Here is a 144,179-nt window from a genome sequence, read left to right as displayed (position 1 = left end):
CTCCATCCGGGCACCGCTGCTGTGGAATGCTTTTTCCCCTGAGATCCGATCTACAACCTCATCTAAGCTTAAAACACACTTCTACTCTATAGCATATGAATAACCTATATATGTTTTTTGTTGACAATATCTCTGTACTATTTGTAATTACAACATCCATTGCAGCCTGGTCATCCTGAAAGGGGGATTACCACATGTGCGGTCCCTTCTCAAGGTTTCGTCATTTTCCTCATGTTGAGATTTTTGAGTTTTTCTTTGCCCTCATGTTGGTTTCAGATCAGGGGATGGTGTAATAACAGTCTGAAATAATAGTCTGTGCAATAAACTGTGTAGCCCTTTGAGACTCTTTGTGATTAAGGGCTATACAAATAAAAATCACTTAACTTGACTTGACTTAAACTAGATATATAAGTGATGGAAATTTAGAATGGGAACTGTCCTATAGCACATCAACCGATGTGGATTCCTATTATATAAAGCCGAATATCAAAGCATCTCAAGACAGTATATAGTGTTGATACAATTTTAGTTTCTATCCCATATGGTCCGAAGCTCAAATACTTTTCTTGGCAGCCCAAAATGTGTTGCACAACAGAAATGGAATTTGTATGAGTTTGTGTTTTCTCCACAGGAATCCCATACAGCCTATTCAGAGTAATTGTGTATGTCACATCGCTTGTCGATCTGTCTACATTCTTGTTCCGCTCATGAATAGGAGGCCGGAGATACCCAAACACCATTATCTGAGTACAACTTTGTTTGCTACCCAAAAAAAAGGTGTGATTTATTTTCTGTGACTGAGATATGTAGAGATAGATTTGAAAATAAAATGTCTTCACAGTTGAGTGCAGCAAAACATTTTGCCCTGGAAAAATGACATGGTTCGACAGAGGGCAAACTGAACACTGTTTGGTGTCCAAATTGTACTATTTTGACACATATTGGTGCTTCATTACATGATTTTTTTGGTTTCTAGCAGTTAATGTTTTAAACCTCATCGGGTTTTTGTTTGACTTTTTAGGGCATCTTTTTTCTTAAAACTTCAGCCATCATTAGGTGTTTCACTTGGAAGTGTGTTTTGATTGCATTTATTGACCGAAATTGTTTGGGTAGACAACTGAAAGGAAGCTAACTAGCATAACAGCTAAAAGACTATCCGACACGCTCAGTGACAATTTGTGAAAAGCTTGAGCGGACTTGATTAAGGGGACGAAAATATTAATGCATCAGACGATAAAGAGGATATAAAAAAATAACACTGAACTTTCTTGCAAACAAAGTAAAATACATTAAGAATAAGTAAGACTTGACACTAGATCGTTTGACGGAGGTAAAGATGCTGCGAGTATGTGTTGTGGAGCAGAACAGGAAAATGGTTGAACTGGAAAGAAAAGTGGAAGATATTTAGCAATACTCAAGAATAGATGATGTAGCTGTGACCAGCAATGGCTACCGGCACCGGCAACAAGGTGGAGCCCAACGACTTGGAAGCTAACTCTGAACAACAGGTGGTAGCAATCCTAACATAAACATAAAAGTGAACATGGACACAATTGAATTTTGTGACACTCAACCAATGAGACGGAACAATATCCCAGCTGTGATCATGAGTTTTACTAACAGGAAAATCAAGGTTGAAATGATGAAGCACAGGAGAAAACTCAAAGGTTATATTGTATCTGAATGATTACTTAATAAAAAGAAATGCTGATGTACAATAGCTAACAAAGGTAGATAGTTAAGAAAACAAAGAAAATACACAGCACGTGGGTTATGAATTGTAAAATAGATATAAGACTAAACAAACCCCTGAACTAGCTAAAGTGTTGACACTGTATCGCAAATGACATTTTTAGGAGTCACACGAGAAAGTAAATTAAAATCTAAAACACACATCAGACACATACAAACTAAGGTATCTAAAAGTATTTCAATCATTAATAGAACCATTTTTTTTTTATTATTATGCATTGCAGTTATTATATTGTTCTCTAGATTTGACATATCTAACATACTGTGCAGTATTTTGTGGCAATGACTACAAAACTACATTCTATCCCCCTTTTTATACTTCAAAAATGTGCAATAAGAAATAAACACAAGGCAGAATTCTTCGATCGTACCAATTATTTTTGCAGTCCAAATTTTTAAACTGTTTGATCTCGTGGTGTGTCCACTTCACAACTACATTTTCAAGTCAACAAAGATGTACTGCCAGAGAACATCCAAAATTATTTACACAAAAATGAGGAAGCTATAACTTCAGGGGATGTTGTAAGATACAACCGGTAAGAATCACCAGGAAAAGTATGTGTGTATGCGGAGTGAAACTCTGGAACAAAATACAGGAGGAGCTCAAACAATGTTCCAATATTAACCTGTTTAAATCCAGAAACAAAAAAGACATAGTCAGAGTATAGAGAGGAAGAAAATGGGGTCTCAATGATATTTAGAGATTAGAACCATTATATGGCAAATGGATGGTTTAAGGACATAATAAACCATGTTATTATTTTTTATATTATTATAAATATTATCATTATTAGCACAATGGTTATTATTCTTATTATTATTAATAATAACAATAATAATAATAATATATCATGAGGTGTTTGCTACCCTCCCTCATCACATTCTACAGGGGCACCATAGAGAGTATCCTGACCAGCTGTATCTCTGTGTGGTGTGGAGGCTGCAGCGCTACCGACTGGGGTAGTGTGAGGAGGGTAACGAGGACAGCAGAGAAAATAATCGGGACTACACTTCCCTCCATTCAGGACATTGGCCAGAAGCGCTGCCTATCCCATGCTAAGAACATTACCGGGGACCCCTCTCACCCCCATCATGGACTGTTCACTCTGCTAGCCTCTGGGAAGAGGTACTGCAGTGTGCGGTGCAGGACCACCAGGCTCCGCAATAGTCTAGTCCCCCTGGCTATTAGACTGTTAAATGGTCAATCTAACATATAGTTAACTTAAATCTAAACGGCTGCTAATCTGACTTTTTGCACTACTGGCAGTTTTTTTATAGCTTGCCACTCCTTGCACATTGCTCTTTGCACTATTGTAATTACAGCGTTATTGTTACAGTGTTAATGTTACTGTGTACCTGACTTGTTAACCTGACTGCCCATTTTGCACATCTGGTTAGCTACTCTTCTTGCACTAGCGGCACTATGGTAAAATACTATACGTAGCCAAAATACAATACAACTTTATTTATATCTGTACATTCAAGGAAACTGTGGGGGTCAGATGCATCGACATTTCGTTCTGTATACACGTGTACTAGAATGACAATAAAGTAGATCTGAATCTGAATCTGAATCTGAATATGTAAATACTCAGCAGATCTAGCTGTAAGAAACAATGGTGAAGGAAGTCGAAGGGGTAGGATTAAATTACCGTAGCCTATACTTCTTCATATTACGTTAACATTTTATTTTTACTTTTTTGACTTGTTTGGTTTTATTCTTTTTTCCTCATGTTCGAAATAAAGTTTCATTCATTCATTTTTTCAAACTCTGAAACAAAATACAACATATCTCATGTCTGTAGCATACAAAAATGTCTAAAAAAGGATGGATCATCTCAGTTTATGTGAGATTTATTTATAGAACCCTTGATTAAAACACAAATCAAACAAAACTGAAACAAAGAAACAAAACTATCAAAAGTAAATAAAACAATGAAAAAATGAATCAGACACAAACTGTGATTAGAAGTAGGGTTGAATTCAACTTTAGATACTCCTGACGGCTATTTCATTATTCCATGAAGGATTCCCCATAACAAAATAAACATCCCTATCTCAAAAGTATTTTTTTTTTCAAGAATGTTTAAGAATAAAATTGTTGTTTGTTTACAATACAATATGAAGTGGCATGGGACTCTGATTAGGAAGCCTATTTGCTAAAATGATCAAGACTTGTGCTTGTATAACAGAACCCAAGATAAACTAGAAGCAATGTGTTCCGGTTCTTGGCATGGGAACAGCACAAGATGCCGGAGGATTAAGATGAAGTGATTTCCGAGAAAGTAAGTTTCTCTTTAGGTTTCTGCCTTTAAAAACAAAATGAATTTAATAAAGCTTATTGGCAGTGGTCAGATTAGATTGTTTAGGAATATGGTCATCCACAATAAGGTGTCCCAGACACGTCCTTCTGGAAGATGACCGAAGACAAACTTGAGGAGTTACATGCATTTTGAGCATGAGAACAGCACAAGATACCAAAAGATTTGAAAGAAGTAGTTCAGGAGACAGTGATCTCCTTAAGTGTTTACCTTTAAAAAGAAAACTGCTCATGTTAATTATGATAGTGCATCTGGAAAGGGTTCAGAATAAAGTTGTATGTCTACATTCAGACTTGTCAGATGAGATTGCATAATAGTCCAATTAAAAGGTGTTTCTCGCATTCGCTGTTGGAAAAAGACCCAAGACAAACTTGAGCCATTATGTGCAACTCTTTGTCATGGGAATAGCACAAACACCAGATGACTGGGATGAAGTGGTTTGGGTGACCGTAATGTTCACCTAAATCTTCTGCTTGATGACCTGACCCTAAATACGTGAATAACGGAGAGAGGATCTGAGAAGAAATTCCTCCAGGACCACGATTAGGGATTACTATCCCAGATGCAGACTTCCAACTCAGATGCCATTAGGAAATATAGCCTCTAATTCAAACTAGCACAGGTACAGCACTAGTAGAACTTTTTAACATTTTTGAAGTGAAACTTTAGAAACTCTTCTGGGGGTAATCAGCCTCCCACATAATTCTTACTGCAGTAGTTTTAGCGTGGTGCTGTGGGTGCTGAGAGGTTTGGCCATGCGGCATTGTGCTTTACAGCACAGTTGTGTGGTGCTGTGCTGTGAAGGATAATGATCCATGGCTGTGTAAGCCATTAGCAAGTAAGTGCTTCTGTTGGATGTCTTGCATCCTACTGTCACTTTGATAAATATACTGCAATCCAACGCTATCAAGTGAGAAGACTTGCTGCTGCAAACTTACTTGAGGTGTCATTGGGTTTACTTGTTTTACAACTTAAGAATACAGTAATCCCTTGGTTATTGCTGTTAATTGTCACCAAAACCACCCCTCTAGAGCTGCTAAAAACTAGCTTTAGCCGTGTTTCGCAGTTTGTTTGGGTGACCACATTGACTTGTGTGCCCGTCCTGCTCTTTGACTGACAGCATACACTGGCCTATCATCGTTGGGCAAACTGTAGCGCCCACCCGGGAGACAAAGCCCTCTCTAACCTGCACCCGTGATAGCATTTGCTGTGTGCTGTCTGATGAACAAAATACATGATACGTTAAAAACAATTTCAATGAAGACAATTCAATTCAAAATCAGTGAAGCAGTGAACCAGCGATAACCGAAGCGCAAAGCACCGAGCAATTGCTTTAGTGAATTGTCATATTATACTGTGGCAATCCATGACATTGGTTACTGATCCCTTCTGTACTGCAAGTAATACCATGAGCTGTGAGTTATGTTACTGTGGTAAAGTGATAACACTCCTATAAAATAACTTGGATCTCAAAGAAGTTGGATTACCTTACTTTTTTTGTTGTAGTTTCAGATGTATCTCAATGAACCTGCCAGCACTATAAAAGTGCCTATGCCTTCTGAGATTTATGTCCCCACGAAAAGTCCAATAGATTGGTATCCTAAAACCTTTGTTCAGACTGAGAGGTAAAATCAGATTATTTTTTTTACCCATTCACATTGCATCTGGATGGATATTTTGTAGTGTGAAGAGTCACAAAGCTCGTGTAATCCATTTGGAGTCAGTAGTGTGTCGTTTGGTAACATAATTGCTCTATGAGCCGGCTCTAATAAGTGAACGATATAAGCCGACTCCCCACCAATCAGGAGAAATATCTGAATCATATGATGTAATTATATTTTGTCCATTAATACTTATTATATAATTCCAAATTGTCTGTCAATGTACTTTCATTGGTTCTCTCCTGGTTGCTATGCTTCCATGTGCGTGTTTTCATACTCAATCATTTAACCAATCACATTTCAGACAATAATTGTTCCAGGGTCAGAAAACTGCTCAGGATCCTTCACAACCAGATCTGAAGGCCCTTTAAATATAAGATAGGTGTCAGTAACACTGTTTGTTGAACCAATCAGATTTTTAGTTGGTGACATCAAGGCCTTCTTGTATCTGTAAAGAAACAAAATTAAATTGTAATAGCATTATTTTTTTTCACTCTACAGTTAAATTTTAACTCATTAATTTTTTACTTAACTAAGCAGCTTTAACATCAAGTAACACAGCATCTCCGAAAAATAGACATCGAAATATGAATTGGTGGGAACCAGTTCTTGATTGGTGGGGATCCAGTTCCAGCGTTCATTTCCATGAAGCCGGTTTGTTCGTAATCAACACATCACTGATGGTGTAGGTGCGAAATGCACGGCCCGCCACTGTAAACCCCAATGCTTATTGTAAAATAAGTTCAATTTAATTTGTCTTCTGCACCAATTGAAACTTTGACGCAGATGAAATGAAATGATCTGCATTTTATATAGCGCTTTTCAAGTCAATGACTTCTCAAAGCGCTTTACAATGTGCTCCACATTTCCCAATAGCGGCCTTGCAGCCATGTAAGGCGCTAACCTGCTTATTGGGGGTAGTAGGGGTTCAGTGTCTTACCCAAGGACACTTCGACATGTAACACGGAGGAGCCGGGATTCGAACTGGGATCCCTTGATCCCAAGACGAGCGCTCTACCTCCTGAGCTACTGCCGCCCCAGATGAGGTAGGAGCCATGTGAAGAAAGCTTTGCAACAAGAATGTGCCAAAGAGAACTAAGCATGTATTCCTGCTTCCGGGTGTGTCTTACTCACCCTTGACTCCGTTCAAAAGCGGATTTGTTTGGGTCACCTCGGCAAACCGCCGCAGTCATTTGAGGAAGGCTTGCTTCAAGGCCGGCTCTTTTAAGTTGTTTGATTTTCACCTCATTTCACACTCGTGTGAGGCTCATGAAAAGGCCCCATTCACGCTCCACTGAGAAGCATTTTGTCAAAAGAATAAATTAAAACGCACTTCTTGTGATGTCAAGAGAGTGGCCAACAATAACTTAACCGTACGTTGCCCTGCCCTCCTTGAAAGTGTGTCTTTGAGAAGGCATTCGTCGAAAAGCAAACATATGGATTCATTGATGGAGCCGTTTTGTTTTTAGCCAGGGTGCCTCTTCCACAAATGCACATTGAAAGCCGGAGTGAATATGTGGCAGCTTTTTGTCTTTTTGAAAGATTGGAGTAAAAGAGGTCTTTTCACAGACCCCATCCACGCTGATTTGGGCTTTACATTCTTCTTAACTCGTTGGCAAATGAATTCCTTCCAGTAGCCTTTGTGCGGAATATAAGGGGTTGAAGACAATTGCAGGATTGTATTTTACATTTTCTTTTCCGTCTATTTAGATTTTCCTTTGTCACATGGATGATGACCAAATTGTCTACGACACATAAATAATTTGCTATCAAAATATTTGACAGCAAAATGTTGGCTATTGTCATTAGCTGTGCGGGCGGAAAACATTAGGTTCGAGGAATGGGGTGTGGGAGGAGTGCTGGACCTATGCTCGCCCCTGCAGTCTTTTTTGTTTAAGGGTAGCATGAAAATAGTGAATGCCAAGGCAAACCCCAAGAGAAATGAAAAAGGATGAGTTTATTCAAGCACATCTAAAGAAATGCACGTACTTGCACGAGCATTATGAAAGAGTTAAGGCGACAATCAGGACTTTGAGCCAGGGGATAGCAGCAGAGAGTAACAAAGTTTCAAATTCAGTACCGCTCCTTTTAACGTGTATTTAGTAACACTTCTCTTTGCTTAACAGGGTTTTTAAAATATTTTATCTAGAAGATTTTTGATTTTATTTTAACTATAGTGACAAATATATACATTTACACAGAGTTTGTACACCTTTTTCATGGCCAAATTCAAGCACTTTTTAAGGACTTTCAAAAACAATTTTTAAACTTTTCAAATACCACTAAAGAAGGAATCCAGTTTGAACCATGTATTTTGCAGAGCCACAAATCGCAGACAAATCTCTCCTCATATAGGTGTTGGGTGAAAATGACGGAGATACGTAGCTTACATTTTCATTTGAAGGAAGTTATTCCCATTATAACTTACCACTGGACCAGAGGTGTTGTAAAAGGATAGTGGGATGTTTGGACGCGTTCTTAGGGATGGGCAGGGCACCTGTATGATGCGGCAGGGGTAAACCAGTGATAGCTGTCGGGCCCTGCTGTTGAAAAGAAGAATGTGTTGTGTCACCCTGACCCTAGTGACATGGCCGCTTTCTCGTGTCCCGTTTCATCTGGAGGGAGGAAAGCATGACCAACTTGGGTGCCGAGGTGCCTATTTTGTTTGGGTGTTTGGGCATTTGTGTGTTTTTTGCTATTTTTTTCCCTTTTTTAATTTTCTTTGTTATTGTATGTTTTTGTCTTGCTGTTGGTCACCCCTCTTGAGGGATATGACCAGGGTAGGTAGGTAGGTAGGTAGGTAGGTAGGTAGGTAGGTGGGCGGGCGGTCGGGCGGGCGGGCGGGCGGACGGACGGACGGACGGACGGGCGGGCGGGCGGACGGACGGACGGACGGACGGACGGCGTCCGGACGGACGGACGGACGGACGGACGGACGGACGGACGGACGGACGGACGGACGGACGGACGGACGGACGGACGGACAGATAGATAGATAGATAGATAGATAGATAGATAGATAGATAGATAGATAGATAGATAGATAGATAGATAGATAGATAGATAGATAGATAGATAGATAGATAGATAGATAGATAGATAGATAGATAGATAGATAGATAGATAGATAGATAGATAGATAGATAGATAGATAGATAGATAGATAGATAGATAGATAGATAGATAATTTACCACTGGGAATTGCTACCGTAATTTCTTGCATGGCCCATAATACATTTCCATACTTGATACGTAACTCTTGCACTGATACACATATCATACGCCCCTGTTTAGGGGTAGCATGCATCTGTCCCCTTGGGTGCTTCTTTGGACAATACCATACAAACAAATACCACCTACCGTTAATCATGAGGGAAGAAGAAATGCAATGGCAAAGCAAAACCATCAGAGAGCAGTGTGAGTGTCATTTTTAAGCAGACTTGTTGAGAAACATAAAAATAATTTCAAGAATTTACAGGCACTTCTCCTAAAATTCAAGCACTTTTCAATACTTGAAAAAGCAACATTAAATTCCAAGCATTATCAGGGATTTCAAGCTCCTGTAAAAACCCTGTTCACGCTATGTAAAAACATTTGAAGTGTGCTGACACTTCCCTTTGTGTGGTTTCTTCCTGGCAAATCTGAAACAAGTAAATCTTACTCTATAGAAAGAACTACATAGAAAAGGTGTGGAAATTATTCAACTGTGCCAGTAGGTCAATCTTCCGTCCAGCTCTAAAACTCACTAACTAGCTCCGGCTTTGGAACCCCAAAATCCTGCACCCTCAAGAAAAGCTTGTCTGGCACCAAGACTTTGGCTTGCGCGTTCCTGCCGACATTACTGTGGCCAAGGGACCACTCTGAGAGGGTGTAGATACCAGTTTGGGTTTCAGAACTCAGCCAAAAATCTTGTTTTTTCTTTGTGCTTTTGAGCAGGAAAACAGGCCTTTTATTATTTGACTAATCTTAGGATTAGGGAAAGAAGCTTTGGCGCTTCACATCGTTTTCTCTAATCAGCTTCAGTGGATACAGTAAATATGATCTGGGGCGGCTTTTTTCCTTTGTGTTGGTGAACACATTCTGCTTAAAGTGCAATATAGGAGGCAATGATGTTGCTATTGCTATTTCACTGTATTTTATAACGATTCATAAGCGTTACAAACCCTCATCCTAATGCTGCAGCAGCATTTCAGACGATCACGAAACACGGTGGTGAACAGCTTTCCCAAAAGTTAACCAGAATAATGTCTAGCACTCGTATAATCAGTTCATTATTCATTCATCTCCCAATGATGCGATCCTTTTGGACTGAAGGTGACAAAAGATCATTTTTTTTTCTTTTTAAAAGCCTTTAGGTTCATTTTCCTCCTTTGCTTATGGTCTGTTTAGTTAATCTTTTCTATGACTGGACAGTGGCTGTTTTAGCAAGACCAAAATAGTCTTTGAACCACAATATCATGCATTACTATGGGATAGAATGTTGTTTCTTTGTTTCATAATCTTCTTTTGTGAGGAATGAGGTTTTTTTCTCATTTTATTGTTTTACATGTTTTCCCTGTAAGGGAAAATTGAATAGGGGTAAGCTTATTCACTTTAATGCTTCAGCCCACTCCTTTTGGACATAAGTTGATATATTATATATTTATATTGTACAGCTGTTCTTTGTGAAAAGAGTTTGTTGTTTCCTTTTTTAATTCACATTTGATGTACAGTATTTTCCGCACTATAAGGCGCACCGGGTTATAGGGCGCACCCCAAAAAAATAGTTTTTGGTCCGATTTTTGACATACATAAGACGCACCGGATTATAAGGCGCTACAATGGGAACGTCGACAAAACAGTCAGATAGTTCAGTCAAACTTATTACCCCCTTAACATTCTGAAAGCTTGCAAAGACGCAAATATGTGTCGAGAACATGTGCGGATGCGGTGTCCGTACGATGTCACTCAAATGCATTGTTCCATCATTCGGAAGGTTAAAGTCTTGGGATTCAAGAAATGCCAACCATTCCTTAATTTCTATTTTCTTTTTCGCTCGCAACTTTACTATGCATATGACAATAAACACTTGGAATTGAGTTTAATTTAAAAAAGACACTCCATTCCATCCATTATCTGCACCGCTTATCACAGAAACATCAAGTTCAGTCTGAAACAAGATACAGGGACAATATAAAACCCGGAGTAGCTCACTGAAGTCGTTGTGTTCATAATAATGTGCAGCCAATGTCCTCTTATATCCGTGAGGGTAGTAAATCCAGGAGAATAAAATATTTACAAATACAGAATAGAAAAAAATGCTTTCTCTATGCCGTCAGCCACGTGCTATACACATTCATCTTTTTCGGCCAATTGCAGGCTTTGTTTTGCCGTTTAAGCCAATGCCAGCCTGTAAATAATAAAAATGATTCGCCCCTTGGATATTTCAATCATTCTTGTTCCTTACTGGACGGCAGGGCAGCTGAGTGTTGGATCATTCGCGGCACAGTACTGAGGTCAGGTACCAGATTTCCTGTGCGGAGTTTGCATGTTCTCCCCGTGCTTGCGTGGGTTACCTCCGGGCACTCCGGTTTCCTCCCACATTCCAAAAACATGCATGTCAGGTTGATTGGCCGTTCTGAATTGTCTCTAGGTGTGGATGAGCGAGTGAGTTTCCTGTCTCTGTGCCCCACGACCAGCTGGCAACCAGTTTAGGGTGTCCCCTGCCCACTGCCCGACGACAGCTGGGAAAGCCTCCAGCATCCCCTACTGAGGATAAGCGGTGCAGATAATGGATGGATGGATAGTTCCTTACTCTGGAATGGCCTATAGACCCTAGAGGCCTTGTGTAACCAAAAAGTAAAGAATAGTTGGATCAGCACAGATACCAGTGTTTTACTGTTCTTGGATATTCCTTGATGTTTGTACTTGTGCATCCCTCATTGATAGTATGAAAAGGTGAAAGCAATTATGAAAAACGAAGAAATATATATATTTCTCTCCAAAAAGTTTTGAAATGGGATTAGAGACAAGATGTAGGACAGTGTTGATGCTACAAACCTGCCATGCACATTAAATCATCTTTGTAGTCCGGGCAAGAGATGGTTTGAATCGCAATAATGGTATGGCAAGCAACACAAAACAGGTTAAAAAACATGAGGTTTTTAGAAAACTGAAAATGTAAAGACACAGATGTTGGAATCTCCAAATCCCCCATAGGTAACCGTGCCAGAAGCTGCGGGATTTTCAAGTGTTCTCAAGCCAGTGGCAGTGATTGAAACATAGCCCCTAAAACCCTGGGACTTGTGATATGGCACTCTCAGCTCTCGCTTGGCTCACACGACTCAGCTCTTCATTTCAATCAGCTGTAAGGCATCCCAGAAGCATTGCTACTTTAGCCGCCAGCCGCTTCACACCTTCCCTCTGCTGTTGCCAGACAGGGCATGTTCGCTCACATTGAGTGATTTATTTGTCTTTACTTGTTCCATGGGTTGCCCCCTCCTTAAATGATCATGCCCCATTCATGTCATACTTGAGAGGAGTCAGTTGGTCAAAAAATGACTCTGTGTCAGTGGTAAAATCGGGCCAAAAAATCCTGCCCAATCCAACCCAGGCCCAAGAGTATTTAAGCGAGAGAGAAGTCCGGCCCAAACCCAAATGTAAGAATTTACATTTTCGACCCGACCCGGGCCCGATTTCGGGTCGAACTACGGCTTCAAATCTTAGCTACGTCCCACCTTGTTACCACATTTACTTGCAAAAAAGAGTAATGTTTGTATAATACTGATCATTATTTATTTTGTATATGGCAATGATTGAAAGTTTTGAAAGTTATCCTGTTTGTCTCTCATAATCTATCATAGTTACTCGTTGTCGTACTAATTGCCATATTGGTCGACGGCGTAAACGCTTGACTTGATGTGGATCGTGTTTACTTAAGCACAGAACAGTGAAAATGTTCCTTTTGGGCTTTATTAAGGTCTACAAATAAATGTAATTATGAGTAAATGATTTGAATATTTGCCTTTTCTTTATTTTTCTGTGTAAAATCAGAGGCATTTACTTAAGTATATAGTATAAATAAAAAAAGAGGTCACTCTTTGAAAACCTCACATGTAAGCATTTAAAGAGCTGAAACAGGCAAGAAAGGATTTATTGAGCCCTAAATTTTGGACAATAGCATAATAATTAGACTTTTCACAAAAATTGTCAGGACCAGAACGGAAACGGGACCCAATTTCGTCACGTTACTCACAGGTTTTATTAGGGCAGTGGGCAGGGGACACCCTGAACTGGTTGCCAGACAATCGCAGGGCACACAGGGACAGACAATTTGCTCGCTCACTCACACCTAGGGACAATTTGGACCGGCCAATTAACCTGACATGCATGTTTTTGTGATGTTGGAGGAAACCGGAGTGCCCGGAGGAAACCCACGCAAGCACGGGGAGGACATGCAAACTCCACACAGGAGGTTTAATCTCACAACTATATATATATATATATATATATATATATATGTAACGGGTGTAATAATAACTTTTATTTTATTGAAATTCCTGCTAAAATATGTGTATAGTTTTTGGTAAATGTCCTGCAATGCTGAGTCCAACAGTGCCATCTGCTGGTATGGGGTGGGGTTTGGTTTTGGCTTCTAACATGTGACCAGGAGGCGGGGTTTTGTCAGTTTAACCAGAGTACTACAAAGGTAAGACATATCTTTTGGTGCTCCACAAAATAAGTTAATTTTAAACTTTATAACCCCAGCTGACAAATCTCTCACCATGCATAGTAATGTGATTGATATTGTCAAGCTGTTTAGGTTTATTTTCGTTTTGTTTCTGTTTTACTAAATCTTAATTCCCCTTGTAGAGATCAAAGAGATCAGACCCAGCAGAAAAAGCTAATGTTGTGACTCATCCATTTGCAGGTAAATTGTACCCATTTTTATACTCATTATTGTTTTTATTCCTATTTTTCATATACATTAAAAAAAAGGATGATGTTGGTTGAAATTCAGAGTAAAGAAAAACATGTTGAATTCATTGTAAACGTTAAAAATCCACTATACGATCTCTTGTTAAAAGTATCTTGTTAAAATGCAAAGATTTATAAATGTATTGTGATATTCTAAAATGTATTTTCTGTAAAGTGAAAAGACAGCTCTTTGATATGCTTTGTTGTCAGTTTAACCAGAGTACTACAAAGAGATCAAAGAGATCAGACCCAGCAGAAAAAGCTAATGTTGTGACTCATCCATTTGCAGAACTGTAATAATAAAAACCTCATCATCCAGTCCAGCGTGAATGTGGATCTTTGGTGGGACACGTACAATGCGGTTACATTGGTGCCGTGACCCGTGACTTCTATCAAACTCTCCGAACCGAGGACTGTCCTACCTGCCACATTGTTTCATGATGCCATCAGCTCACAGTATTTAAAATTGCTATACAGTGACGTGTTACGCAGGCTCCTGATTTATTTTGTGATTTTGACTCATTTACATATTTGAAACATGTTTAATCAGAGCACGAGTGACATTTCTGAGGGTGTAGCTGATCAGATGACAAATGTTATTCAGGAGATAGGACATACATTGGCTGATAGCATTTTCTCACGTATACAGTCACACAATACAGTAGCTCCTAGCGCTGCTGCCACACAAGATGTAGCAAACACATTGAGTAAGCCAGGTTATGTGTCAGATGTAACACAGGTTCAGGTGGTTACACAGAGAAAGGTTAAAGAACCACCATCATTTAATGGGGATGGCTCAGACTCAATAAAATTAAATGAGTGGGAAGATCTAATGAAGACATTTATTAAGAAGAGTAATGTGAGACTTGAAGAGCAAGCAGAGGAAATCCAAATGCATTTGAGAGGAAAAGCTAAAGATGTAGTTAGGTTTGGCATTAGAAACAGTAATATAGACGTCTATACCCGCCCTGACATGATTTATAGTCTCCTCAGGAAACACTTTAGCTGTACCAAGTACTCTGCTGTCCCTTTAGCTGACTTTTATTCAACTTTGCCCAAACACCAGGAGGACCCCTATGACTACTGGCTGAGACTAAACAGAGCAGCTGACCTTGCCTCTGAGTGCTTGAGTGAGCAGGGCAAAACATTTGACAACCCTGAAATAGAGGTCACTCGCATGTTTATTAGGAACTGCCCATGCAAGGAACTGGCACTCACTTACAGATCAAAAACCATCGAAAAGTGGTCAGCATGTGAGGTACTAGAGGTGCTGAATGAATACCACGCTGAGAAGAGCTACAAAGCAGATTCCCTACAACAACCTGCGAATAGAGCGGAAATTGCCGTACACAAAGCTGAGGTGAACCATGGTCCAACCCTCATGCACGAGCCACCTCAGACTTCGAGCCCACAGTATGTCTCTCTAACGGACGTTATTAGTATGTTGGAGAAGGTTCTGATACGTGTTACCTCAAACCAGTTTCAAGGGAGAAGGCGAGCTCCAACCAGGCGACCTGGAGACAGAATAAATGGTTTCACTGCCAAGCCATGTATCATTTGCAAAGAAGTCGAACACAGTGCTCTCTCTCATTGCCGAGACAAAAACCTTTGCTTTCACTGCCATGCCCCAGGGCATTCTCGACGTGATTGTCCAGTGACGAAAGTTGTCCCGCTGCCTCAGGGAAACTAACTGATCTGCGCTTAGGGGAGAACAGTGCAGATCAACTGAGTATACCTCCCACCACTAATGTGAAGCCTGACATGCAAGACAATAAATCAATTTATGAGTTGTATAGCAACAAGATACCTCCATCGAAGAAGCTGATCTTTCAGGGGTTTCAGAGAATAGCGGAGACTGACGAACTGTTTTACACACCTGTACTTGTGCAAGAAGGCCCCACTTTCAGAGCGCTGTTGGACAGCGGGTCGATGGCTTGTACAGTAAGTGAGGACACAGCTAAGTACCTCCTGCAGCAATTCCCTGATATGATGAGTTACACGGCCGATGATTATGTCATTGTAGGCTGCGGTGGACACCAAGTTTCTCCCAGAGATATGTACGACATTCACGTCACAGTTTACGGGTGCCAAATGATAATACCAGTAATGGTGGTGCCAGGCCAGACAGAACAGATGATCCTTGGCAGCAATGCCATCAAATATATTTTGACTCAATTGAAAAGTACTGATGGCTATTGGAGATTAGTTTCCACTCCTGACAACGGTCTGTCCGATAACCACAGTCAATTCCTGTCAATGCTTTCCAACACAGAGAGATGGAGAGGTGATTGCATTCCAGACAAGGTAGGGACAGTAAAGATCAAGAGTTGCGTGACGCTGAATCCACGGACCGAGTACGTTATTTGGGGCAAGTTACCTGAGTTGGCCGGGGCATCAGCGGGCAGCACAGTGGTCGTTGAGCCAACCCAATCTAAGGCTGCGCCCAGACAAGTCCTTGTCGGACGAGTTGTTACTCCACTCTGGGGAGATGGATGGGTGCCTGTTAAAGTCTTTAATCCCACGGACAGAGTTGTGGTGCTGAGAAGAAACAGGAAAATTGCAGATGTGTCTCCTTGTATCGCAGCGGAAGACCTGCCCAATGCAGAGGAGGTCAAGTGCAACGTGCAGAGTGTACAGAGCAAAGAGGTCCGACCCAGGTCAGAAGAGGACATGATGCGTGCATTGGAAGCTCTGGGACTGCAAGACATTGACCTGAAGTCATGTGAGGTTTCGCTGCAGTGTAAAGACAAGCTCCTTCATATCATCGAACAATTCGAGTCAATCTTTTCTCGCCATAAGATGGACTGTGGAGAGGCCAAAGAGTTTGTACATCGTATCCACCTTGTTGATGATAAGCCGTTCCGTCTACCCTACAGACGTATACCACCAAGTCAGTATGAAAAACTGAGGACGACTCTGAACGAGATGGAAGAGAAAGGAATTATTCAGAAGTCGACTAGCGACTATGCATCTGCGCTTGTTCTCATATGGAAGCGGAATGGAGAACTAAGGGTATGTACTGATTTCAGAAGGCTTAATGCAAGAACCATAAAGGATGCCTACCCACTACCGCATCAAGCTGATGCTTTGGCCGCACTTGGGGGAAATGCCTTTTTCTCCACAATGGATCTGACGTCAGGCTACTACAATGTCCCCTTGCACCCTGACGACAAAAAGTACACGGCATTCTCCTCACCATTCGGCCTTCACGAGTACAACCGGCTCCCTCAGGGACTTTGCAACAGCCCAGCAACATTTATGAGGATGATGATGTCAATATTTGGTGATCAGAATTTCATGAGCCTATTATGTTACCTCGACGATCTGATGGTGTTTGCCCCCACAGAGGAAGTTGCACTCCAACGCCTGCAGATGGTGTTTACTCGCCTTAAGGAACACAACCTCAAGCTCGCACCCAAAAAGTGTTTTTTCCTCAGACGGACTGTGAAATTTCTTGGGCATGTCATCAGTGAGGATGGAATTCGGACTGACCCCGAGAAAGTGAGAGCGATAAATGACGTACAAGTCGCTGATCTAATGGAGTCGGATGGCAAGACGCCATGCCCTAGTAAAATCAGATCTTTTCTAGGCATGGTGATGTATTTCCAAAGCTTCATTGAAGCATGTTCTGCGAAGGCAAAACCTCTGTTCAGGCTCACATCTGAATCTGGTGACAAGCATAAGCGCAAGAGAGCCCGCAAGAAAGGTCAAGTGAAGCTGACGCCTGCAGATTGGTCCGATGCATGCCAGAACGCCTTTGAAACACTAAAGCACGACCTCGTGACAGGTGTCACTCTGGCCCACCCAGATTTTGATGCGCCGTTTATTCTGGCTGTCGACGCATCCTTTGATGGGATTGGAGCAGTCCTGTCACAGCTGCCACCTGGTGGAAAAGTAGCCAGACCAGTCGCCTTTGCAAGTAAGACGCTCTCTCGCTCCCAGCTCAACTACCCTGCACACAGGCTCGAATTTCTTGCCTTGAAATGGGCGGTATGTGATAAATTCAGCCATTGGTTGAAAGGAAGACACTTTACCACGTGGACCGACAATAACCCACTTACATACATTTTGACCAAACCAAGACTTGATGCGTGTGAACAGCGGTGGGTAGCGAAGCTAGCTGCATACAATTTTGACCTGAAGTACATTCCCGGCCCAAAGAACATCGTAGCCGACGCTCTGAGCCGTGAGCCATTTGTACGGTCATGTGTGGGTCATCGCCTTGTTACCGAGCCCTATACTTCGCTCTTGGACCAAGTCAACAGGGTGAACAACAGTACTGTGCAAGAGGTGTTCAGAGTATCCAACAATTGTCACGCTGTTGTAGACGAGAGTGCTGGGACATCAGACGAGTCAGTAAAAAGGGCAATTCCATCAGGCTCCAATGGTTCTGTGACATCAGAAGAGGTTGCTGCTGTCTTCAGTGCTCAGTCCACTGGTGGCGTGGGTCAAGTGATGGGAACAGACGCCAACTTCAATCTTCTGCAGAAGGGAGATCAGTCAACGGCACTCCCACAGAGTCAGCTTGTTGGTTTACAAGAACAGGACAACACAATAAGCAGGACCATGTACTTTGTGCATAGACACAAGAGACCTACCAGGCGTGAGAGAGCTGTCGAGTCGCCTAGTGTGATGAAACTACTGAAGCATTGGAGCAGACTCACCATACAGAATGGCATGCTCTACAAAATAAGGAAAGATCCTCACATGGCCAAGAAAATCTTCCAGTTTGTGGTGCCTGATTCATTGAAACAGAAAGTCCTTCAAGGTTTACATGACTCAGCAGGTCACCAAGGCCAGAACCGTACTTTGTCTCTGGTGAGGCAACGATTCTTCTGGAATGGCATGGAACGTGATGTTGTGAATTATGTCAAATCCTGTCAGCGCTGTGTAGTAGGGAAAACACCGGAACCACACAACCGTGCACCACTCAAGAACATAGTCACCTCTGAGCCTATGGAGTTGGTCTGTATAGACTTTTGGACTGCTGAGCAAGAGAACAAGTCTGTAGATGTCCTGGTCGTAACTGATCATTTCTCCAAGATGGCGCACGCCTTCCCTTGCAGAAATCAAACCGCCAAACAAGTTGCTCGCCGTCTGTGGCAGGATTTCTTCCTTGTCTATGGTTTCCCACGGCGTATCCACTCTGATCAGGGAGCTAATTTTGAGAGCAAACTGATCAAAGAGCTTCTAGAGATGGCAGGGGTGCAGAAATCCCATACCACTCCGTACCACCCCATGGGAAATGGCATCGCAGAACGATTCAACCGAACATTGGGAGATATGATCAGAACCCTTCCCCCTCAGCCCAAAGCAAAGTGGCCACAAATGCTGCAGCAGCTCACATTCTGCTATAACTGCACAGAGCATGAGACAACAGGGTTTGCACCGTTTTACCTAGTGTTTGGTAGGATCCCTCGTCTCCCTGTCGATGTCATGTTTCAACATGCTAATACCAATGATGCTGTTGTCAGCTACTCTGACTTTGTACGCCATCTGAAGAAAGATCTACATGAAGCTGCTCAAATTGTACAGAGGAATACTCTCAGAGAACAGACTCGTCATGCCAAGCTGTACAACCGTAGGGCCAAAGGATCACCTCTCGTCGTGGGAGACCGGGTGTTGATCGCCAACAGAGGTGTCCCGGGGAAACGCAAAGTTGCAGATAAGTGGGAGTCAACCCCGTATGAAGTCATATCAGTCAAGCCTGATCTCAATGTCTACAGAGTCAAGGATTGTCTGACGGGCAAAGAGAAGGTAGTTCACAGGAATTTGCTGCTCTCTGTTAGCTTCTTGCCCTGTGAGGATGATCTGGCCAGCGAATCTGAACACTCAGAGTCTGACGCTGCTATGCATGGAAGTGATGTATGCCCTGATTTACCTGACGCGGTTGAAGACAGTGATGTCCGTACAGTAAACTGGGTGATACAGGCAGGTGAAGAGCAAGTTCATCCAGAGGTAGAGGATAACTCACTAGAGAGCAGATCTGATGCCCAGTTCGACTCTCGCAGTGTTGATACATCCAGCCGAGGAAGTCAGCACATCCCCGAACAAGATGTTGACCATACTTCAAGTGACAATACGGAAAGCCCATCACAGTGCTCTGAAAACATGATCCCTTTGGGTATGGGTCTCCCAGACGAGACCCCATTGAACACTGACCATCTGGACGCAGACTCCCCTGATACTGACTGTTTAGACTTGACTGCCCCAGACCTTCAAGCTCAGGTTATTTGTGCTCAACCTAACTGTTATGGTCTTAGGGTCCGCCAGTCCATCAGGCCTCCTAGTCGTCTTATTTGTCAGATGAATGACCATGTGGTAGGTGACAATTATCTGTCCGCAATATCTGCAAGTTCCTAGTTTAAGTTCAGTAGAGATGCACTTTCAGTTTGAGTAACAAAGCTTGAGTAAGAAACAAGAATTGTGCCTATGTGAGCACTTACAACTACAGGAACAATGTTTGATATTTCAGAGATGTAACAGGCATCTTTGAGTCTGTGCTTAGTTAGGAGTTTGCTCGCCTCCTTTCTTTTCACACTCCTTTTTGGGAGAGTTTTAGAACTGACATGCACTTCAGTTTGTTCCTTGTAATACTGTACCAGTTTTCGTGTCCTCTTTTTCATCAGTATTTGCCTTTTTGGCATGTGATTTTTTTTCTGTTTAGTGTAGCACTCCCATATTTAGCAGAATTTCAGGGGGGTGTATGTAACGGGTGTAATAATAACTTTTATTTTATTGAAATTCCTGCTAAAATATGTGTATAGTTTTTGGTAAATGTCCTGCAATGCTGAGTCCAACAGTGCCATCTGCTGGTATGGGGTGGGGTTTGGTTTTGGCTTCTAACATGTGACCAGGAGGCAGGGTTTTGTCAGTTTAACCAGAGTACTACAAAGGTAAGACATATCTTTTGGTGCTCCACAAAATAAGTTAATTTTAAACTTTATAACCCCAGCTGACAAATCTCTCACCATGCATAGTAATGTGATTGATATTGTCAAGCTGTTTAGGTTTATTTTCGTTTTGTTTCTGTTTTACTAAATCTTAATTCCCCTTGTAGAGATCAAAGAGATCAGACCCAGCAGAAAAAGCTAATGTTGTGACTCATCCATTTGCAGGTAAATTGTACCCATTTTTATACTCATTATTGTTTTTATTCCTATTTTTCATATACATTAAAAAAAAGGATGATGTTGGTTAAAATTCAGAGTAAAGAAAAACATGTTGAATTCATTGTAAACGTTAAAAATCCACTATACGATCTCTTGTTAAAAGTATCTTGTTAAAATGCAAAGATTTATAAATGTATTGTGATATTCTAAAATGTATTTTCTGTAAAGTGAAAAGACAGCTCTTTGATATGCTTTGTTGTCAGTTTAACCAGAGTACTACAAAGAGATCAAAGAGATCAGACCCAGCAGAAAAAGCTAATGTTGTGACTCATCCATTTGCAGAACTGTAATAATAAAAACCTCATCATCCAGTCCAGCGTGAATGTGGATCTTTGGTGGGACACGTACAATGCGGTTACATATATATATATATATATATATATATATATATATATATATATATATATATATATATATATATATATATATATATATATATTAATATTCCTCCATTACCAATCATCAAATTTCTTTATTGTACGTGCTCACAATAAAGTCACGTTTGATTTTGTTATCATCATCTTATTTATCATTTTACTGTTTAGTTAATATTTGAATGTGCTCTTAGTAATCAGGAAGATGTGTTCTCATAGCTATTCAGGGTTAATTCGGCTAATTTTGGGAGCTTGGAAATTGATATATTAGTTTTCAGTTATTTCTTAAGGGGAAAATTTGTTCGAAATACAAGAAGTTCTAGATACGAGCTCAATCCAGGAGTTAAATAATCTTCTATGTAGAAGGGCCACTGTCTAGCTGATTTATAGATGACTTACGCTTATTTCCATAGAGCATGCCTTTGTCAAAGCAATGGACTATATATGTAAACTTTTCCCTACCACCATATTCTTGAAACTTCTATGCAGATTACATTTTAAGAAAGGTCCTGTTGGGTGGAAAAGTGCGATACTGTAGAATTAAGTGCTATTAAATGATGAGTGAGTTTTTGTTTGCTTGTCGTGTATGAAACATCTTGGGGAAATATTAAATAAGTTTCTGTCAGTGGTAATTTGTTTAAAACGTAGGATAGAACCTATTTACTAGATCTCAAAAGTGATTCCTGAGTGCACCAGTTCATGCTGCAATTTTGAGTTTTTCCTTGCCCTGTTGTAGGTTTTAAATCAGCGGGTGGTGCAATAATAGCCTATTAGTCTGTACAGCCCTTTGAAACCTCTTGTGATTAAGGGCTATACAAATAAACAGGACTTGACTTGACTGACTAATGGTTGACGGAATCTATTTAGGTCTACTTACGATTACAGTATTGAATTGGTAATAACGTAGTAAAAATAGTAATGACAAAAGTTAATATTTTGAAAAATGCATATCAAACTGGGTACCCTTTGCACTAATCAGTAACAAAAAATAGCTTTCATCTCAAAAAGCCTACAATTAATTCAACAATAACAAGTATGTGAGTTTATATGTTTAAGTGGTAAATACCAAACTACTGCGTAACTTGTATGAATAAAAACAGAGCAAAAAGGCCAGCTTTGAGACTGACATAGTAACTCTAACAGTTAGTTCTCTACTGTGTGTTTTGTGTGTCAAGCCTGACAACATGTCAGTGTGCATTTACGTGATCTAGCAGAAGAGCCGTCCCTGCAAAAACTCGAGGAATCCTCGATGGATGGGTGAAGTGCTGGAAAAAATAGGGCAATATATTTACCTTCTTTTCAATCCAAACAACACATCTATCTGATCCATTTAGTTTTTGACCCAACAATTTAGAATTCAGGCAAAACAACAACTTTTATTAAGACAAAGGGAATTTTTCACAACTTGTTGATTGTCCTGATGTCTAGCATTAAGTGTTTGCAGCTGTTAAAAATGCTTAATATTTCTCATTCCGATTTTTTTTTCACTTTTTTCTTGTCTTCTTGTAGGTTGGAGAGCAAGGGATGTTAAAACGGCGGTCTGTGCAGCCCTTTGAGACTCTATGATAAAGGGTATACAAATAAATAACAAACAAAAAATAGGGAATCTGGTTTTCAGAACTAAAATGAATTGATTGATTTATAAACACAGTTCCAGTGTTGACTGGTGTGAGACAGGAGTATGTGATATCACCATGGCTGTTTAATGTATACATGGATGGTGTGGTGAGAGAGGTGAATGCAAGAGTATTTGGCAGAGGTGTAGAGATGATGGACAACAGTGGAACAGTGTGGCAGGTAAGTCAGTTATTGTTTGCAGATGACACAAGCGCTTGTGGCTGATTCTGAGGAAACATTGAGAAGGTTCGTAACGGAGTTTGGAAGAGTATGTGATAGGCGTAAGTTATGTGTCAATGTTGGGAACAGTAAGGTGATGAAGTGTTCACGTGATGGAGTGGGCATGACGTTAGAAATCAGGTTGCATGGACAGGTGCTGGAAGAAGTTGAAAGCTTTAGGGACTTGGGTTGTGATGTGGCTGCAGTTGGTGGAATGGAGTGTGAGGTATTGCACAGAGTGAATCAAGGAAGCAAGGTTTTTGGTGCTCTGAGGAGAGTGATGAACAACAAGAGTATGAGTATGCAAGTTAAGAGGGGACTGTATGAGAGTGTGATTGTGCTGACTGTGTTGTATGGTGCAGAGACTTGGAGCCTCAACGCAGATTTGAGAAGGAAATTGAATGTTTTTGAGATGAAGTGTTTGAGGACTATGTTAGGAGTGACAAGATTGGATAGATTGAGAAATTAAATTGTGAGAGACAGAACTAGAGTAGTCGTGGAACTGAGCAAGCATGTTGATAAGAGAGTACTCAGTTGGTTTGGTCACATGGAGAGGATGGATGATGAGCGATTGTTGAAGAGGATCTACAGAGCAGAAGTCAATGGAAGGAGACCTAGAAGGAGGCCGAGATTGACGTGGATGGATGGTGTTATGAGTGCACTGCAGGAAGGAGGTCTAAATATAATGGAAGCTAGAGCTCTTGTTCGTGAAAGGAGTGGAGAGGTGTTGTGAAAGGATAGTGGGATTTTGGACGCGTTCCTAAGAATTGGCTGGGCACCCGTATGATGCGGCAGGGATAAACCAGTCCATGATGGACAGGGTCAAAAAGTGCACACCGGGCATCTGCAAGAGTGCTCATGGACAACGAAGTGTTTTGGTTACAGGAGTTGAACAGCCTCTGCAGATGTATATTAAAGTTTCAAATCACCAATGTGTTTGCTTGTTTTAAAAGTATTATTGATATGTTTTTGTGTGCAGTGTCATGATTCATGCTTGAGTATTACAGGGCCTTGCGAAACTATTTGGCCCCCTTGAACTTTGTGACCTTTTGCCACATTGAAGACTTCAAACATCAAGATATATAAGTGGGAAAGTGGGACACAATCATGAAGTGGAACACACTTTATTGGATATTTTAAACGTTTTTAACAAATAAAAAAACGAAAGAGTGGGTATGCAAAATTATTCAGCCCCTTTACTTTCAGTGCAGCAAACTCTGTCCAGAAGTTCAGTGAGGATCTCTGAATAATTCAATGTTGATCTAAATGACTAAAGATGATAAATGGAATCCACCTGTGTGTAATCAAGTCTCTTTATAAATGCACCTGCACTGTAATAGTCTCAGAAGTCTGTTTAAAGCGCAGTGAGCATCATGAAGAACGAAGAACACCCCAAGCAGGTCCGAGATGCTGTTGTGAAGAAGTTTAAAGCTGGATTTGCATACAAAAATATTTCCCAAGCTTTAAACACCCAGGGAGCACCGTGCAAGCAATAATATTGAAATGGAAGGAGTATCAGACCACTGCAAATCTACTAAGATCGGGCTGTCCCCCTAAACTTTCAGCTTATACAAAGAGAAAACTGATCAGAGATGCAGCCAGGATGCCCATGATCACTCTGGATGAACTGTAGAGGTTTAAAGCTGAGAATGAGAATCTGTCCATAGGACAACAATCAGTCGTATACTATACACAAATATGGCCTTTATGGAAGAGTGGCAAGAAGTAAACCATTTCTTAGGGATATCCATAAAAAGTGCCGTTTAAAGTTTTCCACAAGCCACCTGGGAGACACACCAAACATGTGGAAGAAGGTGCTCTGGTCAGATGAGACCAAACTTGAACTTTTTGGCAACAGTGCAAGACAATATGTCTGACGTAAAAGCAGCACAGCTCATCACCCTCAACACACCGTCCCCACAGTCACACATGGTGGTAGCAGCATCATGGTTTGGGCCTGCTTTTCTTCAGCAGGGACAGGGAAGATGGTTAAAATTGATGGGAAAATGGATGGAGCCAAATACAGGACCATTCTGGAAGAAAACCTAATGGAGTCCGCAAAAGACCAGAGACTGGGACGGAGATTCGTCTTCCAACATGACAATTATCCAAAACATAAAGCAAAAGCTACAACGGAATGGTTCACCAAAAACATATCAAGGTGTGGCCAAGTCAAATTCCAGACCGTAATCGTAATTAGAATCTGTGGAAAGACTTTAAAAACTGCTATTCACAAATGCTTTCCATCCAACCTCCTGGAGCTTGAGCTGCTTTGCAAGGAGGAATGTGCAAAAATATCAGTTTCTTGATATGCAAAACTGATAGAGACAGACTCCGAGCGACTTGCAGAAAAACTCCCCTCCCCTTCACCCGTTACCAGTTTTAATTAGAGGTGTGCTGAATTTGTGCTGGATCCCAGTATCGCCCACCCCGATTGACTTAAATTATTATTTTTTAAAGAGTTATGGTATTTAATCCTCTGTACCTAATTTCATCACTTACAAACTCATCTTAAATAAATTGATGAGTTGAAAGAAGGATGAACATATTTTGTACCCTTCATTGTCCTTAGCTTTTTAACATAATTGGTCTTGTAATTTAAGTATAATCTTAACTCATGCAATGCCATAACCTATAAATATGTCTTCAGAAGCATTGTCTCTCTGTGCCAAAATGTAAAAATATGTTGTTGTTGTTTGTTTTGAACTATCATTAAGGGGCCGATCACACAGACATTTGCGGCTGAATCACGGCTAAAATTTTGCGTTTTTTTTTTTTGCCCTTGGTTGCCCGGGATGGAAAATGCGCAAAATTTGACAACCCGCCGTTCGTCTGTGGTATGGCCGGAAAAAAGACGCCGGCGACTGTTCCGCTTCCTCATTTCTGCGTCATTTTTTCGTGTGGACCACGGGTATAAAAGCTCCCGAGCCGGTGTTGTGCCCAAATCCGACTCCTACGCAACACAACCCCCACACCCTCGCGTGAACGCGCATTCTGCTGCGATCGCTTTTGACCTTTTCATCCGCGTTAACAAACGCATTTTGTAGAATACGATCGCACTTTATTGTTTAAATAAACGCGTTATATAGACTAGGATCTCCCAATTATTATAATTAGCTCGCTTTATTGTTTTAATAAGCGTTTATATAGAATACGATCGCTTCTGATGAAAGCGCAGCAGAATGCGCGTTCACGCGAGGGGGGAAGGATTTACCGTTCGATTACGTTCACAACAAAAATAAAGACGGAATGGATTATGTTGTATTACATTCCCAACGATTGCAAGACGAAGTGAATTTGTTTATATGTTCGCCATTACATTTCCTATAAGTGAGGTAAAACGAGGTATAAATTGTTGGAGAAGCGAGGAAATGCAAATCTCGGCAGGAATGTATTTATCGGGCTGTAGAATTCATTAACGCTCTAGACACAGTCCCGTGAATATCAAGATTTCAAGCTATGGCATCATATTTATTTTATTATCTTGAAAAGACATGTCAAGAAATAAATATGGGTTAAAACAAGATCACTACGCTGACGGGGAGGAGTTTATTGAGGGTAATTGTTTTATCTATTTTTCTAATTATTCATTATCGATCAGTTCATAACACGTTACAAAGCTTAGGAGCCGGGGCTCTTACTCTCGGCCAAAAGGCCAAGCTAAGGACCTGGCATCAAAGCCTTGCTACGACCATTGTTGATGCACCGAAAGATTTATTCGAAATGAAGAGAAACTACGCTGACGGTGATCCATGTTCACCCCCTTGACGTCACGAGCACAATGGTGTGCTCGGCAAATCGCGCTGTATATACGCGGAGAAAGGCGTTTGACTGTCACACGCGTAACACGCTAATTTCACGTAATAACACCGCGATACAGGCGCAGAACATGCTATTACCATGCTCCGCCCACGATTACCCGCTGAAATTTCCCGTCCTACCCATGTGTAACTACGCCCTGGCCGCGGCCAGAGCACGTCGTTCCGCGTCATTTCCGCGTCATTACCTCGTGTTGACCACGTGTGCGGCATGCGGTTTAACACGTGCTCAAACTTTTGAGCAGCTCAAAAGTTTTGAACGCGGCCAACCACGTAAAAATTTCCGACCGCGAGTAAAGCACTGCTCTATCTCGTCTATATGGCGGTCTCAAAACGTCCAACAGCGCCCAATGACATCTGCTTCACGGCCAGAAGTATACGGCAGCCTCAATAAACTCGTGAAAGGCTGTGTCCACGCGCTCTCAAGAATTGAACAGCGGAAAAAAATTTTCGCGCTGCCACCCGCTCGAATTTCCGACCTCGTGTTATGCACTGCCGTAACTTGTCTGAATGGCGATCTCAATGCGTCCTATAGCGTCCGCCTCAAAGTCAGAAATTTCTGGCCGTGATTCAGCCGCATATGTCTGTGTGACCGGCCCCTAAGGCTTTTCGGCAGCTCATCACTAAGTATCAAGCCTCTGGGAATGTTTTCTGTATGAGAAATCACTATTAGATGGCTCGGGTGGCTTCGACCAGTTTTGCTTCCTGTATCCAGCAATTGAAGTAGGTAGGCTGCCCCTTATGGCGAGTAGTGAACTATTGTGGTCAGACTAGCAATGTTATGAATAAGTACAAGGAGTTAACGCTTCAAGGTTTTTTTTTGTTATTTTTAAAGATGATGAAGTCCCTTCGAGGGATAACGTTTCATGCATGTCTGGAGTAACACTATAGCCATGGTCACATCATTGGAAACATCGAGCGCTGAAAAGTTCTTTCAAAGTTCATGAATAGGTTCATGCATAAGTTCAGTGTTCTTGCAATACAATAGAACGTGTTCATGAAAATAATTGTTTTCTAAACAAAGGTAAAACCCCAAAACATATTTTTTTTGAATGAAAGATGAGTTTGAAGCTTCCTTTTCATATGTCCTATAGACACTGTATATAGCTGCAAAACAAAAATGGGTAAAAATGGCAAAAATTGGCTGGCCATTTGAAAGAAATATCTGGCAGTGAATAAGTTAATAGTAATTCCCTATCCTGAGGGAAATAGATTAAACTAGATTCAACAACGTGAGTCAAATCAATTTCATCAATTAAAATGTTTGCAGATGAAAACAAGATCAATTCAAGAAATTTGAATCGATACCCGTTTACAATTGGAAAAAAAAAATAGTACATTTTTCCTACCACCTTTTTTAAAATTGTTTTTTTAATCAGTATCTGTTTTTAACTCCCCTCCGAATTTTCAAACTGCAATTTGCTGGAAATTGAGGTTAAAACAATACAGTAGAAGAAATTAGATGAAATGCGAGGCAAGGAGATGCTGGAGAACATTAGAGGATAATTACAGGCTCCAGATGGTCCTCTGACTACCGTAATAGTTCAAATTATAAGTAATGGAAAAGGTTTGTGTATCAGAGCAACAACAATGAAGTCATACCACGAAAGCTACCTGAGTGGGGCCACAGAGAACGTTGCCATTGGCGAGGAATCACATGTACAACCATCAGCCCACCGTCTTCAACCAATCATGTATCAAGGGTCAATGAAGCAAATCATCAGATTCAAGATGAAATCATACAAGCGCACACACGCAACTTAAAACATTTAATATTTCAGCCAAAATTATCAAATCGATTGGCACGCATGCTTCTCTTCAATATTTCATGTGGTTTTGAAGTCATCATTTCACTCAAAGCAGCATGGCTTCACTTTGCTGCCCCGTAAGCTCGCTTATGATTGGTTGTGACTCAATACGCCATGCATTATTGAAAGGCTCGTATCCAGGCAATCACTAGTTCAGTGAGCGCAGCTACACTGCAACTCTTAGCAAAAAAACACTATTAGGCCTCAGCTCCATGTTTCACAAGACACTGGATTTCATTACTGATGTAACAATAAATATTAATAATATGATTAAATACAAGACTCTCAAATGTAGAGTTTTTTTTGTCACGAGTGGCAGCTCCAAGTGGTTCGTTTTATGGGGAATGGATTTGGCGTTGCTGAGTAGCCACGTTCGGCAGTTGTTGCTTAAGAGTTGTTAGCCTAGCTGTTAGCTTGCCCTTCCGACGCAGCCTCAGTCAATTCCCGTACGCCATAAAAATCCAGGCAGCACCCGCAGGGGATCAGCTTTTATTTGCGCACTTCTGAATTTCCTCCGATTTAGTTGATTAATTATTTTTTAATGTAATAGAAGCTAAAGTTAAGAGCTGTCCCGTTTGCTTTGGTGACCTGTTGTGACCCGGCTGTTTGACAGCTTACACCAGCCTATCAAAGTCGTGCACACACGTCTTGCAAACTTTGCCCTGCCTTTATCAATAAGAGTGCTGTATGGTTGCTGCCAGGTTGTACTTGGCACAGACACATAACATTGGTACACAAAATACAATGGCGGTTAAGATTTTCGTGATATTTGTTTTTGTTTTTACAAATAACTTCTTTACTTCCGAATTATAATTGGAAAAATCTTGTCCTTTTATTGCACAACTGCAGGGAATAAGCACAAAATCCACTCTATATGACTCTTTGTCGCCATCATCTGGACGTTATGGAAAACTGAATTTACCTTAAGGTTCTGTCCTACACAAATCATATATTTTTCCAATATCAAAGATTTTTGAAAGAGGGCCAGGGAGCCACTTGGGAGTGGTAAAGACCGGCATGTGGCTCCAGAGCAAGTTTACTGGGTAAACATTTCCAACCTTGTTGGTGATAGAAAGGTTCTTCCTCTGCCTTTTGGTGCTTTTGTAGCCTTTTATTGACATGAAGGCTTTTACTAGACAATTAAATAGATTTGCGTATACATAATGTAGGTTCGTCAAGCTGTTTTACGTATGTATACAGCTTAGACTGCAACATTACTGACGCAAAGACGGACAAGCAGAAAAGGGGCGGGGCAGCTTTTTCGCCAATCAGAATGCAAAACTAAAAGCACCATGAAATTTTGTGATGTAGCGAAAAAACGATAAGTAAACCGCGGTACAGCAAAGGATTACTGTGTTGATTTGAATAATTAGCAAAAATACATGAACTATCAGATGAACATGTATTCCTTTTAGATATTCGTATTCGTGTATATACATAACATGAGGCTCACTTAAACGGAGCTGACATAATTGTCCGCTACCTTGCAAAACTTGGGAAAAAAAGGAAAAAATTGTCACTTAAAGTCTCTGTATTTTTTATTCTTTTTGTACTTTGAAGCACTAGTTTTCGGTTGCACTACAGAATACAGCGACATCTATAGTGTTTAGATTTTACACCGTGTCCTTTCAAGTAGATCTATATTGATCATCTTTTGAGGAGGTTTTTTTTGCAAGCATCTGATTGTGTGCATGGAATGAACAAGGCAAATGTGGTTGGAGCAAAGAGTCATTGGACCACTTGACAGGAGAGATTGATATCGTTCCTGTGGTGTCAAGCCCTTAAGTGAAATGCATAAAAATGACCAGTTTGCTGGGTGAGCTAATTGCCTGGTGCATGATAAAGTCTTGCATGGTTGAGTTTTAATGATGATAAAATAATATTTGCTCCAGTAAGCTGTTCTCCAAAGACGCCCTCCACAATGCTGATTTTGCAGACCTAGACTAACTGACTTGAGGGATGGACCACCGCTGGTTACAATAGGGGTTGTGCGATTGGTTTGATTTGGGGTCAGCGTGTTGGCTCAGTTTAATGAGGTACTTTCTTTTTAATTGCAATAACTTTCAGTCAGTGCTGGTTTTGTAATGATGCAATTTGCTATAATGGACACTAAATCTTTTGGGAAAGTGAAATGTTTTTCCAGATGAGCACTTTAGATACCGAAGGGAGACAAAATATGGTTAACTGAGAGAAAGTTCACCAAGCTTGCAAAGGTACTAAAAGTCAAGTCATGCGGTCTCATCTCATCTCATCAGCCGTACCGCTTATCCTCATTAGGGTCGCAGGGGGGCTGGAGCCCATCCCAGCTATCTCCGGGCAGTGGGCAGGGGACACCCTGAACTGGTTGCCAGCCAATCGCAGGGCACACAGGGACAGACAATGCATTCGCTCATTCACACCTAGGGACAATTTGGACCGGCCAATTCACCCGAAATGCATGTTTTTGGAATGTGGGAGGAAACCGGAGTGCCCGGAGGAAACCCACGCAAGCACGGGGAGAACATACAAACTCCGCACAGGAAGTCTGGAGCTGGATTTGAACCCACGACAGGTTCCCATGACATGAACTGTGCCGCACAAGCGCTAACCACTGCGCCGCCGTGCTGCCCTCATGCGGTCTTATTTTATAAAATCAATAGTACACAAAAAATATATCCGCCCTGTTTTATTCCTGGACCCTGGCTATTTCAGCTGAAAATGAAAATCTCCATTCTGATCCCTGAAAACAATACAAGCCTTATACAAGCTGTTACTTGTACAAGCCTTAAACATACAAAATATAGCACTGAAGCAACTTACGGACACATTCAATCATCCGGACGCTAACTCGTTCGTAAGTCGGGCAGCGTCTGTACCACAAAAATATTACAGAATTAGTACAGAAATTCTACTATGAAAATGCTAAAAAAATTAGGACTGCAGAAATACCACTAACATGCTACAAAAATAATGCTAAAGTGATACCACAAAAACACTAGAGAAAAACTACACAAATCTGACTGCAGAAATACTACAAAAATAAAATTTAGTACTTAAAAAGGGACTGTTTTTACTTTAATTGTAAGTGTTTCAAAACCAATTTAATGAAACCAATCTTTTTTAAAAATATATAAAATATATAACATGTAGCTGTCTGCATGTATATTTATTCATAAATTAAAAAAAATGGACAGGTGTCCAGGATAAGCCACTTGGGCAAAAATGTGTTAGCCCATTTCGGCCCACCACTCTAAGTAGTTATAAAAGAGAATGTGTGGACTGCTCTGAACTCCGAATGAACTATGGCTAAGCCCCGCCTCCTTTACTCACTCAGACAAACATTCAACATTCTGTGAAGAGCGCTATGGCAAAGTTCACAGTAGGAGACATTTCGCAGGAGGCAATTGATGCTTAATGGCCCCAGAAAGATCACATATCATCTCAAAGTCACCAAAAGGGCCTGAACTATGCATTGGAGGAATAATATATATCTATATATATATATATATATATATATATCTCATCTCATCTCATTAGCCGTACCGCTTATCCTCATTAGGGTCGCGGGGGGGCTGGAGCCCATCCCAGCCATCTTCGGGCAGTAGGCAGGGGACACCCTGAACTGGTTGCCAGCCAATCGCAGGGCACAAAGGGACAGACAACTCATTCGCTCATTCACACCTAAGACAATTTGGACCGGCCAATTCACCTGAAATGCATATATATATATATATATATATATATATATATATATATATATATATATATATATATATATATATATATATATTCCTCCAATGCATATATATATATATATATATATATATATATATATATATATATATATATATATATATATATATATATATATATATATATATATATATAGAGATATATCTCATCTAATCTCATTAGCCGTACCGCTTATCCTCATTAGGGTCGCGGGGGGCTGGATTACCAACGTACAAAAACTAGCACACAACTGGCTACTGAACTCCCAGTGAACAAACATTATGTATAAAGCAACCAAGAGCTAACGTAAGCTACTATCAGCCTAACGTTGGAGAAAATAAAGTTATTAATAACTTTACGTTATATTTCTCTAGAGCTCTATGCTGTCTCAAATGTTATGATTACTTAACATAGAACAGATGTACGAGAGATGCTTGTTCACTTGATCCGCATTGAGTTGGTGCTATGGTCGACACAAAACTTTATCCAAAGTAGACACTTGCCTTTATTTAAACGTGGCTAAATCGGGTAAAAAAATACCCAGCCTCTTAAGATACTTCGTATTGGATTTGCATGTACCCCATGCACACAGTTTGACAATTTTCAAGTTTAAAATGTCATAAGAATACACAAAACTACGAACAAAAACTGACAAACTGCAATGCACTTGAATGGACATGCCAGCAGAGCTTGTCTGAGTGTATAGAGTCTGCAATGCACAAATTAATTGGCTATTCACGTTTGAAGGCGATGCTTATAGGTCAATTGTGAGGTCCATACACATGAAAAGCAGGTACATGTCAAGTGTATCATGTGTGTCAGATTCTGTTTTATTCTTTCATTTTTCCTTCTCCCCCAGCCTTGGGCGCCTTGGATGGATGTCTATCTCACCAATAATGCCAGCCTTTGCTAGTAACACAGGAGGATCTCCTTCCCTGCACACGTTTGCCGTCTTGGTTTCTCTCCTCACCACTGCACCCTGCTTCTTTGATCTATAACTTCTTTCTTTTGGTAAGCCCTCGACGTTCTACTTTTCCCCTATCGGTCCATGCCACATATCTTGGGGAGATGGAAATCACTAAGCTCTCAATTATCCAGCTACGCTAAAGGTCACCGTCATAATCCTCTCATACAGTATGATTATATGATATGTCACTGGAGCAGCAGTTTTTCATATTGATTTCTGTTCAGTTGTCGGGTTGAAGCTAAAAGTACGTGCCTTGCAAAAGTATTGGCTCCCCAAGAAGTTTTTGACGGATTGTCATATTTTAGGCTTCAAATTCATGGATACCAATCTAAAAATATGTTCTAAGAATAAACAACATGTGAGACACAATCGTGGGAAAAGAATAAATATTCAACATTTTATATTGTGCTACGTCAGTTTAGGTCAGGTATGGAAGCACACGCCGCTGAGGTACTTCGCCGCACTCACCCTGCCCGCCCAATTTGCCGGCCTTCGCCGCGCCATCGCCCAGACAAATGCCCAGACCATGCCCCAGACCTTCATGTATCCTCCCAGCTGCGAGAGCCATGATACACGCGGACGAACCACTTGGCGGGTCCAGCCTCTCGGATCCCTAACAGAAAGGATTTGATGAGCCGGGTCCTCCGGCGGGAACCGCGCCACATGTCCGTAGAAACGCAGCTGGCGTTCCCAAATCTGGCATGTAACACGTCCCGTCTGCGCCCTGCAGAGCACCTGTTGGTTTGACACGTAGTCATTCCATCGGTACCCGTAGATTCGCCAAAGGGACCATGTCCATCAGTATCCGTAGATTTGCCAAAGGGACCTTGTCTCAAAGGAGTCCAGTCCACTCTTCAGGCCCTCGTTGAGCGACCAGGCTTCACAAGAGTAAAGCAAGCTCGATAACACCAAGGACATGAACACATGGACTTTCGTTTCAGTGCTCGGATAACGGAGGGGCCACATGGTCTTGCTCAGCGAGTTCATCACTCTGTGTGCGATGCCAAGTCGACGGGTGACCTCTGCTTCACACGAAGTAGAACGGTGAACTACGCCGTCGAGGTACGTGAATTTTTCCACGATCTTCACGCTCTCACACGCCACAGAAAAAGAATCAACAGCAGCGTCCAACAAGTTGCCGAAGACCTGGACCTATTCTTAATCCAGCAAACACGCAATCCCAGCGGCTCCGCTTCCTCACTCAGCGTCAGGAGTGCCCCGACCAACGCCGCCTGTGTTTCTGAGAAGATCCCTGCGTCATCAGCAAAGTCCAGATCTGTGATCCGTTCCTCACCAAACGACACTACGCAGTCCTCCCATCTGGCCACCACCCCCATAATTCAGTCCATGCAAGCACTGAAGAGGGACTAAAAACGGAGTTGGCGTTTTAAAAATATCCGCCACATTTGAGTTCATTCTTTGTAAAAACTCCTTTTGCTGCAATCACAGCTAGAATTCTTTTTGGGTATGTCTCTAGGTTTTGTTTTGTTTTGTCCATATTCAAGAATAAATATTTATCATCCCTTATTGCAAGTTTACCACTAACATTAAAAATGTCTCAAATCAGGCGATACTTCGGGTGGTTGTCAATGCCGAACGCGACGCCCATCTTTTTACACCAGCTATGATAAATGGACGGTGTAAATAATAAAGGCAGCAAGGCTTGTGCTGACTCTGGGATTTATATTTGGAGAATGTATTTTCAAATTTAGATCAATCATGAACAGCATTCTGACTTTTTCTGGTTCTTTCAGCTACGGGACTTTGCTAGAACTCATACATTATCCTACCCGCAGAGCCCAAATTCCTCAGGGATTGATTTGGCCCTTGCGGCAACTTATCCACCTAAAAGTCCAATCTCCGCTCTCCATATTCTTTTGTGTGAAAACGTAAATTGCACCTTAATGAACATAAAAGCTGACTGGGAGCACAAATTACAAGTGAACCTATCTGAGGAGTTTTGGAAAAAGGCCTTCGTAGCCGTTAATTCCTCCACTAGCTTGGAAGGCTGTCTCTTATTAAATTTAAGGTGCTCTAAAGACTCCATTATAGCAAACATAGACGCCATAAGGCCAAGGTGTAAAATGCACAACCCACCACTGCCTTTATTTTAAGTGAAACAATGATTATCAATTCTTATTTTGCTTATTCAATGAATATGCATTTTGCGTATGCGGGCACAAACACACATAGTTGTGCCGTGTCCCCCCTCCATTTCTATCTGTTAAGACCACCTGTCGTCCATGCGGATGCATCATGTTGTTGCTATTACCCTAGTGACTTGCAGTCCACCAAAGCAAGTAAAATGTGTTCTCAGCGATACTTTCTCTTGTGAAAGGTTTTATTAGCGTAATAGCGTTCTCAGTCAAATGGTCCTGATAGCTTTAATTTCACACATGCGTGGGCACAATGGAAATGAACGAGGTGGCATGCATCGCTGGGGAATATGAAATGTATCTGTTTTTCTCATTTGGAAGTAGGAAGAGCCTTGACAGCAATTGATCATTCTTATTCTCCCGTGAGTTTTGCATCATCAACATTTGAAAGTTAAACTTAGCCAAGCTATTATTGATACACAAGTTTAAAATAATTCATAGTGGCTCAGGAGGTAGAGCGCTCGTTTTGGGATCAAGAGATCGCAGTTTGAATCCCGGCTCCTCCGTGTTACATGTCGAAGTGTCCTTGGGTAAGACACTGAACCCTTCATGCCCCCAATAAGCAGGTTAGCGCCTTACATGGCTGCACGGCCGCTATTGGGAAATGTGAAGCACAATGTAATGCGCTTTGGGAAGTCATTGACTTGAAAAGCGCTATACAAATGCAGATCATTTCATTTCATACATTTTGTTTTATTAATTTGATATTGATTTGGTTTTCTGCAATTGAAATAAGCCAAAAATCATTTCCATACCTTTCAGCGTCCAAAATAGAAGAATAATTAATAGTTAATTATTAATAATAATTTAAGACATTGATATGAAATCTACTTAAAACAAAAATCCCAATTCAAAAGCAAACATACAAAGGCTTTAGAAAAGATTTAGCGTTTGATCTTTTTTTTTATATACGACGTATGCGTGCATCGTAGTAACGTCCGTATCTGTACATGTTTGTCACACAGTGTTGCAGTTAAAACCACATCTTTTTTGTCCGTATTTTATTTCTTTTTCAATGTAGCACTCATTTAATTGAATTCGTGAGAAACTGCAGTGTCGGAAGGCTGCTTGCATCTGTGCAAATTGGACAGCGCATCTATCCATCTATTTTCTGCTTCGCTTACCCTCACTACAGTCGCAGAGATGCTGGAGCCCATCCCAGCTATCTTCGGGGAGTGGGCAGGGGACACCCTGAACCGGTTGCCAGCCAGTCGCAGGGCACAAGGAGACAGACAATTCACTCGCTCATTCACACCTAGGCACAATTTGAACCGGCCATTTAATATTTCATGCATGTTTTTGGAATATGGGAGGAAACTGGAGTGCTCGTAGGAAACCCACACAGGCACGAGAAGAACATGCAAATTCCACACAGGGAGGCTGCGGTAGCTAGACTTGAACCCTGGACTTCTGCACTGTGGGGCTGCGCGCTAACCACCCAGCCGCTGTGCCGCCCTTGGACAGCACGGTTGCACGCTCTTGATGCGCTCAGGAACATTTAGTAAATTCGATTGTCTTCTTTTTGTATTTTGCAGTTAATTATTGTTCGAAATCCAGCTGTCACTGTATTGTTCTGTTTTGGGAATATTTTACTTTATGTTCATAATTGTTCTAAAAAAGCAAACTTGCATAACTGCTAACTATAGAAGTGCACCGCCAGTTCTTATTCGTGGTTAGATTGTTCATTCAACTTAAATAAAGTTTAGTAATTCTATTTATGTTATGTTTATTTGTCATTTGATAGCATATTTGGTATTGGAGTAATCAAATAGTAATTAAAAGTAATCAAGATGAATTACTGTAATATTACGTTACTCATTGCATATTTCAACCGGTAACTGTATTAGATAAGAGTTTCAAAGGAACTGTCATGATTATCCATTGCACTTGTGCCTGCTCGTTTGGCACCAGCTGCTGCTCGTTGCCTGATCGGATCCCCTCCTATTTAAACTCAGTGCTCTAATTCACTCCTGGTCAGTCCGTCAACAAACCTCTGCACTTGCAAGGGAAGCATTTTGACTCTGTCCCGTCTTTTTCGGTATCCTGCTTGTGTATCCGGTGTCCTGTATCGATCCCGTCTGTCCCGTCCTCTCCAGTATCTTGCTTGTGCATCTGGTATCAATCCCGTCTGTGGTATATCCTGTATCCGAGATCGATTCCATCCGTCCCGTCTTGTCCGGTATCCTGCTCGTCTGTCCCTAGCTTCCTGTTTTCCCACGCCTGACTTCTCTGCCCCGCTTTTTCTGCCCAGGGATCGCAGAATTGCTGGCGTTGGTGTTCCCGCGCATGACTACCCCGCTCCGGTAAATAAAGCTTGGTGTGAAAACTTTACCTGTTTGGGTCTACCTTCTGTTCGGGTCCTGACAGGAACCCTCCCAACCCTAGTGGTGATGTCTTTTACACACCCTTTAGTAGATTATATGATGTTGATATAATTTTCAGGCAAAGCTACCCCAGGTGCCAGGGACTGTCAAAAAGGACAAATGATCATCAGGCATCGGGAGGTAAAAGCTCGTAATCACTAGTCTGTGGGGACATAAAATGTAAAGAAAATTAGGGGAGAGATTACTATACTGGTAAATTGCTGTAAATTATATATTGTATCAATATTTATTTATATTTTAAAATAATTCATTATCCATCGGATAATGTGTTGAGGCTTCTTATTGTTATGAAACGCTATCACATACTTGAGCAATCTACAGATACTCTGGGAAATGCAAGATGGATTCTCAGATACAGAAACAAAGCATCATGTATTTACTACAGGGTACCTGTACTTTAAATTGTGCTGTCAACTTCTCTCTGTAGACAAAAACAAATGTGAAAAAAAGATGTTGCTCTCAAAGGGCATCATTGATTGTCACTCTGCAGCAGCAGGTAGCCCTCGACTGTTAAATTAAAACGCAGCAGCACTTTTATTTCACTCTAGCTTTCCACAGTGAGCCACGCTGCTGCTTCCTAATGAGGTTTGGCTGTTTGGAAACCTCCCATTTACAGTACAAATTATAGCAAGCTAAAATTAAACCTCTGCCTCGTCAAGCCCATTTTCAAGACATTCAGAGTGATGAATAATTGAGTCTGCTGCTAACGCCATGACATCTGTTATTTATGATTCAGAATGAGGGCCCTAATAGTCTTCCATTACGGACCACTTGATGTCTTACACAAATACTCACACAATACCACCTGTGTCTTCGTAAGGTTTGGTACATTTTAAGTAAAGCAAATAAGTCCCAGCGGTTGCACGAAACATGCGGGATCATTTCTGCAAGCGCTTTTCAATGTGTAAAAAAAGGCTTGACCTCAGCTGAGCAGTACAGTACATCAATATTTTAGATGCAACACATCACTTTATGGAAGCAAAAAAATGATGTACTCGCTTCTTTTGTCTTCATGTCTTGTGCATGTCTTTCTCGCTTGACTGCTTACAGTCAAGTACTCACAGTTGGACAACAGAAGGTCTTACACTGAGATTTTAAGCAAGCTTTATTTTTTCTTGTTTTTTGCGCAAGCATTTGCATATTTTAACGAGTTTACATTATAACAGGGTTTACAGTGGCAGATGTAGGTTTTATAACTTGACAGACTGTCTTGCCATGATACAGTAAATGGCAATCTGCGTAAATAAAAGCAACTAAAAATTTAGAGACTTTCACTAATTTATCCCATTCAAACAATTTATTCATGGTATTTTTATGACAAACACATTTATTTTCAAGAATCCACAAACTTATTTTAACCTAGTGAAAATAAAGAAAAATGGTCTGGTTTGGCGGCGGGACGGCAGCTAGGTGGTTGGCGCGCAGCCCCACGGTGCAGAGGTTCAGGGTTCAAGTCCAGCTACCAGCCTTCTTGTGCAGAGTTCGCATGTTCTCCCTGTGCTTGCCCGCAGATTTCCTCCGGGCACTCAGGTTTCCTACCACATTCCAAAAACATGCATGTCAGGTTAATTGGTTTAAATTGTCCGTAGGTGTGAATGAGTGAGTGAATGGTTGAATGTCTCTGTGTGCTGGCTGGCAACCAGATCAGGGTGTCCCCTGTCCACTGCCCAAAGATACCTGGGATGGGCTGGGATGTGTACGATCTCACAAAAACATCGGATTTCACAAAACAAATTACATTGAGCATTAATCTCTGCATTGTGAACCTGGCATTTGGGTCTTCATTGTTTTTCAGTGGTTTTCTTTGTGCTTTGTAGGACTCGTTTTTGGTTGCACTACATATTACAGCAACATTTAGTGGTCAATTCAATAATACCTTGCTTATTGCGTTTTTTTTCCCCCCCAGATCTTTAAAGTCAGGAACAGCCCCCCAACCCCCCGCCACACCGCACCGAGGCTGCAAAGAAAAATTAATTGGCATTTTATGTTAATGACAATAAAGACAATCTTGAATCTTAATGGGGACCAGAGGCCCGTGTAAAGCGTAAATATCTGTGAAGTAGCAACGCTCCTTCATAAAAGCCCTAAGGCGTCAAACTTACTTTGAGATTATGTCTTTATCAACCGAAAGTTTACGACTGTAACAAAATAATACTATAGATCTGCAAATACATACACAGAATTGCAATTGAACGAGTGTTTTTATTGCCATTGCACAAGAGTACAACAAAATTGAAGGACTTCTCTTTTCAGTGCAGATAGTATCCTTGGATTGAGCCACGTGATGATTATAAAACAACCACCCCAAACATAGCTGTTTCCCACTAGTTGTAGCTCTAGGTCATCCGTTTTATGGGTATGGATCTTGTGTTAGTGAAATACAGGTTTTGGCAGGGGTGTCTTGTTACGTATTATTAGGCCAGATCTGCAGCACTGCTATTGCTTTCTCTCCCAAAGCCACTCAGTCCCTTCCTGGACCCAATAACAATCCACGGAGCACCATTTTGTGATGACCATTTCTTTGAGTTCTTCCAGTTGGATTTACTTGATGAATCTTTTTTTCAATGTAACTAGCCATTAAAATACTAACTGTCACTGTAGCTTTGCAGTTTGTTTTGGTAGACACATTAATCTGCGAGCCCTCCCGGCTGTATGACTGACTGCGTACACTAGCCTATCACAGTCGCACACACAGACGCATGCAACGCCGTCTGATTACTTGAGAATATGTTGCTGAGTGAATGGCTTTCTACAGGAGAAGGAAAAGGGTCGAAAAGGCAAAAAAAAAAAAAAAACTGTCAATCTAGTGTTTTGATAATTTTCCATTGAATGGAATACAGGATTGTTCCAGAAGGATGGGAAATAACAAGTAGCAATAACACAGCCAGAAGCAAAACGTGTTAGATGGTGTTTCTGTTATTTTCATGATTGAAATGTGCGTGGTGCTCCTGCCAGCTGATCCCAAATAATTTTCTTTCATGAGAAGTTGACAACATCGTATATATATGCATAGTGGAGCTCAGATCATGCAATCATATTGTATTACATCTCGTATGGTGCAACATTGGAATCCTACAACAGCATTGAGACTCAATTTTAACGCCTGGGGTCCGAGAATTTGCAAGTGACGACAGATGACTTGGATTTTGGAAATATGAGCTCAGAATTTCCGTTTGCTTTAACATTCCCTGCACCATGGGCTAAAATGACCAATGGTGCGCGCTTTCAAAAACAGATCTTAAATCCGATAAACTAACCACCACAAGGAACTTTTAGCAATCATCATTGTGCAAAATGATGACTATGCTTGTTATAGTGAAGAGATGTAATGTCTTAAGAGTTTAAAGGGAAAAAAACATATTTCACAGGAATAGATATAGTCAAGTCAAGTCATGTTTATTTGTATAGCCCTTAATCACAAAGAATCTCAAATGGCTGCAGAGACCACAGATTATTGCAAACCATAGACTATTATTACACCATCCCCTGATGTAAAACCTACACGAGGGCAAGGTAAAACTCAAAAACCTCAACATGAGGAAAACGAAGAAACCTTGAGAAGGGACCGCACATGAGGTAATCCCCTTCCAGAATGAACAGGCTGAAATTAATGTTGCAATAACAAAGAATAAACAGATATTGTCAACATAAGATAAAGGTTTTTCATATGGTATTGAGTAGAAGTGTGTCTTAAATTTAGATTTAAACATTTCCACTGATATTGCAGATCGAATCTTAGGGGGAAGAGCATTCCACCGCACCAGGGCCCGAATGGAGAACACTCTCGAACCTGCGGATCTCTTCTTTGCTCTTGGGATCACGAGTAGACCAGCATTTTCAGAGCAAAGGCTCCGGACCGGAAGATAGGGGGAAGTTAAATCTGAAAGATATGAGGGAGCAAGTCCATGCATTATTTTGTATACTACCAACAGAACCTTAAAATCACATCTTAAGCTAACAGGGAGCCAATGCAGGTTAGCTAAAATCGGGGTAATGTGATCAAACCTTCTTGTCTTAATTAAACGCCTCGCTGCAGCATTTTGAAGCAGCTGAAGGCTCTTGATTTTGGACTTTGGGAGACCGGAGAATAGTGCATTACAGTAATCGAGACGGGAGGTAACAAATGCATGAATTATAATCTCCCCATCTGACTGAGACAGCATATAAAGCTTCTTAGCTAACTTGAAGGGAATCACAAGTCATGCAATTTGGTCCTTCAACTTTAAAATGCAATTTTAGTAAAAACATAAAAAACATAGATTTGAACTCTGCATTAACAATGAAACTTGCTATGACTAAGTGACTATAATGTACATTTATTATGTAGATGATCACAAGGAGCATATCAAAAATCCTTTTTCCAGAAAATCATTGAGAAGCACTGAGAAAGTGTCATATTTTTACCACAGGTTCTTTTGCTCCAATTCTGAAGATATTTTAAATGTGCCTACATGTGTCCTTTATCATGCTCTGCAGCTTTGAATGCTTTCTGAATGCACCCTGGTCATGATCCGTGGCCCAACCGCTCTTAGTGTAACCTATTGAAACGGAAGGAAATGCGAAGATAATAATAAAAGTCCATCGATCTGTTATCTGTACCTCTGATTCTCACAAGTGTCACGGGTCTCAGCTGCATTCGATCTGAGCTGACTTGTGGCCGAGTGGCAATTGCAGCCAGCGCTGAGGACAACAGTAACTCAAATATGTGTTTCCAAGGAGTGGCTGGAGTAGTACAAGACTTCAGGACTTATGAATTAAATAAGAACAAACATAATAGTTTGTTGCTATACAGGTAATGTCCAACTAAAGACCAGGATCGGTTCCTTTCAGCCTGTCTTAAATCCATTACATTACTGCCATATGCCCCAGACACAGTATTTAGCTACATTACTGAGGGTAGTGGTACTATCTACCACCGTACTGGCTAGCTGCCAAAATTCCTGTACGTCTTGCCCCTCTTGGTGGAAAAAATGAAAATCTGCTGGACAAAATGTACAGGTAACTGGCAATTGGCAGGTTGTAAGTCGGATGTTACCTGTACGTTTACAATATTGTTATCATGTTTCTGAATAGGGTACAGTACTTTTAAAAAAATGTATATTTAAAGTGTTTTTGAATACTGTGAAGAATTGGTAATAAACTATGTCCAATTATCAGTACTTAAATATTAATGCTGGCACTTGTTTTCCTCTCTCATTTGTACGGTCGTTTCATCACAGATGATCAAATATTCAATAATCATTGTTATCAAAATGTTAACAGTAACAAAAAGGGAAATTTAAGACCCCAGAAAAGTAAAATCCTTTCCACATTTGGAATTAATGGTAAACGAGGTGTGGATGCTGAGGAAAAAATTACAAATTTACACGCTTTACCGGATGTAAAGGATTTATTTAAGGATATTTTACTCAATTACAAAATTAGATCACAACCACTTGTGGCTAAAAGCAAGCCAGGGTTCAAGGTAAAAAAGCAGGGTTTTTACAAGGCTGGATCTCCTATTCCCTGGCAGGTATTCAAGTCTTAAGTGGTACTCAATACAATATCAATTGTCAGGACCAGGACGGAGACAGGACCCACTTGCGTGACGTTTACCACAAGTTTTATTGAAGGAAAGAGAAAGGTCTGTGCCCACGATCCGGTGTTCGCTGGAGGCGGGAAGAAAACCGCTATCGTACTCGGATTGTGATCCAAACACGGAAGTGGATCTTCCGTTGCGAGCGATGGCAGTGCCAGGGAGAGCAAAAACGTAGTCGGGATCAAAACCGGGTCCTAAGTCGGAACGGGAGAGCAGACGTAGCAAACGTGGTCGGAAACGAGTCGTAAGCCAGAATGGGAGAACAGACGTTGTCGGGTTCAAAACAGGTCGTATCCGGAGACAAACGGGTCGTTTAAGTAGTGGAGATGCCAATCGGTCAACAATCTGCGGCTGGCTCCACATGGCCAATTGGGCGCCATGGCAACCGTGACAATCAATATATAGTGTGTATATGATACCTGAAGTTAAATACTGAACCGACTTAAGCATATACACATATTGCTTTATGCGAATTATTCAGTTCTTTGTTTTTTTTAAAGTGAATCATGCGATGATCATGTTTCCACCTTTACTAATAATGTTAGATTGCAAAATATAGTAACCAGTATTGGTTGGATTTCACTGTCAGCTTTTAAATACATGCAAAAACTGAGATAGAATGAGTTTATTTTTTTTAATCGTTAGAATCTGCATTAGCACATGAATTGAAAATGAAAACCCAGTCCCCAGTAATTGATAGACGAAGTAGCCCCCATGTGATAGTTTCATCACTCCCACTCTCTTGGAGAACACCCAAGTCACAGGAAACGCAGACAGGGATGCACAATTCCAACAGCAAATCAATAAGTCTGTTACGTGATGATACACAGCACCTGCAAAACACATTTTTCTGCCTGATTGGCTATTTTTGTTGTTGCTATGGTCACAATGACCTCAACTCCTTTCAACATGTCAAGTACTGTTACGATGACGGATGTACAAGTATTATCTTGAGGACCTCATCTCGGCAGATGTCTCTGGAGACATTTTAGCTGTCCAGTATATTGAACTGGGGGATTTGTTTCTCTCTTGTGGTCAGCAGTGACACATTAAAATATTGCCGAATTTGGCTTGTATTCTCCAAATTGTAATAAAGAGAGAAAGGCATTGCTTTTTTTCCCAAGCAATCTTTCTTTGCTTTCACTTCACTCTTAAGAGTTTATCCAAGCTTTCTATTTCCAACAAGTGCTTTTTTTCTCCGCTCTCAGCATGGAGTCTTATGATGTATGCCAAAGTGTGGTGCAAATTAAATCAAACTTTAAGGCTGAAACTTTGTTTTTCAGAAAAGGCTTGGCAAACAGAGCACATCTTCAACTGGATCAAAGTTACAGTCGCCTGCACTGAAAAACACAAACAAAAGGTTATTCTTGAATGATAGTTCTGGTAAATTTGTGGCTTAGAAAGAGACAAACAAAAGGGAAAAAATGCTGATTATTTGTTTCCCGATCATCCCTCATAGGTGCAAAACCTGGTCTACCTTACCATTTGTGTTGAATTTTATGTGCAGCTACGATCGTTGCTTGATTACCCAATCAGAGTGACAAGCTCAGAAGGACATCTAAATGTACTACTTTTGTTTAAGACAAGATATGTTTCTCAGAATCTCAACGCTTACCTCATGGCTTACAAAAAAGTCAACCAAACTGTGCACGAACCCAGTAAGATAAAAAAAGAGCAAAGAGAAAATTTTTTAGTGGCAAAACTAAATAGGAATTGCTACCATTTGGCGTGGTGCCTGACCATGGACTGCTATGATACATGTTTTTTTTTTTTTTTTTTTTTAATTTTTGGGCCCAATATCTATTCATCTGTTATCTGCTCCGCTTATCCTCAGTAGGGTCGCGGGGGTGCTGGAGCCCATCCCAGCTATCTTCGGGCAGTGGGCAGGGGACATCCTGAACTGGTTGCCAGCCAGTCGCAGGGCACACAGAGACAGACAACAATTCATTCGCTCATTCACACCTAGGGACAATTCAGACCAGCCAATTAACCTGACATGCATGTTTTTGGAATGCGGGAGGAAACCGGAGTGCCCGGAGGAAACCCACGTAAGCAAGGGGTGAACATGCAAACTCCACACAGGAAGGTTTGAGGGCCCCAATATATTTTATTTTATTTTTTTCTGTTTCACATCTTAGAGCCTCTCATATTTGTGTGTTTTTTTCAACTATTTATTTGATTAATTTAGTGCATTTTTAATTTACATTGCTTTATATTTGTCAAGTAAGAGGGTTATACTGTATTTTGAAATAATTGAGTTTTCCGTGTATCTTTAAATTTTTTAGTTTTCCAGCCTTGATGTCATTCAACATCGCCAATTTGCCCTTTTTGGGAAAATAACGTGTTTGCCAATTTTATCATATGGTATTGTCCAAACCACTACCTAAATTATAATATTTTTTTCTACAATGGTTTATTGAAAAAAAAAGTTTTCGTTTAAAATATGTTGATGAATATGATTATTAAAATAATTGTTTTTCCTTTTATGTGTGACCTAAATGCCAAGTATTGCATTATTATTTTTGAATCAATGCAATCAGGATTCAGGGGTAACCACTATACTGAGACAGCCCTGATTAAGATAACCAGTGATCTTCTACTGGCAATGGACTCCGGCGCTTCATCTCTCTTGCTGCTGCTGGACCTTAGTGCTATCTTATATACTGTGGACCATAATATCTTACTAGAACGGTTGAAAAAAAGGATTGGTCTCTCAGGAACCGTTCTCTTGTGGTTCAGATCCTATCTCTCAGATAGGACGCACTGTGTTAAATGTGGTGAAATGACATCTGAGCCCTTTAGTGTTACCTGTGGTGTTCCGCAGGGTTCAGTACTAGGCCCCCTTATTTTCAGCATTTACTTGCTTCCATTAGGTGATATTATAGTATTAGATATGAAAACTATGCAGATCACACTCAACTATATCTTTTGATGGAGGAATCTGCCACACTAAACTGTGGAAATTTGGAAGACTGCCTCACTGAGATAAAAGAATCGATGTCACTCAACTTCTTCTCTTTAACTCTGACAAGACCGAAATGTTAGTTATTGGTCCATCTAAATGCCGTGATTTGTTCTCAAAAACGACTCTGAACATTGACAAATGTAATATCACCCAGAGTGACTCCAAAATTTAGGTGTCATATTTGACCCTGAACTGTCCTTTCAAACACACGTTAAGAATATTACTAGAACAGCTTTTTTCCATCCTCGCAACATTGCTAATATTTGCCCTATGCTGTCTCAGTCGGATGCGGAGATTATAATTCATGCAATTGTTACCTCCTGTCTCAATTACTGTAATGGGCTACGCTCCGGTCTCCCGAAGTCGAAAATGAAGAGCCTTCAGCTGGTACAAAATGCTGCAGCGAGGCTTTTAACTAAAACAGGAAAGTTTGGTCACATTACCCTGATTTTAGCTAACCTGCATTGGCTCCCTGTTAGCTTAAGATGTGATTTTAAGGTTCTGTTGGTAGTATACAAAATCATGAATGGACTTGCTCCCTCCAATCTTTCGGATTTAATTTCCCCCTATGTTTTCGGTCCGGAGCCTTTGCTCTGAAAATGCTGGTCTACTAGTGATCCCAAAAGCGAAGAAGAGATCCGCAGGTTCGAGAGCGTTCTCCATTCGGGCCCCTGAGATTCCATCTGCAACCACAGTGGAAGTGTTTAAATCGAAGCTTAAAACACACTTCGATTCTACCACATATGAATAACCTATATTTTATGTTGACAATATCTGTGTCTTTTATGCCCTCATGTAGGTTTTAGATCAGGGGATGGTGTCATGATAGTCTATGGTTTGCAATAATCTGTGGTCTGTGCAGTCTTTTGATACTCTTTGTGATTAAGGGCTATACAAATAAACATGACTTGACTTGACTTGACTTATTGAGGCACATTAACATTTGACAGACTCCAATGTTGTTTAGTGTATGAAGTAAAACATCATCTTCATCCAGGTTCTATTGTTGAGTTATTAAATTTGTATTCAACTAGTGAATATCGATTCGGCCACAGACAAACAAAACTGATATTCCCAATACTTGAATTGCGGTAGGAGGCTATTCCCTTGCATGTTAGCATGAACCTGTTCAGCGGCTTTCACAAAGTGGCCAAGCACACTTTGCGCTGTTTTTATTCAACTCTGAAAAATTAAGTTACATCTACATGACTGATGCTGTAATTGACTCACTTGATCTGAAAATGATTGCTTCTCAGGCAAAATAATGGTTGGGTTGTGTATTGTTTCATATTTACAAGTAGACGTACATGCTCCATAACGAGTTGTCATGAACACACTTAGTTCCATTATACAGTGTGAGTAAAAACATAATCCATCAAATGACAATGGAATTGATTAGAAAAAAGAAAAAAACAATGCTCTTTTAATGACAAATACAGTAATGTTCCAAGGATGGTCTTACTTTGTGACTAATGAACTGGCAGCATTTGTTCAACTGCATGATGCTACGGAAGCCACTCATTTTATTGGACCATAGGCTGTGGCTTTTCTGGGAGTAGATCACAGATAATGACAATCCAGTTTGGATATAAAAGGTACAATAAAGCAGCACCTGACAAATACATAAATGGACAATTACATTGGCAGATTTAAGACTACCGGTAGCGCTATATTTTAAGTGAATTGAACTGGTATTACAGCACCGTTCTAATATCATGGAGTACTATAGAGAAGAACTAAAACATGTTTTTATCATTGTCTTCTGTTGAAGTATATTGGCCATAACACGTAAGCCTTGTATGGGCAAAGGGTTTTCGAGTGTAGTAAACCAATGGTCTGCAATCGATTGAAAGTCCATGCATAAAAGCAATTCATTGGTTACAAGGCTATAATATAGCAGATAGTGTAAGTATACATTTTACTGTGCAGACTGTCGATTAACTGTGTTGCCCGAAAATATAATATGAAGTCAATGTTTATTTTTATTTTTTCAAGTCTGCTGTGAAGCATGATATGAGCTTTATTGCAGTCTGTTCATTCTAGAAGGGGGGTTACCACTCGTGAGGCCCCTTCTTAAGGTTTCTTATTTTCCTCATGCTGAGTTTTTCCTTGCCCGCAGGTTGGTTTAAGAACAGAGAATCGTGTAATTCTGGCATCTAAAGTCCTTTAAGATATTTTGTGAATAAGGGCTATACAAATGAATGTGACTTGATTTGACTATATCTCAAGAAATATAAATTAAAACAATGTGTCATAAATTTGGTTCTTTTAAAGATATAAATTTGTCTGAATTAAACAAGTAGTCAGGTGCGGCTTATGCATGTCCAAAATGTGTCTTCCCTTTTAGATGCACTGGGTGCGCCATAGGAGCAGATGAACTAAATAGTCAATAAAATTATTTTAATGCTGAATACAGCTTTGGAAAATTTAACCCATGCACCTGACACGTGTTTAATGCACTTGTTAAATCAGGATGACATAAATAGTGACAATCTGATCATGACAAATAACAATAATTTAGTATTTTATATTAAAAATGTACTATTTACACTATTTTAACTTCACTTTCAAAATATCTCCTCTCAAGGTTTCTTCATTTTCCTCATGCTGAGGTTTTGGAGTTTTTCCTTGCACTCATATAGGTTTTAGATCAGATGGTGTAAAGAGTCTGTGCAGAACTTTGAGACTCCTTGTGATTAAGGGCTATACAAATAAACGTGACTTGACTCAATGGAAGATATTTTAGTTGACTTGTTGACATTCTCAAACACTATTTTTTTATTTTTGGTTTATTGCTGTTTTTTGTTTGACTCGCTTGACTTTTGTTCTTGTTGTAATATAAAAAATATACCATTTGTACAGTTTAAGCCGTTAATAGTGTACAGACTCTGCCCTACTAACGAGAGTTGAATTTGTTCGTAAGTTGCTTAAGTGCTATATTTTGTATGTTTAAGGCTTGTATAAGTAATCTCTATTGTTTTGTACTAAAAATAAACATTTCATAAAATAATATGCTCTATAAAGATAGATAAAGTTCAACTTACTTTTGATAGATGAGCTTTTGGCGTTAGCTGACTTCCTCCTCCTTGGTAGAAAGTGGCCTAAAAGAAGCGATCCAACCATTTTCTCAACCGCATCAAGCTTTCTTATTCCACTTTTATTTCAAATGAAAGGTCTTGCTTCTTCTTTATACTTTACACCATCCATGTTGAATGGACGCACAAGATATTAAACAATAAAAATGTCAAAGTTCTTAGGGCGCTGTAGATACTGTATAAAATGTTTGCACACAAACAAGGAAGAGGAAGCGGATTTGTTTATTTTCAGGTGGAGGCTGGGCGACCTCTCAGAGCGCCACCACACTCCGGTAGCGACGGAAGGAAGCACCACAGTAATGTTCTGTACTCGGAAAAAAGGGCACACAATGGAAAATTTAACTTAAGGCTATATGCGGATATTTTTCGACATCCCAAAAATAATGTTTGAATCGACCATTTTACGTAAGTCGAATGGTCGTAAGTAGGGGAGCGTCTGTATTAATTACACTGTTTGCATTTTGACTTCATTTTTCCAAATTATGGTGCAATGATAGATAGATAGATAGATAGATAGATAGATAGATAGATAGATAAATAGATAGATAGATAGATAGATAGATAGATGGACGGACGGACGGACGGACGGACGGACGGACGGACGGACGGACGGACGGACGGACGGACGGACAGATAGATAGATAGATAGATAGATAGATAGATAGATAGATAGATAGATAGATAGATAGATAGATAGATAGATAGATAGATAGATAGATAGATAGATAGATAGATAGATAGATAGATAGATAGATAGATAGATAGATAGATACTATTCATCCCCGTAGGGAAATTCACATTTCCAGCAGCATCCCTGAGCTGAGAACAATACAATAATAAAGCAAAAAGAATACAATATACAACACACCCAGTGTGACGTGCAAATGCCCACTGTAGTGATTTATGTAGAATATCTAAATAGTGCTACACAGAATACATATTGCAATAAAATTCGGTAATATGCAATGTAGGTGGTGTGGTTTAATGTGGGCTTTTACTCTGCCGGGTAGAGTTAAAGAGCCTCATAGCATGAGAAAGAAAAGATCTCTTCAGGGTATAGTTGTCATGTTGACGTTTTTTGGGGGATTGTTTATTGTTACATTACTGCTTTTTTGGTGTGATTTTGTTGACTTTTGTTCTGAAACGGTTATAACAAAAATGTTTATACATATTTTTATAAGGTTAAGGTATGCATTGTAGTTATTTAATACAATAATAGAAAGTTCTGGTGCCCAAAATATTTTTGTTGTGTTTATCTTAAGTATAACTAACTCAATGGGTGAAGGGTTGTATTATTAAATAATCTTGACAATTCCAAACAAAAAGTATTAGAATCAGATCTGTATCCATCGATACTACCCTGTATTTAATTGGATCAGATTGATACAAATATTTTCAGGATCGCCCACCCCTTTACAAAGAAGTAGCTTTTGGATTCAAATAGGTTATTCTCTCCAGATGGTTGCACGGATTAATAGAATCAACATTGACAACATTATTGGTCATGTTCATTTGAACACAAATGGTGAAGTCACACATGCAGACAGACAATGCGATAAAACTCAGAGGCATATGTTGTTCATCCAATTTGAGCCTTATATCAATCAGATTACATTAGAAAATGAATTGAAGGCATGATGCTAATCACAGCTTTCCATAGGATAGAACACAAGAAAGAACCGTAAGGAAAGTGTTTGTGTGCTCACGTTTGAATGTGAGTTTGGCTGCAGACAGAAAGACAAAGTGGGGGAGTTTAATGGGGTATCCTAGGGCAAGTCTCCGTTGTTCCCCCTCATCAAACACTCTGGTAGTGCTTTACCCCATAATGGCTAGCGTGTTGGCCTGAGCCACCACACGCTTCACAGCTTCTTCTCCCTCATTGCTCTTTCTTACGGGCCTGATCCGGCTACATTCCATAATGGCGATAAGAGGCAGAGAAAATGCATTGGCAGCTGATGGAGGGTTGCAGATTTGAAATTATTTTAAAGATTCAGGGGCCAAGAGAGAGGTGGGTTGGGAGAGAAAGAGGAGGAGGAGCAGAGGTGACAGGCAAGGGCGGTAAGGGTTTATGAGTGGATTATGTATGGAAGGTGGCACAATATAATCACAGAAACAAATGACCCTCTAAGGGCAGTGTCTGTAATTAATGACATACAGAATTACAAGTGTCCAGAAAACATCTATCAATACAAACCACGCTGGTTTTGTTTTCCCGACAAGGGAACACTAGTGTTTATAATTGTGCTTTATGCATCAGGGCCAAAGAAAAAAACACATAAAAAATATTCATTGAATACAAAATTCATGCATGTGCAAAAGATATAAAACGTGCTCATGCTGGAACAAAAAGTAAGCAAAAATGAGGACATTTTAACGTTATTCTAGGAAAGCCATCGGATGTTGCTGTAATCTATATCTTATTCTTTACTGCCCTCTAACGTTAGAAAAATTCAAAGCACTGAACGGTCCAAAGTGTCTTAAATCCATCAGCCCATGCACGGATTTTGAAAAAAAATAAATAGAATTCATCCATAACCTAATAGAACAAAAAAATATAAAGCAGAAGAATTTTGTTAATCAAAACATTTGAACCAGAAACCCCTCTTTGACAACAAGTTGGAACAAATATTTACCTTTGGAGATTTTTGTTGCTGCTAAATGTTATTGCAATTCTCCTTGTTGCACACAAAACTAAATTATTGTAACGATGCACTATTATCTTTCATTCATAAATAAACATTGCACGATTGTTGTAACTTGGGCCGGCCTCCGAGAACTATGTTGTAAATATCTTTTGTCTATATTTCCTTATATTTTTTTTCTCTAAAGTCTTTATTACACGTTTAGCCTGAAGTGACATGTCTGATCTCTTTGAATAAAATGTTTTACAGTGTTGATATAGATGACAATGAAGACAAATGTAATTCAAGTTTTCTTGACCAAGAAGGACAATTCACACAAATTAAATAACTAATGACACGAGATATAGTCCGTACGAAAAGGAAAGGACAAAAATGCTGGCAAAATTAAACAAAAAAGCATTTTCCCCACTGCTGACAGTTCCTGGCCTAAGTTCCTCTCCTTCTGCCCCCTTGGACTGTGCCCTGAAGAATTATTTTTTTTTTCAGTCCTGGTGATCTTGTGATGTGATCACACCACTGCAGTGTTCATCTGCGCACAGTTGACATATTAAGATGTAGTATGAGTAAACTGATTTGACCCTCCTTTCCTATGTGCACTTATCTTTCATATGATGTATAATGTTGACTTAGATCCTCAATGAAAAGCATGTTGTACGAAGTAAACACAATTTCATTTTCAAATCTATGTAAATCCCATTCCTATACATAGCCTGAAAGTCTGAGTAAAAAGCCTGTGGCAAATTGCTAGTCAGTAGTGACCTCTTATGGATTACATATGAAATCACACTAAACTTGATGTGCCGTGGGCAATTTCATCATATCTATTTTTCATGTGATCTCCTAAAATAAAGAATCTTATGTATTTATTTGTTCCTTTAATGTATACAGTGGTGGTAAAACTATTGCCCACTGGCAACATGCAGCCCGTCAAGCTTCTATAAATATAATAATAATAAAAATAATAATAAAAATATTTTAGGTGTCAATTTTGTTCACCTGTGTCTACAAAGAAAAATACTACACCATTACTACAAAATAAAATATCAAATTTAGTGCTTATATTATTTTCTTTTTCATTTTGGAAAACAGCTACGACAGTAATACTAAAACACAGAAATACTACTACAGAAATATTGTTGCAGAAAAACTACTTTTAAAAACAACAGAAATATGACAAAAAGACTACTGTAGAAATACTACACAAACACTACAGAAATACTTTTATGGAAGTACTTCAAAAATACTTCTAAAGAAATACTACAAGGAATACTATAATACAAAAATTGTACTACAGAAATAGTATGACTGAAACATTACAAAAATACTTCTACAGTAATACTGCAAAAATAGTACAGAAATACGACACAAGTTTTACTATGAAAATGCTACAACTACACTGCACACTTACTACAAGAATACTATGGAAATACTACAAAAATATGAATGCAGAAATACATCAAAAATTATTTAAAAAAAAATACAACTCCAGTAATACTACAAAACTAAATGGCAAATGTAGTGCCTAAAACAAAGACATAATAAGTTATCTTATTTTAACTGATGGCGTTTCAAAACCAATTGTATGAAATTAATTTATTGAAAAACAAATATTAAGAACAAGTGGAGTTCTGCACGGTTATTAATTCATAAATGAAAACATTGAATAGGTCTCCAGTATCGGGCTCCGAGACAAACATTTTAACCCAATGCGGCCCGCCACTCCAAATAGTTGAAATAATAGCAGGTAAGTTTGAGGGACGGAAGCAATGGTTTGTTGTAAAGGAGCCCATCCCAGCCATCTTTGGGCAGTGGGCAGGGGACACCCTGAATTGGTTGCCAGCCAATCGCAGGGCACACAGGGACAGACAACTCATTCGCTCATTCACACCTAGGGACAATCTGGACCGGCCAATTCACCTGAAATGCATGTTTTTGGAACGTGGGAGGAAACCGGAGTGCCCGGAAGAAACCCACGCAAGCACGGGGAGAACATACAAACTCCGCACAGGAAGTCTGGAGCTGGATTTGAACCCACGACAGGTTCCCATGACATGAACTGTGCCGCACAAGCGCTAACCACTGCGCCGCCGTGCTGCCCTTTTAATTTCATATTAAGTAGAAATGTTGTTGACCATAAAGTTCTTGGATTTTTTACAAAACACTAGATTTGGTTATTTTTCTGTGATACTTGAATGAATGGTCGGGACGGCAGATGGGTGGTTAGCGTGCAGTCCCATGTGCAGTGGTGCAGGCTTCAATTCCAGCCTCCCCGTGCAGAGTTTGCATATTCTCCCCGTGGCTGCGTGGGTTTTATCCGGGCACTCCGGTTTCGTCCCATATTCCGAAAATATGCATGTCAGGTTAATTGGCCAATCCAAATTGTCGCTAACTGTGAATGAGCGAGTGACTTGTGTGTCCCTGTGTGCCCTGCGACTGACTGGCAACCAGTTAAAAATTAACAAATGTTGGGGCGATTGGTCTAGTGAATTACCGCCCTTAGTGAATCGTATGTTATGAAAATTGATGTTTCTCAAAGCCCTCCTAAAGCCTCTCAGTCGCCAACTCGGAATCTGATTGGCTAAACCAACAGCTCTCCTGAAGACAGATGTTATGGGTTACGGCCTTCAGGGTTTTTGTGAAGGCCTCTGGGTATGATACTGAGCCTAGCAACAACTAATGGCTAAAATGTGATTTGTTGAATGCTTAAATATGAAAGTATACAACCATGTGAGAAGCAATGAAGAGAAGCTGGCAGACATTTTGGAATTATTTAATAAGTATATGTAACCGCGGTGTACCTGTCCCACCAAAGATCCACATTCACGCTGGACTTGATGATGAGGTTTTTTATTACAGTTTCTGCAAATGAAATGAGTCATAACACGTGATTAGCTTCTCTGCTGGCTTAGATCTCTTTGATCTCGTTGGCAGCTCGCTCTGTAGACTGCCCAAAGCATATCAAAGAGCTTTCTTTTCAATTTACTTGAAATACATTTTAGAATATCACAATACATTTTTACATCAATTTTAACAAGATACTTTTAACAAGAGTTCGTATAGTGTTTTTTTTAACGTTTACAATGAATTCAACATATTTTTCTTTAGTCTGAATTTTAACCAACATCATCCTTTATATATATATATATATATAAATATATATATATATATATGAGAAAATAGAAATAAGAACAATTATGAGTATAAAAACGGGTACAATTTACCTGCAAATGAAATGAGTCACAATACGTGATTAGCTTCTCTGCTGGCTTTGATCTCTTTGATCTCTACAAGGGGAATTAACATTTTAGCACAACAGAAACAAAACAAAAATAAATCCATCAGCTTGACAACATCAATCACATTACTGTACATGTTGAGAGATTTGTCAGCTGTCGTTATAATGTTTAAAATTAACTTTTTTGTGGAGCACCAAAAGATGTGTCTTACCGTTGGCAGCTCGCTCTATGGACTGCCAACAAAACCCCGCCTTTCGGTCACATGTCAAAAGCCAAAACAAACCCTACCCCATACCAGCAGGTGGCACTGTTGGACTCATCATTGCAGGACATCTACCAAAAACTATACACATATTTCAGCAGGAATTTCAACAAAACAAAAGTTATTATTACACCCGTTACATATAGATGGGAGATTATAATTAACATCACATGATTCAGAGAGTTTTTAGGACACCACTAATAAGAACACAGACCAAGTTCATTTTGAAAAGCACATCCAAATCCAAAACTGATGAATGTCTGAATCTACGCATGGCAATTTCAATTTTATGTTCGGCTTGTATTTTAACTTTTTCAATCATTTGAAAAAAAAATGCACTCACCAACTAAGGTCACGGATAAATCCCTTTTTCACAAGTCCTTAAATCTTCACATCACTCTTTGACATTTAAAGTTCAGTTTTCATTTTACACGCCAAATATGCCTCTCTTAAGACAGTCCTCTTAGTTTCTTCAAAGAAGAAATTAAAAAAAACTGAGCATAAAAATGTAATGAACAAACACTTGCTTAGGTACAATATGTGATGAAATGTCAACATGTCTTTGAAATGAATTCTGAACACACTTGGCTTCGTGAGAAGAAAAGCAAGCGCAAAGACAGCCACAAAGATTGTGGGTCAAGCACAAGACTGCAGGCATCTGAGTCACATCTGTTCATGAATCAGGTGAATGGTTCAACACTTGCCTCCTCTAATCTTCCTCCTTCATTCTCGCTTCACTTTATTATTTCTCTCAAGTGGGTGAATGCTCCTTCTCACACCAGGCGGTTATTTTCTTTTTAATTCTGATTTTGCACGTGAACTCTTTTATTTTGTGATAAGCGAGGGGTCTTTAAAAAGTGATTCATAATTGATAGAGCCTACTTTTACAGATCCTAAAAATACATTATTATTTTAAAACTGGATGCTTCCAGTTCTCTTGAGCCTAGGAGTGAATATTCATCGCCTATTCCCCAACAACCACTTGACATTTTGTTTAACCCTTCTCTCGTGTCAGGGTTGCCACCGACCCATTTTGGATTTTAAATGCATTCAAAAACTACATACAGTACATTTGTTTACTGTATTGAGGCTTCTTGACTTTATTTCAGCAAATTAAAGTTTAGAAAAATTGTCATTACATTATAAAATGCTCTAATTGAAATTGTTACATTGTGTTTTAGCGAATATGTGTGGTAAATAAATTATTCTCACAAACAATGTATCGACCAATTAAATTTAAGAGCCGAGTTTATTCTTTTCAAAACTCTTCTCGCCTTTTTGGAGCACCACAAACGTTTTTAGATCATTATGTCAGGAAAACGGATTGCTACACACACTTTAGGTGAATTCTTTTTACCGTTTTGATAGTTCAATATACTTTAATCAAGACACACACACTCTTGGATTTATGGACTTTTCTTTTACTAATCTACTACTGAAGAAGCTTGAATAGAACACAAAACAACAAGAAAATAAAACAAAATAAAACTAGAAATTGTGAACATAAACTGGCACCATTTGGATAGACAACAGCATTGGCTTGATTATTACATTGTTGTATTTTGAAAGAGTTCCCCCTTTTACGTCACACCAATACCAATACCTAGCAACAACGAGATGTTCTGCAAAGTTGTGCGACGATGAAGATGACGGCCCAGTCTTTATGTCGTCGGCTGTAGACCGATGAAGAATCCTGGTAGGTTTGAGAGCCGGTTGGGACGAGGACTACGGGATGTAGAGTGTTAAAGGATATGTTGACTGCTGGTGGCTTGAGGCTTCTCTGAGGTCGCTGGCTTTGTCCCACTGGTTTGGCCGCTAGCTTGATCAAGCTTGGCTGCTGACCTGGCAAGACTCTCCGGCTGCCTGTTGAGCTGACACCTGGCCAAAACCTGACAGGGCCTTGGTCCAGCTCTTCCTGTTAGGACATGCCCTGCTACCTTGTGGCTGGCCAAATTCACACTTCCCTTGTGAGGTGAGGCTCTCGGTTCCAGTCTCAAGGGAGGTGTGAACCCCCTGTGTTGAAATTGTCACGGAAACCTTTGATGCGCAAATGCAAGATGACGTCCCATCCCCAACCTTACATTTCACCAGTATCAATCAGATAACATCTGTGTGATTGACTTAAAACAGAGCACTCCCTTCACATGTCTTGACATTGTTTGATCATTTTCTGACCTTGCAAAACACAATTCTGACCTAACCATGAATACTCTACATATTGTTAGGGTAGGATAAACCTAGCTATTAAAAAAGAATATAAAACCCTAACTACTGCCAAAACTGAATTTATAAGGGGATTGTCAGTTAGTATATTGACAGTCAGCTTCTCTCCCACACAAGTGAGCTTTAGGGTATTGTAATTTTGCAGTTTTTCCACTATATCTGCACAAAAATAAATAAAGACCTGTCAAGATATGTAAGGCAAATTCAGTATAGGGCTCCTAATTTGCTGACTATTTTTCGGCAACAATGTCACTTCAAACCGTTTATATTACAGTAAGCCAGGGGAGTACGGCATTAATATCTGGCCAGCCTGAGATGCCATCACCAACTATATCTGGAATTTACAGATTTCCACTGGTAAAACTGAGAAAAAATGTAATATTATTAACTTAAATGAATGTGCAGGTAATATTATTAAAAGGGGGGAGAATAAATATCTGTGTTGTAATACCCCCCAATAATAGCCAGGTAATAGAAAACCTTTTCATTTATTGATATAGTCATCCTGAAGTTCATTTTGCCATTTCTAAAAAAGCGTAGAAATGTTGTATACTGGCAAAAAAGCCACAGAGAGCCACACCAAATATAGAACAGAAAAGCAATATTTTTATGGATAAAGAAGCCAAACAAGCTAACCAAGAGATGAAAAGAAAAATGGATGATGTATTATTGTTTTTCGTATATTTTACAACTGATTAAAGTTACGAGTCACCACTAAACTTCTGACATGGGCAGTGTTACCTTAAAGCTAAGGCAAGAAGGTGGTTTATTATGATATAAGATAGTCACGTTCACATCAGAATGATAATGATCACTTAAGCATCCACTCATTTATGTATTCACCTAACGCGTCGCAGTTAGCATTGCACGTAGAATGTCTTTGCATGTCAAGGCATCACTTGTGAAGCCCCCAGCTAGCAGCCATCCATGAAATGAGGAAATCTATAAGGCATTTAATTACGATATGTTCACTCTAGATGGCAAAGGTTTGTCAGCAATCCACCATCCAACCTTAATGCAGCGTACAAACAGTCTACCACCAACTCTGCTTCATCAAGTGTGACAAAAATTAACATGAATTATATTTTATTCTTCATATGCAAATTGAAACTATAGCTGAATTAAATTTTTAAACTTCAGCTTCCATTACTGTTTTTTTTTTTCTTTTATCTAATTCACATTTTGAGGAAAAGGATTTAAATGTGATTACATTCCATGATTAACCAGGTTTTTATTTGTAAAATGACTTTTTGCCTACCGCAAAGGGTTACAGTGTAATAGTTGACTACTAGATGTCACTGTATTGTGTGGTGTAACCGAAAGCTAGTGCTACAAAGCACAAGGAAGATGAAAGACTTTGGAGACTCAATGTGACCAAAAACAGAACCATCCGCCTCTTATTGTTTTGCCCAGCCTATTACAAGGTTTTTAAATTTGGGAGCATACGCCTAGCAGCAAGACGAGTGTTACAAAATTAAAAAGAATTAACCTTTATATGGTAGCTCAAGTATTTTATGCTTGTTTTTCAAGTCACAATTGTTGTTTTTTTAATGAACCTTTTTTTTACCACTAGAAGTCATTCAATTATACACAATGTCCCTGTGGGTGGAAATCATTTTATTTCATCAAACGTCAAGATATCTATGGCCATTGTTAAAAAAATCTCGTTGTCATGAGTAACAACACTGCATTTGGATATCTAGCAGAATCAGCAACTCAAAGGAGAAAGAGAACTAGTAAAACTACAAATTTCTAAACAAGAAGATAAGTGATGAGTTCAAAGGTATAATTAAGTTGTCGAAGTGACAAGAAGTGGGACAAGTGTGTTGCAGTTCTTGGTAAGAATATATTACATCAATAATAGAACCAAAACAAGGATCCTCGAACATGCCCGTCCACAATGATGGGAGAAGTAAAAGAATTTTAATCAATCAAAGTGACGTTCTACATAAATTACTTTCATATGCGTTTAATGAAATCCCCAAAGAAAAGAAATCTTTTTTTTAGTTGACATGCATACATTTTAGTCTTTCAGGATTGACAGGTCTGCTATACTTATTTGGACCTTTCTTTCTTTCTGATTCAATTCCCACCTATGTCCCTGCTCGGAGCCTTCGTTCGAAAAATGCTGTTCTACTAGTGATTGCGAGAGCCAAGAAGAAATCTGCAGGTTCATAAGAGTTCTCCATTCGGGACTCTGTGATATGGAATGTAATGCCCTCTGAGATACGATCTGCAACCTCAGCGGAAATATTTAAATTTAGGCTTAAGACATACTTATATTCTAAGGCAAAGGTCGGGAACCTTTTTGAACAAGAGAGCCACAAAAGCAAAATATAGATTTATTTATTCTTTAAAGAGAGCCACACCATATATTTCAATACAAAATTCAACAAACCCGCAAAACGCCCTTTCGAGACAAAAGCTAATTTTTTAGAGCATTTAATTTCTCTGTGTGACCTTTGATTTTTGTTGTTGAATTTATGAAATGATAATCATGCCATATCGACAAATATACCACTTAAAACTTTTCTTCCTCCAGCAGTTACTTAAGATTGTTGAGGCTCATTTCAACCATCAATTTTTTCATAGATAATGGTTGCAAAAAAAGGTACGAACAGAGTTTTTTTGTCAAAATGTCAAGGAATACTGCAAACGAAAAGATTATGAATTCATATCTCTTTAGCGTACAGGTCGCGTGCGAGAGAGAGGGAAGCGTGCTGTGTGTGCAGAACTGCTCTGAGTGCTTGGCTGGTGTTTAGGGTTTATTCTGTGGGTTTTCATCATAAAGTGTCTCAAAAGTGAACATATCTTTTTTAATGACCTTCAATGTAAAGGATTCCTTTACACAGCAAAAACGGGGTATGTTTCTGTAAAACCGTGACTGTAAACTGTAGTTGAGAGTGTGCCATATATGCATGGTTTTGGAATGTGGGAGGAAACTGGAATGCCTGGAGGAAACCCACGAAAGCATAGGGAGAACATGCAAACCCCCGCACAGGAAGGCTGATAGCTGGGTTTCATCCCATGACCTCATAAATGTACGCAAGTATAGTAAAATAGGGATGACCCTGAAAAGTTTCACTTTTGGCACATGTAATCATGAAAAGCCATAGTTTTACCACCCCTGTTCTATAGCTTATGAGTGATGTTACCCCAATACTCTTGTCTTTTCGTCTTTGGGGGAGAACGATGAGCCAGGTTGTTGCATGGTGCATGCCTTTCGAGCCATCACACTGGCACTTTGACCTGATGTACGCCATCATCTGGAGCCTGCTGCATCGGTCAAAATTTTGGGGCAGGAAGCTGTCAACTGGACATTCTGTTATCTATATTGAATATGTGCGTGTATTGTTGATGCCCTTGCAACATCCTTGTCATCCTAGAAGAAGGATTACCTCATGTGCGGATGCTTGACTAGGTTTTTTTTTCATTTTCCTCATGTTAAGGTTTTTGAGTTTTTCCTTGCCCTCATGTAGATTTCACATTAGGGCACGTTGTAATGGTGTTCTGTGCAATCATTTGAGACTTTTTGTGATCAGAAACCATAAAAAATAGATAGACAGATAGATAGATAGATAGATAGATAGATAGATAGATAGATAGATAGATAGATAGATAGATAGATAGATAGATAGATAGATAGATAGATAGATAGATAGATAGATAGATAGATAGATAGATAGATAGATAGATAGATAGATAGATAGATAGATAGATAGATAGATAGGTAGGTAGGTAGGTAGGTAGGTAGGTAGGTAGGTAGGTAGGTAGGTAGGTAGGTAGGTAGGTAGGTAGGTAGGTAGGTAGGTAGGTAGGTAGGTAGGTAGGTAGGTAGGTAGGTAGGTAGGTAGGTAGGTAGGTAGGTAGGTAGGTAGGTAGGTAGGTAGGTAGGTAGATAGATAGATAGATAGATAGATAGATAGATAGATAGATAGATAGATAGATAGATAGATAGATAGATAGATAGATAGATAGATAGATAGATAGATACTTTGTTCATCCCCGAAGGGAAATTCACATTTCCAGCAGCATCCCTGAGCTGAGAACAATCGAGAACAATCGAAAATAACACGGGAGCTGCTGGAGTGGCTGCCATTCGTGACTGCGCCGGAAGAAAAGATTCAATTTGAATCATGTACAAACAAACAAACAATTGAATCATGTACAAACAAACAAAATATTCATGTTTCAATAAGTGGAGTGTTAATAAAATGGGGGAAAATAATTTAAAATAAACATGACTTGAACTTTTGAGGTTAGACCTTAATTTTTATACTTATTTAATAAAATCTGCAAAAAAAATATAATATATTTTTTGGGTTGGGGGATGGCATTTTTTTCACTTGACCTGTGTGATTTTTAGTCAGACCAGGTTGCCAGGTATGAGCTATATAGGCATTAAATATGACCAAATTATGTTTGAAATAGCATTTCCATTTGATTATTTACTACCCAAACATATTCACATAGACTTAACTGTTCAGAATGGATACCCCGGTAAACCTCGGCACATGTATTTTCAGATTAAATTTGGGTTTTAAATGTTTGCCCTCTATCTGCAGATTACTAAATGCTCGTTATCCGTCATACTTTTTGACCACTCGTGGCAGTAGAGAGTCAAGATTAGATTTATTACAGAAGGATCTTTTAATGGGACATTGTGTATTCGTTCATGACAAATGGGTCAAGAAATGTGTTTACATTTACATAATATGAGGCTTACCTAGATGGAAATGACATGATAGTCTACCATCTCTCTGATACGGTTACCCCCGCCCCTCCCCCCTTAACCACTAGGGTCGTATGGGCACCATTTTCTAGGGTGTGTCTTGGGCAAATACATCCTAGTGGCGCCTATCCCTCCGGAAAAACACATTTTAAGTTAAATTGACTTGTGTTACAATCATGATAACAATATCTGGTTAAGTGAGGCCATAAGAGAAGGCCTTACTGGCTCTGATGGTCCACCACTGCTGTAAGTCGTGTGAAATTTTAGGTAAGAGGAAACCAACAGATCAAATGCACTAGGCATTATTTATCGCTCAAAGTCATACCTCCTCTCTGCAACTGCTCGTTTTTCGTCCTGCTGTCCTGTGAGTCATGTTGCCTCTCAGGCAGATTTCTGATGATGATTATGTGACAATGGATTACTAATTAAGCCACCCCGTTGATGGCTGATTTTGCATGCAATACGTATGTTTTTATCCTTTCATTACCGACAGAGACTAATCAAGGAGACCACTGTCATGTGAAAAAGGCATCCAGCAAATCAGAGGGAAAAGGGACAGAAGAGAACAGTGATATGTGACTTCTTTAGTGAAATCTCATCAATGTGAGAAGACTTAGCATAGATAACTGAGCAATAACAGACACGAGGCACTGAACTTTAGCCAAGGCCCTGAATTGTTTTAATTAAACTGGGAAGTCACTAAAAGCAGTGAAAATTGATTCAATGTCACACGAGGCTCAGGCTCAGCTCTGATTCTACTGACGTTTGACTCGAATTTGGGGTGTCCAAAAACACAAAAACTAAGATATACCACGTCTTCCGCGCAATGTTCGATCAGAATTATCAACAAACACCATAAAGGAGACTTCTTGATATTCAAGGTGTGGATTATATTACAATACGTTTTGAGTAATTTAAAAATCTGTTGATGAGGATTTATTTTTTACCTACCTACATTTATTTTTAGGGATGTTTGTAAATTCAGACTGCTTGTAATACCCAAACTGAGAGTACTCATTGATACCAATACCACATAGGCTACAATTTTGAAATAAAAGTATCTGCCCTGTGCAAAAATTGACAGACATTAATATAATATAATATAATATAATATAATATAAATATATATATATATATATATATATATATATATATATATATATATATATATATATATATATATATATAATATAATATAGTATAATATATATAATATATATAATATATATAATATATAATATATAATATATAATATATAATATATAATATATAATATATAATATATAATATATAATATATAATATATAATATATAATATATAATATATAATATATAATATTTAGGTTTTATGTTTATTAAATAGCCTCGAGTGTGTTGCAGGTGCTGGTATCAGCCAAGTACATATAGCTTAAAGGGACATTGTGTGTTATTTAGCGTCACCCAGTAGCAAAAAAAAGTTATTATTCAAAGAAGAAAAAAAATAATTTCATGACTTTTTTTCAAATACTTGCAGGTTAAACAATTGGAATTTATTTTACATAAAATGAGGCTCAGCTAGAAGGACATGACATGATTGAAAACCGAGACAAGGCTAAATTATAAAGTTAACGAGAAGTGAAAAGTGTGCAGTTTGGTCTATGTAGATTGTAGTCTTCTTTGTGTTCTGAAGCACTCAGTTTTGTTTGCACTACTCAATACGGTGATATCGAGTGGTCGAATATTGAACAGCGCCTTTTATAAAAAGGCTGGTGCTAGCAGGGCTACTGATACCCAGTATCAGTGTTACACTCTTTCCCTTTTTTAACTATCTATTGCGTATGATGTCCATCTAAAAAGAAGTTATGCCAACACTCATACAGTGCAGTGAAAAAGTATTTGCCCCAAAGGTTTGAGATCATCAAACCAATTTCAATATCACACCGATACAACCCAACGAAATACTAAATGCTGTTTGGAAATGTTGTTTCCATTTATTGAGGCCCAAAAAAAAAATTAAAACCTATCTGGCCCTAAGTGAAAAACGAATTGCCCCCTGAACCGAATAGCAATTCAGGTCACCTTTGGCAGCGATAACAGAAATCAGACATTTATGATAATTGGTAATGAGTCGTTCACAACGTTGTGGAGGAATTTTGGCCCACTCTTCTTTGTGATTTTTTTTCAAATCTGCAATATTGGAGGGTTTTCTAGCATGAACCTAACATGCCCATTTAAGGTCACAACACGGCATCTCAATCCTTTCATTCAATTATTCTAAAAAGTGGACTTATTTTTCATGATTTGGGCCGCAGCTTGTCATTAGAATGGAATGGAGGGTCCTCAAGTCAGACCAGTAGAGAACCACTGGTCTACACTATTTACACTTTCCTTCATTTTCAAAATATTGTGACATGGAAGGTAAAATCTTCATGTTGACCTTGTTATTTTTGTATCATCGTTACATTGCTGCTTTTTTTGGTTTAACAGTTTGATTTTTTCATCTTAAACCGTTGCAATACAAATAATGATATACAGCATTATATCAAAGGAAAAACTTATTTTTTATACTGTTCAAGATTGCACTGTAGGTAATTAGTATACAGGCATGAAAATAGATTAAGACTTAAAAAGGTGAGAAGAGTGTTGATAAAAATACCGTGTTTGTTTTTTTGTGCAACGTGCACCCGAAGTTTTTGATTAAAATTGGAATGAAACATTTGTTTGACCCTTTCTTAGGTCAAACTGCATCGGAACTGACCAAAGTGGTTGAAAAGACGCGGGCGTGATTAGAATCATCTATCGCCAACTCTGAACACAATACCGACATAAAATGTACACTGTGTTTATTTCATGTCCTGCAAAGTCCTATTCATCATCAGATACAACAAATAGGTGTTACTGTCGTCGTGCTCTTTTGTGTTTATTTGTGTCTTTCAGGGAGACTTTTTTTGTTGTTTTCTTCGGTCTCTAACATTCGTGTGTAGTACCCTGAATGGAAATATTGTGATCATGAGATAAAATCGAATGCAAGTTACACACGAATACATATAGTACTCCAGCCTTGCGAACTACACTTATTTATTACTCAAACGCACCACCTCAAAACATTTTCTCCGCAAAGCTATACAATTCACGTAGGTTACCTTTTTTGAATTTCTCCTAAATGTGAGAGCTTTTCATGCCTTTATAGGAAATATACAATTTTTGGTGGTTTATATCATAATTAATAGTCTCTCCAGGGGGAAGAGTTCAATTATTCAATAATGATGAGTTTACAGGCAAAAAAAGTAGCAGTAACCCAGTTGACGATACTATTAGGTATTTACTTCAGCGGATCAATACCAATATTACCAGTATCACCCTCCCCTAGTGGCTAGGCAACGGCGTGAACGCGCATGTCAGACAGGCTCGCTCGCCGCAGAGCCTCAGATGCCTTGGCCTTGACGATTCATCGCGGGGATGGTGTGGACAGCGAGAAGAGACGGATAACCGTTTTTACTTGCTTAAATGCGGTCCTGTGAAATAACTCCACACGGCCAGTAAACAAATCCTTCCTCGGAGCTTCGTTTCCGAGCACGACAAGGTTGCGAGGCCGTAGACGACCACATCGTTTACTGATGGAGTCCCAAGTTGCTGCTCGAAGGAGAAACCGAAAGGGTGGACTTGCTCTAAATAATTAAAAAACGGCATTTGCTGCTACTAAAAAGGAAGGCAGAAATATGCATCTCCATCAGGTGCTGACGGGAGCCGTGAACCCGGGGGATTGCTGCTACTCGGTGGGGAGCGTGAATGACGTTTCTTTTACGGTGAGTTTCTATGAGGATATGATTTGGTTTGATGCTAACTAGTGGCAAGCTGAGTGATTGGTTAGCTAGCTAGCTAGCCTTGTACCAGCTGGATGGGGGCGAACTAGCTAGCTATAGCTAAAGCTATCAGCTAACCGGTTAAGAAGCTAGCAAACTGCCGCACCGCTAGAATCCCACGCACTCCAGAGTTCTCCTGTTTGTCTACAGTCTGTTTTGAAAAACACCTTCAATTACACTTATCCACACCCAACCTTTTTTACCTCCGTTATTCATGCACCGAATTTACCATTAGTTACACAATGACCTTTAGCGGCATCCTGTCACGTTACAATTACCGCAAGGGGATCCTTTCGTGCATCCGTTATCAGAACTGTCAAATGCTGGTCGATTGTGCTTATTTTTAGGAAGGGGCAATGTGTTGAGGTAGGGGCCATGAGAACATTTGGTTGTGGAAGAATGGCTTAGCTCCCAAGTCGCAACCATTTGGTGTTAAATCCTCCTCGCTGATCATTATGAGCTCACTCACTGCCAATACAGCAGAAGCCATGACGTAGACAGCCTTATATGGACACATGAGCTGGAGGACTTAGACTCTTGAAAACGGTAGCAAATTTGGAGCACGTTAATAAACGGGCATAAAATATTTTTTTTTCCGGATAAATAAAGGGGCCTTGTGCAAGAATAATGCAGGGGGTGATTCCTTAATCTGCTGTCAGTGCATGTTAACAGGGATTTCCGTTTGTGTCTGTGAATATCTGCAATTACTCAGACACACACACACGCACACACACCTTCCACTAAACAACAAATAGGAAGGGATCGCTATGTGCTGGTCGAATCTCAATTAGTCGTTATTGTGTCCAAAGCCGCTTTTGTTTTGTCATCAGTGACAGATGCATCGTAGGCCCCCACTTCGCATTTCACAGAATAATCTGTTCCTGTCTTAGTTGAAAAGACCATATTAGCCCCAGGTATTTTGCGTACAAGGGAGAGACATACAAAATTGTTGTAGTTGAGGGCTGCAACAACGAATCGATTAAAGTTGACAATTAAAAACATTTGCAATGACTTAGATAATCGATCTATGAATTTCTCGGCACATCTATTCAATGCAAATAAGAGTGCATGTTTGTAGTACCTGGAAGAGAGCACCCTTAGATCGTATTTTGCACGAGATCATTTAGAGACAAATCCAATTTAATTTATGTAGCACTTTTCAGATACTGAAATTCAACTAAATGTGGTGTATAGTAAAACATTAAATGTACAATTAGATGTATACATTGCATTTATAAGTAAACAAATACATATTTATATGCCGAAATAAACCCTTCATTGGAAATAATGTTAAAATGGCCTTACTTAATTTATTGTATAGAGATTTGGGGAAATACATATAAGATTATACATAGGATTATAGAGGAAAGCCCTTTGGGCGACCCAGGACACGCTGGAGAGACTATGTCTCTAGGCTGGCCTGGGAATGCCTCGGGATAACGTCGGATGAGCTGGAGGAAGTGGCCGGGGATAGGAACGTCTGGGCTTCCCTGTCAAGGCTGCTGCCCCCGCTACCAAAACCCAGATAAGCAGGATGGATGGATGGATGGATATAGAGGAAAGCCATTGGAATTGTGCATAATACTAGGTATAAAAATACAAACAGTTAAAAAAAAAAAACCATGATGCTAAATAATTGAAGATATATTTTAATATAAATCCCTGTTATTAGTATAGAAAATAAGTAAGCAACGAATATTCAACAGTTGTCCTTCACAGAGCAGAAATCCAGAACTTTATGGTCCAATATTCTTGCACAGCATTGAAAAGCCATTGTGCCACCCCAGAAGCTATTCATTCAAGGGAAAATCGTAATCTTTATGTAGTTTGGATTAATAGAAAAAAAAAAATCTACAGATTCATTGATTATTAAAATAATCGTTAGTCGCAGCCCTATTGGAGTTACAGAGGTACCTCTCAATACAAGATAATTTGGTTTCCGAGTTGTTGTTTTTTTAACAAGAATCTACCTGGCGATTGGAATGAAAATCCAGTTCATGATAAGTCCCAGAGGCTACCACTAGAGACCGGTCTTGAACGCTCACCGCCAAGATCAGCGTGTTACAGCTTGCACATGTAAACTACTACCGGCAAAATTAAAAAATTGTTCTGTAATTTCTTTTGTGTACATTCATTTACAGTTAGAGTAATTTGAAGTGTTCAGTAAGTGCTAACATATTATCCACGGCCTCTCGATGTTATCCCTGTTGACCTCTGCCAATTGCTCGCCATATGATTACAAATCCTCCTTATTAAGCAATAATAAACCTTACACACTCAAGATAGCACTTCTATACTCACAAGACAGATTAAAGATGATGTTGTTTGCTACCATCGACCAAGACAATCAGGATTAAAGCCAAAACAGGCAAACTGAGATCACCGCCCCCCCCCCTGTCTAAATTTTTTTATACGGAGTTTACCATGTATAATTATCAAAATCTATATAAAATAGAAGAGAAAGTGATAAGTCGACATGGATGCAATCTCCATGACTTCATGCAATCCCAGCCCCCCTGCTTTGCATCACGCGCACACATTCGTTACGGTGCTCATAATAAACTCGCGTTTTATTTCGTTCTGTCATCTTATTCATCTTATATCTGTATATTTTTATGTTTATTTACTATTTAAATGTGTTTTCAGTGAGCAGGAATATTTGTTTTATAGCTGTTCATTTTGATGCTTTTAGTAGGTGTAAATTGGGCCAATTTGTTTTTAATTATTTCATATTGGAAACATGTCCTTGTTACACCATCAATTCAAGCTATGGGCGCGATCCTTGAACAAATACAACTCCTAAGAAGAGGTACCACTCTATATTGTTCTACAACAAATAGATGTCCCAGCATTTTAGAAATGATTGCTGTTTCTGTTGCCACTTGTATTCAATTGTATCAGGATATCCCGATACATTTTCACTTCTGATCCAATTGTGATGTTGTAGCCCAGAGTATTGTCAATTTCAGAAATTATGCAGTCAAGAACAAGACAAGCAACCACTATTGCATTTTGCCTAGTAAGACACATATTTGATTTTACCGCAGTGGCTAATAATTTATAAATGGGTATGCCTCAAATTAAGTTTTTTTTTTTAAATTAACATGAAGGACACGCAATTAAAGCCACAGTGTGTAATATCTGACTACTGGATTGTCTAATTTAAACAAAAACCAGTGCCGAGACTACAGCATAGCAGAAAGATGCCAGAAAAACATGAACAGTGACTTCCATGTAGGGATTCCCCCATGTAAAAGATATTCAAATTTCTTTTTATTCCTATAGAAATCCACATTGGTATGATAGTTCATGGACTCAAATAAATGATTTTTTATACTGAAATAAGAAAATGTGTGTACCACTATTGGTAGGCACTAAATATTACACACCTTCCCTTGAAGCAATGGTACTTTGTTCAGCTGTTAAGTAGAGTAAATTATTGGGGGAAATCGGTGATGAATTCACCCATTCAAAGATCTGGTAAACTATCATTTGCTCAAGACCTCACCATTTATTCCTCAAGTGTGCGGGGCAACCCCTTGTGAAAATGCATCACTATAAACCTGATGCGTCGTCTTTCTTTTGACATTATGTTGTACATGCTGCAGTGCAGGCTTATTTGAAGGTTTTCCTGTAAATTAGTGTTCTTCTCAAAAGTGTTTGCATTTTGTTCCAAAAGTAAGTTGCTTGCTAAAGTTTGCAGTGGTTTCTTTTTAATGGCATTTAGAGGCCTTAATCTCTTCTGGCCTTATCTAGATGTCTGATGGATGCTGTGAGTGCATGAAAGCAAGCTTTGTTCTGAGGCTCATATTTTGGAAGCAACGTACTTCTCACACTCAAGTAAAAGTTGTGAAGGATGCCTTGAGGCCCACATGTCTGTGCTGGTTTTCCATCACTGACCACCCCGGGGGCTCTTGAGCCAGACCCCTAGAACAATGTTTCTGAACCTTTTTTATTGATGCACTGGATTCCCTTTGAAATCTATATATATTTTCCCAAACAAGTACCTCCTACTGGTGTTTTAATAATACATCCATTACATTGTTGGGGTAAAATACCAAGTTCTCTCTCTGATCAAGCTTTTTTCTTTCCCATTTTTGCGTAATGTAATGTTACTTGTAATGCATATTTTAAAGTGTCATGTCCCCTTAAATGTTTGCCTGTACACTGTGTGGGGGAATTAATTGATCAATTATGATTTGTGGCTTGTATGTTAAACTTGGAGCAGGATCCCTCCAAACGACTATGGAGATCCTACACTTTGGAAAAAAAAAGAAAGGAAATTTTAGTCCAAAAAAGACACCCTTTAAACTTATGGTTAAAGCGCTTGGAACTTAAATGCTAGGCTAAAATGTCTGCCAAGACTTGCTAATCGGATACATGTCAATCAAGTAAGTTATCAAATTGGTTTGTCCTGCTTAAAAAGTTTTGAATACCTTAGGAATAATGCATAGAGGACATTTTTGATTCTTTGACGCAATGCAATTTTGACACAAACAAAATCTGAAACCATTCATGAATGTCTAAATTCCTATCACTCACTTATACGGGGTGTGTGGACATTTTAACTGAACCATTCTTAGTATGTAGCTACAAGTTGGTGTCATGATTCTAGAAACATTTTTCTATGTTTCACATTTTTATAAATGTATTTCAACATGATTATGTTTAACACTAAGAAATACATAGTTGACAAGCTCAGGGATGGATACAGTTAAAATTACAGCTTGTTTGTCTCTAAATGTTTTCCACCCTGCCATTTCCTAACAAACATTTTACCAACATTTCTTTTGTAAATGTTTTGTTCATTATCACATACATCTATACTATATCAAGTTATTATTAATATTATTATCACCATCACTCCCCGACTTTATTTCCCCAATCCAACCTTTCAAATTATTATGAACCGAACAGGTGGATTATTTTTTTTTGGCTCATCTAGCTGTAGCTCTTTAGCTAATTAACTTTTAGCTAGTAAACTTTCAACAGACTAACAAAACTTTAATATTCAAATGTAATATATTAAATTGTAGACAATATTTTTATACATAATTTGCCATCACAGGGTAAAACGTTAAGATTGCCTCTTATGTGCAACACATTTTAAATAAAATAAAAAGTAAGAGGAGATAATGTTGTAGCTGACCTCTTTTTCCACTGTTGAACTTCTGCCTTCCTGTAAATGGCCTTTATGGAATTGTAGTCTTTTTGGGGGGCAATTGAGCACATTCTAGCAGGGTGAAAATTACTACTGGTACATGTAAAATTTAAACAAAATGGCAAGTGAAAATATAAATTCATGACATTTTATTGCATGATGAAATTAAGTTTAGTGTAGATAATGGAATTTTTAGTGATGAATTATAAAAATGTTTACCTAAATTTGGGAACTTCACTGTTAGATTTCATATTTATTATAGAAAAGAGCTAAAACTTTCTAAAATGTCTGCAAAGACACCCAAGTGCTATTTTTTTATTTGGTATTCCCTATGGTCTTAGACAACGTGTTTGGGTTTACTCAATGTTCTGTGGTTGAATAATGGACGTCACCATATACAGCTAATGCGAGTGCTTTGCTAGTCTCACCTGTCTTTGGCGACATCCAGTGGACATATTGAAAACGGCAAGTGTTTTTTTACTCATTTTTCTCTTTTGCTTCTCTCATCTTTGTCTCGTGGGCCATATAAAATCATGTGATGGGACAGTAGTTTGACAAATGTGCTCAAAGCTTTCAAAAGCTCCTGGGGATAACATCCCTGAGGAAGCATCTTCACTCATAAATCACCAGACCTGACCTGTTGGAGCTGACAGAAGCCAGCTTTACAGCCATGGGCAGCAGCAATATAGGACTGAAGACAGAGCCGTGAATAATTTCAAAGAATTGTTCAAGGCTATGGTGGAAAGTGTAACAGAATTAGGGTGGTTCAAATCTAAATTTGAAAACCTCAGACCTTTTTTGATGAAGCTCACTTATGTATTTTGGTGAGCAAACTACTATTGCTCTAGCAATTTTACGGTTGAAATTGACCTTGCAGGAAATGGTTGAAGAAAGCAGTGAAGTGTTGTCTTATACAGTATTTACACAGTAGTCTTCCCGTATTGCTGTTTGTGGAAGCAATGCTATGGAATGTAAAAGGGCCTACACATCTTAACTAAAGGTTTAGGAGGTTCAAAGTACAATCAGGAATTCTGTCTTAATACTGAAGAGTTCTCTTCTAGATGAAAATGTTTACTATGGGATTCAAAATATTTTCAATTCATGCTTTCAACCACAAAAACAAATGGTGCAGGCAAATGTTGGCAGCAGCTGCATGATTGAGTTAGGCTCTGGGAATAGGAGACATCGGCAAGATGAAACACAAAAGTGATACCTCATTCTCTTTCTCTTATCTATTTTTACTGCCAGTCAGTGCAGGACAATATTGTCACTGTTGTTTAAAAAAGACACTTTGTCCTAAAGAACAGCAGCATTCCTCTGTAAAAGGGATTATATGTATTGTTTAGTGTTTTCTAATGGTAAAAAAAAATACAGTAATCCTTTGTTTTTTGCGGAGGTTGCATTCCAAAAAGGTCATACGTTAGTCAAAACCTTTATATAAACCTTTATTTATATATATATATATATATATATATATATATATATATATATAAATTTATTAAATACTCCGAAGAACTACTACTAAACAGAAGAACAGACCCGATTTACAGGATCAACAAATAAAAGTACAAGACTTTTACGAACTTTGTAAGAAAAACAGTCAAAATTGTGATTTTAAAAATAATCTGGCTGCATGAATTGCACCGAGGGGCGGAAATTATTATAGGACACTACGTTTTTACTTCAGAGGGTATTTTGACGATATAGAAAACTGCTTTTAGCTTCCTTTAGGCCAGTGGTTCTTAAAATGTGGGCACCTCCATCAATGGGTGTGCGGGCATATTCATTCAACAATGAGAAGTCAAATGGTGCATTTTGGTCACTTATAGTCTCCATAATTTGTATTGTGTCTTGTGCCTTTTAGCATTCATTTCATACAGCAACATCTTTGGGTAAAATAATACACACTTAAGGTTTATGTTTATCATAGTCAACTTTAAAATGTGCCTTTTTCAGACAGGGAGATGTGCAACTTTAATGTTTTCTAAAAACCCCACAATGTCCTCCAGGTTGTAAGAATGGAATCGAGTGCAAAATCACATTTGATTTGAAATTTCTCCAAATTGAACATGGCGAAACCTTTTCTTCTGTAACCATGGGAAACTCTCAGATTGACACATTCACTCAAGTTTGTTGCTATACATTTTAATTTTGTCATTTCAAACTTGTGATTTCATAATTTTACAAACGTGTGATTTCAAAGGTAATGTTTATCATGATTACTAAAGTTCACTGACAAATTGAAGAATTGGAATCAATCAATAACTACAACTTCACTGTGTTATTTTGTATGGATTTATATGCAAACAACAGCTCCTTATTTCATTTCCATGGTCATAACAAGGCAAACACTCTACCCACAGCTAAATTTCGTGCTGGCACCATGCTTTGAAGCTGTGTGGCCAATGGAGGTGCTGGCAATCTTGTTCAGGTTGAAGGTTACATGGACTCCAGGAAGTATACGCAGACACTTATGAACAACAACTTAAACACCGCACAAATTCCACTAAGTCAGGGGTGTCAAACTCATTTTAACTCGGAGGCCACACGATAAAACAAACATTCTGTTGGGGGCCAGACTAGTAGATTAAAGAGAAAGAAAAAGAGAGATAAAGAAATAAGAGATAGAGGGAGGGAAAAGTAGAGAGGGTGGGACAAAGAAAGAAAAAGAGAGGGAGGGAGTGTGAGAAACAAAAGATAAAAAGTCATGAGAGAAGGGGAAAAGAAAGGGAGAGGAATAAAGAAATCCAAAGAGAAATAGAAAGACAGGGAGAGAAAAGAGAAAAGAAAGCGCAAAGGCTAGGAAGAGAGAAAGAGAGAAGAAAGAAAAGGAAAAAAGGAAGTTAGAGCAAAAGAAGTTAAAAAGACACAGAGAGAGAAAGAAACAAAGAGCAACAAAGGAAGAGAAAAAGAGAGACAGAGAGTGAAAGAGACAGAGAGTGGGAGAAAAGGGGTGGAAAAGATAGAGAGAGACAGAGAGAGAGCAATAAATAAATACAAGTACGGTGTCTTTGCAAGAGGCACCTGGCTTTGGCAACATCAAGTTGACATATTTCAACCTGCAGCTTGTTTTTCTCTTGCGCTTCTCTGAGTATCGTCTCGCGGGCCGGATTCAATCCCTTAGCGGGCCTGATCTGGCCCGCGGGCCGCCTGTTTGACACCAGTGTACTAAGTCAATCATGCAGAGGAACAAGTACAATGTTTTGGAATGGCCATCTATGTCTTCAGACCTGGATGTTGTTCATGATCTCTGGTATGATTTAGAGCGAGCTGTCAATGTTTGGAAACTATTACACCTGACTGACCTGGGGATGTTTTGTAAAGAAGAATGGTAAAAAACACTTCTAACCAGAATCTGGGCCCTCATCACTAGCTATATGAAGCATTTGGCTGTTATTATCTGAAGAGGGTCTACTAAATATTTATGTAATTTTCCTGTCATCTCTCAAATATCACGTGTATTTCTGCCATTAGTTGTAATTAACTGAAATTGCTGGTATAGACTGTATGTATATATATATATATATATATATATATATATATATATATATATATATATATAAAATCTCAAACTCCAAAGGAATTCCTTTGCATATGGATTCTATGAAATGCATGAATATTTTTAGAATTCCCAATATCCAGTACATCCCTACTATTGACAGTACAAAGGTTTCAAATCCAGAAGAATGTAAACATCTGTAAAATGCATTTAAGTCAAGTCATGTTTATTTGTATAGCCCTTAATCACAAAGAGTCTCAAAGGGCTGCACAGGTTATTGCAAACCACAGACATTTTTACAGACTATTATTACACCATTCCCTGATCTAAAACCTACATGAGGGCAAGGAAAAACTCAAAAACCTCAACATGAGGAAAATGAAGAAACCTTGAGAAGGGACCGCACATGTGTTAATCCCCCTTCCAGGATGACCAGGCTGCAATGGATGTTGCAATAACAAATAATACACAGATATTGTCAACAAGAAAATAGGTTATTCATATGCTATAGAGCAGAAGTATGTTTTAAGCTTAGATTTAAACATTTCCACTGAGGTTGCAGATCGGATCTCAGAGCACCGGTGCCCGGATGGAGAACGCTCTCGAACCTGCGGAACTCTTCTGGGCTCTTGGTATCACGAGTAGACCAGCGTTTTCAGAACGAAGTCTCCGGACCGGAACATAGGGGGAAATTAAATCTGAAAGATATGAGGGAGCAAGTCCATGTATGATTTTGTTTATTACCAACAGAACCTTAAAACCACATCCTAAGCTAACAGAGAGCCAATGCAGGTTAGCTAAAATCGGGGTAATGTTTGAAAGTTGAAAATGGATGAACACTGTCCTTCCGCCGTCCAGTAATGCTGATCGTCTCTGCATGTAGTCAGCATTAAATTTGATACCATAGATGATAAGAGGTCTATTTTTACACCGCTGGTGTTGGAGCTGTACCGTGCAAAACAACTGGACTGTTTTTGTCAATGAGATTTAAAATGTTTCCAATGTTTTATTTTAACAATGCACATCCGTATTATGTTCTTTCAGCTAGTTAACAGTTTCTCTTTGTTGACCTTTCCTGAGCGACTTCCTGAGCGACTTGTTGTGTGTTAGGAAACACAAACCCAATGAACAAAGAGGTGATGAGAGACTCCCGTTTATGACGGTTGTACTCATGTTTACATGTCTGGCTCAGAGTAGTGGTAGGTGGAATTTGCTTTCATAGAGAGTTTAAAGGGACTCTCCACCGCGTACCCAGCAGCCCCAGACAGCGCATGACGGTGACCGCGTTTTAATTCCCAGTCATAATGTGCTGCAGCAGATGCGACTGGGGACAAGGTATATACAGACTGCAATTTTGCGTTTACTTGTGTCTCACATACAGTGTGCTTAAAGATGTCATGCTTCAACCACCATGGCCATAACCGCTATTATTCGTTTGTTTACGAGTGGTGACTGTGAAGCTTCCCTATTGTGTGACTCAGTGGTTCCCTGCTTCTCCTCCTGTTCTACTGAATAATGAAAGACACAGGCACTGCTGTGCTCAGATGGCATTCTACCTTGCTGTTTACAGTTTCAATTTAAACCTATATACATTGATTTGGCATTAAAAATAACATGCTTTGTATGAAATGTCAGTATATCCTTACGTTATGCCTTTTTTGCCCTGCTTTATTATTGTATTTTGTAAGATGTTTAATAACAATGCATGTGGTTTCTGTCATGATTGTGAACAGTCTGATAGAATTGTGTTGGAACTGTATTATAAATTATGTTTAGGGGTGCAACTACTATTTTATTATTCAACAACTAATTAGTTATCCAAATTGAAACTATTTTGGAAATTGATGAATTATTTAGATACGCCCCAGATGACAATATCTCTAAATCTTTAGAATTCCTGTTCCTCAAAAGTAAACGTTCAACATTTGTTGCAAATTATGATGGAGATTGAAATATCTTGAGTAGAATTGAAACCAAACATGAAATTGATGTTGTTAGCACAAAGTATTAATCAAACACTTGTGGTGTGTGTTATTTTTGAAAATTACTGACTGTTTTTGTTTTGTAAGATATTATTTTGACAGGAAATTGTGTCACCCTGACTTCAGCATTTTGCTTTTCGGCGTTAAAAATTAGTGGTCATTTTTTACCTATTTTGCCACACAGAACATGGATAGATGGATAGATACTTTACTCATCCCCGTAAGGAAATTCACACTACAGCAGTATCCTTGTGTTAAAAAATGAAATAAAAGATATAGAATACAAAACTACCCAATATGACGTGTTAATAAGGAGCATTTGAATAGTGTTACGAAAAATACACACTGTAATAAAAATAGGGTGATATGCAAATGTGTGGTTGGGGTTTAATGTGGGTTTTTACTCCCCCGGTGCCAAACAAGTTACAAAATGCTAGTGAATTTTTTTTCTCCAGTGGTAAATTGAACCCGAAGTTTTTTTTTTTTCGAATACAGTGCTTCAAACGGAAACATATTAATTTAACCCATTCATAAACAAAACAATTGTTCATTCAAATTATTAATTAAATCTTCATTTAAATAGCCAATTACAATCTTTAGTGTTTTACTTTACATCTTTGGTGTTGTACAAATATATAGTAAGTTATATATTTGATTGCTCTACAGCTGTGTTTTATTCTTTTACTTAATTTTCATTTTTTGAGGGAATTTGGAAAAGGCTCATTTTGATAAGAGACATTTTTATTTACAGGCCTACGGCTCAGGTTGTGATGTCGTGATCCTGGCTAGCGACTTCGAGTGTGTGCAGATAATCCCCGGGGCTCAAAATGGCAACATTCAGGTGGGCTGTGTGGAATGCTCCCAGCAGCTTGGAAGGGTAAGTGTTAAGCTCACATGAGGATGGGTTCCCACCTGCAATATGTTGGTATTATTTTGTCTGCTGCCTGTAGTCATTGAGCAGAAAACAAAGCCCCCTTATGAAGAGAATAAGTACCATCAACTCCAGACTACAGAGGACACCTCATTAAAAATAGCCCAGATAAAAGGAAGAAACTCAACTTTGTTTTTGTACAACCCATACCGGATTTGATCAAATCAATGGGGGGGCACAACTGTTATTACCCTCCAAAAAATTACACTGTACAAATACACATTAAACAACCAACAGTGCATCCAGCAGTAGTTTACATCAGGTTTCATTATTAAAAAGAGCCAGCCAGCTCCCTTCTAGATGCCCTTCTCTTTAGTGATTAATCAATATGCATTTTTTTCCTGGATTCTGTGTTGTTGACTTTTATTTTTTGACCATATAAAAGGTTAAAATAGTTTTGTATTTTATAAATATTTTCTACTTTGTTTTGAGTATTTTTCAGGGTTATGTTTTACGATAAGCTTTTTTTTTTTTTTTTAAATATTATATTTTTGAATTTTGGAGTTTATCTTTTGCTCCACTGAAAAGTCAATACGTATTTTAAATTTACATTTTGTTGTTACATGCTGGGATTCCAGTTGCTTGACTTTAAAGTTGCTCAGTATAAAAGGGTTTAAGGTTTAAATGAGTTAAAAGTTCAATGGAGAGTGAAAACATAGATTCTATTATAACTTAGGGGAAAAATAAAATTATTTTTTGGGGTAATATACTGATCAAAAAGCCCCTCCTAAAAGTATTTTTTTCCTTTTTCTTCTTTTTTCCTGATTTTTTCCTCTTTTTTTGTATTTTGTTTCATTTTTCCTTCATCAACTTTTCTTTTGGTGGGCAGTGTCCGCCCACAGATATGCTCTGCCCCCTCCGGTAACGCCCCTGCCCATACTACATTCATCTGCAGGCCTGTGGTTGTTTTGCAATTATAAAATCTCACTACGTCACATCACAATATCGATTACATTTCGGTTAACCGTTCATTTTGTGATGTGACGTTTGTTTCCAATTTCCACTGGCGGCCCTCGCAGTCAACATTCCTTTTTTTTTTTTTATTTACAGTCACTATGTCAAGAATGGGGTGAGCTAAAATTCTCACAGAAACCAAGGGCAAGGTGGCCAAAGGGCTACTGCCATCATCTGGTGAAATTGTGATTTCTTTTTTTGGACAAATATATATTTTATACTGCAGTCGACATTACTGGCAGACCTCATAATATAAATTTTATGACAAAAGCTGCCGGCCAGTAAACTTTTATCACGGGCGGGATTCTGGTCATGCCTGCCATATTTGAATCGCAGATATATTTGTGGGTCTGTATTATACATGATTCAAGCAGGATTTATTTTCATAATGGTACTGGATAAATTGGAAAATTGGCTTTGAACAGTCCTCAAAAAGTGCTTGAATTGGACAATGGAAAAGGACTACGGATCGTGATTTATGGCAAATACATTCCGTCAAATGTGTTATTTATGATATTGATTTTTTTTTGACTTTTGAGTTTCCTAATGATTTCAACCTGAATAAAATTTTCAAATAGATTGCTGCTTCCTACGGAAACACCGTCTGCATATTTGAACCTCTTGCTACGAACACAAACAAACGACTCAAGGTAGTTGTTTAATAAAAGTGTTTATTCACAGAAATATGTAAAATGATCAAGTGAGTCTAATAACATTGCATGGTGTGTGTGTGCGCATTTGTGCGTGCGTGTGTGTGTCGCTCTCCTGTCACTAACAGCAGCTTAACTATCAGTGGCAAAAGACAGGACAGTTCTTCCTTGAGGCCATCACGTACAACCTGGCGTGGGACCCACAGGGTATGCTTCTCTTGCTGTGTGATTAAACCAACCTGCTAATGTTTTTTTCTCCAGGCTAAAAAAAAGACTAAATAAATCCCACCATATACTGGGTGGTTGGTACTCCCTTATCTTATCTGTTGCCTTATCATTGTAAATATATAGTCTATTTTGTATATCACCTTTAATATTCATGATGCTCCTTAGTAATCAAGCTGGTTGTGCTATTTCTCACTGCGCCTTTTTGTCATTAGGGAACCGTATCCTAGCAGCAACCGAGCGGCTCCAACTCTGGGCTCCACCACTGACTGACGTCCTAATCGAGGAAGAGGATGGTCAGGGGTCTGAGGACAAGTTCCATCCTGTCCTTAATGACTGGGACTGTGTGTGGCAGTGCAAGTGCGTTTTTGTTCATGCTTATCCGGTCTAATTGATCTTTAAAAATGTATGTTTTCTTCATTGTAATTTTCTGGGGTATTTAGATCCCTGAAAAATATCAAAACGTTCTTGAGATGGTTTTTTTTTTCCACACACATTAATGCAACAAAACAAATGATCATGCGCTGCCAAGTAATTTGATTTAACTTCACTTGGTGTACATGTGATAATATGCCTGTTTTCTTGTGTCAAACAAGATGATTAGTAAAACCACTAAAACCGGGAAGTGGAAGAACAAGAAAGACACATATTTCAAAATTGGAAACTCGCTAGAATACAAACGTTATCCTTCCCACTGGGCACAAATCCCTCAGGGATTGACATTGGGTTTCTGCTCCCTATAAAATAGAACCTACCTTAATGAAGATAAAGGCTGACTGGGAGCACAAATTACAATTGAACTTATCACAGAAGTTTTTGGTCCCTTGTAGTCGTTAATTCGTCCACAAGCTGTGCAAGGCTGGCTCTTATTCAATTTAAGGTGCTCCAGAGACTCCATTATAGCAGACTCCTTAAGATTTTCCCCGATTTAAGTGATGAATATTGCAACAGGTGCTCTATACGTCGTTGTCACCTAACTCATATGCTTTGGTCTTGTCTTAAACTGATTGAATATTGGAGATCGTTTTTTGGGTGCATTTCCAATATTTTAGGAAAACGTATCAATCCATTGCCTTACACAGCCATCTTTGGCAGGTCCCCTGACGATTTTTTAACAACTGTTATTCGGGATTACGTTTTATCCTTAGCTTCTTTGAAAGCCTGTCGGTAGATACTACTTTTTTGGAAGTCCTCAAAACTACCTGCCTTAAAGCATGGCTGCTTTATATGCTTCTTCTTTTTTTTTTTTTTTTTTTTTGCTTTAATTAGAAAAAAAAAATCAAATTTCATCTCAATTTATTTGACCTTAAATTCTATACTCATTGGGAGCTTTTGTCCTACTATTCTGGAATGTGCCCACCTGACAATGTTATATGAAACATTTGGATGTCACATTCTGGTGTCTGCTAATTCTAGATTGCGTCGGGCTCAGTCATTTCTGTATGTTACCGCTTGATAAGGAAACCCTATTGCACATGAGCAACTCTCAGCAGAGATAATAATAGAATAGAATAGAATAGAATATACCTTTATTGTCATTGTTACAAAATGGCTTAACATATTGTGACAACGAAATTCAGCATGACACTCCAGTTTCACACATTCACAGTGAGGTGAAAAAACAAGAAGATAAAGGAACAGAGAAGATAAGGTTATAAAACAAGGAGGATAATAATAATAATAATATAATAATTTCCTTTGTATTGTCATTCTTTGTAACAATGTACACAGAACGAAATGTCGATACACCTGACCCGTTGTAGCGAGCCGATGCAGCCGCAGCCAACAGAGGGCGCCGCCATTTTAGGATAAGGTTATAGTTATAATTTACACAATATTTAAACAAGAAATGTCTGCATGTAGGATGTCACATACAGTTTGGTATCGTAAGGGTTTGTGCAATATGCATTTGGTGCAAAAATAGTCATCATAGTCCAAAAAAATAGTCAACGTATGCATTTGGTGCAAAAATATTCATCATAGTGCAAAAAAATAGTCAACATTGTGCAAGGTGAGCAGTAAACATAGTGCAGTCAACGTGTGCAAGAGACATAGACATGAGTACCATTTTACGTTCGTATGAGGTAGTGTTTTGCAAGAGTTTTTCAGTTTTTTGTGCGGTGTCTGTTTAGGGTGGTAATGGCTCTTGGGAAGAAACTGTCTCTGAGTCTGTTTGTTTTTGTTTTGTGTGACCTGTAGCGCTTGCCGGAAGGCAGCAGGTCGAAGAGGGGGTGGCCGGGGTGAGAAAAGTCCTTGATGATGTTTTTCTGCTCTGCTGAGGTAGCGAGAGCAGGCAATGTCCTCGAGACTGGGCAGAGAGCAAGCGACGATTTTCTGGGCTGTTTTGATGACCCTCTGGAGCGTTTTCCTGTCTGCTCTCCACTGTGGCTTTGTAAAACGACACCTGCAGCTGCTGTTGTAGCTGTTTTTTCCTGAGCACTCTCAGGAAATGGAGTCGCTGCTGGGCCTTCCCTTTCACCGCTCTGGTGTTTGCAGACCAGGAGAGGTCGTCGGAGATGTGCACACCCAGAAATTTGAAGGAGTGGACTCTCTCTACTCAGTCTCCTTTTATGATGAGTGGTGCTGGATTCCTGCGATTCCTTCTGAAGTCCAGTATCAGTTCTTTTGTTTTTGTGGTGTTCAGTATGAGGTGGTTTTCCGAACACAACGTTGACAGTGACTCCACCTCATCCCTGTACGCCGCCTCGTCCCCTTCAGAGATTGGGCCGATCAAAGTGGTATCGTCGGCGAACTTAATGATTGTGCTTGTGGGGTGGGTTGGTGAGCAGTCGGAGGTGTAGAGGGTAAAAAGCAGGGGGCTCAGTGCACAACCTTGGGGGGAGCCAGTGTTCAGTGTTAGGGTGGGAGAGACGTGGTTACCGAGTTTCACGGACTGTGGGTGGTTCATGTAAGACGCCTCACTCTATTGAAAATGTGTTTGGCAACAGTAGCCAACAATGGAATTTATTGTCGACTGTTACTATTATCGATTATGGTTGACCTTGTCGACTAATTATTGCAGCCCAAGTGTGAGCGGTCTTTCCCTTGCATAAAGCTAATGTGACTGTGTGCCCCACAGGACTGCAGCATCTGTGCACGTTGCCAAGTGGTCCCCTGATGGAGAGTACTTTGCAACAGTTGGGAAGGTGCGCCAATTACATGACATTGCAAAATTGAAGGACATTGAATGAAATAGGATCTAGAACAGTGGTCGGCAACCTTTGACACCGAAAGAGCCATTTAAACCCGGTTTCCACGGAAAAGAAAACACTGGGAGCCGCACATCTAAAATGAAAAAAAAAAACTTCTACTACTTTACCGCAGCATGTTTCTTATGAAATCCAATTATTCATTTAATGAACACATTTTGAATTCTTGAAAAATAATAACAACGAATGTCTCTTTCAAATAAATTAAAAAGCTGAATTTAAATTGTCCATGTAGCAAACGAAAGCAGAAAAATGCCATGAGGCGTCATCCTTATATCCATTTATCTTATCTAAAATGAAGATAACACTGTATATATTGCTTTTTCTTACCTTTACACTTTGTATGAACAACTATAGTGTGGTTATGTCTTATGAAGTGCTACGGAGAAAATTAAATTTTACCGATTTAATGAACACATTTTGAATTCTTGAAAAAATAATAATGTCTGAATGTCCCTTTCGAATAAATTAAAAAGCTGAATTTAAATTGTGCATGCAGCAAACAAAAGGGAAAAATCCATGAGCCGTCATCCTTATATCGCTTTGGGCTTTCAAAGTATGCAGCGGAGCCTTGACCTGAATATATAAAATAAATTGGGGGGAAAAGCACTGTGTCACTAAACAATGAAAATTAAATATTTGCAAAATATCTGCATAAATATTTATTTTACCTGGTTAATGGGACTTCTGCTCCTGAATCTCTGCGCACAGCTTCTGCAAATCGGGGCTGTACGAAGTCACTTTCATCTTTACGCAGGACTGTAAGCTGTCATCTGTGAGCCGTAAGCGGTGTTTGTTTTTAATGCAGTTCATGGTGGAGAATAGCTGCTCACATACATATGTGGATCCGAAGATCGACAGAATGTTCTATTTTCTTGAGATATTTTTCTTTTCTTACATTTCTCCATTGGCTTTGCCGGGGTTGAAAGTCGCTCAAAATAGACAGCGTTTCAGCGGGTATACCAGCTTCCGCAGTGTGACGTCTATTTTGAGCGACAAAAAAATAATATCAAATAATTTAATTAATATTTTAATATTTCAAGATCACAATAATCTTCAAATTTAGAACTAAAATAATACAAAAACTAACACAAATAAAACACACTTCAATTAAATACAAAAAAAAAAATTTAGTAATTTATTTTCCCAAGCCAATCAGAGCCGCATTATAAGGATGAAAGAGCTACATGAGGCTCCGGAGCCGCGGGTTGCCGACTGCTGATCTAGAATAACCAAGAACATGTATGTCTACTTACATGCGTATATGCTTGCAGGATGACTGTTTACTCAAAGTTTGGTATCCCACAACGGGCTGGCGTTCTGCTGTGGTGGTCCAGGAACCCTCGGACAAGAAACAGCCCATCGTTCACTTCTCTTTTGTTTACCTTGCCCATCCCCGCTCGGTCACTGGTATGTCTTGGAGGAAGACTAGCAAGTACATGCCAAAGTAAGACAACACATTTGCAGAATTCACTACTGTAATTTTCAATCATTTATGTCTTGTGCGTCCTCCATGTTTGTTGTAGGGGATCTGTGTGTAATGTTTTGCTAACGTCTTGCGAGGATGGCGTGTGCAGGCTGTGGTCTGAGACCCTGCTGCCAGAAGACAGCTTGCTTGGGGGGCAAATATCTGAAAACACGCACTCTTTCAGCTCCAGCTTGCCGGGTTTGGCAGGAAACAAAGACAAGATTCAGCACGCTTTGGAGGTATGAAACATAAATGGTTTATAATTCTGAAAGATAATAAGCAATGGGAAAAATGATTTTTTTTCCTTTGGATCAGACATTAAAATATTTTCAATTTTTCATTTTTCTGTTTTGATAGTCTATTCACCACTTGAAGCACCTGCGTCGTGGAAGACGACGATCATCTGCTTTGGTAGCTCACAGTGAGCTGCTGCCATCTCAGCTTGGCACACAGGATGCACATACTCACCGCCACATTGCTCATCATGCCAATGCGTTGTGTCACTTCCACATCTCAGCCAGTATTAATCCTAACACAGGTAGGCTGCTTTCGAGTTGAGCGTATCTTTTAGTAATCCTTTTAGTTACAGCATTTGCTGTTCAATATGTATTGATTTAATGGGTCACAAACGATCGATCTGTGTCTGCTTCCTTTTTTTTTTTTTTTGTAAGACATCCCGTCAATGCTGGCAGACTCTACACTCTTCAATGCTGATGATGGCACCGGCACAGGAGGATTTGTGGTTCATTGGCTCAATAATAAAGACCTAAGCTTCACCAGCTCAATGGATCTTTTTATGCTACAGCTCCGCAAATTCTCTGAACAGCAGTTAGAGCATGCAACAGAAGACCCTTTGGACCCAGAGGGATCCCCTATGAAGTTTGATTTTGGTATGACGACATTTGTGATAAACATGTTGGGAACGTTTAGTGTAGTAACATTACTGATCACATTTTCTTTGGGCTTATAGACTTGGATGAGATGTCTGACAAAGCCTCATCTGAGCTTGGAGAGGATGGTGAGCCCGGGGAGCAATCAAGCACAAAGGCATCCTCCCCCGGATCCAGCTCCAGCTTGCCTTTGCCCTCAATGCTGCTAGAGAGGAGGATGGAGATTCTAACCACAGAGTGGAATAAGAGTCCGGATATGCTCTTTACAATCCACCCAACTGATGGCTCATTCCTTGTTTGGCACATCAAATACTTGGATGAATATAACCAAGGCATCTTCAGACAAGTTCAGGTCAGAGCAACTTAGGCCCCACTCACACTAGGGCCGTCGTAACATGCCCAGGCATGTTTGCTGCGGCAGTCTGGATTTTAGATGTAGTGTGAGTGTAATCAAGCCCCACGAAGGCACAAAACGGATCTCCAGTTTGGCACATTTGTGAGGGGTCGGCCTGAGCGTGGTGCAATTGCCTACATGCCACAAAAGCAGATGCTGCGTAACCATGACGTCATGCACGCAATCCAGAATCAAAGTGATGACATGTATTTTCTAAGTAACTGGGCCCGTCACAGTTTAATAGAAAATCGTAAGTGCGGGCTGAAGAGGGACAAGGGATGGGGCAAAGTCCGGCTCCAGCATCACCCTTTAGATTATATAAATTTGACATTTGAGTAATTCTAAGCATTTTAGCCTAAATATAAGCTTGAGTGCTTTTAATCAGTGATTACTAAAGCTTAAACTATTACAGTAATGCACTCACTAGGGATTGTAGTTAAGGTGGATTTGGTTCCTTTATGAAGCTAAATAAGGCAACAGAACTTTGCAGTCAATTAGTATGAACTATCAGATTTGTTTCAGTGTGAACCTTCAACGATATTACCGTTCCCTCAGCCATTAACTTTCCTTCCTTCCAACTACAGGTGTCCTTTTCCTCCCGCATCCCAGTGGCATTTCCTACTGGTGATGCCAACTCATTGAGTAAAAACATCCTGATGTATGCCTGTACTTTAACCGAAAAGGAGAGTTTTTGGGCAGGCAAGCAAGGAAGAATGGTTCAAAATGTCGCTCACTCAGCCTCAGCTACGGCTGGTGTTGGTTTGCCTGCCTTAGCATCTTCTTCAATTCCCATTCCTGGCACCAGTCCTTCCGTCATGATGGTCTCCAAGCATGTTGATGGATCTCTTAACCAGGTGTGTGTGTGTTTGTTGGAGCAATCTGAATTTTGTTGGTTAACTAGGACAACATTGGTTTTGTTTCCAGTGGGCTGTGACATTCGCAGAGCGCTCTGCATACTCCAATGTAATGACAGTGTCCCACAAATTTCGCTATTGTGGCCACCGATTTCACCTGAATGACCAAGCTTGCCATACAGTGCTGCCACTGCTGCTCACATCCTCGCATCATAACGCACTGCTTACACCTCCCTCGGCTCCTGGTAGCATGGATGGTGAACAACCTCCCACATTTCCCCTTCCAAAGGGAGTTCCCAGGTAAGCAGCAAATATTTGGCATAATGGCAAAACAAAAGTATAAAATATATCTCTGCGTTTATTTATCAGAAAACAGCTTCGAAATGCAGCAACAAGGACCTTCCATGACCCCAATGCCATCTATAGTGAACTCATCTTATGGAGAGTGGATCATATTGGACCACTCTCTTGCACTGGAGGGGTTTCTGAACTGGCGCGAATAAACTCACTGCACACCTCTGCTTTCAGCAATGTTGCTTGGCTACCTTCACTTGTACCCAGCTCTGTGCTTGGTAAATATTACAAAGATGCTTGCAATGTGGATGAAGTTAGTGTTAAAATGGGAAAGAATGTTGTGCACAGAGTAACATTTTTTTCAGTTATGAGAGTCAGCCATGCATTTGAAATCTAGGGGTGCATGATATCTAGTGTTCAGGTCATTAAAGTACATTGATTGTCATGCGCTACTTGGATGCAAAATGTAAAGATATGCTAATTGTCCTCTGTATTTTAGAGCAAATGTAACTTAATTTCAAACTAACCACTTAGAATTTTATGTTCTCTTCAGGAACGTACTGTAATAGTGCCAGTGCCTGCTTTGTGGCATCAGATGGTAAAAATCTTCGTCTGTATCAAGCTGTTGTTGATGCCAGAAAGCTACTTGACGAGCTCTCTGATCCAGAAACATCTGTGAGTGAACAAACCCCGACATGCACACATTCCCACACACACGGCACTTTTGATGTGCTAATCATAATATTTTGGGGGTTGGCTTGGATGTTATTCTGACTCACACCTAATGCACAACGCATCTGGAACAGATATGTGTCACGTCAAATTCACACAGTCCGGTGTCCAAATAGAAAAGCATTATATTAGCAAGCAAAGACAGCATTATTGTTGGTGTGTCAATGCACACTGCCACCCATATAGATTGGGGTCTCTTGCAGTGCTGCTACTGCGGAACGCCACAAGCTTCCTTTTTTATTCGGACACCACATGTGGACTTTATGAAGCTTAGGGAACTACACGAGGCATGCAGGAAGTCTATTGGGGAATTATTGCGTCAAAATGAAGTAGTTTGCGAAACAAAGTAACTGCATGGTTTGATGTTGGTCAAAAGAGAAAAAAACGGACTCAAATAAATGTAACATGCAAAAATTAAACACATTTTAAACCCTAAACGTATCAAGCTACGGAAGATCAACAGTGTATCCATGAATGAGTGCAACGCTGATGTTTTCAAGAAGCTTTAACACCCCTTTTTTTAAGATGATTGAACTGTTCAAGCAGGGGGAAATAGTGTAACTGGGCGAAAACTTCCTAAAAGCATTACAAAGCTCACACAAATCACTTCTCTATTTATAGGCTGTCCAATAGTTTAAACAAGTAATTAATTACATCCATCCTTTATCTGCAAAGCGTATCCTCAGTAGGGTCGCGGAGGGTGCTGGAGCCCATCCCAGCTATTTCTGAGCAGAGAACACCCTGAACTGGTTTCCAGCCAGTGGCAGGGCCAATTCATTAATTATTATACATAATAACAAAAATCATTGAGTCATATTTATGCAAGTATATTCGAATATATCTTTGTTTCTCTTAACTCTTACAATAATTCTGTGTCATCCGCAGAAACTTGTTGGTGAAGTGTTCAACATTGTTAGTCAACAGTCCACTGCCAGACCCGGCTGTATCATTGAGCTGGATGTCATTACAAACCAGGTAAGACATTATTAGAAAACTGAAACTGTTGCAATAATATGTATACAGAAATTAAAATTGTGTTTTCTATTTCCCTTAATACAGTGTGGTTCCAACACCCAGCTGCTGCATGTCTTCCAAGAGGACTTCATTTTAGGATACAAACCTCAAAAGGAACCGGACACGCATACAACTGCTTTTCCATCTGGTGAAGGTACATTACACTAAATTAAGCATGCTGCCAATCGTACTATTTTGTCTAATTTGCAAACCAGGGTTTGCCTGGTTAAAAAATTGTAATGTTCAAACGTTTCTGAACCCAGAGTACCACCCACCACCTTTTTCTGAGAAGTTTTTCCTGGTGGTGATCGAAAAGGATCTTAACAGAAACTCTGTGCTACAAATGTGGCACCTGCACCTTCAGTCTGTGCAGGCTTGTGTTGGTAAGATGGGAATTAAATTTTTCTCAAAGTTTATTTTTTGGCATGTCGATGTCATTTGCTTAGTTCTGCAGTGCCTCTTGAACAGTTACATATAATATGAAGACTTAATCCTGATTTAACGTTAATCTATTTTTGTTTATAGATGATCAGAACCAAGATTCTAGCTTCCAGAGCCAGCTCATGGTTCCCAGTCAGGTAATGAATCCTGACTCCTCTCCAGAGACCTCCCCTATCAGGCCCCTTCCCCGCTCAGCCTCCACAGTCAATTTACAGTCAGCCAGTAAACTCATCCTTAGTTCCAAACTGGTATACAGCAAGCGACTAGATCTGCCTCATGGGGTTGAGGTTACCAGAGCCACACCATCTGCTGGTATGTCTTAAAATTGTCCTCACTTTGCTATTGAAAATTTGAAATATTCAGACTACAATTATATATGTGACTGTTATAGATTGTTATCTACATAGTACAGTACATAAGTGATACAGAGTACAGTACATGGAACAAATTGTTTCTTTTTTTTTCTCATCACTTTCTTTTCCTTTTTTCAGGCCATCTCAGTTCCTCTTCTATCTACCCAGTGTGCTTGGCTCCTTATCTGATTGTGACTACCTGCTCTGACTCGCGGGTGCGGTTCTGGCGTTGTGCCGTAGAGGGTGATCATGGAGATAGTGAGGATGACCAGGACAAACGGATGTACCGCTGGGAGCCGTGGGCTCTGATGAACGAGGAGGAAGATAACAACAGCGCTGTATTTGTGTCAGGGCGGCCTGTTGCTGTTTCATGCTCTTACATTGGTAGGCTGGCTGTGGCCTTTAAACAGCCACGCCAAGGACAGGTAGGGGTGTTAACCTTTTATTATCCTTTTCTACATAATACCGTTTCAAATTGTTGCCCCCATTGAAAGTGAAATTCAAAATATACATATTAATTTACGCAATCATTTTTTAAATATAGAATAAACTAACTTTGCACACCAGCATCACTTGAACAAATTCAACCTCTCATAATGGCCAAACATAAAATAGGTTATTTGGATGTCTTTGTTTAAGGGCTTAACAGCTCAAAAATGTATTTTACAATATCCTCTAATGGAGTATGTGTTCCCACTATTCTAAATTTAGCAACGTCATAAACATTGTATTTGCAATGTTAAGCTGTTAAATGTGCCATTTTATATCCTAATAGATTTCACCTTGAGTAAATTGGTGAGCTTTGATTCTCGTTGAGGTATTTTTAGTCAGCAGAAAGGCCTGCCTAAGGGCCCGGTCACACAGCCGTTTGCGTCTGTATCGTGAGTAAAATTTCGCGATTTTTTTTTTTTTGCCGGTGGTTGCCCGCGGTGGAAAATGCGCAAAATTGGCCAACCCGCTGTTCATCCTTGGTATGCCCGCGAAACAAACGCCGGCGGCTGTTCCGCTTCCTCATCGCGTCAGTTCCACGTCCTTTCCGCGTGTGGACCACGGGTATAAAAGCTGCCGAGCCGGGCTGTAGAAATCATAACCGCTCAGGACACAGTCCCGTGAAGATCAAGATTTCAAGCTATGGCACAGAAGAAGAAGCCAATATGTTATTATTGTAGTAGTTTTTCATTTTTATTTTATTATCTTGTTATGAAATGTCAAGAAACAAAAATGGATTAAGACGAGGTCACTACGGTGACGGGGACCCCTTGACGTCTCGAGCACAACTGACGTGTGCTCGGCAAATCGCGCTGAATATACGCGGAGAAAGGTGTTTGACCGTCACACGCGTTACACACGCTAATTCACGTGATAACGCCGCGATACAGGCGCAGAACAAACGTGCTATGACCGTGCTCCACCCGCGATAACCCGCTAAAATTTTGCGTCCTACCCGCGTGTAACCACGCCCTGGCCGCGGCCGTAGCACGTCGTTCCGCGTCTGTACCGCGTCATATCCGCGTGTGTAGCGCAAAACTTTTTCGCGCGGCCAACCGCGTGTGAATTTCTTGCCGCCTGTAAAGCACGGCTGTATCTCGTCTGTATCGCGATCTCAAAGCGTCCAACAGCGTCTGCTTCACGGGCAGAAATTTCTGGTCGTGATTCAGCCACGATACAGACGCAAACGGCTGTGTGACCGGGCCCTAAGCTTGTTAAATTTGTGGGTTTGTCACTCACCTAATCCTAATCAAATGCTTTAAAAATCATAATACTTACGTAGAACAAGGGAACTGCATCAAAGATTCTATTGCAAAAAGATATTTTGGGTTGATGTCCGTTTTTAAGGCATGGAATTAGCTTTATGGTCTTGCACAGCAGAGGGCACTCACTTGAATAGACTGACAAGCCAAAGGCAAACAGCAGCATTGTTTACATCGTATTAAAAAAAAGGATCCATGGATATTGCAACAGTTTGAACTATTTGCTGACTCGGATAGAAATGTAAACATGTAAGATCCAAACTTACGAACCCTCTTTGGGATCAAAGCATTACATCTATGTTTAACAGAACAAGCATATTGAAATGTAACATGTTTTTATTCTTTTTTTTTCTTACAATTTTTAGGCCATATGGCACATGGGCCCTGCAAAGTGAGGAAAGAGTAGTGTGACATTTCTCATGCTTAGTTCATGAATTTCTTAGTGATTAATTTTCACAGGTTTTAATTGGTTAATAATCCATAAAAATAACAGACTGCATGGGGACAAATCAACAACCTTGGTTTGTGTGTTAATCTCACGATTTTTACACATATGGGAATTTCACCCCACATTGACAAAATGTTGAAATTAAATATTGTTCAACTAGGGAAGTTGAAAACAATTAACCATTACCTTTAATTGCTTGTGTGGCATTTCAATAAAATCCCCCAACCCGTCTAGGTTTCTGGAAAAGAGTTCTCCATGCATGTTTCTATCTACGAATGTGAATCCACTGGAGGCTCAGAGTGGGTGTTAGAGCAAACTCTCCACTTGGAAGAATTTAACAGACCCGCATCGACCTTGGACCCGAGAGTCAGCGTGGACTCCAACCTCTTTGTTTACAGCAGGTCAGGAGGGTATTTCATATTTCAGCAACGTATTTACTCTTAAACCCATTTCACATTTTTTCTGTCCTAGATCGGACCTCTACATGAGCCGAGATCACAACTCACCCAACATCAAGCATTATGTCCATCTAGATTGGTTGTCAAAAGAAGATGGCTCTCACATCCTTACTGTGGGAGTTGGATCCAACATTCTTATGTACGGTCGGATCTCTGGCATGGTGAATGAGCAAACAAGCAGTAAAGAGGGAGTGGCTGTCATCACCCTTCCTCTAGGCGGCAGTATCAAACAAGGGATCCGCTCTCGCTGGATCTTACTAAGAGCCGTGGACCTGCTGTCCTCTGTGGATGGGACTCCTTGTCTGCCAGTCTCACTCTCTTGGGTGAGGGATGGCATTTTGGTGGTGGGCATGGATTGTGAGATGCATGTCTATGCCCAGTGGTACCAGGACAAAAAGCCTGGTCAGGGAGAGGAGGACAACCTGTCACCTGCAGATATTGCTGGAGGTCAAACCACATCTTCTTCCTCAGTCTTTGAAGGGAGAGCCAGGTCTAAGAGTGTCTTTGAAGGGAATGCCACTGTGGATGAGCCCCTGCGTGCACCAGCAGGACTTCAAGAAGGGGGACTTTTTGAGGCAGCTCACTCCTTGTCACCAACTCTACCCCAGTATCATCCAACCCAGTTGCTTGAGCTCATGGATTTGGGAAAGGTTCGCCGTGCTAAGGTGTGTAGTCTCCAGCTGTTTCCACTGTGTTCTGAAACTTTTTAAAACAAGTACGAGCAAACAACCAACCAACTGTTTAAAATACTTAATGCATTATTACTGTTCTTGAAAATGAACTGCTTTAATCTTGATTCAGTTAAGGTAACATATATAATTTGAATTTTATAGCATCTTACTAGTAACAGCTTGCTTTCTGCTCATACCAAAATTTTAGAAATACTGCTTCAGTAGTGATTAAATATAATTCCTTGTATATATTTTATTGAAATGAAATGAAACTTTTTGTCAGGCCATACTTGCTCACTTGGTGAAGTGTATTGCTGGGGAGGTTGCTGTTGTAAGAGATGTGGAAGCAGGTGAGGGCGGAGCCAGGAGACATCTGTCCCGTACCATCAGTGTGACTGGCAGCACAGCAAAAGACACCATCTTGGCCGGTCGTGATGGAGGGCGGGATTACACTGAAATCAACTCCATCCCTCCGCTGCCTCTCTATGCACTTATGCTAGCCGATGAAGATACTTCCTTTAAAGGGGCAGAAGAAACTGTCAAAGGTCCCAAAGTAGCAAACGGTGAAGCCACACACATGTCTGCCGATGACCAATATGCAGACCTTTTTCAGGTTTGTACATGAAATGATAAAATTTTAATTGTCGTTTAGGATTCCCGCTGATTTCAATGATACACTGTGTTAATAGGTGCCAACAGTCACCACGGATGACTTTGTAAACTTTGCTACTGACAAACCAGAGAAAAAGTCTCGAGTTATCAACCTTTCTCAATACGGTCCTGCCTACTTTGGACCAGAGCATGCACAGGTATTGAAAATCAGAACTCACTGTAGCTGGCAAATGACCTCACTGTGTAGATTATGATCTAATTTTTGTAATAAGTTAAGAAAATCAGGAAGTTTATTTTTCTGTTAAATCAAAATTGTTGTTTACTGTTTTAGTAATTAACTTGGACTAATATTGTAAAAACAACATGTCGAGTCTCTTTGATTTGTATAGCCCTTGATCACACAACCATAACAAATACGATGTGTCTGCCTAGGTGTTGTCCAGCCACCTTATGCACTCCAGCCTCCCTGGATTAACCCGACTCGAGCAAATGTTCTTGGTGGCCCTGGCCGACACTGTAGCAACCACAAGTGCTGAGGTCACCGGCTCAACCGACCAACAATACACAGGTCAGCAATGGTATCATTGTCATAACATTTCAGAAAAATAAAACATAATTTGTGGTTGTCTGATATTTACTAAAGGTTTGTATTTGTATTTGAAATGTTGACCACAGTTTATTCAATCGGCATCATCGCATTATCTTTAAGGAGTAAAGCCCACAAAAAGTTATTACTCATGATGTTGCTACCGTCAATGACGACTTTGCATGAATAGACATACCTTGTTCAATATACGCAACCGAATATAAAATCTCATACAATTAGTTTTTACAACATATTTTTTGATACATTTCTCATTAAATATATTTTAAATCTAAAGAAACAAGTACCCTTGGTAAGAGATCCCAAACTCGGTCAAAGGTTAAAAGGATTATGCTGAGCATAAATGTATTGCTTGTGTGTTCCTTAGAAAAGGCAATCTTGAATCATCAAATCTTTTTGAAACGTAATTCTGATTTTGAAACAGTAAATAAGCAACAATTTCCCTTATCTTTTTGTCTTTTTCTATAATTTGTAATCCTGCTTATTTAGTCTTTAGGAGAAGACATTAGCAGGTTGTTCCAGCACAGAGGCAGAAGGTTCAGGGACAAAAGAAACAGGAATGCATGAACTGTAGTGATACTCAAGGATGTTTTTTTTTTCTTTATTGAGGAGATCTTATCCCAAAATAACATTGCACTAGTTAACAGCTACCTGATGTGTTTTCAGGAGGTGAAGCACTCGATGAGTGTGGACTTAGGTACCTACTGGCCATGCGTCTTCATACTTGCCTGCTTACCTCTCTGCCCCCACTTTACCGCTTGCAGCTTCTTCACCAAGGTAAAATACTTTTTTTAACACATTTTTTATTTAAAAAAATGATCTGTCCAGCTCTTTAAAGCCTGACCGTTCCTTTAATGCCATCATCAGTCATCTTTTTTATCGATTATTGTTAGGTCTGTCAACATGCCATTTTGCTTGGGCATTTCACTCTGAGGCAGAGGAGGAGTTGCTGAATATGATTCCAGCCATGCAAAGAGGGGACCCACAGTGGTCAGAGCTCCGAGCTGTTGGTGTTGGTTGGTGGATACGCAACATCAACACATTGAGGAAGATGGTGGAGAAGGTAGAAATTTTTCTGTCTTGTACAATGGTTTTGATTACTGAGATACTTGCAAGGGTTACCTTCAAGGCACTTCTCTGTGATTAAGGGTCTGTGTAAATTTTAACTGAAAAGATTAAAAGAAAAGTAATTTTAGTGTCATTGGTGGTTGTTTTTTGAAACAATCTTCAGTTGAATAAAATCGTTAATGAATTCCATTTTTATAAGACAACATGTTATGTCTCATCCAGATCCATAATTTTATTTTAGTGATTAATGTTTTCATATTGTACCAGTTGGGTAAAGCTGCTTTCCAGAGGCACAATGATCCACTGGATGCTGCTCTCTTCTACCTGGCCATGAAAAAAAAGGCTGTCCTGTGGGGGCTCTTCAGGTCTGACTTGTTTATTATTCCACGTTTTTACATTGTAATTGTGTTGTTTGTTGTTTTAATAAGCCTGATTAAATAAACTTTCCATCACAGATCCCAACATGATGAGAAGATGACGCAGTTCTTCAAAAACAATTTTGGTGACGACCGTTGGAGAAAAGCAGCTCTAAAAAATGCTTTCTCCCTGCTTGGAAAGCAACGCTTTGAACAGTCAGCCGCCTTCTTCTTGCTGGCTGGATCCCTTAAAGATGCAATAGAGGTGTGAACTCTCACATATTTACATTCAATAAATATGCTTGCATTTCTATATACTCAATGTTTCTGTGCACTATATAGATTAGTAAAATCAATCTTTTATTAAAATATCTTCTTCTCCAGCTCAAAGTCAAATTATTTAAATAAGATGTAGAAAAAGTTCACCTATCTTCCCTGCGCAAAGTTTTACATACCAAATAGTCAAAACAGGTTGTGGGGCGAAAAAATATATACACCATTATTCATATTTAAAATGGCTTTTAATCTTGTTCTAATGTACAATGTACTGTTATTGGTGTGTAGGTGTTGTTGGAAAAGATGGAGGATCTTCAGTTAGCCATGATAGTGGCTCGGCTCTATGAAGCGGACTTCGAGAATTCCTCCACCTGCCAAGGCTTATTATATGAGAAGGTCCTTGGTTGTGATAGGGACGGAAGTAGTTACCACTGTACTAGACTTCACCCTGATCCGTTCCTGCGCAGCATAGCATACTGGATAATGAAGGACTACACCCAAGCTTTAGACACACTCTTAGAGCGCATCCCCAAAGATGATGACAATAACCCTGGTGAGTTGCTTCGAGAAGTCATTTAATGCCTTTCTTAGTTTTACTAACGAAAGTTACAATTTTGTTGTATTACAAGTCATTGTTTTAGTCTGACCTATTTGCATAATTTCTTAGATGCGATGGTCAAATCCTGTAATCCTGTGGTGTTCAGTTTCTACAACTATTTAAGAACTCACCCGCTAATCATCCGGCGACACTTTGCAAGTTCAGAGAGTACAGCAACAACAGTGGGTCTCACTGCAGAAAAGAGCAGTGCTGATGAGATCAACCTAATAGAACGGAAATTGTTCTTCACCACCGCAAATGCACATTTCAAGGTTAGTTTACTTGTCTGGTTGGCTAGGGCCACACCGTTCTCAAAAATCATTTTTAGGATCTTAAAATTTCTTTGACGTTTTCGAAAATAAAATTGAGCAAATCACTACTCACAGAATGATTATTTTTTTGCAAATTATTTCTACTGATATCAATGTGTCCTCTTACTTAAAGGTCGGTTGCCCAGTTCTGGCCCTGGAAGTACTCTCTAAAATCCCCAAAGTTACCAAGAAATCAGGCTCCTCTCCCATAAGCAAGGCTTCATCTAAAGCCAACATAAACTGCATCCAGCCACCAGAACGGAGCACAGGTATAAATTGGGCTTCACCTGCTCCCAGCTTATGGGGAGGAACTGAAAGTACAGGTGTGTTGGACTGGAGCCAGCCCGTGGGTAAATTGGACAATGCTGAACTAAAGCTGGACTGGGGCGAGAATGACGATGATGATGATGATGATGATGAAGACGACGTTGGGGATTGTCTGACTATGAAGAAACTTGAAACTGAGATAATAGATGAATCCAAGCTTCAGGGAGATGACTCACAGGTTTGATTACCTTAAAACTGTTTACTTGTTATAACTGAAAATTATAGAACTATAGCAATAACTACTATCCCAACCAATTGACTACTTTGAAAGTACCTTCTGTATCATCCAAACATGATATCAAGTCCATATATTGAATTGATTGAAGCAGAGAAAAACTGGGACATTTGGAAACTAGAAAACTGATATAAGCCCGAAAGTTGTTGTTTATTAGAGCCTAAAATATGTCTCACGAAAAAGGCTCAAACTTTGGCAAATGAGGAAACTATTTTTCTTAGATGGTTGTTTTTTGTATCTGTAGTTATAAAAAAAATAGTTCCATTATTGTTAACTCAATAAAACGTTTCAAAGGGAAGAAAACACTCGTGGACCTATGTTTCAGGGTGAGTCTGAGGTGGATGTGATAGCAGAGCAGCTGAAATTCCGCGCCTGTTTAAAAATCCTAATGACAGAGCTGCGCACACTAGCCACAGGCTTTGAGGTGGACGGAGGCAAACTTCGTTTTCAATTGTACAGTTGGCTTGAAAAAGAGATTGCAGCCATGCATACTATCTGCAACTACAAGGTAAATAAGTTAATATTTTTCCTTGGTTTCATAAAAGCAGTCATTTCCAATGTTTTCTTTCTTTTGAAATGTGAAGGTTGAAGGTAAGGAGCAAGAGGAAGAGGCAGAGCACTGGGCGGAACGAGCTGCATCAATGGATATATCGGATGACATGTTGGAGAAAATAGACTCGTGTGCCTATGAGCGTCACCAAATGGAACGACGGCGTCTTCAAGCTAAGCAGCAGCATTCAGAGAGGCGCAAGGCTTGGCTGAGAAAGAACCAGGCCTTGCTCAGGGTCTTTCTCTCGTATTGCAGCCTCCACGGAGCAAAGGGAGGAGGAGTCACCTCTGTACGTATGGAGCTCCTGTTCCTTCTACAGGAGAGCCAGCAGGTAGCCACAGACTTCTATAATGCGCCTCACTTGTTATGATACAGTGATTAAAGACTCATATATTTTTTTAAATAGGAAATAACAGTGAAGCAGCTGCAGTCTCCACTCCCTCTACCAACCACCTTGCCCTTGCTCTCTGCCTGTATTGCCCCCACAAAGACCGTCATAGCCAATCCTGTGCTTCATCTCAGCAACCATATTCATGATATCCTGCATACCATCACTCTCATGGAGGCTCCACCTCATCCGGATGTCTTAGATGACCGGGTCAGAACTCATATTTTATCATACAGTCTTTCATTATTGCTTGCATGAGTTGGAAAATTGAATTATGACTTTTTGCCTTAGGTAAATGCCCTGCACACATTGGCAGCGTCCCTTTCCGCTTGCATCTATCAGGCGCTTTGTGACAGCCATAGTTATAGGTATTTTATTTGTCTCATTTACATACATTGCTTGTATATTGTATAGTTATTTCACAGACCTTATGGTTTTTCATTTTCTTGCTACGATTGTATTTAAGAATGCTTTTTGTGGAATAAAGGGTAATTCCTATCCATCTATAAGGCAGTTATAGTTATAAACCTATTTATTGACTTTGCAGCAGTCAGACTGAGGCCAACCAGTTTACTGGAATGGTGTATCAAGGCCTGTTGCTTAGTGAGAGGAAACGACTTCGTACAGAAAGCATAGAGGAACACATTACACCAAACTCAGCACCTGCTCAATGGCCAGGTAAGAAGCTCTGCAGTTTTACTCTTCTCTTTGTTTGTTAGCTACTTGCCTTTTCACTCTCTTATGTTTGACATTTTTTTTATGGTTATCTTAGAATTCAAATGTGATTTTCCAGTTTAAATTGGATTTACTGCCAATAAAATGACCATGGAAAGTGCATCAACAAAATGTATATTCAGAAAATTAGTCCAGAAGAAGAATCTGTGCAAAGCAGGAAGTCTGTGTTTATGCAAATAGACAGATGCCGTTCTATAATAGGAGCTTCATGGCCTCTGGGAAGGAAACAGAAAGACAGACCCTGCTAAATCCATTAATGCTTTGCCAAATGCCTTTATATAGTTCCGAGAGTGCATTTTTGTTCTCTGATATGAAATTTGTTAATGTTATGCACATGCATTCCTTTTCTGCAGGTGTGTCGTCCCTGATTTCTCTGTTGACGTCTGCTAAAGAGGAGGACCAGCCGAGGCTTAACGTGCTGCTATGTGAGGCAGTCATGGCAGTTTATCTAGCCTTGCTTATCCATGGCTTGGGCACACACAGCAGCAATGAACTTTTCCGTCTTGCTGCACATCCTCTGAACAACCGCATGTGGGCAGCAGTCTTTGGAGGTGGAGCCAAAGTAATCATAAAGCCAAAGAGACCTGAGGCCCCACCAGGTAGAGTTAGGGCTTTTTTAATAACCCTCTGTGTTTTAATTTAGTCTCAAATGTCAATACCTTTCTGTACTCCTACACGCTGTAGTCTCATTTTGTTGCTGTTGTCTCCTACACTACAATGTCTCTGTTGATATCACAGCAGAAAAAATGAAAAACTTGGTCTTAGCCTTATATCCTCCCTAAAATGCTGTCATAGACATGTAGTGTCTTGTGTGAGTGTGCACTCTGCCCTGTGTCCCAGTGCCAGCTGATTTTGAGGCCGCCAGGCCAGAGGATACTCAGGAGTCTCGAAGACATGAGCAAGGCAGCCTTACCCAAACCCCCAAAACCATACCCTATGAAACCCACTGCCCCAAACAGTGCCCTCCTCTCATTTCAAGGGGAGGAGGGTCTTGCACTGTGGCACCAGCAACTAAGACCAGCTGTGAGTAACCAGCTGGTGGTTTGCAGTTCTGGTTTGCCTGATTGAAGTGCATGGTAAATGTAAAGATTTGCACTGTTGCTGATGATGCCCTTCTGTTCCTAGTTGTGTGTTGATCACTGAATGTCTGTTAAAGTTGTATGTCTTTTAAATCGTTTTGGACGAACCAATGGTATTTTGTGTTTTTATGCGTTGTGTATGTTTTTGTGTGCGTGCGTGAGTGCGTGTGTGCGTGTGTGTGTGTGTGTGTGTGTGTGTGTGTGTACTGCATGTGCGTGCAATGTCCTCTGTCTCAACTCATGCTGTCATCCCTGTTGTACCATTGAGACAACAGTTGGGGCAATCAAGGAAGGTACAGAAGTTGATTCTTCATCCACAAATACTCAAGCTAACCCTAAACCAGGTACATCCTGTGGGTTTATGAGTGTAGTGAAGCAATGAATGTAAATCTACTTAATTAGCCTTTATTAATACACATTCACGATCTGATGTAAACAATGTAGGATACAGTCGTTTAAATAATATTCCTACTGATGATTTCATCGTATATTTGTAGACTGACGATGGTTTAGACAAGTTGCCTAAAATTCACTCTTCTTTGTGGTCTTACTCTGGATATGGAGAAGCAAGATACCAATTGGCATTTCGACTTTAGAAGTGACCGATAACAAATGGAGTGGATCTTTTGAAGAACACAAGCCCAGTAGAGACACTTTTAAGATCAAACATATAATGTCATGAGTTTTAAAGGCCACGCTTTAAAACGTTCATTCACACTTATTACAATTTCATAAATGCATACTGTAGCGCAGCCACTCCCAATTGACTTGGTTATCCTACGAAAAACATTGAAACTGTTTTCATTATCATTCGAGTTCAACAAAGTCGCCATCATTGATGTCTTTGTCCATGTTGTTGATAAACTGCATCAGTTTCACAAATAGTTGTTTGAGGATGTGCAGTATCTTTGTGACTTTAACTGCTTTGTCAATTCTGCATTGTGCTGTGTGTTGTTTTGTCTGGTGGATTTACAGTGATAGTCGTGAGGGATGATTGTAGAAGTGTGGGCAAATTAAGTAAATGTATGCTGAATGTCCCTACGATGCTTTTTTGTACAGATTACATTTTGCCAGTTGAATGTGTACACTACCCGGTTTTGAGTGTTAATACAATTCATTCCACTTCTGGATGTTTTGCCATTACAGTGGTGCAAAGATCCTCTCTGCTAAGCATTTTGTCTACTGTGAGATAACTTTGGTCTGAAAGCTGTTGTCCATTTTTCTGGTGTATCAGTGGTGCCAGCTCAGCCACCAGCTGAGGATGGGGACCGATACAGGCGCAGATTTAACATGAGGATGCTGGTACCTGGTCGCCCAGTGAAGGAGACGCCAGCTGCTCCGCCACCTTTGCCTGCAGAGAGACCCACTTACAGGGAGAAGTTTATTCCACCAGAGCTGAGCATGTGGGATTATTTTGTGGCCAAAGTAAGGCGCATAACCGAAATGTTCCTTTTCTTTTCATTCTCTTTAGTTTTTTTTCTCTGCATTACTTGAAAGATAATTAGAATGTTTGTTTCTTGATCCACACTGATGAAATCTGATGTCATTAACATGCGATTTGTGCTCTCTGTCTCACCACTATTTTTCCCTTTTCAGCCCTTCTTGCCATTGTCAGACAGCAACGCGTTGTGTGACTCTGATGAAAGTGGCGCAGAGGACGATGAAGATGATGATGATGCCTTCCTTTCCGACACACAGATGACTGAGCATTCTGACCCCAACTCCTACAGGTGTGATGTGTTTCTTGCTCATCGTTTGGGTGGCTGTGCTCCTGGTTTTAACAATCCTGCACACTATCTATTCCACACCTCAGCTGGGCTCTGATCCGTTTGGTCATGGTGAAACTGACCCATCATTGTATTAAGAATTTCCTTCCAGTAACTGGGCTTGACTTTGCAGGTACAAAATACTATAGTAAAATTTTAAATCGGGCTATCTTAAATACAGCTGTAGCCTAGTTGTCTTGTATTCTTAAAATGTATTTGTTTGTTTTTTTTCCTAACCCCAATAGACTTGCCAGTCACTTCACCTTTCACAAATGCTGTATTAAAGACCCTTGAGAACTGGGAATATATTTTACTGGAGACCATGAATAAATTTGACGGGCCACCGCCAAACTACATTAATACGTACCCTACTGACCTCAGCTCTGGAGGAGGCCCAGCTATATTGCGACACAAGGCTATGCTGGAACCCGACAACACTCCTTTCAAGTAAGTCTCAAGTACACGGTAAATCAATCATACTGACACATACATTGACCCTGGAGACGACCATAATCACACATCAGGCAGGTAATTTCTCCATATTTATGTGACCTTGAATTGATTAGGAGACTTGTATTTGCGAGTCTGCAAAAAAAAAAAAAAAAAAAAAAAAACCTCAAACGAAGACTAATATTGGCTCTCGTAAAGTATATTTTATTTATTTTTTGTTGTCTAAGGAATAATATAAAAATAATTTGAATATCTTACAGGACAAAAAATCATCAATCCTTTCCAGCTCGACGTCTATGGCATTTCCTTGTCAAACAGGAAGTTCTTCAGGAGATCTTAATTCGTTACATCTTCACCAAGAAAAGGAAGCAATGCGAGGTCAGCTGATTACTTAGTTTTAATACTTGTTTGTTTTTTCTATACATCATGAATAATAGAGAAAATTCATTGAGCAAATAAAACTCAACAATCGAATATTGGGCGCATTTCTGATCCTTTTTGTGTGGGTTTGTGAGCTGTGTTTTGTCAGGTTTTGTCTATAAAGCAAAAGAGGCCTATTCCGACTACTGGCCAAAATTCGATTTGTAGTCCATATTGAAACTGGATTTCTCTTGAGTAGTCGGATTACTTGAAATTTTACATAATCAAATTTGACGTAATGAAATCGCAAAAAGTAAATTCACGTCCAATTTGGACAGGATGTCGCTGTCTGAAAAGCTTAAAAAAAGGAAAATCAGAAATATCTTGCCATGACGCATTCACGTGATGCAAATCCCATTGTGCCATGCTACAAGCACTCCCAGTATTTCTTTTGACCAACTAGTTCCAGGGAGGTCATACTGTGAATGCAACAAAGCTTCATGAGATCTTAAGGAACCAGTCGAAGCCGCTGGAACAGTAAAATAAGACAAAACCAGGCTGAACTCTCAGTTTGCTGCCTCTCTTGTTACAAGGGCAAAAAGAGGCCCAGTCTGTTTAGGGCCAGATCAAATTTAAAAACTTGCTAAAAACGGTTGACCAGTCAATTGCATATGTAGATAATGGAGTCAGATATGGTATGCTTGCATTTTAAATGTCTTTAATTTTAATCTTTATTTAACAAACATATTATAGTTCAAGAAAGAGTTAAGGGAATATAAAATTTTACTCATTTTTTAAAATCACATATTTTTTATATATATATATATATATATATATATATATATATATATACACATATATAAATATGATGTATAATGTGTGTGTGTATTAATATATATTTATATATATTTAAATTGCAAATAATGTATGGAATTAACTTGGAATGTGTGGGAATTTGCACAAGTTGTACTGCACCAATAATTCATTCTCATTATTTGTTATCATTAACAATATTTCAGGCCGTGAGCATTTATCTTTTTGATATTGACGCTATCCTTGCTTTGACTTCTAAGGCGTTTTCAAGTACGAGACAGCGAAATAACTTTTGTGTTGTCTGGAACTGCTTATTACTGTGTGGTTGCACAACTAGACAGAAACAATGAGATAGGTATACCACAGTTGACAAGCTGCGAGCTGATGAGTGTAATTGTCACAGAATGCAATAAGACCTTATCTGACATATCTGAAATTCTGTCACCCTTTTTTGATTTTCATTTTCTCATCCCATGTTTTTGTGTGTGTGTGTGTGTGTGTCTGCATGGGTTTGCCTTGTGCTGTGCTGTGTTTTTTTGATGTGTTCCGTGCCTTCATGTGTGTGGTGTAGTCTGTAGACAACCATGTGGACCATGTAAGACCAAACTGCGTAGCTGGAGCTAGCGTTCTCAACAAGGTAGTATTACTTAGTGTCGCCAGGCCGGCTTTATCTGACTCTATGACTGTAAAGTGTGGTTATTACATGGCAAGCTAGAAGGAGCAATATTAAAAAATATACACGATTAACTCACAACTGGTTGTGGTTAATGTCTCCTCTCCAGCTTGGCTTGATAATGACTGTGCTCACAGTTTATCTAAGCATACAATCTAGTCAAGGCTAATCTTTCCCACACAGGTATGTGTGTGCTTTCCTCTGTCGTAACATCACATCCAATCTCTCCTAGTAACGGATAGATGTCCTTATGTTTCACACTCATTTGGAGGCAGTCGCTTCAAAGCTTTTTTTGTAAAGCACAAGACTCAAAAACTGTTTTTACTAACGTGCATGCTTTCTGCAATTTACTGGAAACAGTTAATTATCTATGTAACTGTAAAGTTGGGATACTTTTCGCCCTGATCTGATGCTTCTTTCATGTGCAGTGGTTACAAATTAGTCCGGTGGCTGGAATGCGTTGGTTTTTCCATTCTACCTTTGATTGACTAAACATTGGTGTGACAGTTTCTACATAGACATTGTTGAAACTTTTTTCACGGTGTTTGGTATGTGTCCAGGTGGAGGCAGATCTTGGCTATCCAGGAGGCAAAGCAAAAATCATTCACAAGGAGTCGGACATAATCATGGCATTTGCAATAAACAAGGTAAAATCTGGGATTCTTGGTGTGTTAAATAATTTGAGAACACTAATAATGTACTCATGTGCTTGTTTAAAAATACTTGATAAGGCTGGGATCTGTGGGGCCTTAAAAGTACAATGACATATTAACAGCTCTGGCAACCCTAGATCTAAATTGCACATTTTTACTGGTTAGATTAAATGGTTTCATGGATATTACACATTTACTGGCAACATACCTTTTTGAACATGCAAATAATTGAACTGGATTTCAAAAAAGAACCTCAAAATTGAAGGTCTTTTAAGCACTGAAACTGTTAAATGAGTGTAGCAAGTTAAGCACTCAAAGAAGACCTCCACAGACATTCCTGGTGCTCTTTGATAATGTGGCTACAGAAAGAGTTCTTAGAATAATATGAGACACTCAGTGCTATTCACATTTTATCTTGGAAATAACAGCAAGTCCCTAATTCTACTACTGCTTCAATCTTTTTCTTCTACCTAATCTACTCACAATCTTTGCTAGGCTAACTCAAACGAAATTGTCCTGGCCTCCACCCATGATGTTCAGGAAGTTGACGTTTCAATGCTAGTGGCTGTTCAACCCTTCACTTGGATCGGGGAGGACTTTGATAAGGAGTCACGCAGGTCTGATATCTGACTTCTCAGAGACAAGGAAACACTCCCTGGTAGAAATTTCCCATACATTGTGTGTTTTTACAGCTCTGATGACATCGACTACAAATCATCTCACACCAACATCGCCCAAGCCAGCTCTGGTCCATTTGCACCTCCACAGATCCCTGTGTCCGCATCTATGCCGTGGCTGGGAAGCGGGCAGACCAGCATGGGAGCTAGCGTGGTATGGGCTCATGCACACATACTTATACCCAACTAGTTTGTCTGCCAAATACAAATCCTAACAAACACTATGCTCACACACGTACACATTTTTTTTCAGAGCTACATCATATATTTTAAGATAAAATTTTAAAAAAACATGAAACCTGCTCTCCAGACAAAAGCAAGTCTTCATCATATTTTATGTCACCGTCTGACGTTTGATGATTTGATAAATATATGATTATAATAATGCCAGAGGCTGTGTTCCATATCAACAAAAACACCACTTAAAATGTGTCTTTCTCCTACAATTACTTATGATCCTTGAAGCTTTTTTTTTTTTACCGTAAATTTTGTCGTAAATTTTGTAGTAAATAATGGTTCCAAAACAAGCAAAAAATATCCCAAAATACTGCCTGCGAGAAGGATACGAATGTATTTAGGGGAGTGCGCTATATTTGCAAAAATCTGCCCACCTTATCAAACTACTCTGGGTGCTTATCTGGCATTTATCGGTGTTTACAGTTTGTTCTGTGGGTTTTCATCATAAAGTATCTCAACAGTGAACATAGATTGTTTATTGGGCTTCCATACAAAAAAATCCTTAGAGACATTTAGTCTGTTGGTTTAACACCGTGAGTGTAAAGTGTGGTGGAAACTTTGCCTTATATTTTTTGGGCTGAACTAAGGCTTACTGAGTTTCGCTGGCTTTGCATATACTATCCGGCTATTGAGCTATAAGTTTCCGACCCCTGCACCACACGGCAGATTCTTTCCATGCGCCTTATAGTCCGGAAAATACAGTATTTGGTCTGTTCCAGACCTTCCAAAAGCATCGAAGTTAACCCTAAACAGCTCTAAGACACATTTTCAAATGCTAAATGGTAACATTCAAATGGTAATTGAACATACAATCTAATAATAAAATAAAAAAGAAGATATCCACAAAATATTATTATTATTTTGAGGAAGTCAAGGAGGTCTGCAAGTGGTGTGGGGCGATTTTCGGGAGGAGTTTATCGTTTTCTTGTATTTTGTAGTTTACTTGTTGTTGCAATGAAAGTCAATATTTTAAATTGACCGAATTAAATTGGCCAAAACAGCCACTTCTCTAAAAAGAGAACGGAATGTCCATGCAGTACCTAATCTGAGAGGTGGCAGCACTGTTTTCCAGTTCAGTCACTTTTTATTCTTCTCCGGTTCAACTGACAACATCTGGGCTGGTGACAAAGTCTGACGGTGTTTTTTTTTTTTACGTCACTAACATACCGCACATACATGGTTTCAAATAAATGGAAGCTAGCAAACACGCTTAGTCTCTCTCACAGATTAATTCATGTTACAGTATTCCAAAATGTATGCTAACTTGCACAACAACATTGACATAGTCTTGTAGGTAATTGAGGTGACATTATGTTGGGACTGAGCGTCTTACTGATGCTGTAAGACGCTGGATAGTTCACGCTAGTGTCCGCTAACTTACACAATATTATATGAATGGTATAGCATTGTGCTGCCTATAGTGCCCTCATTACAACCTCCATTTTCTTTGGGTCAGCAGAGCATGTCCAGGGGTGGGCACTACCCCCCTGACAGTTTCTGTCATTTATTAATTTTGTAGAGATTTTTATATCAGTCTTTTCTTGTGTCTATTAAAAATAAGAATGACGTACAAACTTTGGTGAGAGCTAATAAAATATATGATTTTGGCCTTATCTGTTGTACTGGTTTGAAATGGATACAAATAAATGCTAAATAAAAGTTTTAGCAGTGCATGGGCAATAAGGTTAGACTTCATCAGATCTAATTACTAGGCTGTTCCTACTCAAAATAAGAGTATATCCTTTACTGCTCTCTAGCAGCCAGAGGGAACATTTGGTTCACATTGATTTTAAAAATAATAACATTTGATGGAAATGACAGAGAGACTTGCTTCTTTATTGACACACGTAGAAGTTTGTGGAGGGCCGGATTAAGCCGTATGCTTTACATGCCTGACTTACGTTAACATGGTTAAATGCACCGTTCTAAAAATATTCATCATACGATTTGTCTGGCCCTCGGCTTGCAGCCAAATTCTTTATTTGGCCGTCTGTCCATTTGACTTTTACACTCTTGCTTTAGAGCAAATTCTGAGGACCATAGTTCTGTCAAATACTTGTACTGATCTCTTTCCATGCACATTTTTCTAAGTTTGTATTTTTAACTCTTATCAATGTGGTTGAAAATTAGGATTTGCCGCCTAAACAGCTGGCCTGCTGAGTCTATGCAGATTGATACAGGCAGTGAGTGTTTGTTCGCACGGCTGGGATGAGCACAGATAGCAGCCGCTCTCACACCCGTGCAGCCAAGGTGCAGCTTTGCGTCACGCTTAAACGCGGCCAGGGTTCTTCATGTCCCAGCTCCGTTTATAAACATATGCTTTATGATGCAGATTGCGGGGTAAAAAAAAAAGTTTGTTTGATTTGTTTGTTTCCTCCACCCTCACCGACATTCTGTCTCATTCACTCTTTTCAGATTATGAAGAGGAACCTGAATAATGTCAAGAGAATGACGTCCCACCCAATATATCAGTATTGTAAGTACCGTAAAAGTGAGATTATAGATCGCACCGGATTATAAACCGCATCCAGTACATTTTTAAGGGAAAAAACATTCTTTACAAACATAGGCCGCACCTAACTATCAACCACATGTGCCACATTGAAATATGATATCTTTACAAAAAAAGATGGTACACAGAAAGTATTTTAACTATATCCAGTACCTTAACCCCTTAATATCTTCCTCGACACATATATTCCGTACAATGTCACCAGTCACTGAAATTCGTCATGCCACATATCATTTAAAAGTTTAAACTCTTGGGATTCAAGATATTACAAAATGTACTCATCAAAAAAATAGTCCAAAACAAGATACCCGAAAACTAACTCACCATTACGTTCCCTAGTCGTCTTCAACTTCTTTGAATGTCCGTGAAAATGAGTTTGTTACATCAACGACAATCCATAGAATCCAACCGTATAAAAAATTTATTCCGAAACACCCATATATGTGACTGATTAATAGGATAGTTGGACGTTGCTTATATATAGCTAGTAATATGTTCGTTTTGCCACATTATTTCCGTTCACGTATAAAACGACTTGTAAAATTATTTCCAATGCTGCAGTTATCCCTCCCCTTTTGATAGACACATTTTCCAAGATAAGGGTCTGTTCATGCTAGTTGTATTCATGCATAGAGCGCGAAGTTCAAATAAACTTGTCTTCCTCGACACATACAGTATAGTCAACATTTATTACTCATACCTTAGCGGCTATTGGAAAAAATGCATAAATTATCCGCAGTTCAGGGAACCCTAGTTTAAAAACCGGTCAATACTTGATAATCGTTGAGCAAGTGTCTATTTGTCACAGATATGACAGGAGCCCAAGATGGCAGTGTGAGGATGTTTGAATGGAACAGACCTCAGCAGCTCATCTGCTTCAGACAAGCAGGCAACGCTCGTGTCACTCGACTTTATTTCAACTCACAAGGCAACAAGGTATACGCAACTCACATACGCAACCGTATCGGAATTTCCTTCCCTTGGTATGGATGTCTCATGACCTTCCTTTGAATGATTAAGTGTGGAGTTGCTGACGGAGAAGGATTCCTCAGTTTGTGGCAAGTCAACCAAACGTCATCCAACCCCAAACCTTACCTGGTGAGTTCGGTTCCAACCAGGTAACCACCAAACTCCTACCACCTTTCACCCACGAGTAAACGTCATCACAGTCATGGGTTTTGTTGTGGCTATTTTGTACAACCTAACTTTTTTAAAACCATATTATTGGGTTCAACTTTTTATTGTGCTTTTTTCCTATTTTGTACAACAAAGCACAACAAAGGTGAAAACAGTTCAGTGTTATGGAATATCTATCATGATTAAGTCATTTACGTTGTCCAATTTTCATTGTTTGACATTAGTGCCCTTTATTTTGCTTTAGTCTATCCACTTTTGCCATTTGTCCTTGAATTTGGTCTCCTGTATTATTATTCAAAATGTTATTTTATCAATTACGAATAATTCCTCCACAGTGCAAACCCACTGCTCCATGGTGAGAAGCTCTTTTTTTATACCATAGTCCTGTTATTGATTGTTTTGCTTGCTTGTCAGGGGAATTTTGACCAGGTACTCGTCTTTTTTCTGCAATTTTTTTTTGTTTGGATTCCCCAAATAGAGCACCTTGATGTTTTTGGGGTAGTATCCTTTGTCCGGCAATTGTCTTTTAAGCATAAAATAATTTGTCCCAGTAATCTTGTACTCCTTGAAAGACCCCAAATAAATGCATGTGTTCGGCGTCTACCGCTCCACATGCTCTCCAGCATTGTTGCTGAACCCCCAAAAATCCTTTCCTAATTTTGGGGGTATTAAAAAAATCTGTGAGCATTTTCCCATTGAATTCTCTCCAACTTCGGGAGCTAATAGAGGTGCGGTGCGTTTCACAACTATTCAACCACTCGTCTTCTGATATCTTTTAATCGGAAACTATTTTACTTTAATATAGAGTAGTGATTGCCCACTACATGCCATTTTTACCAGTCTTACCAATATTTACCAATGTTATTATTTTGTTACCAGGTTCATCTATTTAAGTATCAAAGCAAAATAAATAGTACAATTAATACTGGGTGAAAAAATGTGCCTTTTTTTCTTTATTGTGAACAGCTTATTAAAACATCTTTAATTTCTGTACTGTGTTGTAAAAATAACGCCTGATTACCTTGTTGTTGTGTACAAGGCAGCCATATCTTGTTTAATGCTACTTATGAAACAGCAAATCGACATTTTTGTTTTTTGGTTGCATACATTTCTGTTACCATTTTTACATTCAATATAGATATCTTCCGCTCCTTACATTTTAACGTCATAGACGGTTCCCCATAGCCATCCAACAAAGAATAATGCCTGATTCGATCTTGATCAACGTCTCTTTTTCGAATGTTATGATCAGAGTTGGCAGTGTCACTCAAAGACTTGTGGAGATTTTGCTTTCATCACATCCTCGAGCCTTATCGCCACAGCCGGACAGTCTAATGACAACAGGTTAGGATCAAGATTATCTTTCATTAGCAGCACTCTCTCCCTTTGTGAGTCCACAGTAAAATAAGTGATCTTGTGTTTCCTCAGAAATGTTTGTCTGTGGGACACTCTAATTTCACCAAGCAATACGATGGTCCATGGTAAGAAAGCCAAGCAGCTCAACCCATTACTGCCTAACACACCTAAACATTCCTCTGAACCTGTCCAACTATTTTTGATGATCTAATTATTTTCAGCCTTCCCATGTCATGAGAATGGGGCCACTGTGCTGCAGTATGCCCCCAAGCAGCAGCTGCTTATCACTGGAGGCCGAAAGGGCTTTGTGTGCGTGTTCGACATCCGCCAGAGACAGCTGCTTCATACTTTCCAAGCCCATGACTCCGCTATCAAGGCTCTGGCCCTGGACGCCTTCGAGGACTTCTTTGTCACCGGCTCTGCAGAAGGCAACATGAAGGTGCTGAACCAATGCCCCTCGTAAATAATTCAGATATACCATTCAATCCCTGAATGCAAGGGTGTCAAAGTCAAACAAGTAAAAGGGCCAAATAGAAATTAAGCTACAAGCTGGACTGATTGAACATTTTTAAAATTTAGAAAATTAAACATAATAAAATAATAATAATAAAATAATAAAATTAAAATTAAATAAAATAATAATAACAAAATTAATAATAACATAATAAAAGTTAAACATTTTTAAAATGACGCATGTTGTTTAGTACTGTGCAGTGGTTCTCAACTCGTCTAATTTCAGGACCCACCAGTCCACTCTAATGACAAGTGTAAACCAAAATCAAGAAAAGAAATCCACTTCTTAAATTTATCAAATGAAACTATCGACATTTCGTTCTGTATACACGTGTACACGAATGACAATAAAGTAAATCTGAATCTGAAAGGATTGTGCTGTTTGAAGCAGAGATAATGGAATACATTTTTTAAAAAAAATTTTTCCAAAAACTAAATGACCAGTAAAATCAAAACAACGTCAAGTCCCGGATATACTCGCATATAAGCAAAGATCGCATGAAAACGACCCCCTAAAACTTTAAATAGCCACACAATTTAAAAAAAATCAAAATATTAATAAAGCGTGTACCTAAACATCAACAATTATTTGATTATGTAATAAATGAATCAATGGCCCGACTTTATTTTCATTACACAAGTATAACGAAATTGATATAAAGTAAAGCCAATTAAAAAGTTAGACATGCAAAAGGATAAAAACGTTTAAAAACAATGATGGATAACGGTTAGAATAATATACTAGTAGAAGCTAAACATCTAACATTATCAAACCACACTCATACAACTTTTTTATATTTTGCAATTGTTCCCTTTTTCTATTAAATCATTGTTCTCACTGTTATCCAATTTTCATCCCCATATCATTAACATTCTTGGGACCCATTATTAGGCACGGAAAATGGAAATAACCCAACACAATCACAATAAAATATATATGGTCTCCAACGCACCAATTGAGTGAACGGGAAGAAAAGATCGAGCAAGGCATTATCGCCTTTTACTTTTAAGGAGTGTAATTTACGCTCCGTTTTTTTCTTCTTCCTAGCATTTTTTGCCATGGCAAAGGCCTGAAACCCACTTTTGAAACAGCAGAAACACAGGTCTACTGAACTTAAATGAATCTACTGAAAAGCTAATAAATATATCCCAATATGATCAGATAAATAATGCAATGTTTTCTTATCTAGCTCTGTCAGTAATCTTTAATTTTCAACTAACACAAAAGACACATTTCCTTGATATAAAACTACCCAACACATGAACACCAAATGAAAGAAGCAGGTATTATTCAGGAACCATCAGTAGCCTGTATTTTATACTTTAGAAAAAAAGGGCCGAAGTCACTTTAAAGAAAAAAAATTTAAAAAATTAAAATTTCTATCATTCACTTAACAATAATAAAAATATGAAACGGTGAAAACAAATTCTCAAAATTCCTAGTGTTTGATACAATATTGAATCGAGCAGGTCTTATCTAACTTTGTCATTCAAGTAGTCTTCGATTTACTAAAAGTATGGTTCTTTTACTGACGTTGGAGCCAAATCTCGCGTAAGTTACAGCTAACTTCAGAATTTACGTCAAAGTACTTTGCATAAAAGAAAAACATACAGAAAATGTTGTTAAGAAAAACTCTCGTAGATAAACATGTTACAAAGACTTAAAAGAGTTTGCTTCAAGTTAACTTCTCATGCTAAGTTTAAAAAGTAATTCATAGAATGCAGTTGAAAGACAGCCATCTGTTTTACAGGGAATTAACTAAAGCTGCTTTGAATAATGGATGGTCCGAAAAATGCAATACTTAATGCTAGTTTTTATTTTAATATGTTTAACATACTTAAATTGTTTAACATGAATCAACGGCGCATCTGTAACAGACTGTGCATCCAAAAACCTAAGGTTCTTATGACAAAATGGCAGTTGACCCATAAAGTCACAGTGTCGTACACTGAATGCATTAAAAATGGAGAAATCCCTGTGACATGTTTCTGAACAAATGATTTTTATTCTTTAATATGTGAAGATTGATTTGAGTTAGTTGAGTATTGGGAGATGGACCTGTGTGGGAGAAGCAGGAACTGAGGCAGGGGTGCTCAAAAAGAGGCATGGTATTTCATAACAAAACAGGGTGTGAAATGACAAAGGTTCACAAAACAACGAAATGTCCAAACAAAACCAAACCTGAAAAAGTTCAAATCAGAAACGAAGACCGAAATAGAAAATGCAAAGAGCAAGTAACCAAACAATCAAGTTGTCACAAAACAACTCACTAAAATTTATAAACAAGAAACTGTAAACAATAGAAAACAAACCTGGTGTAGCAGTGGAAATGAAAAGACAGAGGAAATGAACATCGCCCGCACATATTTATGAAAGGGTCAGGATAATTAGGGACAATTCTGAGGTGATTGGACACACCTGTGCCCAGTTCCAAACACGGTTGGGCCCTCTGATGGAAGGAGGCGTACCCAACCCCAACACAACCTCCCCTTCAAGGGCCGAACACCAGACAGCCTAAAAGAAAAACAAGAAAAATAAATGAAGAAATATACGGAATCTGTAGCAACGGAACGGCTAAAGGTCCTTGCCCCTAGCCGCCGAGGCGGAAACACGCGCGGCCAAGGGGCTTTTCCTCGTCGCTGAGACAAAAACTAGGCATGACCAATATCTTCTCGTCGCTTAGACAGGAACTAGCCCTGCCCAAGGGGCTTTTTCTCAGCCGCTAGGACGGGAACCAGACACTGCAGAGGGGCTTTCTCTTCGCTTAGACTGGAACCAGGCGCCGCCAAGTGGTGTCCTCCTCGCCGCCAGGGACAGGAATGTAGAATATCTCCCCCTGAGTCCTTTTTGATAAAATACAAAACCAGAAACATACATGTCATCTTGTAAGGCAAATTGAAATAAAAATAAAAGAGAAGGCAGCACGGCGGCGCAGTGGTTAGCGCGTGTGCGGCACAGTTCTAAGGTCTTGGGAACCTCCTGTGTGGGTTCAAATCCAGCTACCGACCTTCCTGTGCGGAGTTTGTATGTTCTCCCCGTCCTTGCGTGGGTTTTCTCCGGGCATTCCGGTTTCCTCCCACATTCCAAAGACATGCATTTCAGGTGGATTGGCCGGTCCAAATTGTCCCTTGGTGTGAATGAGCGAGCGAGTTGTCTGTCCCCGTGTGCCCTGCGATTGGCTGGCAACCAGTTCAGGGTGTCCCCTACCCACTGCCCGATGATTGCTGGGATGGGCTCCAGCACCCCGCGACCCTACTGAGGATAAGCGGTGCGGCTGATGAGATGAGATAAAAGAGAAGATGGTATACTAACGTTACCCTTATGTGGATATGTTAAGATGCGTGGCGACGTAACATTAAGAGTTATTAGGATAACTCAAGCCTAAAGAAAATGCTAAGCAAACCATCATCTTCACTCCAAATAACTTAATCCAAACAAAGCTTCATCCTTGGTGTCATTTCACCCGGTAAACCATTCCTCCAAATCAGAAGGAAGACGATAATTTGTTTCCTCCTTCCGATTCGAAAAAATGTCCCTCCCACAACAGGGCATGGTCGAAATAATCAACACTGTTGTTGTTTAGTGTGAAAATGACATAAGGGATATACATTACTGGTTATAAATGTAATAATGTGTTAACGATTTTACAGATAAGTCTCACCTTCATATAAGTCGCATCCCTGGCCAAACTATGAAAACATTTAAATTTATAATCTGGAAGATACGATAGTTACTTTGCTTCTTACATTTCCATTTATGGTTTCAGTCTTTGTTTCTGGTCTGGACATTGTCGGGTTTGATTTTGTTAGGGCATGTCATTTGTTTTGTTCCCCCTTGTTTGTTTGTCACTTTGTTCCTGCTTTTGTAAATATATACCAGCCTTATTTTGAGCACCTGTGCCGCAGTTCCTCCTTCCCCCCACATAGGTCCATCACCCCTAAAGCGTAACATTTGTGATGATTTGAACTCCCCAGGTATGGAAACTGGCTGGTCATGGGCTGATGCACTCCTTCGGCAGCGAACATGCCAAACAGTCCATCTTCCGCAACATCGGTGCAGGGGTCATGCAGGTGGAAACGCGTCCAGGGAATCGCATCTTCACCTGTGGGGCGGATGGGACCCTGAAAATGAGGGTTCTCCCCGACCGCTATAATATCCCCAGCAGTTTGGTCGACATCTTGTAAATTTTTAGCAATCAAATGAGAAACTACAAAGAACGATAGAAAAAAAAAATCACCAACTTCATGGAACTCTCATGAGGGATAAATAGTGAATAGATTAGTTGGTGAAAAAAAGATTGCTGTATTCTGGGCAACTCATGAAGTGTTCATAAGTTCACTATTGAGTGACAAACGGAGCTGCAAATATGTGTTTTCCAAAGTCTATGTAACAACCTCGGTTTTAAAGCTTCATTTATTGTTTAAGAACCTACCCTTAGAGCGTGTCCATAGGGAAGCTATGCATGTCCTGTTCTCGTTACGCGGTGCAATCACAGATCTATTAATAGTGCTCTGTAAAAGTACTCTGGCAAAACTTTTGAAGCGTGTGTAACTGTCGTCATTTTGTGCCCACAGCAGAATTCTCTTAGCATCTACTGTAACCAGCACTGTGGTTTGTTCTTAAGTGGTATCCAAATTTGTGAATTGATTTGTTAGATTTTATTTTTGTCCGCAACTCCTCCCTGTTTATGCCTGGCTTTTCTTTGTCCTTATGAAAGAGTTGATGCAGCATTGCTCCTTTGGTGAAGCCCCCACTTTCACAGACACTGACCTGTTGAGGTCTGGCCTTGTGAGTGCATGTGTGTGTGTGTGTGTACCCGCCCGCCTGCCATCAAATATCCGTTTGTGTGGCAAGCTCATTTGCTAGAACATTCCTGTCGGGAAGATGATGTTTTACTCTCGTGACTGTGATTTTAATGTTTTCATCCGTCTGCTCCCTAAGTCCTCAGTCTCTCACAGCGAAAACACAAAGGTTCACTTCCGGTATTTTTTGCACAATGTATCGTTTAAACCTGTTATGTTGTGTTTTAATAATAATTGATTTTATTATTTATAGTTGTGCTTGGTTGACAATTCCTGTGTTGAATTCTGTTTAACTTAAGGCCTTTTATTTTAGGAATGTAAGGGGGTTGAACTTGATCAGACTTGACTGGGAGACGTGCAACACAGTCTATCGTATGTAATTGTGTGTTATGTTGTTAGTTATTTTTACTGTTCGACCATTGTAAGATACTTGCACTCGAATTATGGAGAAGTTAAAAGGATTTATGTCAAATAGCTTATTGAAGAAGAAACTGATAAATACAAATGAATGTCTGGCTTTATTTGGCCTAGTAGTCAAATGTTTGAAATAGTTTTAATATATGAATCATATAAATATTGATACAAATATATACATATATATATATAATTGCCCACCCTTTTGTACAAACATAAGTTTTTGTTTATTTTTTATCTGTATCATATGGCTGATTCAGTTGTAATTTTTGTTAGTTGTAGGTAAGGTATTTATTAAATAGGTTTCGTGTTTTCTCTTCCCAAATTCGACCTACTTGTATATTGTACGTGTTCACCTACTGGTGTGTGTAAGTGTGTATGTGTGCGTGTGCATGCACGGCAACACAAACTAGTTTCACGAACGGGTGCTTGCACAGTCCCTGACACCTGGAGGAAAGAACAGGTCATGCTGTGAGATTTACCTTTGTAAAGTGAATAAATTATTTTTATTTCATCCAGTGACATGGCACTGTTGTCATTTCCTTGCTTCCCGTCTTTGGAAATTATACAATTCTGGTTCACAAATCCATTGCATCCACTATATACAGGGTATGCATTTAGATAAAATCATGCAATTGTGGCAACACGCAGTTTCATTTTTAAAAGTTGCCAGGTTATGAAGGAACGGTTCCTCAACTTGTGGGGGACAATCTGTTACTAGTCTATGGCACATTAATAAACATGGGATATATGTACAGCACTTAAATTGTGATACCTGTTTTCTTTTGTTTACTTAAGGGTTTTGCATCAAGTACCAGCTTAATAACCAATTACACAATGAAGTACCAAGTGTTAGTATGAAAATTTTTAAAAGTTATGAAAAATTACTCATAAATCAAAAAAACTGCTCTTAAAAAACCTTCCCCTAAATAGTTAAAGTACCTAATGTATTATAAAGATCATTCCCTTTTACTCAAAGTTTGTATCCAACCTAACTCTTGGTAGATGTTCTTATAGAGGAGGGGTCTCCAATGTGGTGTCTGTGGGCACCAGGATGTCTCCTAATCTCAAATGAGGTGCCCATGGAACTTATCTGAAAATAGCTCACCAGTGCTGGGTCATTGTGATTTTAGTAGTTTTTTTAGTAGTTGAGTCTGTAAAACTATACTTCCAATATTAAGCCTGATAAGAACATAGTAATAACGTGATAAGTTGTTATTTTACAAATGCATATCAAACTGGGTTACATTTACGCTAATTAGTAACAAAGTAACTCTCAGCTTGGAATGGATTGGAGTATTTCATTTTTAACAGAAAACTACCCAATTTTAATGGTGTTAGTATAATTTTAAGACTGGTAGATGGTGCACACATGCATTGTGCAGAGAGCAAGACTGGAAGGCTCCTGCAGGTTCATCATGACAATAATTAGCCAGCTTACTGGTACACTACACACCTATGGGTTTTCGGGGATGAATAAAGTATATAAAGTATCTATCTATCTATCTATCTAATATGTTATTTTAGCCCATTGTGTGATGCGGAATCTTCATGAAAGTAAGAACATTTGAACAAGAATACTTTTTGATGGAGGGATAACATTGCCGGACTGGCAGGGGAAGAACAGGACCTCAGAGATCCGGTCAATCGCCTGGACAAAGTGTCACTAGTATGAGATGGAAATGAGGACAGAAAAAAAAGTAATGACCATCAACCCCCAAGATATCACTACAAACATCAATCATCTTGGAGCTGTCATATTAAAAGAGAGATCAGGACCAAAAATAATTGCCAGGATAGCTCAAACCACAGCCCACATGCCAGACTTAAACCCATCTAGAGGGACACTAACATAGCAGGAAAATCAAAGATCATACTTATGCAAGCCCTGGTTACCTACATTTTCCTCTACGCTTGCGAGACATGAATTCTCACAGCAGAGCTGGAAAGAAAAATCCAGGGCATTGTGATGTGATGCTGAAGGAAACTTCGAGGCACCAGCTACATGGCTAATGTGACAAGTGCACACCATCAGAAGACACACTGGACCCTACAGAGAACTATTGTCAGTTGTGCGCAGATGAACATTTGAGTGGTATGGTCACTTCACAAGCTCATCAGGACTAGCCAAGATTATTCTCCAGGGCACAGTCCAAGGGGGCAGAAGGAGCAGAAGACTGAAAGGGCACTGGGCTGACAACATTAAGGAATGGACTGGTGCTAACTTTGTCATGACCAAAAAACATGCAAGGAACCGCCAGCAATGGAGAAAGCTGTCTACAGTTGTGTCCTCAGTGGTGCCCCGTACAACCCATGCGGTTTGGGGATCTGTGAACCGTAAACTGATGCTGTTTTTGTTGGTTTTGTTAAATTTTATGGGCTAATGAGTCACATTTGATCGCAAAAAAAGTAGTTATTTATTGATGTCAATACAAATTTTGGGATCTAATCATGGGAAGATTTAGTAAGTTTCCCTTTATTACCCAATGTTTAAGTAGTAAGCTAGTCACCCTCTGTACAAAAACTGGTTGAAATACTCAATGTGTAATTCTCAACCACATTATGCTGATTTCTTCATTTTTTTTTTAGAACCAATACATTTCAGACAGCATCTCAAAGAGGTAATTACAGGCTTCAGTGCGTGTATGCAGTATCCCTCGTTTATTGCTGGGGTCACCGAAACAAATAATAATACTCTAAAAACATTTTCAATAAACTACTGTACAGTCAAATTATTATAAGAGGAAAGACCGTAGAGCAAATCAGAATCCAGAACACAAAGCACGATGCAAATCCGAGAAGTGAATTAGTGAAAATGTAAGCTGCGTTATAGCGAAGGATTACTTTAGATATAAGTTGTTGTTTTTTTCTTTTTCAAATTTGGTTTAATTATCAGTTGTGTTGAATATTGTTACTCATCAGAGATAAAGTGTACCACGTAGAGTTTGACGTAGTTGTTGTCCCACACATACAGATGTCTGTCCTTGGGGCTGTAGGACAACATAGCCAACACACCACCAGGAGGTCTCAGGTCAAAGGTTACATTAACTGGTTTGCCCTTCAGCAGGTCATATGCAAAGGTGACCCTGGTGTCTTTGGTATCTGTGACATACAGAACCCCGCATGCGATGAAGGCGTTTCCGGCCTTTGTGCGGGGATAGGTGGTGTTTATGTAGGAGGTGATTGAGAAAGTCTTCTGGTCCAGTTGGCCCACCACAATGCTTTCGTCCATGTTGGAGGCGAAGATGAGCCAAAGGCCGTTCTCGTCCACTGCCAATTTGAAGTAGGTCTTGGAGTTATACAGTAAATAGGCCAGGTTGTGATGCAAGGCGTTCTCTACAGTGAGGGTGTGAAGTTTCTTGGTAGCCAGATCAAATCTATTACCAAACAAAAAACACATGTTGCCGTTAAATATCAAATCAATCTCATTATTTTTCCCCATTTTTCTCAGCACTATACCAATGCCAAAATTGAGTGTACTGTGTATAACCCAGACAGATGGAGTATACGGAAATTACTAGCACGTAAAACTCACTTCCTTCGGCAAAAAAATAACGGATACCTTTGGACACTGTAAAGTATTTGACCATTAGCCATTGCTGTAATGTGTGGTGCAACCGAAAACAAGTGCTAAAAAACGCAGGTAATATGCAAACTTCAGAGATTCAAAGTGACCTAACCGCGCCATTTTTCTTCTCTTTTTTTGCCCCGAGGATCTTGGGGTTACCCTTGGGGTTACTTTTAAGACCAGAGCACAGCTGGTGCCAACTGCAGTTGACGCTACTGGCAAACTGCATTTTTCTTTTGGGGTTAGTTGTGTGGAGAAACCTTTTGGATGAAAGCAGAGTACAGTGTTTCCAATTGAATTTTGTAAGACCCTGGTGCGTGGACAGTCTTAGTGGTCTGGCGGCATGCTCCCTCGGAAGAAAATGTTCATTTTAAATTCAGACGCATTATTCCGGTGCTTTTTTTTTTCAGAGAAAAATCAAGAATATAGCTCTATGATGAATGTGTGCATTTTTGAACTATTGGATCATAAATACACTGGTTATGAAATGCAAAGACAAAGGAAACATGTCAGATCCATCAAGCATGGTAAACGAGACGGATGTTTAATGCAAAATAATGTGTTGTTCCAATGTTGATGCTGTAGTATTTTAAGATATAGTATTAGCGACTATACCAATAAATCACATGAGTTTCACATTTGATTATTTGATTATCTGTGATTTGGTTAATTACAGTAATAAATGTCAGTACCACTGCTTTTATGATTTCTTCTATGACAGGATGTCGGTTCTTCTTCGATGGTTCACAGGAGGTTATTGTACCACTTTTTCATACCCAGGCCTTCAGTAGGCTGAATAAATCGAACCCTCAATCCGTATTATATGTCTATAAAACAGTTTCTAAAACTAAAGTTTGGCTCTCAACCTAGAACCTCTCAATCCAGGCAGAGGGCAGGGTGTGCGTCTGCGGCTTCCGACGTCAATGAAGTTTCATCCCAACTTCCATTCCTCCTGCATTAAGATAGTGACTGAGTCGGACACTGCCTCTTCCCGACAACTAAGCCCCCTATCCCAGTCAGGTTCCTGAAAGGTGCCTTGGCGGGAGATCCTGAATGTCGGCCGAACGGCCAAGGTGTCAAGTACCTCGTGGACTGGAAGGGCTAGAGACCAGAGGAGAGGTTGTGGGTTCCTTGTCGCTCCATCCCAGACAAGGATCTCCTCCGGATCTTTTATCATGCCCACCTGGACATTCTATTTGAGGAGGGGTTGATGTCAGGATCCAGTACGACACTGTCCTCCACAGGTCACTATTCACTAGATAATCACCTTATTCAACCAAACCTGACCCTCATTACAAACACGGTATTTAAAGACTGAATTGACCTGTTGTCTGATTGTACTTTGTGGACATCCTGGCTGTTCTTGTCACCTGACACCTGCCTGTATTCAACATTAGACTTCCTGTATCTTGCCAGCCGTAAATTTTGTTTGGACTGCGGTTCATTTGTGTGTATTTTTCCCCCTCTCCTCCATTATGCGTAGCGCTTTTTGTTCATTCCTGTTGTCCCCATAAACTCTCCTTGTGTGTCCGCATTTGGGTCCAACCCACAAACCCCAACAGAGGCAGCCAATGCTGTTATTGACTACAATCACCTGCCCGATACCTGGTATCCGTACTCTGCAGTCCCTATTTATTTCCCTTATCAAATGCATTGATTATTATCTTTTACTTATTACTACTATTCTTAATGTTTTTGCTTACCTGGCAATGCTGGAAGTTCCTGCAATCTGATAGTAGAAGGAGCCATTGTGCACCATGTGACCGCACCCTTGGTAGAACTTTCGAACGTTGACCACTTCACTACTGTTATGTTGCAACGCCGTAGTGCTCTGATACTCTTTCAGCACACGACCTGAGCAGGGAAAATTCATTCCTCCTTTAAAGGGTTTTCAGTCATCATTGTAATGTCATCAGATTCCAACAAACCTGAAAAGTGCTCTGCCACCCATACACGTTCGTCATTGACCACGGCGGTGTCCTTCATCCATGTGCCGTATGTGCTCTCCATCTTTGTCACATTCCTGGGGTTGATCAGGGATTTTATCAAGCACTCTGAGGGGGAAAAATTGACAAAAGTTACAAGTAAGGCCAGGTACTGTAGGTGGTTTTGTTTTTTGTGAACATTTTTTAAAAACTGCATATTAAATACAGTATTGTATATCTAATAATAATAATGTGTTGATTCCAAAGGAGTTGGAGTCCTTGTTACAAGTCACTTGTAAAAGTTTCACTCTATATCAAGGGTATATCAAGGGTGGGCAAACTTTTTGAGTCACATTGAGTTAAAAAATGTGGCAGAGGGGCGGGCCAGGAGGAAACAAATTATTGAATAATTTTTTGGGGAAATTACATTATAGATTTTTGAATTAGATAACTGCATTACATAAAGAGAAAGGATGATGTTGGCCAATACATTTTTCTTTGTTTGCATTTACATCAGTGGTTCCCAAAAAAGGCGGTACTGCCCCCCTGGGAGCGGCGGAAAGATCTGGGGGGCGGAGAGGAAGAATGGGGCGGTAGGAGGGCGGCAGTCCAAAGTCGAAGTCAGAAGTTTAGGCGTAGTGCGGTTGTGAAACCGCAAAGCGCTGCTCTTTTTTTTCAAGGTTTTGTAGTGAGTGATGGAGTTTTGGCTAAACAAAATTGTTACTGTTCGAGTGTACACTGGGGAGCCAAGGGGGCGCCAGCCTGCAAAAGTTTGGGAACCATTGATTTACATGTACATGCTATTTCATTGTATATTTGTTTATGAATAGACCCTTTATATATTTTTGAAACACTTGCAATTTATAAATAAATTGATATTGTTTATGAATAAAAACTTAAATTGAAAGTGATTTAAAAAAGCTAATATTGTTGAAACTTTTTTTTTTTTTTTTTTTTTCATAAAATTTGGTAACATGTGATAGGCAGATTGTGGACCCCAGGCGGTAGTTTGCCCACCCCTACCTTATGCGTTTATTTTTTATTTGCTTACCAACTGAGTTTTGTGTAGTTAACAAAAATGGGGAACAAAAGGGGAACTATTTCATAAATTCATTTATAACACTCCTTTTAAAGAAATGTAAAAGAATAGATGAATAGATTGATATTGTTATTATTAGTATTGGGCAGCACAGCGGCGCAGTGGTTAGCGCGTGTGCGGCACAGTTCTGAGGTCATGAGATTGAACCTCCTATGTGGAGTTTGCATGTTCTCAGAATGCTCGCGTGGGTTTCCGCCGGGCACTCCGGTTTCCTCCAAACATCACAAAAACGTGCATGTCAGGTTAATTGTCCTGTCGAAATAATTGTCCCTAGGTGTGAATGAGCGAGCTAATTTTCTGTCTCTGCGTGCCCTGCGACTGTCTGGCAACCAGTTGAAGGGTGTCCCCTGGCCTCTGCCCGAAGATAGCTGGGATGGGCTCCAGCACCCCCACGACCCTACTGAGGATAAGCAGTGCAGATAATGGATGGATGGATTATTCGTATTATTACATTTTTTTCTCTTCTTTGTCATCTTTCATGTGTCGTTTAACATTTTGTCAAACAAAGGTAAATGAAACTGAACAAAGATGCTCTCAAGGCAAATTGAAGCTGACAGTATTTAAAAAAATAAAAATAAATAAAAACTAGCAATTATAAGAAGCAATAATAAGAAGTAATGCAACCCGGCTTTAAACTCACCGTTCCTTTTAGGCGCCTGTTCGTGAACCCTTCCAGTTGTCCTCACAAACGAGGTCTCATCATTTGGAATTGAATATAACGGTTCTGGAAGAAATGATAAAGGCAAGTTTTTCAAATAGAAGTTCATTAGATTGATGACAGTTTTGCAACGCATGGGATTTAGGATCAGTAATGTTTAAAGTAGAACACAAAGAATAATGCGCATCCCTATTTCACCCATGGTGTGAGCTGCTTGTAGGTGGGCTCTGTGGTGCCTTGTTCTTGGGGGTCCTTGAGGTCCTGGAGGTCCAGGGGGACCCACTGGTCCAGGTGGTCCCGGGGGGCCGGGAGGCCCTGCACGAGATGTTCAAGGTTTGAAAGGTAACGATTATGCCAACAAGCCGTCAAAGCTAACCCTCAACGATCACATCGTTAGATGGTTGGCTGTCCTCTCCAGGTGGGCCGGGCTCTCCTTGCTCTCCTTTTTCTCCCGGGTTGCCTTTTTCACCTGGCAGTCCTGATGGTGATAAACAAGACTTTGTGCATACAGTAATCTCTCGGTTATCATGGTTAATGGGGGACAGAACCACCTGAGAACTGTGAAATTCTGCAAAGTAGAAACATGTATTTATTGATTGATTCATTTATTTATCTCTCAAGAACAAACCCAATTTACAAGCTTAATTATTTGTTTAACAAATAAAACTACTGTACTTTGTAAGGCCTCTTACAATTAACTTATGTACTGTTTAATTATATTTTAAAATATAATTTTGCTTTTTTATTACACAACTTTATGAATTAAGTACCCGAGCCACTTATTTTGCTGCCATCATGTGGCCATTATGGAAAACTGTCGGTTCTGTGCTGCATAACTCAAACACATTTGTAAAAGCGCCAGAGAGCCACTGAGGAGTGCCAAAAACCTGCATATGGCTTCTGAGCAGGTTTAGCTAGTGGGAAGGTCCAACTTGGTTGGCGATCGAAAGCATCTTCCTCTGTTTCGCCAATCAGAATGCAGAACGCGAAGCACTGAACATGCGATAACCGAACTGCAATGAAGCAAGCTGTCTCTGTACACCTACTCCTAAAATCATCTCATGAAGCAAAAAAAGAAAGAAAGAAAGAAAAAAAAAAAAAAATATATATATATATATATATATATATATATATATATATATATATATATATATTATTTATTTTTTTATTTTTTTAATAAATTGGAAATATTATTTTCGGTGTCTGTCTCCGTGTCCCCTGCCCACTGCCCGAGGATGGCTGGGATGGGCTCCAGCATCCCCGCGACCCTATTGAGGATAAGCGGTGCAGATAATGAATGAATGAATGAATATTATATTTGGAACTGTGTATTTACATTTTTTAAATGTCCTAATGTCATTCTTAGTTTTGGTTTCCCAATAATAGTTCAATATAGAAATCCTAACCCAAATGTAACCTGATCATTAAACGTAAACAAGTAAAGCAGGGTCTCAAACCTGCAGCCACCAGGATTAAAGTTTGAGGCCCTTGACCCTATATGAACGGTTTAATGTAAGCGCAGGCAACGCGAATTTTGGTTTATTTTAGTGACTGACTGTTTCATCCATCCATTATCTGCACCGCTTATCCTTACTAGGGTCACAGGGTGCTGGAGCCCATCCCAGCTATCTACGGGCAGTGGGCAGGGGAAACCTTGAACTGGTTGCCAGACAGTCCCAGGGCACACAGAGACAGACAACTCACTCTCTCATTCACACCTAGGGACTATTTGGGCCAGCCAGTTAACCTGAAATGCATGTTTTTGGGAATGTGGGAGGAAAACGGAGTGCCCTGAAGAAACCCACGCAAGCACGGGGCAAAAATGTAAACTCCACACAGGAAGGTTTGATCTCGCGACCTTAGAACTATGCCGCACACGGGCTAACCACTGCGCTGCCATCCTGCCTGAATTATACATATTTAACAAAATAAATATTACCACTCCTCAAACCTAGTAGCTTTTCTTTCCTCTGTCTAACAGCATAGGAGCTACACTCAGGTTTTGCTGAGCTTTGTATTCGAGACTGTATCGCTAAATACAAAAAATGTAATCAAAATTTTTTTTCTCCTCCTGGCCCTTTCAAAAAATGTTTAAGCCAATGCGGCCCGCGACTCAAAAAGTTTGCCCACCCCTGGCTTACAACCATTCACCAACTGAAAAACGTTATTTGACTTCAAACAAATTTCATAGATGTGCTGTTTAAAGCTATTCGGAAAAAAACCAGACCCATATAAAATACCACCTTAGCAGAAGTTTAAAGAAGACTCAGCTCCTTTCTATAATAGATATGAAATCTATTCGATCCCATTATAAGATAAACATTTTCATAAAAAAGAAAATACAGGACTTTAAAATCACTACAACAATCATTTAATTTGTGTTTGCCTGTTTCTTGTCGCTTTCATGTCTGCCTGACTTAAATCAACTGATGAGGAAATGAATTAAATTGCCTTTTTGCTTTAAAAAAATGCAGTTGATAAACATTGAGTGTGTGTGTGTGTGTGTGTGTGTGTGTGTGTGTGTGTGTGTGTGTGTGTGTGTGTGTCCCTTAACCCCAAGAGTAATAGGGACACAATTTCCTGTTGTGTGTATTGGGCAAGTACAGCCAGTTGGCACCCATCCCTCTCCAGGCCTACAAATGATTCCACCCGGTCTCAAACCAGGGACCTTTGGCATGTTAGGCAAATGTTCTTACCACTGCACTACATGAATGACCATCAACTGCAGTTACAATTATACAATCAACAGAGTTTCATGAAATTCCAATTAGCCTGTATATAAAATTTTAATGAATAAAACAATGCAACATATTTGGAAAGTCCATGGATATTCTATTGAACCCATTTATTTTTCACACGATTGACAGTGTTAATGTCAGATCTAGGCTGGTCTGGAGCACTATAGCTGTAGAGAATATATTATTTTAGTAACTGAGCCAAGCTAAATTTAACCTGTTTTCATGCAACCGACTTGAGGCTAAATTCAGTGAAAATAACAAACATATCCAGGCTTAATCTCTTATCTTGGTTTCCTGCTATATTCTCAAGGTGTATGTGTGTGAGGTGCCTGCTGCAGAATACTGAACCAGTGTTGTCACCAGAGCTCAATCTTTTGTTGGCTTCACAGTGTATCAGAACACACCCTTCTCACCTTTATAACAACTTACCCATTTTCAAGACTGATTTTTAGATTTGGTGGAGAAAAATGTAAATATATTTAAGAACAACGCAATTTTTTTTTATCATACTTGTTTTTGTAGAGAAACCACTTCGGCCCAACCTCACCCAGACCCTAGTTCAGACTGTCAGTAAAGTGTCCTACTGGCAAACCATTCTTACCTCTTTTTCCCCGTTTACCATCAGCACCCGGGATCCCATTTGTTCCCGGAATGCCATCTGTCCCATTAACACCAGGCATGCCGTCCACACCTGGCAAACCTACAGTTACACAAAACAATTTTAGTGTGAAGATCCACATCACAATCATACAAAAGACTTGCTGTGAATGCCACAGACCAGGTGGTCCAGGGGGTCCTGCAAGAGAAAGATAAATTTAGTCAATACGAAGCAAGGCCAATCCAAAGTGTGCAAGTGTAGTTCAGACTGTACCGGCTAGGCAGACTCCTTTTGTGCTGTTACAAATGTCGATCAGCAATTTTATCTAGAAATAAGAAAAACATTGAATTTAAACTGTAACTAAGAGATAACTGTCTTATTGACGAGAAATCAGGCATCAATACTCATCACTGATGCTGTTAGTGCAAACATTTCCTTAGAATAAGTAGCATATTATTATTCCTGTGGTTTTTTTTTTTTCATTCTGCCTTCATAGGGCTGCCAATGATGATGCAGCGATGGTTGTGAACACTAACACTTGAAAAATAGATATGAGCACCTGTTATTCATACTTGCCCATTCCAAATTAATGACAAATTAAACACAGTTTACAATGGGGTCATTAAGTATTAAAACTACAGCGGGACCTCGCTACTTCGCGCTTCGATGTTCGCGGATTCAGAGCTTCGCGGGCCTGAAAAATAATAATAATGAAATAAAATATATATATATATATTTTTTTTTAATTTATTTATTTATTTAAGTATTTTTATAGGGGCGTCGCTACTTCGTGGTTCCACATTCATGGGTTCACAGCTTCGCGGGTCTAAAAAATAATAATAATAGAATAAAATAATTTTTAAAAAATAATAATAATAATAATTTTTTTAAGCAGTTTTGAAGCGGCGTGGTTTTGGTCCCCATTAACCGGGTCTAAAAAATAATAATAATAAAATATATATATATTTTTTTTATTTTTTTTTTTAAGGTGCGCCGCTACTTCGCGGATTTTCACTTAACGCGGGTGGTTTTGGTCTCCATTAACCGCGATAACCGAGGTCCCACTGTATTTCACTTTTAAAAAAAAATAAATTCAAAAGTTACAATTTCTGTACATCAATCGTGAAAGAGGAGGGGTGTGTTAATTCATTCATTGAGTATCGTGAATTTTTAGCATACTGTATCTCTCTGATAATCCTTTCATTTTTTAAAGTACATTGTGTGGCTGTTTATGGTGTGGGCACTTAAGCCACTGGGTGAGGGTATAGCAAGACTCTCCTAGAGGTATATCACAGCTGACTCAGTAAGCTGCACTAATATTGACCATTTTTAAAAGAAGACAGAGCATGCGTTGATGCTGAAAGGTGGACAAGACGTGCTTTCGTTTTTATTCTCAATTAAATGTCTCATCTCATCTCATTAGCTGCACCGCTTATCCTCAGTAGGGTCGCCCAGCAATCATCGGGCAGTGGGCAGGGGACACCCTGAACTGGTTGCCAATTGCAGGGCACACGGGGACAGACAACTCACTCGCTCATTCACACCTAGGGACAATTCACCTGACATGCATGTTTTTGGAATGTGGGAGGAAACCGGAGTACCCGGAGGAAACCCACGCAAGCATGGGGAGAACACACAAACTCCGCACAGGAAGTCTGGAGCTGGATTTGAACCCACGCAGGAGGTTCCCATGACATGAACTGTGCCGCACATGCGTTAACCACTGCGCCGCCGTGCTGCCCTCAATTAAATGTTTATAATGTAAAATGTGCAAAAATGACAAACAATAAAGATCTTTTTTAAATAAAAGTGTGATAGCTTAATGCAATATTGGATATTAGTGGAAACACTGCTTTATCTATATTTTGTTATACAATGTATGTTATTCCTTGCATAGTAATTATAACATTACCCTGCTATTTGTTAGAACAACTCTACATTGCATTGTTGATCTCTAGATCTAGATTATGCTTAATAGAGTCCAGCCATCCACATCCATCCATGCTTACCGGCACCATGGAGTAAGTGAGCATGGTCACCATGTCATCGTGCACAGCCTCCTTGTGGTAATGATGGTTGGGGCGGTGCCTGTGCTTCCGAGTATTCTTGAATTTCATCTCAGGTTCCTCTCCAACTTCCTGGTTGAGATCCTGGTCTATCTCCACATCTTTTGCTCGTTGGAACTCCTTCTCCAGCTCTCGCTTTACTTCCTGCTCCTCATTCGTCATTGTCTCCTTCCCTTGCACATCGTCTAATATCTTCTCCTGCTTCTCATCCAGCTGAACCGTATCACTCCTCTTGTTTCTGGAATGCGCCTCCGCAGCCCATTCTCTAGGCACCTCCTGGAGAAACTCCACCACTGAACTTTGCTCCACCTGAGTCAGCCTGTCTCCCGCCTGCTCCAGAAGATTGTGCTGTTGGTTCTGCTGGAACAGAAGCACTAGAAGGCCAACTGAGTTGAACAAGGCCAATGTGCATGTGCTGTACAGCACCAGCCGCTGAGACCGAGTCATGCTGGGTGTCGGGATCCACATGGTCACCACGTCTCCTGCTTTTGTCTTTGATTCACCCCCCATAGACCTCAGCACCAGCCAGCAAGTCCTCCCTTACACACGGACTAGATGAGCTCGCCAAAGACGCCAGTCAGTGAGTCTCCAGACGATGTGAAGACTGGCTGGTAAATACAGTGGCTGTTGTTTTGCTCTCCAAGTGGATTGTGTTTGAGTGCATGAAAAGCAGTTATGTAGGAGTGGGCATGACACAATCTTCTGGGCTTGTCCGGGAAGAAACCCCCTCCTGTTCAGTCACCTGATTTATATTCCGCGCTGGCCATTCTAGAGCATCGCCGTGGGCAGACACACACACACTCAAAAACACACATTAAAGCACTCAGATACTGTACATTTTCAGCAGTAGTGCGAAAAACAATATTAGAATTTGTATATACAACACAATATTTTATAGGAATATTTGTTTTGCTTTATTTTCACAATTTTTACTTTCTTAATTTTACAGCATATATATATATATATATATATATATATATATATATATATATATATATATATATATATATATATATATATATATATATATATATATATATATATATATATATATACTGGACTGTCTCAGAAAATTAGAATATTGTGATAAAGTTCTTTATTTTCTGTAATGCAATTAAAAAAACAAAAATGTCATACATTCTGGATTCATTACACATCAACTGAACTATTTCAAGCCTTTTATTATTTTAATATTGCTGAATTTGGCTTACAGCTTAAGAAAACTCAAAAATCCTATCTCAAAATATTAGAATATCATAAAAACGTATACAAGTAGGCTATTCAACTAATCACCTGAATCATCTAATTAACTCGAAACACCTTGCGAGGGTTTCCTGAGCCTTAAAAACACTCAGCTTGATTCAGTAAACTAAATCACAAGTATGGGGAAGACTGCTGTCCATAGGACCATCATTGATACCCTCCATCAGGAGGGTAAGACACAAAAGGAAAATTCTCAAAGAGCAGGCTGTTCACAGAGTGCAGTTTCAAAGCATATCCACAAAAAGTCTGTTGGAAGGGAAAAATGTGGCCGGAAACGCTGCACAACAAAGAGAGATGACCGCAGCCTTAACAAAATTGTGACGAAGAGCCGCTTCCAGAATTTGGGGGAGCTTCAAAGACAGTGGGCTGAAGCTGGAGTCCAGGTATCAAAAGCCACAGTTCACAGACGTGTCCGGGAAATGGGCTACAATAGCCGTATTCCCATGGTCAAGCCACTTCTGAACTCAAGACAACGGAAGAAGCGTCTGACTTGGGCTATGGAGAAGAAGCACTGGACAGTTGCAGAGTGGTCCAAAGTCCTCTTTTCAGACGAAAGCAAGTTTTGAATTTCATTTGGGAGTCAAGGCGCCAGAGTCTGGAGAAAGGCTGGAGAGGAGCAAAATCCAAGTTGCTTGAAATCCAGTGTGAAGTTCCCACAGTCAGCAATGGTTTGGGGAGCCATGTCAGCTGCTGGTGTTGGTCCACTGTGTTTCATCAAGTCCAGAGTAAATGCAACTGTGTACCAAGAGATTTTAGAGCAATACATGCTTCCATCTGCTGAAAAGCTCTATGGAGATGAGGATTTCATTTTCCAGCATGATCTGGCACCTGCCCACAGTGCCAAAACCACCAGTAACTGGTGCACTGACCATGGCATCACTGTCCTTGATTGGCCTGCTAATTCCCCTGACCTGAACCCCATCGAGAATTTGTGGGGTATCGTTAAGAAGAAGATGAAAGACACCAGACCTACAAATGCAAATGAGCTGAAGGCCGCTATCGAAGCATCCTGGGCATCAATAACACCTCAGCAATGCCACAGGCTGATTGCCTCCATGCCACGCCGGATTGATGCAGTAATCCGTGCAAAAGGATTCCCAACCAAGTACTGAGTGCATCAATGGACATTTTCAAATGTTTGATTTAGTTTTGCTGTTATAAAAATTTTTTTTTTACTTGGTCTGAGGAAGTATTCTAATATTTTGAGATAGGATTTTTGAGTTTTTTTCAGCTGTAAGCCAAAATCAGCAATATTCAAATAATAAAAGGCTTGAAATAGTTCAGTTGATGTGTAATGAATCCAGAATGTATGACATTTTTGTTTTTTTAATTGCATTACAGAAAATAAAGAACTTTATCACAATATTCTAATTTTCTGAGACAGTCCAGTATATATATATATATATATGAACTTCCCACAAGTCAGTTCATGACCTCCCCTCCGGCAAGCCTTGCACACCACCACCCTAACTTGGTTTACTCCCCACAGCACTCGTCCATGTCACATCCTCTCCTGCCAATTTCCATCCACTAACTGTTGATGACCTGTTTCCATTGCTCTGATTTGGGCCACAAAAGAGACATTTCTGCAAGAAAATGACAAGTCTGGTTGTATAGCTTGAAGTTTTGAAGGCATCCTTGAGAGTGGCAATACCTCCTTTTTGAAAATGAAGGATCCTGCATCCTCATAACTCTGACACTGCCCATTGTCGAGGGAATTGTAAACAATATTGCCCAACTACGAATAATGCAAATGCAGAGGCGGGCCGTACATTTTACACCTAGGCCTTGGAGATTTGTCATTTGCAAATGAAATGAGATTTGTCATTTGCAAATGAAACAACTCTATGAACCGGATCCTAGTAGTAAGATTTCGTATTTCATTTTTGAGGACTCGGGTCCGGTTCTCTGTGTCTAATGGTGCTGGCCGCTGCCGTCGCCAAGCATGGTCTGCTCAGGGATGCAGCTATGCAGATGGCGCGAGAGGGGGAGGGAAGGAGGGTACAGGAAGCACCTCACACCGCATGGTTGCGCAACACTCGAAAACCCTGGCTTTTGTGACAAAATCTAAGTTGAACAACACTGTAAAAACAGAGACAAAGAAGAACAATCCCGGGTGGATAATTTAAAAAAAAGTCAGCGATAGAGAAGCGAGGCCTGACTCCAACGTACCGACTGGCCTCGAAATTTGGCTTGGGCTCAGGCTTACCTCTAGGCTGACAAAAATATTTTCCCGCTTGCAAAAGACTTTCTCGCTTTGTAATTGTCCGCCCTTTTCCTATGAATCAACATAACAATATATTTACTTGTGCAGCTCGGTCTCTTTAAGTTTACCGGCTGTTAGCACAATTGCTTCGGTGGATTATTACCCTCTGGCTAATCCTAGTTTGTGTAACCAGTGACCTTTCTCAAGACCCTCTAGCTGGCTCTCAGACACCAACTCCGAATTTGATTGGCTACACCAAAAGCTTTCTCGGATACCCATGTTACAGACTTCTGGATTTTTTGTGAAAGCATGCTGATAGATGTCTGAGCCCAGCAACGACTAATGCCGGAAATGTGACTGGTCAAATCTTAAATATAAAGCAATCATCTGGAGGCAGTGCAACCAGGGGGAAGCCATGAAAGGAAGCTGACAGGCAATTAAGAGTTATTTACTAAGTATTGCTGGACAAAATATAAATAACATCAAATGATTCAGATATTTTTTAGGCAAGCAGAGAAGGCCTTGCGGCCCACCACTGGTTAAAATATAATATCAATGGCTATAGTTTACTGTGAGAGGGTTTAAAATCAAATATACATGTCCTTTTTTGTTTTTGCACCCTTGGTCATCGTCAGTCAATTAGCTCACAAAAAGAAGATAAATAGATGCAGGAGATTTGCCATCCAATCCTTTTTATCCAACATCTGAAATACGTCCTTCACTCAACAAAGAATAATCGCACAGACATCCACGCACATGAGGAGACATCGGTTGCAGGTCGTGGCCTTCGTTAACCATAGTTGGCATTTTGGCCTAAAGCTATAGGTCACCGACACAGTCGTTGACCAGCTTGAATCCCTCCAGCGCATGTGTGTGTGTGTCCTGTTTTAAGAGCGCATAACGGCTCTCTTCTTTGTTGCTTTGTATTCACTCTGCTCACAGAGGATCCCAGCCACAGGCAAAATGTTCCCAAAACACTTAAAAGAGCAAAAGATGGCGTGCGTCGCTTGGATAAGACATAAAGTGCACTATTCAACTTCAAAGGGATCTAGACAGTGTATGGTTTGTTGGTTGGTTGGTTGGTCGGTTGGTCGGTCGGTCGGTCGGTCGGTTGGTTGGTTGGTTGGATCCCTTAACCATTGGGGCCATAGGGGCACCGTTTTCTGTGGTGTGTCTTGGGCAAGTACAGCCCGGTGCTGCCCATCCCTCTCCGGGCCAACATATATTTACTCTCGGTCTCGAACTGGGGGATACACATTTTTAATTCACTGAATTGAACTGAATTCTCCTTATTGTCATTGATAACAACGTAGTAAACATTGTATGCAACAAGATTAAACATGGCACTCTGGGCAAGCATCTAATAAACACTTGAAAAATAAAAAAATATGTAAGACTGTTAGGGTGAAAGGCAAAAAAAGAAAGTGTCATCTCAGTGTGATATTTTTTCAATCTTCAAAAGTGGTGTACATACTTTAAGGTGTCTTTAAAAAGATTCAAATTAAATATTTTCTCTGGTTAGTATGTGTTAACAAGCCCAACTGAGTTCAAAGAGCCTTTATATATTTTCTCACCGCCCCTATCTGCTTTTATCTTACTTTTCTTACTGGTGTTCCGCCCACGGAGCGCATTATGCTGGAGGAAAGGAGGCGCGTCTGTGGTGGGGAGAGTCGGTGGGAGGTGGGTGGAGAGGGATTTCATACTCATGCTTGTTGATTTATTTTATCCCACAATGAAAATGTTGAAAGTAAGAAACAGACTGTTTTAAATAAATTCCAAATGTCAACCCAAACAAGATGAAAAAAAATAGTTTTTTAGAGCGCGTCTAAGATAAACACGTACGTGCATGCGGCAACTAAGCAGCTTAACAGAGGCCACCACAATTATTTCAGCCAGAAGATGGCGTGAGCAATTAGAGTATTTTGAAGTTATGGACACCACCTTTAAGTATTATAAGATAGAGTTTTCAAGGAAGAAGGTTTGGTATTGGCATTGGTGGGTACATAGCACATTTCTTTAAAGTGATCACAAAATTTTTGTGGGGATAAAAATATTTCTTGATATTGGTCGATACACGTCCCCTCTATTCAGGCTGAAACTATGCCCTTGTATTTTTCTAGAATGTTATATACTACCGTTCAAATGTTTGGGGTCACCCAAACAATTTTATGTTTTCCATGAAAACTCACATATTTATTTATCAATTGTGTTGTAACAGTTTTAGAAAGGATACTACAGTACATATATTGTTATAAATAATGATCAACCAGCCTCCCTGTGCCGAGTTTGCATGTTCTCCCTGTGCTTTTGAGGGTTTCCTTCAGGCACTCCGGTTTCATCCCACGGGTTAATTGGCTGGGGCAAATTGTTTTTAGATGTGAATGAGCGAGTGTGTTCATGCGAATGGTTGGAAACCCACTGCCCAAAGATAGCTGGGGATGGGCTCCAGCACCCCCCACGACCATACTGAGAATAAGCGGTGCAGATGATGGAAGAATGGTTTGAATATTTCTGAAGAATACTCCGTTAGCAGCAACTACAGCATTGCAGACCTTTGTCATTCTAGTTTTTATATTGTTGAGGTAATATGGAGAGTTTTTACCCCATGCTTCCAGTACCTCCACCCAGTAGTTGATTTGGGTTAGTGGGCACTTCTTACTGTATGTACCATTCGGTCAAACTCCTCTCTCAACAGCGTAATGGGGTTGAGCTCTGATGACTGCTCTGGCAACTCCATTACAGACATACTGTACAGTTATACTAGATGGCTGCTTCTTCCCAAAATAGTTATTGCAGTTTTTTGGGGTGTGCTTTGGGTCATTGTCCTGTTGTTGGATGAAATTGGATCCAATCATTGATTGGATGGGACCAAGTCACACATGTGCAAGTCTCAAGTAAGTCTCAAGTCTTCACCTTCAAGTCCCAAGTAAGTCCCAAGTATTTTTTTCTTGGGCAAGTCAAGTCACAAGTCAAGTCCCGAGTCTTAGATTGCCAAGTCCAAGTCAAGTCACAAGTCATAAAAACAGCGACTCGAGTCGACTCGAGTCCAAGTCACTAAGTCTCAAGTCCCCATGTCTGCCAATCAAGCACTGTCCACAGGGTATGGCATGGCTTTCCAAAATGGAGTGATAGCCTTTCTTATTCAAAGTTCCTTTGAACTTGTACAAATCCCCTACTTTACCAACACCAAATCGACACCCCGGCCTATAACATTAACTCCACCATGCTTGACAGAAGGCATCAGACATACTTTCAGCGTATTTTCAGGTTAGAGACTGTGCTGTTTTCTGAAGGGAGTAGTACACTCGGTAGTAGATGGTTTTTTTTTTCATTTTGAGCAATGTTTCTTAAAACAAGAAAAGACTGTCGAGTTTCACATGAAAGTTCTCTTTTTTGCCAAATGTGATGGTCCAGATACTCACCTAGCTTAAAGGATACTCAGTTTTATAGCTTCTTAACCAGCTAAACTGTTTTTAGCTATGCTAATATAATTGCACAGAGGGATTTCTAATTGTCCATTAGCTTTCTAATGCAATTAAAAAACACTATGTACTATTTGAATTGGCTGCTGGAAATGGGCCTCTATGCTATGTTGATATTGCATTTAAAACAGGGTATTTGAAGCTAGAACATGCATTTACCACATTGTTAATGTGGTAAATGCATGGGTGTAGGGTGTAGGGTGTATTTCGGATTAGTTTAATGTTACCTTGATTGCAAAAAAAACAAACGTGCTCATCCTTCAAAAATCTCTTACTGACCCTAAACTATTTGACAGTAGTGTATACTTTTCAGTCGATTTTATCAACCATTGGGAAAAAAATGTTTTCTTCAGTGGTGCAATTGAAGACCTCCTCCTACCCCTCAGCCATTCTTAGGTGCAGCTGGCGTGCGTATCTCAGGCTTTGATACTCATGAAAAGGACAAAAGTTTTTGTTTTTTTTGCAAATGATACGCTGGTGCTTATTCTAATAGCATTTATGTTTTCCCCATCATTTAATATGTGAACTGGAATGCCATGGGTTTGAATTCGGGAAATTTTCCACCACTTGGAAACAAAGAACTATGTTAAAGTGAGTTAGAAAGGTACATAAGTTGATGACATTAACAAGTATTACATTTATCTCACTGTTGACTATCACTTTTTGTGGATCTACCCATTATGGGTGGGCGGATCGATCCAAATATTGATATAATTGATTTTGAGCAAGCACTTGGATCGGACCGAAATTACTACCTTAAGATCGATACTGTCTTCCCAGTTTAACTTTCTCTATAATAACGTTGTTCGTGTTTTGTAAGAGTATAGATACAAAATAATTTTCAAATTTGAACCAATTGTCGTTTCACTTTTTTTGCACTACGGATTTTATTTTTTAAATATTGTGCAGTGAAATTTATTTCCTGGACTGTAAGGCGCATATGATGCACATATAACAATTTCCACTTTTGTTTTCACACATAAGGCGCATCAAACTATAAGGCACATGGTATTGAAACATAAGATAAAAAACGTATTTCATAGAACATAAATATTAGGGAATCTAGTTTCACATTTAAACATTTTTTTGATTTAATTATAAATGGTTACTGTATGTAGAAGCATTTCATTGCAGTTATCAATTGCCGAATGTATTAAGCCTATGTCTGGGTCTATAAACTTGCACTAGATGCGCACTTTTGAATTTGAATACTCTGAAAATACATGGTATTTACGTTGACAATGACTTTTGTTCTGAACCACTTCTAATACTAACATTATTCTATATTTTATATTGTTAAGGTGTTATGTTAGAGGTAAGGGATTCAAGTGCGGACACACATGTCAGATTTGACAGTTTTAACAAGGATGAGGGACTCAACACAAGGTGCTCCGTAGAGGAAGGGAAATAGAAAACTTGTAACAAAAACACAGTTGATTAAAAGGCAAGGTTGGAATAAATGCAAAGTCTTACTAACAAACAGTAGTGTGACGAAAACCAAGGGACACCCTGAACTGGTTGCCAGCCAGTCGCAGGGCACACAGAGATAGACAACTCACTTGCGCATTCACACCTAGGGACAGTTTGGACCAGCCAATAAACCTGAAATGCATGTTTTGGGAATGTGGGAGGATAACGGAGTGCCCGGAGGAAACCCGCGCAAGCATGGGGAGAACATGGAAACTCCACACAGGAGGGTTCAATCTCATGACCTCAGGACTGTGCCACACACGTGCTGCCTGCGACAAAAGTTAGTCAACAAAAAAACAGACAATTTTTAGGCGATTTTTTTAATGTAAATTTTGAGTATTTTAAGGGGGAGGAGTTTGATTCTTCTATAATGATGAGATTTCCAAGCAAAAAGCATCAATATTGGGTGGGAGTTGATCGGTACTATCATGCTTGGATCGGATACCAAATACACCAGTATCGCCCACTCCTAGTACCCATAACAATTTACTGTCTAAATACAGTATGTTAGCTGGCCCTTAAAACCAAAGGGGATGTGGTTTACCGCAACACAGAGGCCAGAGACGAGGTAAGATTAACATCTGCTTATGAGGAGCGCTTGCTTAATCATCCCAAAACATCCAAGCTCTGACATGACGCAAAACGGGGTCTCGACACACAGTCGGGCACTTTGAACGCCCAGCATTCTCGGCTGAGCGTAGGCGCTGGCTGACTGACGCAACAAAGGCGCTTTTCCTGCAAACAACAAAGGCTTTGTCACACATTTAAAGGAACATTGTGTATTATTTAGCGCCTCTCAGTGGTAAAAAAGAGTTATTCTTTTAAAAAACAACAAAAAACAAGAATGGTGTGAATAAAAAGCAAAAACCCATGAACTATCATACAAACATGCGTTTTTTAAAAACACTCGTAGGGTAGGAAGTTTGTTTAACATGACCCTCACCTAGAGGGAGCTTATATGAATGTCCAACATCTTGCTGTGAAGGGTTATCCAATAAAACAACTAGCATAGCCGCTGTCATTAGAACATCACCTGCATTGAGACGCTAAAATTATTTTTGGCTGGTATTTCCTTTTTGTTGTTTTGAAATTATCTGTTGTTCTGGCCTCCAAGAGAGTAATGTCTTTCTGGAAAAAACAAAAGTACTGAGTCATTTTTTTTGTCATTTTCACCTTTAGAGTGATCTACCTGAATGCTTGTGAAAGATTGTGATCCTGGCCAAAACAAGTTTGGAGCGTTAGAGCTAGGAGAGTAGAATGTCTTTCAGGGAAAGCTGCTAAATCAGCAAAACAAAAAAATCTGAGTCAGCTTTTGTGAGCATTTTTTACATCTAAGGTAAGAAACCTGACTGCCTAGAAAAGATAGTGCTGATATTCAATGTATTTCTGGAAAAAAATGCTGAGTCAACAAAACCAAAGGTGCTGAGTCAGCTTATTTGATATTATTCACATCTAGGTTAACAAACCTGATTGCCTGTAAAAGATGATGGTGATTTCCAAACTCCTTTCTCCTTTTCTTGAGTGGACTGACACACAAACAGTTATATATATATTTTGATCCCATACAAAAACATTATCACAACCCTCGCTTTTATCGCAGGTGATACAAATGAGAAGAAAATGTAGGCGGTTTGGTCACTATTGTTCTCAGTAGTTGACAATCTTCCTTGTGGTTTGTAGCACTTGTTTTAAGTTGTATTACGCAATAAAGTGAAATCTGAAGAGAGGCATTCGAGTTTTCATGCTCAATTTCAAGCACTTTATCAAGACTTTAAATGTCAACTAGCCAATTACTCCAGTACAATTAAAAGCGAAAAAAAATCCTGTGTTAGCCACAAATACACCGTCAATTTAAATATGTCATTTTTAAACGTGCGTGTGCATTTATCAAGATACATAATTTTCAGATCATGAGTAAACCGTGAATATATTTGTTTTTGAGACAAAACTCTTCTGATGTGGGTGCTGGGTAAAAATGACAGTAATTACACTTTTGGTTGAATTAAGTTCTTCCTGTTACAATTTACAACTGGGAATCGCTGCTTCTAATTTTTTTGCATGGCCATAATAATTCCCCATAATTGATGCTTACCTAATACACAGTTCATAGTGCCCCGTTTAAGTGTAACATGCACCAATCCTCTTGGGCACGACCAATAGAGGGGTGATGAAGCTATATAGGACAATGCTGTACATATTAATGGCAGCCGCAGTTAAGCACGAGGGAAGAAAAAATGCAATTGCAAAGCAAAGCCACCATAAAGCAGTATTTGCATCATTTTTATGCAGACCTGTTGAGAAACATGGCATTTACAAGCACTGCACCCAGAATTTAAGGACATTTCAATAATTGAAAACACAACATGTGAATTCAAGCATTTTCAAAGACTTAAAGCATCGTACAAACCTTCAAGAGAGAAGGACTGAGTAATCTACATATAGAAGCTGCGCTTTGTGTCAGGACCAGAACGGAAACAGAACCCAATTGCGTTACATTTCTCACAAGTTTTATTGAAGGAAAGAGGAAGGGCTGCGCCCACAATCCGGTGTTTGCTGGGCGCGGGAAGCGGGTCACTCTTGTACTTGGATTGTGATCCGAACATGGAAGTGGATCTTCAGGTCGGAAACGAGTCATAAGCCAGAACGGGAGAGCAGACGTGGTCAGGACAAAACTGGTCGTAGCCGGAGACAGACGGGAGCAAAAACGGGACAGGTGGGAGTCAGGGTCGAAAAAGGCTAGCCAAGTATTCACTGAGGTTCGCAGACGGACTGACAACAGGGGATTGACAGGACACGGTTCAAATAGTGACTGGGAGCCAATCAGATCCCGCGGAAGTTGGTGCCAAATGAGCGGGCACAGGTGAATCACATCAGTAATTATGAAACTTTGAGGAAATTGGTGAAAGAGTGAAGTATCGAACCTAGGTCAATAGTATTCATCCAATCCAAATATTTGCTTAGTATTGATGCTATCCATATTTGGATCGATCTGCCCACCTCTAGTGATTACAACTCTTTAAAATGTGCATGGAATATACTAGGCCTTTCATTACTTTTCAATGTACTTGATCTTGGTTCCAAGTTCTGACATGGCCTCCTAGTTTTACTCCCACAAAATATTGATTGATTCAAGCAGGTGCTAGTTTGTAAGTTTATCAAGCCAAAACCGTTTGAAGTTCAAAGAAGCAGTCTGACTCCTTCATCTCATCAGCCAGTTGTCAAATACTGCCCTGTAGCGTCCTTACGCTCAAGGACGCGGGCCCCAATCCGAGCATCAAGGTTACAAGTGTATTGTTTACCATTTCCTCGTGTTGTTGTGGCTGTTGCTTCGCCGTGACCTGGCTGCTCACCAAATTTGACGGCCTTTAAAAAGGAAGCAACCGTGCTCTCGCCACTTTAACTTCAGCGTTTCCCTCACGCTTCTTTTCAGCGACTTGCTTATGGAACTGATCGCTGCTTGTGAACGGGCCATGACCGTGGTAGACTTGGAGGCGTTAGCGGGGCAACTAAACCACTCATTTCAAAATGCAACCGCGGGTGCGGCCCCTGGATTTTCCGCTGCAACCCCGACTCTGATTTTACTGTTTTGTCTGCTGCTGGCGGCTTGGAGTCACTCGGACAAGCGACAGGTACCAGGTGGGTCATCTTTGAATAAACAACAAATATAAATCACATCTTTCTTAGTCAGTTCTTTCTTTTTTGACAACAGGTCCATGTTTCTGTCTGGGATTGGGGCCACTAATGTCATATTTGAGATTCATCTGGACCGGCATTGGCACAGCCAGCAATTACTACAACGACAAGTACGGTGACGTTGTTAGAGTTTGGATTGACGGGGAGGAGACGCTCATTCTCAGCAGGTTAGTTCAAACATTTGAATTCAGGGTGTTCCAAAAGTCTTGGGAATATTTTGACATTGACTATATTGGAAACTATCAACGATGTAGAACCATATCTGCTAAATTCAGAAAGCTTGTAAACTAAATTTTTACACGAAATCTTCAAAGAGGTCCAATGTGAGCACCCTCGGTCACACGACAAACATCAAGCCGATAGTCAAATTCTTGCTGAACGCATCCCAGCATTGCATTGTCAATGGTTGTGACAGCTTCTGTTATTTGTGACTTTATCTCTTTCATGTTTCTTGGAAAAGGAGGCGAATAGACCAATCCTTTCAAACAATTTGACACTGAAGTTTCCCTACTGTTAATTGTAATCGATTTACATGGGCTGAAAAGCAGTTTAAACTTGTTTAATCTCATTTTCTGAAGTTGTGGTTGTCCTAGTCTTTTAGCTGGGCATAAGCACCCAGTTGTTATGATTTTACCATGCAATCTCAATATTGACTTCCTCTTTATCACAGAATGTAGCTTTTTTTCTAATTTCACGACATTTCTGCTGAAAATTAAAAGCACTTGATACTCTCATTGCAAACAACAAATCTTCTATCAACGCCAGGAAATGTCGGCTTTTCATTTTTGGGGTCAAATTGATTGATATTTATACTTCAATCTATGACTACATTCATACCTGCATTGCAAAATAAAAATCTTACTCCATCATCAGCAAATGTCCCTTATTGTCTTTTTCAAATTTTATTATATTTTCGAGATATTGATTTGGAAGAAATTTGGCAGAAAAAGAAATGTAAGTGACGTTAAATTATGTCTTTGACACTAAATGGAATAATGGATCTGAAAATAAATGTAAAAAAAGCAATAGCTTTAGAAAAAAACTTAATGTAATTTGCTTTAAAATGGAAAAACTTTTATCTTACTACCATTCAGGATTTAAGTAGACTTCAGCTGAGACTTTTGGAACACCCTGTATTTTACATCGTATGCATTGTGTTTACAACTGTTCCAGCTAAAAGATAGTATGGATCGACTCCGATCTGATACTGATACTTTTTGCTATCTAATAATCATTGATTGATTGAACTCCTCCCCCTTGAGTTACTTTTTAATTCGGATACAAATGCTTAAAATGGTCAATTTTGTTTTAAATTATTACAATGCCAAACTTTGATGGTACAGTATACATAATTCTGCTATACCTGAGTCAAACCAAACTAGCGGCAATGTAAAGAAAATACAAATACTGTGTAACAATGTCAAAAAGACAACACAAATACCAGATTTTCTGGACTATAAGACGCGCCGCAAAAATATTTCACAAGGGGGTATTTCTGAAAGTGAGTCTTATGTTTAGGTACACCCTATAGTCTGAAAAATACGGTGCTTTTTATTGCATGATATGTTGAAAACTAAAGGTATAACCACAATTGGATGAAATTTGAAAGTTATAATGTACAATTTTGAGACACACTAACAATTGTATTATAGTGATAGTTAAAATGGGAAGAGAGCTGTGATTTTTAAGACAATAATATCGATCCAATACAAGTGCTCAGTATGCTCAGTATCGATTATACTGTATCGATTGATGGATTCATCCACCCACTCTTGGAGCTAAGGGAATGTCTAAGAGGAGGCTCAAGATCCGTTTTTTTAAATATGTCTTTTAATCTATCATTTTTATTTGGTTCGATTTGTTTCACTTCTGAAGTTTTACTTTAATATATTTCAATTTCAGATTAACATTTCTATGTTTTAGTCTTCTAGTCGTTATTTTTCATAATTTCTGTGTTTTCTCATGCAAGGGCCTCCGCACTGGTAGGATATGGTTAGCAGACTTAAAGTCCTTCCTGCTTCCATCCCTGTCAGTGTGGATGATCCTCCCTAAGGTCTTCTTCCTAACATGGTTAGTCTGTGCTTTGCCATATTTGTATTTACTCAATTATTTCATTATTAATTGTTTCTTTCTTTAATTTTAACCAATGTGTGTCTATGCATTTGGCATTACACTTTGTTGGGTTGGGAAATGTTTCTTTAGATCACTTTGAGTTGCAGTTCATTGCCTGAAACATGCTTAACAACTAAATGTAATCTTGTAGATATGTCAAATTGGAACTGGGGTATTCATTTATGGATAGTAAATGGTAAATGGTCTGCATTTATTTAGCGCTTTTCAAGTCAATGACAAAGCGCTTTACAATGTGCTTCACACCTACCCATTCACACACACACTCACAAACCAATAGCTGCCATGCAGCCATGCAAGGCGCCGACCTGCTTATTGGGGGCATTAGGGATTCAGTGTCTTGCCCAAGGACACTTCGACATATAACACGTAAAAGCATCTCCTGATCCCAAGAGGAGCGCTCTACCTCCTGAGCTAAAGCCGGATCCAACAGAAAGAGATCAAAACTAACACTGTATTTCACATAAAAAAATTATGCAAATTGAAATTGAAGTTGATGATTCTCTCATTTACCACAGAGGACAGCTATTCAACCACTATTTGTATTTGTATGTCATCAGAATGGCTAGTTTGAATTCAATTTCAAAATTTGTTTCAGGACATATAAAAAAAAGTATGTTTGCCAAGATTCAATGTTTGTGAATTACCAAATAAATGACATTATGTGATTGATAACCTCAACAGATTTGCTATTTAACAAAAATGTTTGCATTAACTGCCTGCACGAAGTCTAACTTTGGACATAACTTCAATGAAAAATGTTTTGTACATTTAACAATATTGTACTAACGACTAATCATAATGCAGCATTCTGGTTATTAATGTATTTGTGGAATATGGATAAGGCAGTGAAATAGACCTGTTTTAGACATCTGAGGCAGCGGCCATCTTGACATTTGTCGTCTAATGG

The 144,179-nt window shown here is 39.6% G+C and overlaps 3 protein-coding genes across 10 annotated transcripts in view; 2 read left to right on the top strand and 1 right to left on the bottom strand.

Moving 5' to 3' along the window:
* Window positions 1-66,045: 66,045 nt before the first annotated feature.
* On the top strand, window positions 66,046-116,900 carry dmxl2 (Dmx-like 2). Of its 4 annotated transcripts, XM_088334303.1 has the most exons (56): window positions 66,046-66,434; window positions 77,885-78,010; window positions 79,597-79,668; window positions 79,797-79,875; window positions 80,109-80,253; window positions 82,973-83,039; window positions 84,377-84,549; window positions 84,629-84,809; window positions 84,928-85,108; window positions 85,242-85,460; window positions 85,541-85,812; window positions 86,439-86,708; window positions 86,779-87,008; window positions 87,078-87,280; window positions 87,556-87,677; window positions 88,620-88,709; window positions 88,794-88,902; window positions 89,012-89,131; window positions 89,274-89,501; window positions 89,681-89,967; window positions 91,976-92,142; window positions 92,213-92,864; window positions 93,154-93,483; window positions 93,560-93,679; window positions 93,915-94,050; window positions 94,753-94,863; window positions 94,980-95,149; window positions 95,422-95,519; window positions 95,610-95,775; window positions 96,075-96,339; window positions 96,454-96,656; window positions 96,829-97,200; window positions 97,583-97,765; window positions 97,842-98,138; window positions 98,214-98,405; window positions 98,487-98,563; window positions 98,743-98,873; window positions 99,284-99,529; window positions 99,771-99,953; window positions 100,279-100,353; window positions 101,217-101,434; window positions 101,606-101,739; window positions 101,823-101,908; window positions 102,021-102,222; window positions 102,486-102,603; window positions 103,970-104,035; window positions 104,632-104,718; window positions 105,220-105,341; window positions 105,417-105,555; window positions 108,054-108,114; window positions 108,959-109,086; window positions 109,171-109,248; window positions 110,540-110,631; window positions 110,716-110,768; window positions 110,865-111,082; window positions 115,132-116,900. In XM_088334303.1, the coding sequence occupies exons 1-56, from the start codon at window positions 66,348-66,350 to the stop codon at window positions 115,339-115,341; spliced, it is 9,447 nt and encodes a 3,148-aa protein (XP_088190429.1). In that variant the 5' UTR covers window positions 66,046-66,347; the 3' UTR covers window positions 115,342-116,900. The 4 variants fall into 4 exon arrangements, with proteins under 4 accessions (XP_088190429.1, XP_088190426.1, XP_088190428.1 ...); XM_088334300.1 differs by lacking the exon at window positions 100,279-100,353 and having other exon boundaries at window positions 101,244-101,434; XM_088334302.1 differs by lacking the exons at window positions 99,771-99,953; window positions 100,279-100,353 and having other exon boundaries at window positions 101,244-101,434.
* A 2,115-nt stretch (window positions 116,901-119,015) lies between these two features.
* On the bottom strand, window positions 119,016-129,713 carry gldn (gliomedin). Of its 2 annotated transcripts, none has more exons than XM_088334305.1 (10): window positions 128,969-129,713; window positions 127,233-127,284; window positions 127,140-127,157; window positions 126,963-127,061; window positions 124,000-124,101; window positions 123,815-123,938; window positions 123,606-123,691; window positions 121,870-121,995; window positions 121,645-121,795; window positions 119,016-119,750 (listed from the first exon to the last, which is right to left on the bottom strand). In XM_088334305.1, exons 1-10 carry the CDS (start codon window positions 129,533-129,535, stop codon window positions 119,285-119,287), a joined length of 1,791 nt encoding a protein of 596 aa, XP_088190431.1. In that variant the 5' UTR covers window positions 129,536-129,713; the 3' UTR covers window positions 119,016-119,284. The 2 variants fall into 2 exon arrangements, with proteins under 2 accessions (XP_088190431.1, XP_088190432.1); XM_088334306.1 differs by having other exon boundaries at window positions 123,606-123,689; window positions 123,822-123,938.
* Window positions 129,714-140,857: 11,144 nt separating this feature from the next.
* Window positions 140,858-144,179, top strand: part of cyp19a1a (cytochrome P450, family 19, subfamily A, polypeptide 1a) — a 10,757-nt gene continuing 7,435 nt past the window's right edge. For 2 of the 4 annotated variants that reach the window (XM_088334297.1, XM_088334296.1), the window contains exons 1-2: window positions 140,858-141,082; window positions 141,156-141,306. In XM_088334297.1, coding sequence (XP_088190423.1) covers window positions 140,887-141,082; window positions 141,156-141,306 — 347 coding nt within the window. In that variant the 5' untranslated portion in view covers window positions 140,858-140,886. Of the gene's footprint in view, window positions 141,083-141,155; window positions 141,307-143,113; window positions 143,210-144,179 lie in introns of those variants that run through there. The other 2 variants (XM_088334298.1, XM_088334299.1) reach the window with 2 other exon arrangements.

This window comes from Urocampus carinirostris, chromosome 4 (genome assembly GCF_059441175.1).
Source record: "Urocampus carinirostris isolate Australia breed hairy pipefish chromosome 4, RoL_Ucar_1.0, whole genome shotgun sequence".
In the NCBI taxonomy this organism is placed as follows: domain Eukaryota; kingdom Metazoa; phylum Chordata; class Actinopteri; order Syngnathiformes; family Syngnathidae; genus Urocampus; species Urocampus carinirostris.
The sequence above is the reverse complement of the archived record's forward strand: the minus strand, read 5'-3'. Positions and strand labels throughout refer to the sequence as shown.

Excerpts from the sequence above, each read along its gene's own strand:
- dmxl2 (XM_088334303.1), top strand. The coding sequence starts at position 66,348 with ATGCATCTCCATCAGGTGCTGACGGGAGCCGTGAACCCGGGGGATTGC. Across the intron at positions 102,223-102,485 it reads CCCGACAACACTCCTTTCAA|GACAAAAAATCATCAATCCT; the intron begins GTAAGTCTCAAG and ends AATATCTTACAG. Across the intron at positions 108,115-108,958 it reads CCACCCAATATATCAGTATT|ATATGACAGGAGCCCAAGAT; the intron begins GTAAGTACCGTA and ends TATTTGTCACAG.
- gldn (XM_088334305.1), bottom strand. The coding sequence starts at position 129,535 with ATGGGGGGTGAATCAAAGACAAAAGCAGGAGACGTGGTGACCATGTGG. Across the intron at positions 124,102-126,962 it reads TGGTAAACGGGGAAAAAGAG|GACTGCCAGGTGAAAAAGGC; the intron begins GTAAGAATGGTT and ends TATCACCATCAG. Across the intron at positions 123,692-123,814 it reads GCTCACACCATGGGTGAAAT|AGAACCGTTATATTCAATTC; the intron begins AGGGATGCGCAT and ends ATCATTTCTTCC.